Source organism: Phalacrocorax carbo, chromosome 14 (genome assembly GCF_963921805.1).
Source record: "Phalacrocorax carbo chromosome 14, bPhaCar2.1, whole genome shotgun sequence".
Classification (NCBI taxonomy): Eukaryota; Metazoa; Chordata; class Aves; order Suliformes; family Phalacrocoracidae; genus Phalacrocorax; species Phalacrocorax carbo.
In genome coordinates this window covers 13334031-13450979 of record NC_087526.1, presented here as the reverse complement: position 1 = coordinate 13450979, position 116949 = coordinate 13334031, and the positions used below count along the sequence as shown (strand labels likewise).

At 45.2% G+C, this 116949-nt stretch overlaps 2 protein-coding genes and 1 long non-coding RNA gene across 6 annotated transcripts; 1 reads left to right on the top strand and 2 right to left on the bottom strand.

Annotated features, from left to right (window-relative positions):
- Window positions 1–37096: 37096 nt before the first annotated feature.
- ARHGAP40 (Rho GTPase activating protein 40) lies at window positions 37097–76755 on the bottom strand. 4 transcript variants are annotated; one of them, XM_064465772.1, is made up of 15 exons: window positions 76736–76755; window positions 57653–57855; window positions 52954–53174; window positions 49717–49792; window positions 48946–49100; window positions 48143–48308; window positions 47695–47786; window positions 47497–47574; window positions 47076–47235; window positions 46243–46325; window positions 44464–44670; window positions 44068–44208; window positions 42214–42374; window positions 41153–41208; window positions 37097–39801 (listed from the first exon to the last, which is right to left on the bottom strand). In XM_064465772.1, exons 2-15 carry the CDS (start codon window positions 57831–57833, stop codon window positions 39695–39697), a joined length of 1884 nt encoding a protein of 627 aa, XP_064321842.1. In that variant the 5' UTR covers window positions 57834–57855; window positions 76736–76755; the 3' UTR covers window positions 37097–39694. The 4 variants fall into 4 exon arrangements, with proteins under 4 accessions (XP_064321842.1, XP_064321841.1, XP_064321840.1 ...); XM_064465771.1 differs by lacking the exon at window positions 76736–76755 and adding an exon at window positions 68378–68496; XM_064465770.1 differs by lacking the exon at window positions 76736–76755 and adding an exon at window positions 67013–67892 and having other exon boundaries at window positions 48946–49097.
- A 4433-nt stretch (window positions 76756–81188) lies between these two features.
- LOC135315675 (uncharacterized) lies at window positions 81189–85394 on the bottom strand. Its single transcript, XR_010375149.1, has 3 exons — window positions 83850–85394; window positions 83149–83235; window positions 81189–82702 (listed from the first exon to the last, which is right to left on the bottom strand). It is a non-coding gene; the product is annotated as an uncharacterized LOC135315675 (long non-coding RNA).
- Window positions 85395–88190: 2796 nt separating this feature from the next.
- Window positions 88191–99962, top strand: ACTR5 (actin related protein 5). The gene is made up of 9 exons (XM_064465767.1): window positions 88191–88775; window positions 90242–90471; window positions 91324–91493; window positions 92358–92575; window positions 92911–93093; window positions 95622–95744; window positions 96294–96433; window positions 97328–97460; window positions 98875–99962. The coding sequence occupies exons 1-9, from the start codon at window positions 88389–88391 to the stop codon at window positions 99127–99129; spliced, it is 1839 nt and encodes a 612-aa protein (XP_064321837.1). The 5' UTR covers window positions 88191–88388; the 3' UTR covers window positions 99130–99962.
- The last annotated feature ends 16987 nt before the right edge of the window (window positions 99963–116949 follow it).

Sequence of the window (116949 nt, the reverse complement as noted above, 5' to 3'; positions counted from 1 at the left end):
GCTCTATTGAAAGGGAAAGGCAGCTCAGCCCACAGCAACAATTCCAGTGCCGCTGCATCTGCTGCTGGAGAGGATGAGACAGAAAACCTCACCTGACGGTGTCTGTGAGCCCTCTGCATGCCCACTGCTAGCTACTGAGATACCACTGCTTGTAGGTGAGGACGGGACGCTGCGCTGCACTCAGCCTCCTTTGCCCTGCAGCACTGGCAGAGTCCTGATAGTAAAAAAAAAAAAATCAAAGGAAAAAAAAAAGCAAAAGCTTGTTTTTTTTCAGAAAGGCTCCACACACATCGTTCTCTCTCATCCCACACACACCAGTGTGAGCACTGCAACGCACAGCGCTGGGAAAACATGCCACAGCCCAAGGAGGGTGAGAGCAGCGGGCTTTCTGCAGCCAAGAGGGGAGTCAGCACTGGGCAGAACCAGCCCTCCTGGGACTAACAGCGTAACTGAGGGTGAATGCAAGGAAATATGGTTTACCCATGTCTAACACAAGCAATAGAGAACATGCTTATTTCTTACATGCCTCGAAGAGATCAGCTAATCACAGTGTCTTAATCCGCTGTTGCATCCTGCCTCTGCCGAGCGTCTAATCCTCAGTGCAACGGAGCAGCAGATCATCTCACGCTGCAGACAGCTCCTCCATGCTGACTCCAGACCTGGGGTCACGGGGACAGCACACATGCATTACGGTATAAATGCAGCATTTCTATATAGTTTATCGAATACCCTGACCTGGAAAGCTTCCTTGTCAGCACTTCAGGTTAGGAAAACTGGGACAGGGTAATATTTATTGTTCTTATGAGCAGACAAGCAGCAAGCCACGCTGCAGGAGCGTTCCCTGTCCAGAGGCACCAAAGGCGTCCAGCCAGCACCAGGGGCTTTCGGCGACAACCCCACACGTGAAAGACCAGACCACTGCAGAGAGGCTTTTCTTCTTTCATCTAGTGTAATGTACAGAAAGAAAACAGATATTGGGACATGACTGAAATTATCCCCCGCCAGGAGACAAGGAGAAAGGAACAGACCCATGAGCTGGAAATCACAGCTGTAGCAAAGGATGTATCTTCGTGGCGCAGCAGCATACACTTCAGCTGTGCAGCTCGCATTGACCCACAGCAAATATTTCAGCAAAATAGAAATTTCACCTGTTATCACTGCCATTTCAACTGTTATCACCACCCATGGGAGATTCGCTGTCAGGCTTCCTGGTGAGCTGCTCTGCACCGGGGAGAGGCCAAAATGGGCCCAGGAGCGTGCAAGGTGCAGCCAGCCTGGTGCGGGCAGGGTGGTCCTCGCCCAGGGGTCTGCTCGGCTGCTGCCAGGAGCCCAAGGGTGTCTGGTTAATGTGTTAGAGGGACAGCTCTTGTGCCCTTCCTTGAATTTAGCTTAAGCCTTTGAATTATAAGGGGAAGGCAAATGGGATTAAAAATTATGTACAAATAACAGTGCTTGGCACCTTCCCCCCATTCAAAAATATCATAGATGCATAAATATATATATCAAATACACAAACACTGATCATGACACGTACCTCCTTGCACCTGCAAAACAGGGAAAAAAATGCTCCTATTGCCATTAAGAAAGCTGAGAAACCAACAGTTCAGTCCCGGGGGATGCTGAATGCCGCCTCCCCAGCCCCCGGCCCATGCTTGCTCTGCCTAGAGGTGTTTTTACGGCCCAGGCTTTTCACAGGGATGGCTGCATCATGCTCCCGGCACTGCTGCGTGGGTGGGAAGCGCTATTATTCTGCCTTTCAGACATGAGAAACGGAGGCATGAAGAGACAGGTACAATGGGCGCATACGCATCAACTCCCACATTACCCCCTGCAGAAGGCTGCAGTTAAGGACTTCATTACGTATATACGTTTTGGCCTAAGCTACTGGTACAAACAGGATTTGTTTTCCCGACACCAGACATCACAGTAATAATGTCTGAATCCCAAGCCTGTGCCTTTGCCACAGGAGCATCCACTTTGTGCTCTAGCCATTGGCTCTGATTCCTCTGTGTCCCATTAAAGAGTCTGTGAGCACCACCACTCCATCCAGTGAGCTCCAGCTGGGGTCACCGTGTTTGTGGCTCTGGAGCTTCCCAAAACCAGTAAGACTAGGACCTGCAAATGTGCGCATGGTCGGCAAACCGATTCTGGACCTGCTATGGCTGCCTGGCTTCTTTACACTGATAACTGCTCTGAGCAGCAGGCTCTTAGCCTCTCAATGACCACGGGGCTTGAAGGCTAAACAGGGCCTGGCTTCACTCTCACAGCATATTTTAGAGGACCATAGGGGCCATCACCCTGAATTTATTTGAATGCTTCTGACGCTCAGGTGACCAGACCAGCTTGCCTGGTTTCCTCGGCACGGTCCCTGGAGTTGGAAGCAATTTCCCATCCCCTTCGAGTCTCCAGTTCTGCTGGAGGGGTAGGGACTAATTGACTGCTCCATCACTCCAGCATCTTAAATGATGTCTCCATCATAAAACAGAATGAAGGGCAGAGATCCCAAAGTACCAAAGACCCACAGCCATAAGTCCAAAAACCAGAGCTTTGACCTACCAGTGTGTGCCGCTGTGGTCTAACCATGTCAACTCACCTGAGACATAGGCCTCACTGCCTTGGGTGTTCTGCTGGGGTAACACTGAAATCCTGCTGTGTAAACACCTAAATTAAAGCTGCATTTGATTTGATCCAAACTGTTATTGTCCTGGCAATGAATGTCCACCAAGACTCCATGTACCACTTCTGCTCTGCATGGGGATGCAAGGGTCTTCAGCAAACGCAATAACCAATCTTTTACCCACCTTTATAACTCGTCATCTATTTGCACCTCAATTTAGACCCCTGTAAATGTGTACCAGAACATTCATTTCACAGGCAGGTCTTAAGCACGGCCAAAGCCTTTAAATTTTGAAGAGAAGATAGCAGCCGACAAACTCAAAGTATTACTATTAAACAGACAGTTCTCGTAGTAAACCTTTTGGCATCATAACACTACTTCTTTTAATAGAAAAGTACTTAAGCAATTTAGTTAATTTGATTTATGAAAAAAGAAATTTAGAGAGTGCAAAACCTCAGGAAAAGAACAGCAGGGAATGGAGCTCTGTGATTACCCCCCCCCCCCCGCACACGTGTAAACTACGGCTGAGAGAGATTAATAATGAGATTTAAAGTTACTACTTCTCCACAGAGCATGTCAGAAAACAGGATGAAAGACGACTGCAAGCCTGGGAAAGAAGAGGGCTGTGCAGCCTGAGTGCAGGACGGGGATTCAGGAAGTCTCTTCTGATACTACACCACCTAATCTTAGGATTAACTTATTAATTAAATGTGTTTGGGTGATTGCACAGGGTACAAGATCCTCAGGACTTGTTCCTCAAGACTTGCCGGTGTCGTAGGACTTAGAGCTGAGCACAGCACCTGCTCGACCTCTTCAGGAGAAGCTGACATCCTTCTTGCTGTGTCAGAGGTCTGCGGCTGATAAAACCGCAGGCTTTGTTTTGCCAAAAACTCCATTATGTGGCACAAACCTCTGACGGGGAAGGGGTCACCTGGGATCCCAGACTCTATCAGCTTGTGCAGGAAAGCAGAAATTAAACTTTCTTGTTCCCATTTCCGTCACTGAAGTTTTGTCACTCCGGATAAATCATTTGAGCCCGGTTCAACTCACATCCCAGCTGGTAACGGGACTGAGGTGCCAGGAGGTAAAGTTAAACTAGAGGGTCTCACTTTCCGTGGTCTGTCTAGATTTAAGGATCTACAACAGATCTTTACAAATCTTTCTACAAACCAGGATGCCTCTCTGGTTTTCTGAGGCCAAATTTCCCTCTGATATTCCCTCTAACACCTTGCTGGCTGCCACCCCAGCAGAGCCCTCCGCAGGCACCCCTCTCTTTGCCTGGCTCAACCACTAGCCACACTGGAGGCTTCTGCACATCCCAGTTCATCCTCCCCCTTCCACTGTCACTTCTTTTTTGCCCCAGGAGGTGTCAGTCATGATGTCCCCGCTCCTAACCCATGCAAGGTGACCTGAGTGACACCGCTATACTAGAGGGGCCATTGACTTGCTCTCATTAACAGGTAATTACTGAGGGGTCTGAAGATGCCAGATCTGATAAATGGACATTAAAATATTCGTATCTTCTTTCATTTTTCCAGTTTCACTCAGAACAGGGCTCTGCTCACTAAGTCCCAGTCTGGGATGCCTGAGGGTGACCTTTTAAGTCCCCGTACCAAAGACAAGATGCTAGAAGTAGCACCTCCTCTTGCTCCAAGTCAAATCATCACCCATGGTTTCTCAGTTGTATTTGTACCCATCCGCCAAATATTTTTGAGGAAATTTAATCTTAAATAAAATGGTTTTACCATTAACCTTCACCATAGAAAGCCACCTGAAAGAGCAGTAGAATTTTGAAACCAGCTCTCAAGCAGATGCTATGTGGCATCTCTCTGGGGCGAGGTGAGAGGCTATGGCAGCCAAAAAGTTACCATTACTGAAAGAAACTTCTTGAAAACACAGTTCCAAAGCAGGGAAGAGAGTTCAGAGAAGATAAGCCCATGTCCCCAGGAGCTCAGGTGGTGCCCTGCAAGGTGACAAGGGTGTCCACAGAACCATCGCTAGGGCTGAAAGCAGGGAAATAAGTCAATAATTGTGTAATCAGTGGCATCTTACTTTTTTTTTAAAATGAACCTGTAGGACCAGGATTTCCCCCCAGTGCCCGCCCTTTCCTCTTTTCTCAGAGCTCATCTTTCACTTTGTCATGCAATTCCCAGCTGGCCAGCTGCAGCCAGCCTCACTACCTTTTCCATTACACACTCGGCTGAGCCGAGGACGAAAGGGCCCCTGGATTCCAGTGAGAAGGTAATTAATTGACTTTCTGCTCTCGTTGCTATGCGGCAAAGGTGGAAGCCGCAGCAGCTACAGTTCATTTTTAATCCTGGAAGATTAGTCACAAATGGCATCATTATGGAGATGATCAGCTGCCCACAATAAAGACACTGGCTCAACTAAGGGGTGCTCTCAGGACGAGAAGGGCTGTGATGAAGAGACCAGGAGCCATGAGTAACGCACACACCATTAACCCATCAGCCAGGTACTAATATCTGTAGCTCCTCTCCTGGGTAGTCTTTTCATCTTAAACCTGTCCTAACCTCCAGGTTGGGCAGAGATCAGAGCCACCACTGCTTTGATGCTGCGCACTCCAGGTAGGAGCAAAACAAACAAACAAAAAGAATCACTTTTTGGAGCTGCGGGTAAAATAAGTGGCTGAATCTGCACCGTGCCCGGCTCAGGTGAGCGCCTTTCCCTGGTGTGACAGCAGTGCTGTGCTCTTGGAGGCACAGACATCGCCAAGAACAGCTTCTTAGTGCGATGGAACGGTGAATTCTACCAAAATTTGTTAGAAGATAATTTTTCAGCTCAAAATACTAAAAACTACCCTGTAGCTGAGAGAGCAGGACCACTCACGTGTAGAAGATTACACATATGCTGAAAACATGTTTGAATTTCAACTCTAGACTCACACTGGACATGGAAATGAATTCCTCTTTCTTCAGCAGCAATGAGTAACTGCAAAATAAACCTGGAAGAAAACTACTGGAAGAAAAAACTATTAACCCAGGAGGATGCTTCCATTCTAAGCTTCATAAACTTTATAGTAAAGCTAAGTAAGAGCAATTGTTTTGTTAATTGTGCAAAAGAGCTTCTTATTCTTCAAGAGTTATGTATTTGCCTGATGATTTTCAACCAAGCTGCTTTTCTTTATGTGCTAAGTCGCTGTTTAAGCACTGCCTCAATAATTGTGTTCCAGATTTAAAGCAATCTGATAAGGAAGAGCTTCTCCTGGGGAAAGGGAACTTGGGGGCGCGCCGGTACCGCATGGCTGCCCAAAACTGCTCCTGATGGTGCCTCAAACTTCCCAGCACCAGGTGGGGAAAGGGTGGGCTTCTTTGGACAGACCTTACTCTCAAAGCCCAAGGGGGTTATTTGGGCACATTCATCCAGATAAGGGCTCTCACTGTGCCAGAATTTGGGGACTTCATCATGGCTCCCCTGAGTTATCAGCTGCCTCTCTACAGCCCTCTCTCGCTTTTGGTGATTTCTCACTTCCCCGCAGTGTGATGCCTCCAGCCCCACAGAGTCTGGCATGCTATTTGCCTGAGAAGGTCAGCAGCAGAACAAATATTTGCCCTTTCTGTGTCTCATTCAGAGCCTTATAAGAATTAAAGTTTTATATTATGATCAAAATCTGTATCTCTTTTTATCTTTTTTTCTGCTTCCTCGTTACTCTGGGACCGTTTTCTTTGATTTTCAGTTAGTACCAATGACATTTTGCCAGCGCACACACAGACACACACATATAAAGCCTTGTCAGGCTCTAAATCTGTGTCTTAGTGATAGCACAGAAAAGCAGTTTTAACTAAATATTTCTGGATGTCAACATCAGCCTAGGATTTGAGCCCTATACACAGATTCTGTGGCCTGAAATAGAAGCAAACCTGCTTAAGCCGCAGCACTTATGTAGTTGCCCTGCAGTGCATGAGTACAATCCAAGACAACGACAAATTACAAACACGGAGTGAGGGGTGTCGGCTCAGACCGAAGGAGTCACGCTGTGGACAGACGATTACAGCAAGCAGGTTATGGCAGCCAAGTTACCGCGCGTCACCCAGGCCTCAGCAGTCAGCCGTGTAGATATCCCCTGCCTCTTCCTCTTGTGCAACAACACTTGTTGGCTTCAAACATCACCGCTGGAGACCTGATGGTTCAAAAGCACCCGTGGGTGCCTTCGAGCCACTCCGTACGGCCCTCTGCAGAGTGGGCCTAACATGGGGCCAGACACACACCCATCGATAACCGCAGAAGGGCTTTTTCTACTTGTGTGCCTTGTCCTCCACGCGGGGGTCAGCCTCTTCCACTCACCGGTGTCCTGAGACAGACTTACGTGCAGGTGAGGGCTGATTTCTGGTCAATCGCTGCAGCACTGCGTGAGAAGCACGCAGGGGCTCGCTGTGAAACATGCTGAGGAAGGAGAGAGGGAGGGTTTACTAGCCACGAGGTGAAATCTGTCACTGGAAACAAGGCAGAGATCCTCTTCTTGCTTCTGCTCCGGGCCATCAACAAATCCACAATGCCTGTAAAAGCACAAGGCTCACTCCCCTGCCAGCCTGCCCAGGAGAGCCGTCTCATTTCACTGAGGTGGCAACTGCTGCCCCACACGGGCCTGAGCACAGACATCACACGCAGGGAGCTGTGGAGGGGTCTCAGCTGCCAAACACCAGGAGAAAAAGCACATTGTTAAAGGTGTCAGTTTACAGCATACAGCTGGGTCGATGTACAGATTCATTTTCACCTTTCTGGAATCATTGCAAAGTCTAAAAGTAATCTTTTTCACCATTCCTTGAGCATTGTGAACTGCCTTTTTCATCCCTATGTGGTGTTTATTCTGAAACATGATGAAGGTGACCTGTGTGTCCATGGTACTTGCAAATGGCTGTTTTTCTGTGATTCTCGCAAACCGTGTGGCTGTATAATCAGCGTGAAAGCGTGCAGACAGTTGCAGCATCCCAGAAAGCTAATTTCAGATGTTCCCAACCCCCTTTTCCGTCACTGTGTCCAAGGGATTTCTGCTTGTGTCATCAATAACATTAATATACTTACCTGCGTAACAGCTGTACTTCCCCTTTCTTCTCCCCGGCAGTCTGCTATCGGAAACTGGAATGCAGCTCTGAGGTGCTCCCTAGAGTCATAATGACAAAAATTCAAAGCTAAAACGCGTTTTACTATTTGAACATTTAACACCTCACACAGATTTCATCAGCTTTGAATTTACAACCCACTGTACGTTTCCTATGCTTGAACAGGCATGCTGCGAGTTGTGGCTTGCATTCAGCTGCACAGCCGGAGCACTTCCCTATGCCCACGATGAGACTCTGATGTGTGATTTGCATCAGCTAAAAAAAAAATGGCTGAGGTTGTAAAGAGGCATTTACTGAGTGGGCGCACACCCTTCGGTAGAGTACGGCGTTATGAAAGAAGCAAGTTCATTGCCTGAGCCGTAATAAAATTAATTGTCTTTTAAAAAGTGGAGGTGATGATATGTACGGGTGAGCCCCATGTGTAGATGTAACTGCTACATATACAAATACAGTGGCTACAGTAGGTCACTTTTCTTCCCATGGCGTTACAGTAGGGTGTGATTTGGTCCGTTGTCGTACGCTCTCAGATTCTCTCCAGGGCACTTTTCCGTAGGTTACTGGGCAGATGCTGGAGGCACAGCCACTCATCAACATCCATCCATACTTACTGCAGTTGCCCCTTTGCTCAGGGAATTACGTTGCTCTTTGGGGACCAATAATAGGGGAGCGGCCAGCTCCAATTCATGCCTTTCGAAACGGTTGAGCTGAGCAGATTCAGAGCAATGAACCCAGAACATTTTGTTGTGCTGCTGATACGCTGCGTGGGTATTGTTGTGACAGAGCGCCAAATGCTCAGCGTACACAGACCAAGGGGCTGCGATGATGTAGATAGGAGGCCTGAAGCAGCAGGAGGCAAGGGGGGAATTATTCCTTGCCTTATCTCCTTCATTCAGCGTACGTCATCATTTCTGCCGTCCCCCAACCTGGCAGGTCCCAGAAGCGCACATCTGCCAGTGCTGCTCTCCTGATAAGGGAAGCTCTATCACGTACATTTGTAGGCTCTTTCCTTACATACTTTGCATAGGCACGACTGTTATTCTGTTTCTTAGATCTAAAGAGATTTGGAAGAAAGCAGGTGCAACTACTTCTAATTAAAATGCATATACTGGCTGCTGGTGTCATGGTGTTCACAGTGGAGACAAAACCTAGCGGCCTGATAGTCGCATGTCACCGTGTAACATGCAAATTTATGCTGAATGCCATGATATTTGGTGGGAGGAATTAAGATAGTTACCCCAGAAAAAAATCTGCCTGCACAAAAAGCTGTGGTGCATATTTCCCTCCCTGTCACCCCCTTTCCCATATTTTAACAGCAGAGATGAGATTTAGCATAGGCATTTTGAGATGCTCCATACAGAGCAGCCCATCCCCAAGGGCACCATTTTCCCTGCCCTACCTGAAATGCACACCCAGTCTGAGCTGGAGCCTCTGATTTCCTCCTGCCGTTGTATTATGCTGTAATTAAAAAGCGGAGCATTTAAAGGTACTGTAACCTCTTACCCTGCACATTCTTACAGCCAGGGTGATCTTCACCACCACTGAGTCAGACATCAAAACCAAAAAAGCAAGCTATGAAATGTAAGGTCAAATATTTGTAGTTATGGACATAAAGAAACCTTATCCTATGCACATATGTGCATGGGAATATTTACCCACTTACCCAGGGATATTTACTTTTCTGATGCCATCAAAATATCCCATTACAGGGGATCTGCTGTGCCCCACAGTGGGACACCCTCCGTTAGTGCAAATTGCAACTGTACCCAGTGGACATGTCCATCTTGCATCAGTCAGGGTCTGTGTTTCACAGAATCACAGATCACAGAATGGCAGGGGTTGGAAGGGCCCTCTGGAGATCATCTCATCCAACTTCATGCTTGAGCAGGCACCCCCAGAGCAGGGGCACAGGACTGCGTCCAGGCGGGGTGTCCGTTGGGGAGTCCACTTGACTCTCCAGTAGTTCCCTGTCCTTCTTAAACTGGGGAGCCCAGAACTGGATGCAACACTCCAAATGCTGTCTCACTAGGGCAGAGCAGAGGGGGAGGATAACCTCTTTTGACCTGCTGGCCACATTCCTTTCCTTTTAATGCAGCCCAGGACAATGTTGGCCTTCTTGGCCTCAAGGGCATGGTGCTGGCTCAGGGTCACCTCGCTGCCCCCCAGCACCCCCAGGTCCCTCTCAACAGAGTTACTTTCCAGTGGTCCAGACCCAGCCTGTACTGGTGCATGGGGTTGTTCCTCCCCAGGTGCAGGACTTTGCACTTGCTCTTGTTGAATTCCATGAGGTTCCCCTGGGCCCAGCTCTCCAGCCTGTCCAGGTCTCGCTGGATGCCAGCACAGCCTTGTGGTGTATCAGCCACCCCTCCCAGCCTGGTATCACCAGCAAACTTGCTGAGGTTATGCTCTGTCCCTGCATCTGGGTCATTGATGGATATGTTGAACAGGACTGGACCCAGCACAGACCCCTGGGGAACACTGTTAGGTACGGGCCTTCAACCAGACTCTGCTCCACTGATCACGACCCTCTGAGCTCTGCTGTTGAGCCAGTTCTCTGTCCACCTCACTGCCCACTCATCCAGCCCACACTTGCTTAGCTTGCCTGTGAGGATGCTATGGGAGACAGTCTCGAATGCCTTACTGAAGACAAGATAGAGAACATCCACTGCTCTCCCTTCATCTACCCAGCCAGTCACACCATCATAGAAGGCTATCAGGTTGGTCAGGCATGATCTTCCTTTGGTGAATCCATGTTGACTGTTTCTGATAACCTTGTGCTCTACGTGCCGGGAGATGACCTCCAGCATGAACTGCTCCATCACCTCTGCAGGGATGGAGGTGAGGCTGACTGGCCTAGAGTTCCCCAGGTCCTCCTTCTTGCTCTTTTTGAAGACTGGAGTGACATTTGCTTTCCTCCAGTCCTTGGGCACCTCTGCTGTCCTCCACAACCTTTCAAAGATGATGGAGAGTGGCTCAGCAAGAACATCCGCCAGCTCCCTCAGCACTCGTAGGTGCAGCCCATCGGGGCCCATGGATTTGTGATAATTCAGTTTGCGTAGGTGATCTCTGACCCAATCCTTCTCAAGAGTCTCTGTTTTGCACTTAGCTACAGAATATCCAGGGGGGAAAAGGGTCAGCCTGCGATATCTCCTCTCAGCTGGAAAAGAGAGACACTAGCAAAGAAGTTTCCATCAGCTCATTTAATGGCCAACATCTGATTCACAAGTGTGGCTCGTCTTGGGCTGAAGCCCCTGGTTAGCAAACGTTGTACGTATCAAAGTCAACGTCTGCAGTGTCAGGCGATAGCCCTCAGCTTTTCCCTTCCTTAATAAAATGAGCGCAGGGTGAAAACATGACAACATTATGGAAAGTTAGGGGTCCAGGTCTCATTTAAATAAGAGCTAATGGCTGGGGAAATGCACACCATGTAACAGTGGGATATCCTCTGCCTTTCAAAACTCTCCTCTTCATTGGAAATAGACTAAAAACAACTTCTAGATGTCAAATCAGGAAAGGAAAAGCCCTTGACAAATAAGGTGTGTCTATTTACTCTATTCATATGTAAGAAAAAGTCCATATTCATTCACTTAAAAAAACCATGGCAAAACACCCTACCTCTTTTCCCTTGTCTCAGCATGCTTATTCAAGAAATGGCAATGGTAAACCTTATTTTATTCACAAGTTTTGGGGAAGTTAAATATTTTGATCCCTACCTTTAAATCACTGTGCCCTCAGTATTTCTTTCCATGCACCCTACTCTGATCCCATTGCAAGAGGTGAGAAAATTCCTATTGCTTTCAGGGGGAAACGGATCAGGCCCGTCAGGAATTTCAGACCTTGTCTCTTTTCTGCATTTCAGGCTTGTGTGTTTAAGAATTGGCTTATTGTCTAGCCTGCTAATGTTTTCAATTATGTGAAGCCCAATTCAATATCTCTACCTGATTGGGAGGCAGCAGGAGTTGGCTTTTTGTGTTCTCTGACCTAGAGCTGACTCCATTTGCTGCCTATCTGACTAACTAGTGAAGCAGAAAATGCACACAATACAGCACAATTAATGACAGAGTCTGAAAAACACACCAGATCCCAGCGGAGAGGAAGAAATTAGGCTCTTGCACAGTGAAGGAGTTTGTTGATGATATTTTTCTATTTATAACATTTGAAAGAGCAGGGGGGATGAGCTAGGCTTAGCGGAAAATCCTGACTATTTACTTTTTTTCTAAAATTGGCTTAATTCTTTTTTTTTTAAATTGAAGATTATAATATTAAAATTCACACCAGCTGTATGGCCCTGCAGAGTGCCAAGAGATGGAGAGGGTTCCTCTGGCCTTTAACAATCTGTCTCTCTTGGCAAGCACGGCAAAATGTTTAAATCTACCTAAAGAGAAAAATACTCTTTAAAAATAGTTGTCAAGTGATGTAACCTGCTCCTCTACTACGCTGATATACTGTCATTAAACAGGACTCAATGGCAGAGATATATAGATATATATGAAATACAGTATAGTTTAACCCTTTATTTTTGCCCATCCGAACTAAACTGGAATTAAAGTCACATCTACTTTCGTCCCAAACGCCGTGTTTGTTGTGCCACATTGGAGTCAGCCAACTGTTTATCTACCCTAGAAAAATGACAAACGTGGTGCTGCGTTTGCTCTGCAGAGTTACACGCGTGCAGCCAACCCTTGGCCAGATACAAGAAGCGACGCAGGCAGCAGCTGCCTCCCATCATCACCACTTCAGCTACAGCCCAGACTGGAGACACCTCAGTTTGTCGGAAAACACTAACGCTGTGTTAACAATCACTGATTTCATTAAGTTCACTAATGCGATGGGTCTTTTTAACCATCTGGTCTTTAGCTCTTGCATACAAGGTGCCTTCGGACGCTGTGAAAGAACCAGTACAAGCAGCATAAACTCGTTAATGTGGTGATAATAGAGTGAACAGAACCCAGGTATCAAATTGAGGTGTAACAAGAGGAAGGAACAGATGCATGGAGCTACCTCCAGACATCATCTTTGTAAATCAGGAATGTACTGATGTATTTACAGTGCCCTTCCTTTCAGGCAGCACTATGAGGAGCAAATCCTACTTCTGTAGGTGTCAGTGGGACACAGATAGTCCTTACTAATCTTTTTAAAATGCTAGCTGCCACATTTATATATTCAAGCTAGATTTTTACTGAGTTTTATCTCCCTGCCCTGGAAAGCCGCCACATGCCCTGCATGCTCCCATGGTGAGGGTTTCCTTCGCAGGGCTGTTCCCATGCTGCGCTGTCCTTGCCCACCACCTGCGACACCTTAGCCCAGCACACGACATTTAGAGGTGACACAGCTAGCACAGGATACTGTGGGTTGCAATAGCATCTGAGCCCTCTGTTGGCTCCAGTGTAACAGCAGGATCTAGGTGAGGAGGGTGAAAACCTCTCTGCAGCATCTTCATCAGTCATCCCAAGAGGCAACAATGTGTTCACCAGATCTACGGCATTCATGTCACGTTTGAAAATAGAAATGTTTTTTTAAAAACTGCACCACATCTAAGTTATACAGAGCCAAGTTCTCACGCAGCATTAGGATTATTAAATAGTAGCTGCGCTGGCTCCTGGATAAACAACACGCTGCCCGTTGGCTTTCACAAGGGAGGGCAAAGTCCAGTACAATTTCCTCTGTAGAGGCAGGGACGTACACACAGACCCCATCCACAGAAGCTGGGGACTGTTGCAAAACGAAGCACGCAGCAGACCAAAAACATCAGCGTTGGGCTGTTCCCAACAAGCTTAATTTAGCATCTTTAAGCAGATCCAAAATTCAGCCTTTTAACTATCACACGTCTTTATGGGTCCTGCTTCACATCGCACATGGAAAGGGTAACGCTCCGTGAGGGACTAAGTAGCAACATTTTCATTTATTATCACTGTTCGCTCTGTGGCCACAAGCTTCACTCATTACGTAGAGGTAGACGCTATGCTGAATGTATGAGTGTTTGTTGCCCCACAGACCATTTTTCGTGGCCAATAGAGCAACCAGATTTTTCAGGCACTAATAAATATATCTGCACAAGGATTCAGTAGGACACAGCAGCATTATTCCCATCTTACCTATGAAGTACAGTGCTTAACTGTACAGTCAGCTTGAAACACACAGGATTGCTTTTTTTCCAGTGGAATTTAATATTCTTCAGCAATGGGTATCTTCAAAATCCAAACCTTATTGGCTTTAACTGCAGGCTGGAGGAGTTGGATCACTGAAAAATCAGGTCTCAGAGTACCAAGTTGTGAAATATTAACATAGCTCTACATGTGTTCTTTAATGAGTAGTCGTCTAAAAATAAATATTCTTTCGCTTGATAACATTTATTTTAATGCCAATATCGTTCATTCATCCTCTCCGGGGAACAGATAGTGCAAACACTCAGCACCACGCCAGGCCAGGGCTGTCATGAGCAGGAATGTCCCATTTGTCCTCTTCAAACTTTACATCACTTGCGTGTTTGGGCAGTAAATTTCTAATTCTCTCCTCTTAGAGAGAATAGAAGGTTGTTGGTTTTTTTTTTGCTGGTTTTCGGTGTTTTTTGTTTGTTTGTTTTTTAAACTATTATTTATTTTAGTACAAAAAAATGAAAATATTTCAGAAATTCCAGTTCCCCTACTGCTTTTCTGCATTTTCCATCTGTTTCTTAGGGAGACATCTCACTGGATCCAAGTGGTAATACAGGGCCTCAAAAGAGCTTGCAAATGGATTCTAAATTGATGTTAAAAGCCGCCTTTTTTTTCTAAATGGGAGAGGCTAATGAGTTTTAATTCCTTGGAAGGTCAGCTACTTCAGTAAAAAGGGATTTTTCTATTACTAGCAAGTCATCTGTTTTGGAGACTGGTTTACTTATTTGTGTATGTCCTGACCAAAAAAGCATTTGATTAAGGCTATGTTTTGTCATTCAAGAAATCTAAGGAGTACTGCTGGGGCAGGTTTTACTTTGTAGTCAGTCAAGAAGAAGGCTAGGTGAAATGGAATAAATATATTAGCTGAAGGCTAAAATTTGAGCATTCCTACCAGCACCCTGCTATATAAGCAATTTTCATACACTCAGCACTAAAAAATGGTCAGAGTGGCTTAGGAGCTACAAGAACAGCAGCTGGGTCTCGCTCCCACACTAAATCCAGAAGAAAATTTCAGATTTCAACATACAGCTCAGGCTCTTTACCTGAGTATTACCCACCTCTGCCCGCAGTCTGAGTTTGCAAATCTCACATTAATATCCAGCTCAGTCAAGATTCTGCTGCAAATTATTCCAACTAACATCGCTAGGTAAGGGACCACCAGAGGAGAAGGCACTCTCAGGAGGACAGGCCACATAGCCCTTTTCTAGTTCTCCCTGAACATTTAGAAGTTGGGCAGTCCCACCCTTTATTGCTTAAAAACGTGAAGCCAGAAAAATTAATGTCCCCACCACCATTTCGTTAGGCAAGGGGATTCCTGATGCACACAAGAGGAGAGGCCATTAACTGCTGCTTTTTCCTTGGAGACCTTGCAGCCACTGCAAATTACTTGCTATTTATTCTGCCCCAGAGTAAAAAGGTGGTACGATTTCTTGGAGGAGTTACGAAGCTCTGTTCAGCCATACTCCAGCCAGGGGAGAATAAGTTATTTCACTGGTTTCCTTCCCCCAGCCTGGAGAGGATTGTTCTCCCCTAACCTCAACCCCATCCTTTATGGAAAAGGATCCCCAAGGGGAGAGAAATTTTCCCAGTTTCAGGAACAGAAAAGATGACACCTCTGCCTCTTGCTACCTTCCTTGGGAGGGAACCTGGAATAACAAGTAAATGGGAACAGAAGAAAGGAAAACCTGCTGTCCCCCTTACGGAACTGTGCACACTGGTGTACAGCTTGGTGGTCTGGACAGCTTTCAGCTGCTGATGGAGCACAGGAGAGCCAAGAAGAGCACTGTGACGGGGGGACTGAAGCCCTTGATAACATATCAGCAGAAACAGAAAAACAGGACAGACTTGAGGGAAGGATGATGACCTGTTCTGGAGCCCATGAACACCAGGACTATCCCCCATTAGAGCTCCCTCTTGACAAACATGGTCCAAATGTTGTCCATGCGAAGCATCAAAGCTTTGCCATTCCTTCCCAGCTCACTGCCAGCAAGGACTGGGTGAGACAAGAAGTTTTGCTTTCTGGTCTCTGTGTGGCCAAAGGGCAACGCTTCAGCAGGAGCTGAGCACAGGTAGAGGCAATGGCAAAGCTGGAGGAGACCAACCATGGGGGGACGCCCTGACACACCTCTCCCGCTGGTCCTCACTGCGTGACTGCTGCGCTCGGTGTCTGACGGCCGCGGTGCTGCCTGGTGAGGACCCTCCATGCAGGGACAAGGGGGTCTGCTGGGTGCCATCCTCTGCCTCACATAACTGAGGAGCTGCAGGGGAGAAAACCAAAACCAGAAGCCTTAGGAGTGAGATTTATTGCTTGGTTAATAACATCCATCCCTTCCCAATGACCCCAGTGAAGAAAGGAACGGCTGAGTGGCTTTATCTTTATTCACTGTTGTGGTCCTTCTGGGACACTTGAACGTGATTGCATCATTTTCAGTGTCAGACTTGATAAGACGCTGATTGTATTTCCGCTATTTTTCCGTGGCGGAGGGCTCCCCGGCAGCCTGGATGGTTAATGGGAACTGACTGGCTCTCCATACTCGCCAGCGGTTCCCTTCGGCTTCCTGCTGTAGCACATTAACACAACAAATTAACATTGTAATTGCCTTTTAACTATTTATCACTGTGGAAAAGGGGAAGGGGGAGGAAAAAAAAGGAAGATCACAGGCAACAGACCCAAGAGGTAGCTTAGGAAGACAGGTCTCAGTGTGTGTCTCCCTTTATTTCTATTTGTAGCCAGCCATTAAGTTATGCTAATAAACAGCTGGCTGCGGGGTATGGCAAATCCCTTGCTCAGGCACAGAAAAAACACCAAGTTAAACACATTCAGCTTACCCAACCCACAGGACTGGTGTGACTGCTACCAAAAACACGGGGATCTAATAGCAGCCTCAGTGGCTTTCACTTAGATCGATTCACACAGCAGAGGGCTTATGGAAATGTAAATCAAAGACAGGATAAATAAAACAAGGAAATTCAAACAAAATACCCAGTATCAATAACTCAACCTAATCAATTATTTTGGCAAAGGACAATTAACTGCAGTTCATAAACTGATTCATCTGGGAGAAAACAGCCCTTTTATACAAATAGCAGCATAACGCATCTGCCACCAATTTCTCCAGAGCAGTTGTGTCAAGTATAGCATTTAGTGTAACTCTCCCTCTCGTACAATCGATTGTTGTGCCATTTTCACGTACATGCGGCAGTTTCTAAAGCGGATTGCATCAGGTCCTCTCATAACCTATATTTTTAATCAGATTATCCAGTTAAATAATACAGCCTTAAACGAAAATTCTGCTATTCCCTTGAGCGTCTCTGGGAAAGCTTTCATTGCTCGTTCTGGTGCTTAAAATGTATTAGCAGCACTGTCTTTCACAGCTATTTTTAGGCATCCAGACATTTGTGAAGCACCCATCACTAATTTCTACATGCCAATACTTTGTTTTCCTCATCAAATTACAGCAGAAATGTCACATTAATCCAAAAAGTCACAGAGCAGACAAAAACAATGAATGTCTCTTTATCTTTTCTGATTGTGAGCGAACACAGGATGAAAAATGATTGTTTATCACGGAGGCTTTGTAGAGAAAAGAGGGGAGTCCCACCAGGGTGATGTGATTGCTGTCCCCACGGGGCTGAGGCTTGTGCTGACCTGCACGCTTTGAAACATGCCAGCGTGTACCTGGCGGAGGAGTGGCCGCAGAGGCTGGGTAACCTCTGGGATTCCCTACGACTTCCCCAGCAGCCGTCATGATGAGATGTTGTGTGACGGATTCAGTTCTTGGGGCGGCTCATCACAATTCGTCCCTGGCCGTGGGACCACCACAGCTCTACCACGTGAGCCAACAGAGCTGGAGCTAGAACCAGCTCTGGGTGGGCGATCCTTCCCCGGGGGCAGATGCTCCATGTTTAAGCCTTTCTGCAGCCTTTGGAGCAAGGATATACGGGCAGGGAAAGGCCCTATATCAGCCCTGAGCAGAAAGTGCTGGAGTCCGCAGATCTCCAGGAGGATTTCACACGTGGAAGGTCATAGCAGAACTTCACTGCAGAGGTAACTTCTCCCAGCAGTAAGCCCTACGAGGATGGTAACACCTCTGGTTATTTTGCCTCCCGTTCCTCATCTTGGTAAGACATGTCTTACTACTGATTTACAGTTTAATCCAAAGTCTCCAAATAATTTATTTTAGCAATGATTAAATAGGTCACAAAATACTACCGGGAGAAAGGCTGGGAGGTGTTAGAGCACAGCAGTCTCCAGAGCGGTGGAGGAAGCAACACAGTGGTTCAGCACTGTGGGTAAGTGAACACAAACACCAAGTGTTATAACATGGTGTTTTTCCCAAGGGCAAAATCAGGGAAAAGTGACGAATTCAATCTAGCCTGAGCACACCAAGCAGACTGCTTGAGCAGACTCTGCTGCCTACCGCAGCACCGAGCTCCCTCTGAAAACCAGGCGCAAGGTCCAGGGATGCCAGTGCGTCAGCTCCGCTCACGTGCTCCGACAGGCGTCCACTACGAAGCTCTGACAGTCAGTGCTTGGTGCTCAGGGGTTTCTGCCAGTCTGCCTCTCCCAAAGTGCCAAGCTTGCACAGATTCGGAAGTGCTGGTCAGACCCCCAAAACACAGTGTTCAGGCACCAGTTGCACTATAAGCATATAAACGGAGTTCATTGCCTGTGTATGCCACTACCAAGTAAAACAAATGATTCCTGGCTACTTTTCTCCATCCTTAACACTAAAAGGCAATCCAAAATTATATTTGGTTAATTAATGTATCCGTTCTATTTCTTTTCTCCTCATTGCCACCACACATGCTGGTAAAGCAGGTAAGAGGCATTCACCTCTGCATCAGCTGCCCAACATTCCCCAACTTCCCAACACTACCCTTCCTCCAGAGGGCAACTGCAAAAATGATTTTGCAGTCATTAAAATTTCATTTTATTTTTAGCCAGACACGCTGCCATTTCAAAAGCTCCCTGTTGAGAATAGGATTGGCAGTCTGGGGGAGAGAGAGCAGAGGAGGCGGGGGCCAGACGGGATGCGTTTAACGGAGCAATTGTAGGAGCAGCGGAGATGCTGTCGGCACAGGGAGGGATTGGCTTCTTGCCAGCTTGCTCCACGGTCTGAAAAATAGCAAAGCTAATAACCTCAATTACAGCCCAGCCTCTCTGGGGGGAGCTGACGGTGCCTTTGTTTATCTGAATCCCAATGTGAAAGCAAAGATTGTTTTCTGTCTGCAGGGGCATGTGTTGTACAGACACCAGAGAAATAAGCAGTCCATGTAAGGTCAACTTTACTTTCTTCCAAAATTCACCTTAGATGCTGACAGCTTTAATATGCCTTAAATTCTGGCTCCTTTGGGCTCCCAAATATTTTAATTTGGCAACCAGAAGGCAATAAGTCACTTGGAAGGTGGCTACTGATGTTTCAGCCTTGGCTGAAACAGGGCTGGGCTTTCACCCCCGCCCGCAGCAGCTGTACCACAACCCACACTTCTATTGCTGCGCTCCTCACAAAGAAGGGTCTTATGGCTTTTTAAAGAAGCTTGGAGCTGTTCTGTAACAGTATGTGGGGACTGATTAGCAAAATATTTCTTTTATGAATATATTAGTTAGACAGGGATGCCTAGAAAGAGTAGGCAGAAAGAAAACAGCCGCGTCTGTTGAGATACAGCTCTGTTGAGCCATATCTCAGAGAACATGAGACTTAGGCAACGTTGTTGGACTTGCAGTTTTCCTCCTTGGTTATAAATCTAAGCTACATTCAGGAAATCTGGAGGGATCAGGCAGAGGAACCACTACCTTCGTGATCAGATATGGGACCAGAAAACAGAGTATGCAGCATCTCTGCAGAGACAAGAAAAACACACCATGTTGTAGAGGCGAGGTCTGCCTATATCACCATGAATTAAAACTAACTACAATAAATTTCATAGAAGATGACCATCACTATAAAAACCTTTGTCATATTTAAGCACCGTTCCTGCTGATAAAATGAGCAATGCTTTTGTTTACACATGGTTTCCCTCCGCGTGTCACTGGACACAACCCTGCAGGCTCAGTGCTTCACTTGGGTCTGCCAGATGGTCCATACGGATGGTCCTACATTGCACTTCTAGTGCAATTTATTGTGCTGCAACTTAATTTTCTTTTCATATGAAATCCCATATAAAGTAAGGCTTCTCAGGACCAGCAAAGTCTGTTACGTTATTCAGTTACAGGTTCCTCCTCCGTCCATCAGCACACCCAAGTGGACCTGCCACCTAAGGTGCTTGCAGCAATATTCCTTCAAGTTACATTTGTATAAATTTCAGTGCAGGCGAACGTACGTAATGGAAGTTAAAATTTCTCAGTTCCCTGACGAAGCAGAGGCAATCAGCCAGCACTCACGGCCGTGTCACGAGTCAACTCTGCGCTCTGTATACGCGCACGAGAAACACAAGTCTTGTTCATGTGCAGTGGCATAAATCTAAAAAGGCATCTAATAATTGCCCGTTCCCACTCACCAGATACTAGATGCAGACACACAAACCACTTTGTCCTGGTATAAGTCAGTAAAAGTGTACAAAGCCACCTGTTTTTTGGGAGCCCAAAGTTGGGTGGGTTATGGGTATCTTGTTACCAGGGTGTGTTAGATCAGGTTTACACAGGTTGACTAAAATCCATCACTCCTTGCAGCAAACAAGGATAGTGAGGTTATGCTGTCATTATTCTTTGCCTATGAAAACCCAGAATCTAACAAGCAATGTAACAGCTCAGGTTAGATACCCCTGCCTCAGGCTAGGAGTCAAATCTTTTCTTGACTAAGAGAGCCTTGCAATTTAACCTTTGCCTGATCTCATACATGACTGGCTCTTAAAAATTACAGCAGAAGAGTTGTGAAAAAAAGGAAGGGAGAGATATTGTATGTTTGACCTTGTTTGCTCACATTAAATGACAAGACAGACGGGTGGAGGCTGGGGTCTAGCACCACCAGGCTAAACCTCACCATGGGCACACTCTGGTTTTCATTAGCCACAAAGGCACCTTGGAAAATTCATAGGAACCAGTCATACAAGGCCCATAAAACAAAGCAGATGCCATTGCTTCGTCCTCACTATGGAGCTGAGCATCACCCATCCGCAGGTCTTTGACCACGCTGCATTGCCCACCAGTGTCTGGAGCCCTTATGGCCCAACACCACAGGCTGTACCTTCTGACTTCAAATCATTTTTTTCCTCCCTTAAAGACAGTAAAAATTGCACAGAACTTAGAGCTGGAGGTTTACGATGCACATATTACCTGGTTTTTCAATAAAATCACAGAAACACCAAACACATGCTTAGTTTCATCAGCCAAACTCTCCCTAGACACCTCCAGTCCCCAGGACCCCAAGTCCTCTTCTGCCCCCACGCTCCTGCAGAGACACTTGTAATTCCTGCCACATTTTGGCACAGTGATGACAACTGTGACATTAATGTCCCAGGCAAAGGCAGCCGGAAGCAGCAGGAACACTGAAAGAAAAGCTGGGTTTCGTTTTGTTTTGTTTTGTTTTGTTTTTTTTAACTAAATAATCTAAGGACCATCAGGGTCAGCAGAAGCATGAAAGGATGCTCTTAGCACGGATTAGACACTCCAGTTCAAAATACCTGTGCGGGTGACGGACAAGATTACAATTTGGTCTATCCTCCTGCAGAAGCTGTAGTTCTTGCTACAGTATCTTTACTCTTGTCCTTTGCTGAGGAATCACAGTTTGTCATACCAGACCCTTGGCACCCCCAGAGGTGCTGACTGAGCTCTGCGGGACACCCACACCCCAGAACCAGGTCACCAAGTAAGCACTTGGCACTAATGGGGAGAGTGACCCAGAGGTGACACCAAACAGCCAGCCACCAGCCTGGAGCTCCAAAGGAAAACGATTTGCAGCACATCCCCTAAAGCGGTGACAAAGCCAGGGTGGAAGTAGTGCTACACCACCCAGCACCGCGGTGCAAACGCTGGTGTTACTGGTGCCAGAGGGAGAGCTGCCCTTAATGTTTGAAGACTGAATGGATAACTGTGTGTTCCTTAACTCCAAATTTAAGTAGCTCTGTGCTTAAACATAAGCTTCAGATAAATGTCAACGTAGCGACTTGATGAGCATACTAAATTGTGCTTCAATTTTTAAGCTTAGGAAAATTACAGACAGTAAAGGATGTTCCCCTCACTCAATAGATGAGAAAGAAAGAAAGAAGAGGGGACAGAACAGATAGTGTTGATGTTTCTGGGAGATCTGTGGGCTCAAGGCTGATTAGCAGTTGACAGTGTCCTTTCTGTGTCAGGAGAAGATAAGCCAGGAGCAGAACACTGCAGGCAGCTGATAGCAGCAATTCCCAGATCAAGGCTCATGGGGGCTGAGGATGCAGAGCAGGAAAGATTTCCCAGAGAAAATGACTTGTGATGCTGAATGGTTCTGAAATCTGTGAGAAGTGCCTTAAGCCTGCTAAATAAAAACCTGTCACTGAAATCTTCTTATCCCTATGGAAAACAATTTTATTTTAAACAGAAAGAAGTACCTCCCAAATTCAAGCCCAGATACATTTCAAATGTAATGAAGTTTGCCAAATAACAACTCCTCAGCCATCACTTACAACCTTAACTACTTAAAAACATGCAAGTTTATTCCTGAAAACATCCTAAATCTTGCACCGCCTCCCCATACATTACCCTTTTCAATAAAGGGACACAGACTTCATTAAAACAAAAAAAACCCATCAGTTTTAGAGCAAACCAGTCAGTCATGAACTGCCTGGAGGTTTACATGGGAGTGTAAGTGACTGTAAGGACCTATACATGTTTGATTTCTTTAGCCTCTTGAAAAAATGCATTAGTGTGAAGTTTGAAATTAAAATTAAGCAGTTCATTTGTATACCCACACTACTGTAGAGCAGGGCAGAGTATGTGCTGGTGGTTTCCAGATGACTGTGAAGAGGCCTCTATCACGTTTTGAGTTTCTTTCCAAGGGTGTTATGTAGATGTTATTGTATTTTATTACAGGCCAGAAAGCTTAACCAAAGCTGATGTCCCTTTATATACACGCATACTCTCGCAAAAGGCTTATAGTATGCACAGACCAAAACACACCAAAAGAATATTATTATCATATTCTTTACATGGTATCAGAGATGCTGAGAGGGTCAATGATGTGTTCAAGGTTGCAATGACGTTTATAGTAAACCAAAATGAAGTCCAACCCTTGCAACTCACCAGCCTCATCCCACTCGCTCACCGCACGCTCTCCTCCCCTTGCCCTGCTCACTGGTCCTGCTGGGGGAGGGTCTCGTGGGTCTGAGCTCTGCCAGAGTAGGTTTCTTCCCCTTCCTTTGACTTGGTATTTCTGAGTTTTTCAGGGAAAGCGACAATTCAGGTAATTCAAGTCGTAGCCCCACAGAGTGCCTTGGAGCAGAGGCACCAGCTCAGCACCACAGACTAGGGAGGCACAGGAAGGGGTCTGGTCAGCACCAGGGACGTAACTGCTCTCCTGCATGAAATGAGTTCATCTCCCGTTCACCGCCAACAAAGGACCATCTCCTTGGTCATGCAGAGTCCTACAAAACCCTTAGCTGTCAAGGAAAATGAAGAAACAGGGAGCTTCCAAGCCTCGAGCAGGACCAGTTTCCCCCAGCCAGCTGGGCAGCGCAAGGGCTCCGCATTTCAAACAGAGCACCACGCTCATTTCTGTGTAATAGCTCTATAATTTAGATATCAAGCCCAGGCCAATGAGGGCTCAGCAGCCACAATCACTGCATTTTTAGCCATCCAACCTAGCACAGAAACCCTCTGTAATCCCTTCTTCCTAGCACATTATCTTTAATCATAGGCATAATAGAGATTCAATTTGAGCCCTCAGCTGCATTTTCTTCCTTATTATTCACAGTGCTGTATTTTCCTCAGCAATAAACAATTTTCCCCCATTCCATTTTGCATTGATCTGCCTCAAAGTTCAAAAGAGAGTCTTTTAAGGTATTTATAGCTCTGCGTGGAAGATCCTGGCCAGTAATGAAGACAGAAACTCAGGGCTTTTACCCAGAAAATTGAATTGCACAAAGCAACTGCCAGGAGAGCACGCACTTTCTTTGTTCTCCTTTAGATAACATCCCTGGAAATTTGATGATTATTCGCAGCCAGTTTCATCCAAGAGCCCAAATCCCATCATCAAGGGTTGCTCCAGCATGTGTCCTGGCTGTTCAGTCTGATGCTCAGTCTATCCCACTCCCAGAGGAGACTCCACATCAATATTTTGTTACCAGAGGTCTGTGCTTCACCTCTTTCCTCTGGTACCTCTCCAGTACTTTCTGAACAAGCAACCTCTTTAAGCAACGTCAGCAGTCTCAACTGTTTAGAAAGAAAGTTGCCAAAACATGAAATTAATCCAGGCTGTGTAAATACACAGTTTCCCCCTAATTGACTCTTTAAATGCACCTGTGTCAATGCAGGCACCCCAGCAATGTATCAGCTTGCAAGACTGAAAGGTCTATTCTCCCCTAGAGGCATCCGGGCTAACATTTCATAATTACAATAATGTTTTCCTTTTCTGTTAATATTTTCATTCCAAAGGTCATTCACCACACACACACGCACACTCACAAAACAGGGAAAGGCGATGGAAGCTGCTTGATTCCCAGACTTGAGAATCACAGTCACTCCATTAACGATGCAAATCTACAGTTTTACTGCAAAGATATATCTATCGACAGCCAGTGCTACATATCTATATAGCCAGTGCTATATATATATATATATCGACAACCTAGGAAAAGCTCTATTCTTTAGATCTGCATGTGTATGAACATCCAGGCTACGGGAGCAGGTGTGAGACACTTTTGTACATGTATCTTTGGCTACCGAAGATATCTTTTCTGAAGCTGGGTGCTTGAGTTGGGCACCTGCACCCTACACTACGGCATCCAACCTTCAGTCACCGGCCTTGGGCAAGCAGCAGTCTTGCCCGGGAGAGTCACACAGATGAGCTCTCTTCTTCCCTGGGGAGCAGAAAGGGCCAGGCTACACAGCAGCCGTGGATCAGTACCAAAAGAGGGACCCCAAAGGTGACCGGGGTACCGAGCCTGTTCTATTGCCCCACTGTGAACTGGGGGTCTCTGAGAAGGGACTCTCAGTCCCAGGAAACCTGCCATTCCCTGAGCAGCATTTGGGTGAAGAGAACGTTGTTTACACACGCAGGTCTGAAAGCCTTGGAAGAATGGTTAATTCACTTTCTGAAATATCTAAGGAACACAACATTTTCTCTTACTCTTTTCATATTAGCCTGAGAAGGTTTGTGCGCCCCATCCTAGAGGGTGTCAGAAGCTTAATATTAATTAAATAGCATATTTAAGGTTATTGTTCATAATCACAGCTGTGATCTGAATTATAGCTTGATGGTATTCCACTTTCGCCCGCTTGCTGCTTTTGATTGATTATTTGCATTTGCTGGTTTATAACGTGCATGTATTCCTTCTGAGGCATCTTTTTTGATTCCAACTGCATTACATCCTCTGGTCAGATGATGGATTGGACTTTTGAGCATACCATAAACACCAACCCATTCTTGCCAGCATGATATGTATCTATATTCCATATTCACTCTTCAGTGTATCCTGTATTCAATCATCCTTATATTCATTTCTCCCTATGATATTATTATTAGCCTTGGGGAACTTGTTTTATAGGCTATTTAGTTTGAATTAAGCATGTATGTCAGTCATTTCTTGCTTCTAAGAGAACACAGATGATAAATGGTGGGATTTATGCCTAGACTCGGCTTTGGACTAGTTTCCATCTTTACCTGTATCCGACTATTATTACTATTAGTAAAACAACTGCCAGATTCTTTGTCAAAACCTTCCGTGTACACATTTTTCACAGGATTTTTAGTAGATCCATTAGGCACAATTGGAAGTTGCTTTTTCTTTCTACCAACTTTCTTGTTTAATCAGATATGGTCTCAAGAGAAAAGGGTCTTTTGCCATTTTTTCCTCCTGTAGGGCTCACTGCCACTTTCCAAAAATAAATTCAAGGATTGATCAAGGTATTGATTATATTTCAGCCAAGTTTCATCTGCATTTTAAGCTATCTATACATTAAGACTTATTGAAATTTTAATTAATTTTTTTCATTAACACACTTGTTTAACGTATAGAAACAAGTGAAAGTGCAGGCACTTACTCTGGATAATGAGATCAAATTAGTGTAGTGTTAGTGTAAACTGATATGCACCATCAAATAATCACATGTGCAAGTTATAATCAAATATTCAGGCATAGAATCAGAGGGTCCCCCGCACTCCTCTTGATGCAGCTTTGCTAGTTTTCAATGCTTTATACCCTTCCCACAAGTTTTGTAGCAAAGCACACCTCAGATGACACCATGCTCAAATTGTTCCCCATCATCCCTGTGCTTTTGCCTCCCACAAATGACTCATAGAAATGTCTCTGGGGATTTCTTGAGTAGCTGGCATCCTTTGTGACATAGGGGAGCATGCTATTGCCTGCTGCCCTGCACCCCCCTGGAGCAGGGAGTGAATCATCGTTTCCTATTTTTGGCTTCAAGTCCAGAGATGCCTCTAACACTTCTGAGAACCATCACGTTGCAGATGCATAGCACGGGGAACATCGCGTCGCTGCTTTCCCCCTGGTTACTACACAAACTCAGTGACTTGACTTTACTGTGATTCATATAAAGATTTTCAGGGTGCTATCCATGGTTTTTGGCGTCATCTTGCTTCAAGTTTCCAACTCATACTAAAATCGCAACGATGCATTTACAAGCCACCCACTTTCTGGAGGCATTTCTGTAACATGACAGCCCTTTGACTTAAGCAGCGCAAGCCGGCGCGGTTTTGTCACATACCGTCGGACAAAACCACACATTAGTCAGCCACAGATCTCCAGGAATAGAAGTGAGCAGCCTAATGCACAGAAGCGGATTATGAAACTATTTTGTCACATCTGCACTGGAAGATTAAAAGCTGTCAAATCATTATCATCATGGAAATGGGTTCTCTAGCAAGGTGAAGATTGGAAACAGCTGGGACGCCACCACCAGGGCCAAACACTAAAAACTGGCAGGCTATCTGCTTTCTCTATCATTTTTACATACCATACATTCCAGCTACCTGACCAGAGATTAAGGCAGGGAAGCCTTAAATCAGATACAATTTTTCAGATAGATTTTTCCTCAGCCTCCAGTATGCAGTAGACAGGCTGTTTGGGAAGGAAAGGCAGACAAAGAGGTCTTCTCCCTCCAAATCTGGTTAGAAAGCAAAGCACATGTGAGCCAAAACATGAAGAGAAAAGAAAAATATCGGCACCCACAACCAGAAGCTATGCCTGAAAATATTACAGACAATTTAGATGACAGTTTTTGCTCTCTACAAGGCTGTAAGTAGCATATCTAAGCAAAATGAATCCCCACACACTGGCAGAATGCCTTTAAGTCAAAGGAATACACAAAGAAGCCAAGAAGCAGTCAGCAATGCACGCTCCCGGTCACCTGATGTAACAGTGGGCATCCCTTCGTGGCATACTGCGATGCAGTCCTTGGACTGTGCTGGGGACTTAGCGAGTGCCCCTGCAGCCAAATTCATCAAGCAATGACTCAGAAGCGGCTTCGAGAGCAGAGACATCCTTGCGGATAGGACTGCGGGAGGGCAAGGCATAACGCATTCTTTCTATTTAATCTTTGCTAGCGTAAGCAGTCTCTAGGACTCAGTTTATTGAGGTGGCTTTAACAAAGTAAAATCCTTTAGCCACCAGAGAGGCAATATTTGTCCCTGTGTATTGCATCTGCGTCGCGCTGTAGGTATTCACACGTGCACGTGCCCATCCCCGAGACGGTGCGGGCAGAGCAGGCGGAACCATGTGCACTGAGCAGGAGCTGTGGAGGGGATGTGAGTTCAAGATGAATTATGTGTCTGTCTCATTAGCCTGCCAGCTGTAGCGCTCTGATGGCTGAGATACTTGCCAAGAGTCCTGATTCATTGGGTCATAGAGATCATGGGCTCTAGGACAGAGGGGAGGAAGAAGGAGGGGGCATGAAGATATTTTTATGCCTGACCTTTCTCAGAAGGTCAGGAGTTAGGGTTTTTTCATTAAAGATCCAGGTCTAGATGTCAGAAACAGCCTTACTGTCTTGTAAGTACAACCATACTGTAGCCTTACAATGCTACAGCACTGAGAGATAGCATTTTTAGGTACTCATGCCTGTAGGGTGATTACACACCAAGCGTCACAGGCGGATCACTGTCCAGTATAGAAATCATGATTTGCAATAATATGAAGTAATGAACAGGCAGTGATGGACCTAACTAGAATTTCTCATTCGCTCTTACGGACATATATTTGGATTTGCTCATACCATTACCCACACAACCACTGCAGACAGTGCCACCCATAGCTCCAGTGTCACCCCGACCGCCACTGAAACCCTTGTTTCAAATAAGAAACTCTGTATGTAAGTTCATCAGCAGGCAGAAGACCCTAAGATTCTGGTGCAGCTCTTTCTGCCAAGCTGGAGAAGGGGAAGGTTAGTGTGGGAAGCCTGTTCAGAAACAGTACACCTACCCCGGATCTGCAGCCGGCACTTGTGAGCTTTATTTAAAGTACAAAGATACATAAAACACCTCATGAATTCCTGGGGATTCACAGTGTGAGCTTCTAGTAAGTGAGCACTCAGGAACATTACGAAAGAGTTAGGACTGTTAAATAAACATTAATGCTGAGCACCTGCTTTATAAATTTACTGTTCAACCAAAATAAAAGCAGAGCCAGCTCACCAACCTGGCCAGCCACAACGAAACCTCACGGGAGGGTTCAGAACGAATGGCAGGAACAACCTACCTGCTCAATTATTCACAGAAGCTATTCAACAGATATGTCTCAAATATCAGTGAGACGGATAACACTTTAACCAAGCTTAATATTTTGATTAGCAAAGAACAGTCCACAGCACTTCATCTCCACAGAGAAGGGGGTATATACCCTTCGACCAAGTTGGAATCTGAAAGGAAACTTCACCAACAGAAGCCAGTTTCCCACCTCCTGTATATTAATGGCAATCTGGCTATTCCAACTTTTTGAAGCTTATTTACACTTCAAACTGCTACCCTGAACATGATAGCAGCAGAAGAAAAGGCCTTTCTGAGCTGGAGAGCCAGAAGTTTCCCTAAGCGGAGCAGGACACAAAATGCAATCCAGCTCGGTTCTCTGGCACGCTCAGTGCTTCAAAGGGAGGTAATAAAACTTAAAAACACCAACATCCCTGCTTGAATATCCACAGAGGGAAGCAGGAGATAGGTGAATGTTGTTACACATTCCAGTTGACCTGCTTAGTGTCCCACGTGGTTTGTAAAAGGTTTTCAACAAATAGTATTAACTCACTTTGTTTCCTACAAGATACTGATTTCCAATATTTTTAACAAGTCCTTTGAAACACACTGTGATGTGTGTATTTATTGCTTGAATAGGTCTGAGGTCACAGGTGCAAAAGACTGCCTGGGGCTACACGCCTCTCTCCACCACGAACCTGATTAAAGGGAAAAAGCAGACCAATACGCAGAAGAAATCTTACTGTTATAAGAAACAAAACTGCTTGGATGAGAGAGGAGCAGAATTTTCTCCCTTTTGCCATATACGTCTCCAAATGTTCACTTGCTGCCAATATTTCAGCAGGAAAATATTGATTATAAGAAGATTTGGTTTCTCAAATGAGCCTTTAGTTTGGCAGCCCTAAAAGCCACATTATTCTCTGCACTTCGGTGTGAACTTGCCTATGTTCTTTTCTTTGAAATGAGCTCTCTTCCACACAAAACCTGCCACACCACCTTACGTATTATTGACCCGTCACAGTTTGGAAACATAGCTTAAAATAAATGAGCCTGAATACCATGGCTGTAGAGTTATTAAACTGCCTGGCATTGAGGAAATTGCTTTTCATAAACATCCTGAGCTCCTATGTTTTTTTCTTAAAGTGCTTAATACAGTGAGAGTCCAAGTTAATCTGAATCAGTCTGCAAACTGAATTGCTAATGAGAAGGGAAGATGTATTATTGTTCAATATTGAAAGCCTGAAGTTAGATGACAAAGCAGAGAAAGGAGTTTTGCCATATACGAATAATATTCTTTCTACTTGCTGTCACTTGATGCACTAGCTAATCAGTGAAAGAAAACGCCTCCATTTTCTCAGTAGATGAGACCACATAGAGGATGTTTATTTCAGGTTTCCTCCATCACAGATCCCAGCTCTCACTGCCAACACCAGTCCCCTTCTGCTGTTACCTGCACACCCTGGCAATACAGATGTTAACAGCTGAACAAAAATTAAGAGTGTTTTCCACATTACTCTACAGAGCTGCAGAAGCACAATAAATAGCCCGTAGTCGTTAACCCCCTACGTAATATCTTCCCTTGGTAGCACTCTCTTAGGCACCCAGATGAGGGTGTACAAGGGCAGGAGTTCCAGTTCATGCAAGTTTGTTTGGAAAGCCAGATACATTGTCCAGATGAGCAGCACGTGGATAGCATGCTCTTCTGTACTGAGTCAGATGGAGGACGCCAGACCGAGACAGATTCATTAGGGATACCCAATATGATGTCTTAAGTAGCCCAGCTCTTTTTTCAGGCTGGAGCTCCCTCTGCCCCACCACTGTTATTACACAATATATGCCAAACCTGAAGTTTGAAAAAGCTCTTTGTGCCTTTCCTGTATGAAACAGAGCTGCAGAAGGACAGACAGACGGTGGGATACCCTGTCCTACCTGTACATTTGGCAATCCCACTCCTCAGTACTGGGACTTGCTTTTTATTTGTGCCGTGTAATCACACTGTGCTTCAGAACAAGCCTGGACTGTCTCCATTTACCTAAATCTCACCATCTGGGACTCCAGACAAGAAGTGGACTGGTGAATCTATTTCCTATCCATACATCCACCTCACATCTGATGCTCCTTAACAGCCTCACAAGTATGGCAGATTTGAGGGGGCTCTGAAGCCTGGCCTCTTCTCCAGCCTGACATGGAGATGCAGTAGCAGAACCACCCCCGCTTCTGCACTTTACTCTCTAAACGGGGCTCAGAGGGACGACAGTCACCCTCCTCACCTGTAATAATCAATGGGATACCAAGGAGGGCTCCCTGGAGATGCCTTTACATCAGGTCTGAAAGGTGCAATTAAATTTCCAGCCCTCATCCCATTCTGAGCCCCAGAAGAATGAAGGGATGAAAAACAGTAGCTGAAAACACAAACAAAACCTAGATTGTCCCAGCTTCATTTAACTTGTGAGTTTGTACATATATGATGCTAAAACGAGGCCAACACTGTCTGCTATCTCTTTATGAGATGTAAAACCTAAGTGAATCCTTCGTCAATAATGAATTCCTGTTTGCAATGCCTTAAATTGAAGAAAATTAGTATTTCTTTTTCCTCTCGGAAAAGCCGCGCGGTACCCCAATCGGGGTTGCTATGCAACCACCTCCTGCACATGGCTGATAACACTCATGGCATTATTTCCCCGCCTGACTGCGCCATCAGAACAAAGCCCAGCTAATGAAGCTTTCAAATGCTCTTGGCTCTGCCTTTGACGGTCAACACGGGTTTTCCTTGCATGTATGTGACAGTTACAGCAGCGACTCGACGTCCCCTCCAGCCGGGGATGTCTCCGGAGCTGGATGGAAGAAATGCCTGATGGAGAGCAATGGGCAGGATCGGAGAAGAGTAGCAAAATGCCCAAAAGATGCAACCAGCCTCCGAAATGGAGAGCAGCCTCACACATCACGAAACAATTCAGCGATGATGAGGTGCTCTGAAACGTTGAGCCATCAGCGTTTCAGACCAAGACAGACATCCTCCGGTGCCCATTTACCCATCAGACATAATACTCTTATCATGCTGCAGCTGCTGCCTGCCCGTGGTTATGGGTACAGCAAGGATAAACCTCCCCACCGGCGTATGTGGAAAGGGATGGGACAAAGGTGACTCTCCAGGTTAAGCAGTTCCAGTCCCTTGAAGCACTCACAGGTTTTTTTTTTTTTCTTTTTAAGAATCTGTTGAAATAAATTTTACCATGATTTCCTTACACAGCATGTGTAAGCATGCTAGACGAGTAGGCGCAGCAAGAACCACCCTGACTGGCAAGGAGCACCAGCTTTGCCCGTAGACCTTTTCATTCTCCGGTAAGAGCAATTAGCTGATTGCAGTCCCATTTTGTAACTGGGGCACTCTCTCCCTCCATCACTGCTGGATCTGCACTTCATGGTGTCAACCACAGGGACAGCCCCACTTCTCAGAAAAGGCACTTAGTTGCGCTCTCCATTTTTGTGCTGATGACCAGAGCTGGTTTCTTCTTCCATAGCAGATCTACCCTTTACCAGTTCATTTCTCAGGACAGCAGAATACAGTGAAATGGAGAGCATCTCCTTGGCCCTCCAGTCTGTCTACTGTAATGGGATCACTTTAAATACACGTGCTGATGCCACACAATTTTGGAATGACAGAGCAGTGAGGATGGGCTCACAACACACGCATTGTGAACTTGCCAGATTGCACAGACATGCCTCAAAAGCTTAAAGAGGGACAAATTCCTATAGCTGAATGCTTTCTAGGCAGCACATGGCTGCAAGCATTGGTTTTCATTAGGAAACTACCACGAACTCAGGGCACAAATTGAAAGCCCAGTGACTATCCCCCACCCCGTGCTATTTCAACACACTCAGGACATGTTAGATGGAGCCTGAGAGATGCCAATGTAAGGCGGGTGCCTGTCCAGAAATCCAGGGCAAAACTGCAGCTACAGAACAGTTATTTAAATTCCTTTCCCATGTGAGCAACTGCTAGCAGGTATCAATGATGCGGAAGAAGAGCTGGGGACAAGTTCTTCCCACACCAGAGAGCTGGGAGAATTGTCCTGGGCCAGAAGCACATATACCCCCTGACAGCAAAGTGGCAGGAGGAGAAGCAGCTGGAGCTGGGGGAGATGGAGCAGGCAACATCTGCCAAACATAAGACAACCTGAGGGATTATTCTTGCTCCCAAAGACATAACTTCTGCAAACAACCAGGTGAGAGTCACAAGAGAGCACAGCACCCAGGGAATCCAGCCCGCCCCTGCTTGAGCTTTAGATTATAACAAGACAACCCACCTGGCTATTCACCCGCCATGACTCTGCCTAGCTGGGCTGAGCTGAAGAAAGCACAGCATGAGTGCTTTTTGTTGGAGACAAAATTATCTAACAAGAGACAATTATGTGACATTACCATTAAAAGCAGTGTGTGGAAAAAAAAAAGCTTTAAGCCTGTGTATCCTGAGGTCTACAAACCCTTTTCTCTACCTTTGTACTAAATAGGTCTCATTTAGCCCATTTGTTCTGTCCCAGCCAGGCAAAGTGAAAGTAGGGTTGATCGATTTGTTAATTACAGTAATTTTATCTTAAATACAGACAGCTGAGTGTTCATCAAGTCACAAATTCGCCTGTTACTGAGAGACCTCCCCCCTGCTAAATAATTAGGGATAATAAGTGGCTGATAATAAATGCAACCCACAACAATGTGCTCTGAGAGTGCAGTGTGGAATCAGGAGGGCTATTAGGGAACCCCCAGGTCTATTTCCCCTTTTGAAGAAAACAATGCAATATCTTTAATTGTCTCTCTTTAAACCCTGAGCCTGCTCTGCTGGTTTGTTATAAGTAAAAGGCAATTATTCTACTTTCTGACTGCCTCTTGTGTCCAGAGAAGGCTTACTACAGAGTCACCAGCACAGCTAAGAGCAACTTTCTCTGCCTGCACTGACTAGGCACATACAAAGAGCTGAGATGGGAGGTAATGCAGGTGGGTTACGTATAACCATGCTTCTCAGGACTTCTAAAACTCCAGGTAAGGCTCAAAAGATTCAGTTTCAGCACAACTTACAAGCCATCCATGCACAGCTTGGAGCATCCATCCATACGTGTGGACCAACATGGAGTGCACACAGTTCTGAAGGCTGACGTCACCCTCTTGGCACAGAAAGGGCAGGTTAGCAAAAGCTGAAGGCAAGAGAAACCAGACTGATTTTCAGCCAGCAAAGGACGGGGAACCACTGAAGCAGGTTTCTACCACAGCCTGCCAAGAGCAGGGTTTGGGATGAGTGAGGAAAAGAGAACAGAGCTCATGTGCACCTGCATCTCTTCCAAACCCTGCAAAACTAACAAAAACCAAAACAACCCACAGAGGTACACCTACCCCCCTCCATTTCTGTTCTTTTTCTTCCTCTTTTCCTCCTTTATCCCCTAGTTAATTACTCCTTCAACTTCCCCAGCGAGGCAAGTAGGGACAGTTAAGAGGGTCAGATAGGTGAAAACATCACCACTTGTAGTTCCCTTCCAACACTTAAGGACAGAAGGGATTTCCTCCTCCTGCCCTCATTCTTTAGACCAGAGCTAGATAACAGAACATAGTGTGGAGAAAAAATTCGAGCTCAGTGGATCCTGCCAGGTCCAGGTGCTGGGGAGAAGCACCTCGGCAGGTGAGGTCACCTGCCTTCCCCTGGACAATGAAGAACAGGGAAGGGACCGTTGCGTTAATGGTAAGAGTCTGAGGAGTGGCTGAGACCCTACCATTGAGTCACGAGGTTCAGACAGGACCCCCTTGCTTTCTAAACTCCTTCTCAGAGAGGAGTCTAGGTGCGGCTAAGTCCAGTCTTAGTCTCAGACTTGGTTAACGGTTTATTTTCTAAGGGTTGTAGAAGTAACCACTCATCAGTGTATTTGTTGCTAGTAACTAATTTGGCAGATGCCCAGGCCAGTGGCGTTCAATGAGAACGATCTCGGCTAGATTAATGAATAGTGCAATTTATTAAAGCAACAGATGCAGAGGTGCTTTGGATTGCCGGTGACAAGATTGCTGGTTACAAGACACACAAATACTAAGAAGATGAGTAACACTGCGAGGCTACAAATGCATTAAGCAAATATGAAGCATTGGAGATTTAAAGTGAAGCTATAGAGAGGATTCTAAGTTTTCCTGGGGAAATATTCGGTATAACCAGATGCTTTGATCTTACCCAAAGGCGTCCCAGTGGCAGGAGGAAGAGAGGTTCAGCCCATTGACTGGTCCCAGAAGTCAGAGTGGTGTGTGATGGTATCTTCCCCAACACCCTCTTTCTTGTCACACATTTTACACTATTTTTTATCTTTCAGGTGGAGCTTGAGTGACTCTACTCATACATACCTGTATTATGATTGGGGTAAAGTTTCCTCACTTTACTTTTAAAAGCATAGAGTAGAAGAAATTCCAAGCACATGCCCAGTGAGGGGTTGCCGCACCTTAGAGGCAGGTAACTTTTGGGATAGAGGTGTATTTTGGTATTATAGTGATATTATAATGAGCAAAGTTCACCAAAAGGACAGCATTTTGTCAAAAGTAGGACAGACTGCTGGCCCAGGGTGGCAAATATGCAGTGTGCCAGCTCCAGGGCACCTCGAGTTCCCGTTTATCCCAGAGCCTGGCCACGATGCCTCCGCACCGCTCCACCTCCGGACAGCTCCTCTTGGAGTCAGTGCGCCACGTTCTCCTGGCATTGCCAACATCTGTGGTTACTGGGGACCTTCCGTGGAATGGATTCCTCACACATCAGCTGTGCTTCACCCTGACAGCTTCTTCAATGCTGTTCCTTTCCAAAAAACCAAAAACTTTAATTTCTAAGTCACCTCCAGTGATTATTCCATAGGGACAGCCAATGCAGAGATGCTTCAAGAAAGTGTCACCACAAAAAGAACCCAAAAACGAAGAATCCAAAAAAAAAACCCCACTCCCAAAAACCCTACGGAGAAACCCCCATACAAGCCTGAGTGTGAAGTGAGCAGAGATGCCTGAGGAGGACGATAGGAACTGATCCCACCATGGCCATTTCCTACCTGGTAAGTCAGTGCAGGTGCACATTTCCTATCATTTACTAATAACTTAAAATACTGAACTGCAGCCTCTTTTTTCCCCCCCCAAGGTGAAGACTTATGCAACCTCGCGTGCAGTCAAGACCAGACAGGATTTGGAAAAAACTTTAAAGTTTCATTCTCTAGCATGCGAAAGGACAGATGTCATTTATCTTGTTTTCAGCCCTGGGGAGTGCACTAGGGGAAATAAACAGATTTAATTAAATACAACTGTATTTTGTTTACAACAGTGTTTGCCATCGTTTACTTACTTTGCTTGAGAAAGCGTTTTTAGTTGTTTTCCTACAGCGTTTCCCTCCAAGGGTTGAAGCTTCATTTGTTCCTGTGAAGACCCTGTATTTCTGCAAAGATTTTTTTTTTTTTTTTATCCTGAAGCAAATTATTTATTTTTTTAATATGTGGTATTTCAGTTCCACTTCATCCACAAATATGTTTAACCAGCATTTGCAAGATTCTTTTATGCCATGTCCTGTTATCGCAACACACCCGACTTCAAGTTGCATACGGAATAAATACCAGGCTTTTGTTCTGAGCAGGGGAGATAGCTGTGTAATGATCAATCAAAAAATGCCCTTGGGGATGGGAGACATTAGCACTTTGATACTACTGAAGATGAATGGGTGAAATGAGTTTGATAAGCTGGTGTTTTCCTCAGATAATTGCTCTGAAAGCTTTCTAAAGGCACTTGGATCCTCCTCCCTTTCCCTTCATTTCTGGGTAGGATAGTAAGTCCTGCTTTTCTATCAGTATTACTGGACAGGCTGCTGCTGTTACTGTTTTTAAACAAATAACTGTGGATTTATGCCACATTTAATCACTGACTATTGAACACTAAAATATCGGTCGTAATTTAACCAGAGATTAAGACTGGATTCCTATTGTTCTTGGCGAAGTTGGCGAGTCCTGCCAGCACGTACATGCTCAACTGAGAAGAGACTCAGGGGGTGGGAAGGGGACTCCTCCTTCTCATGGGACATGGGCATCCTTCCTCAAGCTTAAATCTTTAACAGCTCTTCTTCCTTCAGAGCTGACTAATTCCTGGTGCTAACAAACTGACTGCAGCCCCGTCAACCTTTGTCTGGGCTTTCTGCACCCAACACTGACCTCCTCTTCCTCCTCCTGGATCACTCTTTTGCAGCTACCCCACAGGATCACCTGAAGAGGGACTTCTCCTGAAGCTGTAACATGAAACTCTTGTCAAGCTTACCCAGACTCCAGGTACATTTCTCTTCAGGTACGAGGCAAATCCTGCTGGCATGCACAGACATGGTGCCATTTACTGCGCTAACTTATTTGCAGCCACTAATGAAACTGGAGCCAAGAGATTTTACTATAATTTTATTGCTTCATTGAATAAATGAATTTTAAATACAGAATTAAAAATTTGTAAAAAAAGTTATTAAAAGCCAGCATTCAGAAGTAGGGTGCACATCAGCGACTGAAAAATTCATACTTACTTTTTGGTACAAAGATAGGAAAGAAAAATAAAAAAGCATATCCATCATCTGGAAAGAGATTTTTTTTACATTTTGTTTCATATTTGAGAACTGATATTTGTCTCATGAGAATCTCCCACCAACCTGGTTTTTCACAGCACTGATTCACATTATTTGGTGTTCAAAAAACCCCACTCGTTTGTTGTTTACAGAAGCAGTGATGTAGCATTTCCCCCTCATGTGTATGGACGCCAGTGTTAACAGAACATCCAGTGTATGAGGGGTGGAAAAAATGCAGCGTTATGTGACTTGCAGGGATGCAATTTAGGTCACAAAGCATCTCTGAGCAGGAACCAAGCAGAACCCTGAGCAGGTTCTTCTGTCCCTCCCACCGACACCTTTGTGAGTTCGGTATTTCTTACAGCATCACATCTCTGGCACTTGCTAAGCTCCATCACTGCAACAAAGATTTCCAGAAGTTATGAGTGAATAGGTACCTTCGATTTTTAATGCCCGATTTTAAAGCAGCTTGATCTTTTAAGAGACACAGAGCACCCATCCTCAAGGATAAGAATCAGGCCCTTTTTAGGCACAGTTTAAGTCCTATAGAACAGAGGCACCTCAAGAAGTCTTGACATTGGGGTTCTGGGTTAGGGTTGGGAGGTTGTTTTTCTGCAAGTTTCTATTATGGGTTCTTAAAAAGACAGCTATGAAGATGATCCCGCCAGTCAGTGCACCTGCATAATCTCAAGCAAAAAAAAGTAGACAGACTCTCTAATATATGTATCATTTCAAGACATCAGACCACTCATACAGTATTCTTAACAGGTTAGAAAGAATATGGACTATGGCTCGCCTATTCCTCAAGGATCTCAACCACCAAGGTAATTTAACCACGCAGACAGACAAACCACAGAATGAAGTGCCCTTACCACAGGAACTAGGACTTTGGGATAATAAGTAGGGATAGTGGCACATCAGCCTGGGAGGCGGAGGAGGGAACAGAGGAGGGAAAGTTCAGACTGCAATAGAAACAAATTCAGTTAAAAAAAAAAAAAGAAATAATACTGGAGATTGTCACTGTAGTGCAGCTAAGACTTGGCAAATGAAATACTTCGAGTATACTCTTGGCAGGGCAGCCCTGCTTCTGCCACGTGAATAAATATCCAACAGTGTTTAAAAACAGTATATAAAAAAAGATGTCAGGATTTTCAGAAACAGCGCATGTTCCATCCTCTGTAACTGCATAGCAGGTTCCCTCACGTGAGGTATTTCAGCATCACCACAAAGGAAAACAATACTTCTGCACTCCCCTTCCACGAGCGCAGCCTAATTTGAGCCGAGGTCATATGATGATTATGCAGCGATGCGAGGTGCAAGCGTTCTGCTCCACCCTTGTCTCTCCAGACGACAGTGACCACACTGTGCTGCGTGCGATGAAAACGCAGTCAGAGCAGCGAAGGCGCAATTCAGTACCCACCACGCGACCAGATACAGGCATGGACCTCTTATTTCAGCCACTGCACATCTTGGGGGTTTTTGGTTTGTTTGGTTGGGTTTTTTTAAACAGATACGTTCACATGGAGTCTTCCAAAAAGAAGTTCAGTTCATGTGGCCAGGTCAGATTACTGACCTCAAATTAACCTCAGAATATTTCCTTGGTTATCTATCTGTTGATATATAGGTCATCCGGCAAAATAAATGCATGTTTTACCATCATCAGTGGCAACCTGTACATTTCTTTTTGCATTACCAGCAGAGCTGTATGGGACAGGCATCTCTCCTATCAAACCATATGTTTGAAAGGCTGCTGTCCATCCCATAGTTTTTTTCCAAGGAAAGTTATTTTCTTGTGTGGCATATATGTATTTAACTGCAGTCATTAAATACAGAATATTGGCTTCACGTCACATCTGGCCTTTTAGGAAGCACCCTTTTTCATTCTTCAAAAAAAATTAACAGCATCTTATTCGTGAAACCCAGGATCACAAACCCTTTTGGTGATGTGCAACAGCCAATAGTGGACCTTACCAAAGGGGTGTCATTAGTACCGCTGCAGCATTTGACTGTCTCTCCTCCAAAATGTGGATGTGACCAAAAGAAAGAGCAAATCCAGAAGAAACAGAAGTCTTCTACCATCTTCAGGAAGACGTTTCTATTCTTACTTTCCATCTTTGCTGCACAATCACTGTAGCTTTGTTTGCAGGGCTTGTTTTGGGAGGGCTATTTTGTTTAAGAATAATCACACCCCCTGCAAATTCTGCTACATAACGATACGTGCTGCTTGTTATCAACACCCCTTTTAGCATATAGGATCATGTATTCTCACAGCCAGCTGTCACGGAATTAGTAAATAAAGCTGGTTTTCCTTCAAAGACACAAGCATTGTCCAGTCTGTGACTATACCAGGAACGTCTCTATAGCTTTTTCCATGCCTTCCAAAAACCTCCACCAAATGCTTCGGTTTGCTCATGCTTGCCTTAGAACATCCGAGGATAAGATGGGTTTTGCTTAATTATCCACTCAGCATGGGGATTGACGTGGTACAAGTCTAAAAGGTAAGTGTCTGGGTCCAGGCAATGTTCACCTATCAAAACAAGAGATTCAGGAAAAAAAAAGGATTTATTCTATCCTTAGTCCAATAGTTGCTAGGTTTTGGGGTTCCGTTCCCCCCCCAGTATTTGTTCACATTAAATTCAATATCACAACCGTTCAGAAGTCTTTCCACAAATCTGGAAAAGTTCTAGTTATTTATGTTAAATGAATGCATATTTCTTAAAACTATATTAAGCCCAAGCTTTGACCTTTGTGGAAAGGCATTCGAACTTTAATACCCAGTAACTTTAGCACTCAAAAACCATCAAGAAATATGTTAGTAATCAAATCCAGAGAATGAATTGTTTCCAGTGACAGAGCTTTTCTTCTACAGATGCTACTAAAAGAAACACTAAGACGCAGCCAAAGCGCTCCAGTAACCAACAGTCTCCAGAAGCAGTTATAACGGGGCACAAGAATTCCCTTCCATTTTCGGACACCCCCAGTCTACTCCTGTGATTGTATTACTTAAGTCTCCGCTCCATCTGATGACATTACCCTATCGATGAGTGGAAATAGGTGACTAATGAACATCAGCAACTTGTTTAACTATATGGTTTGAGAAACTTCCACCTCAGTCAGTACAGGTTCTGCTGTCAGAAAGTTGATGCAAGCAGCCAGAACTCACACCTGGAGCTGGCCATCATGGGGGAGGTGTTCAAAAAACATGTAGATGTGGCACTTAGGGACATGGTTTAGTAGGGATGGTGGTGTTGGATTTACAGTTGGACTTGATGATCTTAGAGGTCTTTTCCAACCTTAATGACTCTATGGTCATTAGTAGAGGAGCCCTATGCCAGCACACCACACTTAATCAAAGCCCAGATAAGAAGCCTACAATTAAAAGCCTATAGTGGCATAGGATGAAGTTGCCCTTTACTTAAAGCCATGAACTACCTTCACCTAAGTTCTACACTTAATTCCAAACAGCAACCTTTGTCACTGAGGGAAGAGGGAGTCTAACATGGTATGTTTAACAGAATGGGACATTTGTTTGTTTTTAAGATGGACAAAGTTGTGCACGTCTGTCTCTTGAGTTTCCACCTTTCTTGACAGGCAGTTTTCTGAATAAGATCCATTAGTGTTAAGTATTTTTGGAAGTCCAGGCTTCAACCTTCCCACATACTTGTACTATAAAGGTTTTGCAGCGATGGCTGGAAGACATGTAAGCTTTGATGGGCGCTCTTTGCTGTGTGTGAGGTTAACCCACACTTGTTCATTTGTCTTTTAACTTCTGGAGCCCACTCCAAATCTCATCCTTTTTTTAACTCCCTTCTAAGGTAAGTTAAGCACAAAACCCCAGATATCGGAGTTCCTTATTTACAGTTACCACCCAGACTTACCAATGTTGCCTCCCACTTCATACAGGAACAAGTTTGTGCATTCCATTGAGTTGTTACTGCAGAAAGAAAAACACACTGAAGGTAACAAAGCTCTACAAAAGGCAAGTTATGTAGTTTAGTAATGTTTCTTCCCAAAGATTGCTTATGGTTCAGAGGCCAGCAACGATCGAGAAAGCTACAGGCCACGGTACAGAGACCTTGCTGATCCTCCTGAACAGCGCAGCTGTTGAAAAGGACACCCAAAATTGGAAAAAGGAAAACAAGGCAGATATTTCTCACTGGCAGCAAGAAGTACACTATATGCAAACACTACCTTTTCAATAGGAGGACAACAAGCATAAATACCCAAGTTCATTGGCAGCATTCCTCTCAAACTGATGGCCTGTTCAAGAGGAGATCATCTGCAGGAAGCAACAGCTGTAGCAGCTTTTTAGAGAGATACTAGTTCCCAGCAGACCCGTATTCAGCCACCTTCCCATCCACCCTCCTTGTCCAGACATCTCCTGCCCAGGGACTCGGTCAGGAGATGCACTAACACTTCACCTACTAAATATGGTCTGCAGGCATGGCAACAGAGGCGGGGAGGGGGGCAGAATTCTTTTGTTCATTTTTTGGGGTTATTTCAGCAATTCACCACTGGACCATAGGAGGGAACTGCAGAGCTTACTTTAGGAAGCCCCTACATTAACATATGAGACAGAGAAATACTACTCCAGGCAAGTAATCTGCACAGGTGCAGAGAGGGTTTGCCTTGCAGGGTCAATGTTATTCCACTTTCCCCTCCCTCCAGCAAGGCTGGCTCACATGCCATCCAGCAAAGCAGAGGGGACTGCCTGACCTCCTGAGCACAGTGATGGAATAAATCAGTTCAACTAACATTTCCTTGCCCCATCTTTGCATGCTATTTCCAAAACTCAGAATAGAGGAGCAAAGAACAGTCTCCAAACAGCTCACTGTGCCACTGCATCAGCTCTGCCCCAACACAAAACAGAAGCTAGACCACCTGATACTTTTTTTTTCCATTTTTTTTTTTTTTTAAAGCAGAAAAAAAGGCCATTTACCACTTGAGGAGGTTGACAGTGTTAATAATATTCCAGCCATTCTGGCACAGGTTCTTTTGAAACTGCCTCAAGACATCAGCCACTGTGGTTGCATTGTTCAAATGCACCTCTAGCGAATCCTTCATGAGAAGCGAAGCATGGACTTTCACAATCTTGGAAGGCTGAACAAGGGAGTCAAAAAGAAGAAAGTACTCAAAGAAAGACTTTGTCATCAGCTAAAACAAGTTTCAAAATAGATCAGAGAGTGGGAAGAAATAAACCTATCTGGCCAGCTGTTCAGAGGATTGAGGTTTGTTTCATATTCCACACATACCACAGAGTAGAAGCTACAGAAGCATCAAGGTGAGCATTATAAAAAAATTCATCTGTGCTTCGGTGTTGTGGCTGGGGAGAAAAGCACCGCTCTTCATCAGCGTGCACTGGTGCTCTCTGCTGTTCAAATACAGCACCAGCACTAGAAGCAATGTAAGCTTTGAAGAAAATAGGATTTGTCAGAATAAATTTTGACAAGCTGTTTTGCCCAAGTCTGATAGACTTCTCTGGAATTAATTCAAACTGCTGGAAAAGTAGTTTAGAGAGTTGACGTGCAGACTACTGACTTTCAGAAAGGTAGTTTCAAAAAAATGAAGCACTGACACACCACAGAGCAGAGTTCAAGTGCTGTTTTTCTCAAGATTGTTTTCATCAGCTCCTTCAGGAAGTAACTTCCCAGAACTTTTGTGGAGCACATTGAACAATTCTAACGGGGTCTGATCTGTAGCAGATTAATTTTGCAATCCCAAATCTTTTGCAAAAACAGCGCTGAACACCGAAGCCATTAGGAAGAGGTATTAGCACTGTTCTAAGCATTGGGTCATCTGTTTGAGTGCCTAAATAGTAGTTGCTGTCTCTGAAATAAGAGCACGTTCAACAGTGACATGCAGTTTTTAACAAGCTAAACTTTAGTCAGGCTCAGTATCCCAACTCATATAGAAAGGCAGGGGATTTACTGGCTTGTGAGAACATACACTCTTAATCAGTTCTGCGGATTTAACCTTTCAACTTATTTTTTCTACCTGCAGACTCCATCCAGCTCATGTCCTTAGAGCATCCCAGTTGCACCACCACTGCTATGCAACACAAAATCCAGCACTGCATGGTGTAACTTAGCTATAGACCTACACTTAGTCAACTAACAGTGGCAATCAAAAAAAGGCAGAATGACTCCAAGGATCTTTTCCCAACTTTAACACACAAAAAGATCTGATAATAACACCTGTTTAAAAAAAAATCTCAGTCTGCACCAACACAAGGAGGAACAGAGCCATTTCCTTTATCAGGAAAGTTAATTCTCTCATTTTAAGAGGCAAGAACCTTGTCCTCAACCCTCCCATACAGATCAGCAACATTATGGAGCAAAACAAAAACAAGATACAAAAATGTACTTTTATACTACTGTAAGAACCTAAATTTTTGCTTTAAGTTCATGAAAATAATTCTGCCTTTATCATGGCAGTAATATCTGTCTAAACACATGGGGCATCTACAGTCATGTGAATTCTGCTCTTCACGCGAGATACAGACCAGCATTTCTGCTTCTGGTCTCTTCCCCCTCATGCAACAATGCAGCGTCTTAACCAAGTGTTTTGTAGCCTGAAATTTATTCAGTACCCTTGCTGTTGGGATCAGCGTTTGCCACAGCCTGGCCAAAAGGGTCTGGGAAGCTGTTTCTTATCGTTCTGCAGATTTTTCTCCCTCTTGCTCTGTAAAGAGCATCACTCCTTAGAGTTTTCCAAGTTCTCATGAGACCACTTACAATGTAAAAATATTTGACACTATTATGAAAGGGCCCAGCTTTTCCAAGCCCTGACTCACCTCTGCCTGGTTCTTTTCCACCTTGTCTTTATCAGCATGAATCTTCCGCAACAAATTTTTAATTCGCTTGTCACAAAACTGGTACCTTTTGCTATTGCTCTCGTTCAGCTTTCTCACTTGAGCTACCAGAAAAGAGGAGACCTGGGAAGGGAAGAAGAATTAAATCAAGCAGAGATAAGGACACTGTTTAAGAACCTAAATGTCACTTTATGAAGCTCCTTAAGTAGACAAAATATCCATTTACCTTGAAAACAAATAGTCTTGGAACTCAGCCAGAGGTTTTGCCTGCAGACGTTTAACTCCCCTGAAACTTCCAAGACTACCCCTTCCCCTGTTCCAATTCTAGGCAGACCGAGACACCGCTATACCATACCACAAGACACGGGCGCAACCTACTGTCCAGAGCAAATCCTGGTAATGGATCATCATCCGCACAACGTCAGCCGCCCCCTCCGCCAGCTGTTTCTCCTTCCCTTCTGGGATCTTGTTCGGCAGCCCCTTGTGCATGAAGAGGTTTGGGGCCATGACTGTGGAAACGTTCCAGAGGTTCATTTTGTTGTTGTTCTCCCTGGCAACCACTTTGCTGAGAAATTCAAGGAGAGCCTAAAGAGAGGGCAAGAGACTTAAGACATCCATTACTAGTAGTCCTCAAGAAACTACTGTGGCAGTTGCTGAAGAAATAATTTAATTAGCATTTCTTTTCTTGATATCCATGAGCAAATCCCATTTCTCCAGTCAGGAAGTTCAGTGACCGATTTCTAATACTAGGATAGCAACAAATAACCATACCAAGCAGAGAGACAGTTTGTCCGGCATTCATGAATCAGCAGAGACAGTCTGCGTGGGAAGGAGATGAGCTCGTACTCCTTGGCAGATGCCAATTTACAGAGCCCAGCCATAAAAGTTACAGAATCCAAAGATGACACCCCCACCCCTTCCTCCAGTATCCCCTTCGAAGCTATTCCCAGGTGTGGAAAAATAAACCCTTTTGCATAATCTCTTCTGCCTCACGCCTCCAAAGCCATGACACACAACAGATCGTCTAAGTCAGCCTTGCCTTTATTACCTGGAAGTTGAACTACTCAGAAGAAAAAAAAGAAAAAACTAAAACAAAAGCAGCAGCAACAATGAGCACGGTTTTTCTAAAGCACAGAAAGGCAGGGGTTGCACACCGCCTGCAAAGCTGATCCCATCAGCCTTTATTCTTTCAAAGAGTAGTAGGTGAAAGGATTTGAAATGCCTTCTGACCAGAAAAGGGCAGGAAGTTGTAAGCTGTGCTGGTTTTGGCTGAGAAGGGGTTAATTCTCCTCACTGTGGGGGGGCGGCTGCCTTTCCAGCTTCCCGCGCTCTGCCACGTGGCGGGGGCGGGGCTGGGAGGGGCGGGGCCACGGTGGGGGCGGCTGACCAATGGCAGGTTCATTCCATACCACGTGACTCCATGACCAGTATATTCGGGGGGGCGCGGGGGGGGGCAGTGGCAGCGCGGAGGCAGCTCGGCGTCAGCTCGGCGAGCGGCTGCGGTTCGTTCCCCCTCTGCCCTCCCTTCCCCCTCCCCCGGGGCTTTGCGCCTCTCGTTGTTCTCCTTTACATTGCATTTCTGTTGTTGTTTCTTTTAATTTGAATTATTAAACTGTTCTTACCCCAACCCACGAGCGTTACCCTTCTGATTCTCTCCCCCATCTACCGGTGGGGAGTGAGCGAGTGACTCTGTGGGGCTGAGCTGCCGGCTGAACCACGACATAAGCGTAGTAGCTTTTTTAAATATTTTTTTAGAATTGAAGCTGTCCTTCACAGATGGTGCCAATACCATAAACCATGTACCAAAAGACTGACTTTCCGTGTTTCTTAGCCTGCCCACAGACAATGAAAGACCTATATATCTTTCACTCTATAGTGAAGTGCTTTAACACGCTGAAGGGGAAGAGCATGTTTCTAAACAGGATGCCCCAAGACCACATGGATTCCTGCTGCTCTGGGGCAGACTGTGCTTACAGCTCATGTTCACTGCACAGCCTTGAGGTTTGCCTGCTCTCCCCATCACGGGTTTCCTTTCTCAAGTCAGTGAAGCAAAGCCAAATAGCATGCTGTATGTTATTTACAAAAGCGGATAGAGTTCCTTGAATAAAAACCTGGAATGATCATGTTTTTCCAGTTAAATCCAGAACAGATAGTTACCTTTAAAGTGTTTCTGTTGGGTTCTGGCAGAATCAGGATGAGGAGGTTTAGAGCTTGCAATCTTTGCTTCAGGTCTGGAATATCTAGAGAGGGAGAGTGACAACAGGACAAAGGATTCAGGCTCCTGACACTGTTCTTTTTGAGCATGAGAATCCCCCAAGGAGTAAGGCAATTACTTATTGTAGTGTTTGCCATCTAGGATTTGAGACATTGTTTTACAGAGGTAAATCAAGCTCATACAGCCCTTAATGAAGTGAGCTACCTATGTTTTAGAAGACTGGCTGATTTGTTTCAGAGCGCACAGTCTGCCAGCAAGTCCGATGCCCTTGAAGGGCATCAAAAGACCCGATTATTCCCCATTTCTTGTACAAAATAGTTGTGCACTTAAACAGTTAGCTTAACACATTCAATCCATCTATTGAGGCACAAACCTCAAGATCAGGCACTTGCAGAACACTGCATTACTGGCAGACAAGACTGAGGACCATGGCCAGTTGCTGCAGCTCAGCCTGCGTGTCGTTATTTATCAGGTTGTCCTAATTCATGGTAGCAACCTTGCAGCCTCAAATGACACAACATGAGACCCTGGGACAGTGTTCCTACACAAAGATATACGCAACCAAGCACCAGTGACTATGACTCTCGGGCTGACATATAATAGTACACATGGCACCCAGCACACTGACTTTGGCAGTAGTTCATATCGTGCTCTGTATTGCCATCAAATCCACAGGTTCCCAACACACCTGACAGGAGAGCCCAGGACCAGCAGAGCTTTGCAAGAAAAGCACAAACCAGCAAATTGATGCTAAACAGCCAAATCAGGGACTCACTTTGTACAGCAGCAAAAGCAGGGAGGTACTCTGCGGTCAGCAGCGGGGCTGGCAGCTCTCTTATGAATCTTTTCAGTAGCCCAGATACATCATTCTGGTGGACTTCATCCCAGCGGAAAAGGCCAGTATAGAATTCCCTTTCAAGCTTCTGTTCCAGACTCTATAAAAAAGAAGGAATTTATTACACGCTTTAATAAGCAAATGAAAGGGAAATTCTGTAGCTGACCACTAGGAGGACCACACAACAAGTCAAAAGAGCACAGAGACCCTCACAGCAGATGCTCCCAGATTTCCCAGCAATGGACATTTCTAGTTGTACTGGGAAGGAAGATGAGACAATTCAGGTTATTCAGATATTTGCTTCAGCAACATGCTCCCTGATCACCTCTGATACTTTCAAACACTGCTAAAAAGCTCATACCTTGATTCTGGTCTGGGACCCAGAAACTCTCAAAATGCCCTCTGTTTCAAGTCCTCTCTTCTCCAAGCAGGACAGCAGCTATCAAAAGGGGAAAAAAAAAAAGCTCTTAGGCACAGAGGATGAGAAGTCATCCCTTCCTTATCACAGGCTTCCTGACTTGGAGATCAGAGGTGCAAATAAAACCAGAAGGGAACTTACTGCCTGGAGTAACAGGGGGACCTTGGTGTTGGGGAGCAGTTTTTGGTCATTTTCCAACAGGGTGTTGAGTGGAACTCCAAAGAGTCTTTTCTCTACAACAGAAACAACGTGTTATAAGCCTGTATCTCCACTAATACAGATGTCAGGGATATATCTACCACTGCAGACTAAGAGGGTGATTTTATAAGTGTAGGTACTGGAGAAAGAGAGAACAGTTAACAGGACAAGTACATTTGATAGCCAGAGATAGATGTGGTGCTAGGACTTGAAGTTATGTTCCATTGACTTCCAGGAGAAATTCTGACCAAGGAAAAAAACTTGTCGCAAAGGTTCTTATCAGAAGACCCTCTCTGTTCTAATACTTCAAACACAAACCTATGAGAAGATCGATGTAAAAAAGGCATGCACACACACACCCCCCCAAAAATCAAGATGAAATACAACTGACCTGTTGTTTTCAGTTTTGCTGCCTTGTTTCTCTTCAGCTCAAAGCCTAGAACATCACAGAGAGCTGTTAGTTCAATAAGGGCCAGTGTGGGGATCTTCTTCATGTCCTGAGCAGACAGATCTCCAATCCTGGTCACTCCTAGTCTGCCCTTGGGGACCTTAAATTTCTAAGGGAAAACACACACACACAGAGGTTCAGTGCAAGTATCATTTCTAATCCCACTGGGATCAAGTTTTGCTGCATTTTTATCATCCCTTACCATAACCAGGCACCTATTCATTCTCTTGTTTTCAACACCAGACAAATGCCCCAAACTACTTGTACACAACTCACAGCTGAATAAATGTTTTCCCTTTTCAGCATTGCTTTTCAACTGTATAAGAGATGCCAGTTTATCTACATTGAAGACAGCCTGATACCCACCCTAATCTACGTGAACTTTGGAAGCAGTCCAGTACATCTGTGAGGAAGAAAACTGTTGGCATTACAAGTAAGAAAGTCCAGTTATTCTCCTCTTTTCAGTGGAAGTGACCCAGATTCAAATCAAAATAGCTAGTTTCACACACAAGTGCTATTTCTTTTGACCCTTCACTACACAGTGGTTATCCTTGCCCAACATCACAAGGATAACTGCATCACCTGTCCAAAAACACTTACCTAATACAGACCTAATAATTCCAACACTATCCATAGAGGATACTTCCAAGAGCTGGTCATAGAGCTGAATCATCAAATGTCTTGTACCGCTCTACACAAGAGGGGAGCTAATAAATTCTAATACAAAAAATTCCTTCAGTGCTTACAGTTAGGGCGTTTCCATCCTTTAGCCTCCTAGATTCAGACAGGAATGACGATCCCTTGAGCAGGACAGCTGCTTGCTCCGAGTAGGCAACATCCATGTTGAACACCTCCTCTTTTCCAGGGTTTCGAACTGTGCAGGAGTAATCCTGGGTTTCTGCTACAGAGGAGAAAATGTCTTGAATTTCAGAAAGCCAAAGAGGATGAAGCTTAGAAAGCAAGTGTGCTAAAAGAACAGTTTGAGATAGATTTGGGGACCACCACTTTTTAAGAAAACACTACATTAACATTTGAAAAGAGTGTTGTCATAGCACAGTCCTGAGACTGATCAGTAGGGTAAGGTTAGCTTAAAGCCAGGACATTACAGCTACAATCACCAGATCACGGGTAAGACACGAGCATGGCCTTAAATTAAATGGCGTCTCTCTGGCTGACTTTTCACAATTGCACACGGCATTTACAGGATTTCACCATATGATTTCCGCTAGAGTGATTTTATTTGCATCTTCTGATTGCTTTCTTGAAGAGTTAGTTATCAGTTTAGGAAGTAGTTCCTAACAACTCTAGAGCCTTGAAAAGTTTACTAAATCCACAAGTGTGGATAACCATGTACTAAAAAAAAAAAAAACCCACCCAAGAAACCCAAACAAAAAAAACCACAAACAATGCCAATGTTTCAGAGCCCAGATTAGTATAATTTCCCTTCCAGTTCCAGCCTTACTTCAGATCCTACTTCCCCTTCCAATCTACTCTGCATTTAAAAACTTCATTCTTACTTCTTTGTACATTTGAAGTCCGTAGATTGTGCCACAACTGATCTGGTCTGGAGTCCTCTTTCTTGGCTGCTGCATCCTGAAAAATAAACCAGAATGTGTTTACCCACAAAAACAGGAGTTATTATAAGACAACCTGATTTTGGCAGGATAAAAATAAAAATCCCAAAACACACATGTCATTGTCTGCTAGTCTAAGAAAATGCTGCTCAAGCTCAGGGCTACAAGACTACTCTGAAATTAAGAAACATAATTAGAGGATATGGCAGGCAGGTGGAAAACAGATTACTATCTCATGGACAGCATTAGTGATAAATTTGCACATCATTAAGCTAATTCTTCCTCTCACACAATCAGCAGCCAATTTTCCCCTTTTAGTTCATGCATTGAGGGACTGACAAACAGTGGACCAACCAAGCTGCTTGGGATCTACCCATTACCTGTGATCAGGAGATCTTTCAGAAGAAAGAACACACTCAGTAGACATCAGCACCTAAAAGCTTCCCTTCATGGGCTTTGTGGTAATCTACATCTTCATGTCTAGAGACAGAAGCGAATCTTTAAAAGTATAAGGAGCCACTGGGCAGGAAAATCTGTTAATAGAAACCTTACTTTTCCTAGAAGTAGTTAGAATATAGGAAAGCTTATTCTATACCAGAAGTTAGCAACTTTCCAAGAGCATGCTTATGGCATGGAGTTGTGCACCGAGGACCGAGAGTTGAAAGGAACCTGTGCAAAATCATTGCAAATGGACAAAACAGTTTGTCTGCACGCAGACAGACTGTCTTTAGAGTAGGTGCACAACTGATGAGCTTGCCATGAAAACAACCAATTCATTTAACATCCGGCTTAATCACACATCATGCACTGATTAACGCCAGAGCACCTTCAGATCCCGCTGCTGTGTAAACAGGCCGCACTGAACAGTAACATAGGGGAAATATGCAGCAAGGTTCCGACAGAAACACCAACAGCTTTGATGCCTGAGAGTAGCTCATGACAGAGGTGGACAGGAGGTGAACTGCAAATCTATCTTGAAAGACTAATGGAAATAAAAATCCAAGTTACTCTGACACATCACTGCCTGCACTCTTACAGGCTGAACTGCTTCCACTGCTTCCACTCAAGACACGGCTGAACTGAATTAGCTTTAAGCTCAAATTTGCTGAACACAGGTTTCACCTCGGTAGAACCCATTCCAACATTCTGCTCCCAGAGTACGGAGAGAGCAGTCAGCAGTGGGAAGCATCCAAAACCTGACTGAGCAGTAAGGGCACAGACACTGGATCGGGGTTCCAAGCCTGGGGCTGTAGGAAAACAGACTTCACTTTTCTGCATTTCTGTTTCCTCACTTAAAAAGTGGAGGTTTCAGATATCCTTTTGTGCAATAAGGGATTTGTCATGGTTTGCTACGTGCCTTGAACACGTGTTACAGCCACACCAGGCCTGTTTTGGCATATGGTTCCTGAATATGCCCCTCAGAGCCCTAAAAACTGTGCTTGGAACTGGGGCGACACAGCAAACGAGTATGGAAAAGTAACCAAAAAGCCTGCTTCCCTCTGAGATTGCTCAAGGAATTACTCAAAGGTAAAGGACTTCTGCTTGGTGTCTACATCCAGTGTCATATCCTAACGTCTCAGGAGTTTACCATTTTACATAGAATCACTCTCATTTTGCCTAGGCTGACCATCAGTCACTCCCTATGAAATAAGGAGGGCAAACACCACCCCTTCTTTACACTGTAAAAGACAAGCAAGGAATACAGAGGTTGAGCTCATGGCCACTCAGCAAAAAAAAGAACAAACAACCAAATGAACTAATTCAAATACATGCTCTTACTTTCATCAAAAAGAGGGGAAAAAACCCACAACAATGTTTTTTTGCTTCTGTGACTTCCACTAAAAGTGTAGATCTCAGAGGCAACTGCAAAGCTTTAAAAAATATAATAAACCAAAGAAAATATGAACAATCCCAGCAGATCTATTAGAAAAGAGTCCAGTGTTCTTACCCAAAGTGAGAAATGAGGAAAATGTTTCACGTCCAATTAAATCAAGGCAACTGAAACAGGCAGCGTTAGCATCTTTGTACATGCCTTCGCTACATAAAAATGTCACTTCAAAACATCAGATTTTATCTCAGTTGCTTATCAAATGCAAATTATCAAATACAAATATTAGTGACCTAGTGAGTGGACATGTAAGATTAAGAGCTTAAAAATCTCCATTCTTATACAGTAGAAAGTAAAATTATTTTAAGAGATATCACAGGCTTCTGTTTAATCTGCAGGTTTTTTAAACTTCATGAATTTCACCTGAGGCACTTAAGCTCGCCGTATTATTGCTTTCAGAAACATCATCATTTTGGCACCCATTTGTGCAGGAATGCAAACAATGCTCTACAAAAGCAAATCACCATGAATCTGTCTCAGTGCAATTCACAGCAAGGACGCAATCCGCACCTCAGCACTGGGCAGTTACAAAGAACACAGCCACAGACAGTTTCCAGTGATGTTGCAGACTGGTAGTGTCATTCCCTTAAGGCATTCAAGGGATTGTTTGGGTATAATTCACCTCATTATAGTAGAAGATGTTTCAAAGATGCTCAGGCTGAGGAAGAGGAGTATTCAGTCCGGTAGACAGCAAGGGTCCCATGCTACTCAAATAGGCAAATCTTGGTTAGGCTCAATACCTTCTGACTAGACACTTACAGAGAAGAGAAAGCCACAAGGAGCCCTGACTGGGATACTTTCCAATGGCCTCTAGAAAAAATAAGTACACTCTACCTTGTAGCCACAACAAAAAGAGGAGCAGCACATCAGGAAAGCAGCTGAAAAGTTAACGGTCATGTATTCTCTAACAAAAAAAGGCAGTGGCTATTCTGTCGCTAGAGTTACCAGCTGTACCTATGAAGTTCTCTCTCTGGTTAATAACGATTTAATGTATCACTGGAATAAAGAAAACACAAGAGGGCTCCAAACGATACCAGAGTTCCATGAGGCTGCGGCCGTAGGCACTATGCAGAAGCCTTCCAGCAGCCTCTAGGAAACTTATGGATCTGCAGGTTTTATAGCAACTCCTCAGTGCTGCAACCTGGATGCAGAACTTCTACAATCTCAGCTTCATTTCAGCTCAAAAGAGGAAGTAATCTATTTGGAAATGAAAGTATCTGTAGACTCAGAAAGCCGTGTCAGCTACCACAACGCAACAAAGCCTTTCAGAAGACCCCACTAAATCAACATACCTCAGAGCTGACCACTCCAAAAATGTCTCGGACATCACGCACAGGATGCTTGTTTTTCCTCCTCCGAGACCGGGAGTAGGTATCCAACCGCCGCTGCACAGCAGCCGCCTGGGTCTTGGTCAGGGTGGAGAGCAGGACGATGTTGTCGTTTTCCGAGGCACGGTCCCCAAGGAGGTCAGACAGCCCTGCGTCCTGGAGCCACTCGGCTTCAGCTTCTCCCTCTGCGAGGCAAGGGATGAGAAGGGCGAGCAAGAAGAGAAAGGATAACAGTAATTTCAGTGCTTGAAATACTTCAGAGGCAGAAAAACAGGAGTCTGAGCCATCCCCTTTGTGGGGCAGCAATGGGACACCACTGGAAGGGAGCCATATCTTTGTTAGGAAGCCATGGCTGTTCTCAAAATCTTGGCCCGACTTCCAGGTACCCAGCCAGGTATCAGGGTGAAATCGGAGGAGAGACAGCACTTTAGGCAGCTACAACCACTGATATACTCCTTTCCCCTCACCCTAGGTGAGGAGAAAGAGAAGGAAAAACTATGGAGGCATGGATATTGCCAGGAACCTAGGCTCCCTCAGAAGCTGGGCAGAAGGTGCGCTCAGGTGTGACTCTGCATGGTATTTAGCACAAGGATTGCAACAGGAACTAATCCCAGTGGGCACTTTCACAGGACATGGGAGGAAAGCCAGATGCGCTTGCTTAAATCTGCCTTTACATGGACTGCCTGTGCAAAGGGGAGCTCTGGCAGGCAACAGCGCACAGCAAACTCAGAACGAATGGCCCTGCCTCCCTCTGCAGCACACCTGATCCTCTGACACCTTTCAGAACGGACAAAAGGTCTGTGGGAAGGCACACATACCACACTGCGCATTTGGCTTTTGTACTCTTCCCAATTATTTGGCTATTCCTTTTAATTTTTATTTATCTATATGGATGCTTATGGATCAACAACTTTTTTTAAAAAAAAATCTGGACACTTATCTGGTAGATTCAAATGTATTTTTTTTAAATACACTTGCAGAACTATTTGTATGCACCATCCCTATTTACCTTTCGAAGTGGATTGGTATCCATGCAGTCATTCAACAAAAGCAAAAACGTTACTCTTACTCTGTGCATTCGCTCTATGTCTCTACCTATTCAAAAATCACTAAAATTAAAGACTATTCCAGTTCCAGATTGCAGGGTGAGAAGCTCGGTGGCAGTACAGCAGCATTACTCAAACCAGCTCAGTTCCACTTCATTCTCCAATATATATTAAGTTGCACTTCAAACACAGAAGACAATTTTTTCCTTACGGGATGCGCCCTTTGTGCAAGTGAGAAAGGGCCCTGAGCAAGGAAGCTACTTGAAATCCAAGGATGATAAAAGAAGCAATTTAGCAGGTGGCTTCAACTTTAATACAGTGAGCACAACGCCTTTATCTTTTCAGTTCTGCGTACCACATACATTCACTGCAGGCAGCCCCAGCACAGCTCTACCAAAGGTTATGCTGGGAGCGGGGTGTGGGGGAGGAATCACAGCTGAACTGACTGAAACAGAGCCGTTCGTTGACACTCCTCCGTCCCTGCGCAAACTGACATCTCAGTTACCACAGCTGCACAGGCAAGGTTTTATTATTGTGGCATCAATTCTTGAGAGATTAAATAATTTAGTTCTTCTGGAGAAACTTCTGGGTTCATACAACTTGCAAAAACATATTGTGACTCCACTGAAACCCTTTTCAGCCTTCAGAGCATGCTCTTTGCGTTCTTAGGCGCTGTAGTGAAAAGGAGCTCTTTTCAGCATCACACCACAATAAATAGAGCTAGACTTAAAGTCAAGTTCCTTTAATGACTCTTTTAGCAAACTGCCTACCTTTCCTACATGGTGCTAACTTTTGGTCATTTCCCACATCTGGTTCTACAGAAGCTAAGAGGTAAGAGCATCCCCCGGTACTGCTCGCTTGGTTCCAGCTGCTCACGCACTTGTGGTCCCATTCATGACTCCTTGCTGTACAGCTGTTTGTCCTACATCCGTGGTTTCACAGCAGCACAGTGTGCAAAAGACTTCTGGCTTATTTTGTCTTTGGAAACTAAAAGGAAGTCAAGTGTATTGCTTGCAAATTTTGAAAATACCCAGTTCCAGTCATAACAGGAAACTAATCTAATACACAATACTGAACAGCAGGCCCTAAATCGGACATCCGTGTGAGCCTACTGCCCCATCTGATGCCAAAGCACCAGATTTTAATTCCTCTAATGTTTTTGGCCCAGTTGTGTTTGCCAGTAATGGAAAAGGAAACCAGCAAAATAGGTTTTTTTATGGGGAGAAGGGGGAAAACTGAGAGAAATAGGTCAGAAGCAAGAGGTCCATGGAAGCTGAGCTGCAGGTTTAAGCCTGGAAAGCTGCTAAGATTTGCCTTGTGAGTGTCAGACAAGCAGCATTTCAGGGGGCACAATTAGGAAAAACCATGGAAAACTAAGGAACACCAGTTCCAAAAACTTACTCGAAACATAAACTAGTCAAAAACAGCATTCATCATAAAGCATTTAGTTTCAAGAAAAGCTAAAGGACAGCTAAGCATCCTACGATTTCAGACCAAACGTTGAGCACAACTTCCTATATAGTTTCTGAAGGTATAGAAGAATCACTCTTTGCAGACACTTCTCAGACACGATTGCATGCTATAAGGACGCTAGTAGATATTTTAGTGGCACTACCGCACCGAGTACGTACGTTACCGGTCTGCTGGAGAGTCACACCTTGAAGAGGGATGGATAAACAGCAGATAGCAAGGAAAGGACGTTGCTGCTTGTATTTCAGGAAAAAGCTACTCTCTACCCCCTTCAACTGTTAGTGAGGCCACAAGTGTCATCAGCACCTTTCTGCTGACCCAGGTCTTCTGCTAAGTTACATGTTGGCCTCCCACCAACGCCAGGTCACAAGCAGCTTCCCATTGCGCCACCCCTTGCACAGGGCTTGCGCTGGAGACCAGCGTTCCCAACCGGGTCAGTGTTTTTGCAAAGCCTTATCTACACGTAACCTCCACGCTGTCCCTGTACCATGATGACTATCGGCTATTTGCCAGGTTGAGCCACGCCGTCTCCAGACAGAGCTGTTAGCTGCTGCCCAAGCACGGCTTCTCAGGCTTTATGCAAAGAGCCATGGTGCCTTTGGCTCCAAGGAGCCCTGAAGCCTCTGTGCTGCTTTGCTACCTCGTGGTGCTCCAGCCACAAACTGCAAAGCCAAAAGGCACCAGCCGAGTCCAGCTTCCTGCATCCACACCATCTGAAGTTTCCCCTTGCTACTTATGCTGCCAGCACAACACTTATTTGACTAAGCTCCTTTGCAGAAGGCACCAGGAGGCTGAGTGTGCCGCACCTCCTTCCCCAACCTGCCAAGAAGGCTTCACTACTCGGATCATTATTTCTAGTCTGTCTGGTTGCAATGGCCAATTAGGCAGTCAGCTCTTGACTGCTAAATTAATACACAGCATTAAAAGACACTTTTCCTTGTGTCCCTGCTTAAACACAGTAATTGAATTGCCTCTAGCATATCAGTGTTTTGGATATCCCAGACAGCCTTTCATCTCATGGCATGGCCTCTTTTCCAGAGCCTACTCCCTGGTGCACTCATTTTCTGAGTCACTTTTGCATCTCTTCCAGTTCTGAAAAACAAACTTACACCCTTTATGCAGGGACACTAACAGCAGACCTTAATGTTTACTGTGTCTTGCTGACTATGGCAGACAGTTAGTGACCTTCCCACCCCGCTCTCCAGAGCCCACTCTATGCACCCAGGATACTCATTTACCCTTCCCAAGCACAGCAGCACACTGGGACTTTCACTCAAACACTTCCCCATCACGTACATGGGCCCTCCTCAATGTCAGACCAGCACTACAGCTGTAGGCTGTCCAGGCTGCAAACCCAACCATTCATGAGGATGTACAGCCAACTAAATCACGTTCTTCAAAATGGACCTGGGAAATGTGTGATCCCGATCCACAGGATCGCTGGGCACTTATCACTGTTTATCATCCCTCCAACAGCCCAGGATGTTGTACCTCCTGTGTCAGAAGGCAATTGGTCTAGGTTCCAGTTATTCCAAAGTAGTGGATAACATCAGCACTACAGAAATCCCATTAGAAACACCCCATGCACATGAAGCAGTCTTCAAAAGAGGGCGGGGGGGGAAAAAAAGGAGGATGTATATAAGGAAAACCTTGTGTGGATGGACTCAAGTCATTCTGGATGTTTATTACGGTTTCTTGAATAGTGAATCAGAGGGGAAAATCTGTCTTCCACAGAAGCAGCTCTCATAAAAGCCACTACGATGAAGTCTCAGAACCATGTACACAAAAAAGCCTCCCAACCACCGCAAGCTGTCACAGCGTGTTTACCATACAGCCACCTGCACGGGGAGCGAGAGCCCCCGCACTTAGCAGGCTGCTGTTTGAAAAAATCTGGAGCCTTGAACATACTGCTGACTGACCTTTAGGGTCAGCTTTGTTTCAGAAGCTGAAACTAGGCCAAGCTAGCACTCTTATTCTGCAGGGCATCATCCACCACCCAATGACAAAAAAAAAATATCTCTCTGATTTGAATGGTAATATTCTAACAATATTCCAACATGCTTCTAAATCATTCAGGTGCATAAGCAGATTTTCTCTCTAAGACATTAACCTTCCTCCCCTCACTCCCGACGTTTTTGGCAACCTACCCTCTTGTGTTTTGACATCTGCAAGGCTGCATTCCTCTTGCTCGGCTTCAGCGCTCTGTTTAATGTTCTCTACTTCCAGCCAAAAACCGTCCATTGACAAGTTGTCCAAAGACTCTCCCCTGGAATTCGTGCTCTCTGACACCAGGGATGCCAAATGACTCTTTGCAGGAAGCTGGCTCATTTTGCAAGGACAATTTCTGGCACTGAGAGAGGAAGAGATAAGGAGAGAGAGATTAAGCTACATGTATTCAGATATGGCATTCACAATACAGCGGTCTTCATTGATTAATGACTGCAGTAAGAGCCAAACAGAGGTAAGTGCTAGACTTCTTTTGGTTAGTGTTTGGCAATTGCAGACACGGCTGAGGTCAAATCCCCTAGAGTAAGGGAAAAAGTGCTGTCCAAGGACATGAGAGGATGCAGTATCAACACGGGTTTTCCAATGCTGTCCTTCCAGTGACCTCTGAGACACCACCTACCACTCCCACACTTGCTTCCAAGACTTCCCTGTAAACTTGCACAGATACCCTCTATATTTACAAGCAACCAAGATGTTTCAACCTTGGTGCACATGTCCTCTGATTATCTGGCATGTACTGCAAGCCTAACAACTCCCAGCCACAGCAGCCTGAACCCAGTAGGCTTGTACTCCGTATGCAGAAACCAGCACAGCTCCGTCTCCTGCACTTCAGCTCATTCAATAAACAACTCCGACGTTTGAGGCCCTCTTTTCCTGCCCAGACCAGATTTTTCAGCTGAGAAACAGTACAAGTGTCCTGGGAAACCCAAACATACAGCATTTTCTTGCCACACTGTTGATTAATTCATGGGCAGGTGAAGTCCCAGACTGGCCTCGTTCAGCTTTCAACCTCTCTGCAGAAAGTTGTGAGGTTCTCATCATCAGTTCATAAAAAGATGCCTCTCTCAAAATGAAATTTAATTCACTTCAAAGGGTTGCAAGCCATTTAAACCCTGCTGTATATCTTTTTCAAAGGCTTTCAAAAAAGGGGAGGTGGGATAAGTGGAACCTACTTGTGAAAACACCTCAGTGGTTCAGTTTATGAATACAAAATTAAAGAGGCTGCACACTACACTAACTGGATGCTTTGAAAGACACCTGTGAACAGCTACTACCACCAAACACAGGCTTAAATTGCTTTCTAGTTTCATGACAAAAAAAGCAGATTGAGTCTTATGCCTTGAAAACCATGACAACAAAACCACCACCAAATGCAATTTAGCCTCTTAACTCTAGGACTTAGAAAGTTATAGACGGCAAAATATCTGGAAAGTTTTAGTTTCTTTCATTCCAGAAAGCCATTATTACAAGTTCTGTCACTAACTTGCTTCTGTTGTAAGAAGCATTTCGAGTCATAAAGGACTAAATTTGAAGATCTAACAAGTAGGAGGCATATATCGAAGGATATTCTGCACTTATATTTACACATGTGCATGCACATTATGCCCATACCTTTTTCTAATATGCACATAGGCAGCCCTTCTCTTCTAAAGGTCAGAACTGAAGCAATAGCCATAATTCTTGGAACTTCAGGAGCCAGTAACAGCATTGAGAACAAGATTAAGAAGGCTTTTGTTTGTTTGTTGTACAGAAACACAAAAGTTAAAGATTGAAAATAGCTATTACACCACCCAGCCCACCTCTGACAAGGGCAGATGTGATCTGCTTGTTTAGTGCCCATCCCTACCTTTCCTCACCTTTCCTACTCCTGGATATCCAAATAACAGGCCTTTAGTGGAGTTGCCGCTTCATAGCCTGGTACAGCACTTAAATAATTTTTTTTAAAAAATCTTAGCTTGATTATTTATTTAACCTTCATAGTTCATGCCCATCTCTCAGTTCTATTACTGCTACCATCCCAAATTATTTCCCCTTCCAACTTTTTACTTATATCTTTACCCGTTAGGAGTTAAAAATGTAAGTCACATTCCTTATATTAACTCTTCATCTTCAGTACTCTCCATTTCCTCACATTTGCTGACGGCCTTCTTGTAAGAAGATTAGATTTAAACAAAGCCATCTCGCTAGCATCAAAAAGGCTGTTTAATACCTTGCCATGATATCTCACTAGAATTCTATTACACGCCAGTCAGTAGAAATTGTCACTTGCAACATGAAACTAGGAAGAGGATTTTAGATTATCTTGAGGGACTTGGTTTTGGCCACATCAGTGCCAGTAATACTGGCAGCCAAACCTGCACTGAAGAGGAGTCTCCCAATGCACAACACTATGCAGGCTAAGGAACCATCTTACAAGCTCTCCTAATTGCTCTACTAAAGGCCTTCAGCGGGCACACAACTACTCTTCTTGCCCTAAGTTATTGCACTATAGTACTATGGGATCTAGGTTATACATTTTAGAGCTGCTTTGTTCTGTATCTTTCTGTCATTCTCAGCCTGGTGTAAAGCAGGCTCATCCAGCATCCCAGAAATCGCTGTGGATTCACACCAAACCCACTTAGATCCAGGTTTGCTGGTTCAGCAGAACCTACGCTAGACCTGAGCAGCACCCTGCACCCAGCACACGCACTGTGCGGCAAGCCTGTGTCACACACAGCTGTGACAATCCCTTCCCCACACCTGCCGCAGAGCTGCCTGGAAAAGCCCCCAAATTTTAAGCCAACATAAATACAGTCCTCAGCTCTTTCAAAAGCATGACTCTTGACTTACAGGTTCTTCATTACTTACCCAGATATCAGATCCTGAACGCAAGTTTTAGTCCAGGAGATACCACAACCAAGTGGAGTAATACTCACCTAAGGCATTAGGGCATATTCCTGGTGCACATCTGAGAGGGGTCACAACACCCTGACAGTCCAGGTTTCAGGCTATAGCCTTGCCAGCAGTTACTTTTAATCTACCAGCATCTTCAGTCCATATCAAGACAGCAGAGCACTAGTTTTGCCAGAGAACAGTGAACTGTTGTACCCCTATCCCACTCTGGCTTGTGCTTCTGCACCACGCACAGTTACTTTGCTTTCTTCCACAGTGGGAAATACAGATGATCTAGTAATGCTTGCACCAAAAATCTCTGCTGCTGGTCATATTATATGCCTACTGTAGGAGAGCCATATTTGAACTATTTGTGCATCAAATAGCCCAAAAGCCATCCTAACTTTTTTCGTCAAGAGCCTCACGGACCAATGCGCTAAACCCCATTTCTCCAAGGTGCGGGGTGCTAATGTCACATAGCAGCTCTACACAGCAGTAGCAGGATCCAAAGCCCAGCTCTGAAAGTCCTAAACTAGTGTTGCTATTCCTATCTCACAGGACAACACCAAAGCAAAGTTAGGCCTTTAAATTTAGAAAATGTTTTATTTTGTGGTCTAAACACTTTTTTTCTTGAATACACTGCACAGTGCTTTACAAATCCAACTCCCCAGGTGGAAGGTTAATTTTAGATTCAGTGCACCTAGGAGATTGTTCTTCCCCATTGCATTCCATAGTCAACAGAAGGCAATCTGTGACGTATAAACATAGCAACAGTTTAGAATGAAAGTGTAGATTGTTGGCTTAAAATGTTAATTGCTCAGTTGCAAATGGGCAAAGAGTAGGGGGAATAATCAAGTTCACTCAGTTGTACTGTCAACATAACAAAAATCTTAAGATTATAAAGTTTTAAAAATTAACCCAAGAAGAGGCAAACTGGCAGAAAGATCTAGTTAAGGACAACAGTAAAGGAATGACTCTGTGGACCATCCTAATGCAACCTTCTCCTCTTTTTTAGGGGCACGCCCAGTTTTAACGGGGCTTGAGATTGATTCAGCTGACTCCCCTAACACCTTCAGTTTAACCTTGGCTTAACAATATTAACAGCAGACTTATGAGAAATTAGCATGGACCTTATATGGTTCATTTTCTTATTATTTCTTCTATAAATCCGCTCCAGACAGAGCACTGGTAGCCCCGAGCGAGACTTGCACGCCTGTATAGCTCTGCCTCCATGTTGGTGGCTCACTGGTCCTGGGCTAGAATATGAAGTCTTAGAGTAGTTGATCTGTTCCTAGATACTGTCAACACACAGCAAATATATTGCAAACACTCATGCAACTCTTGGCCCTTTTAAATATAAAAAATAAAATAAACATTGTTGCTATGCATTTGTTCATTCCAGGCTTCATTCCCATCAGAGAGGTTCTCAAAGGATCTGTAGCTGCCTGGACCACTTCACTGCTTGCTCAACATCCTTCCCTCATTGAAATACCTCTCTAGCAGATGAATAAATAGAGAGGTTTCTTCTCAAGCATTTCACACAGAACAGGAGGTGACAAGTGTAAGCCAAGAAAATAGAATTCCTTTAATACTGTTTCCAGAAAAACTAAGATGAGAAAAAGGCAACAAGAACAGAAGACTGAAGCTATACAAGGCAGTCCTTTCACACACAAGCACCTAATTTGTAAAGACATTTCCAAATATCTGGAGCAAGCACAAAGGCACACATGAAACAACGAAGCAGATGGAAGGAGTCTGAATTAACCCCAAGAACAAGTTGGGAGCAGCACACCAAGTCACAGCAGCACAGGAATTCAGACCATTAAGCAAATGAAACACAAGGTCTTTTGAAAGGGAGAAAAAAGTGAGAAATTATTCTGCCAACTGGTTACAGTATTTTGACACATAAAGACACTAAGTCAGAGAACAAAAATACATTTAGTGTCACAACACATGCGCATCTTACTGACTTTCAATTTACTTCAAGGTCAAAAAACAATCGATGGGTACAAAAGCACAGGATTAAGAGAAACAAACAAAAAAGTCCCTACAGGAAAAGTGCCTCTTTGCTTCCAAGTTCCCACCCTGAGCGAGCAGCTTAAACCCAGGTGAAGAACTGCGTGGGTAATTCTGAAGAGAAAGAATCACCTCCTGATCAGCCCACCACAGTTCATAATGGGATATGTGTTCCTGTTTAAGATCATATAGTAGGGTGAAGGCATCCAGAAACAACAGGCAGGTGTATTTGAAAAGCTGGAGAAAATCCTGAGGCAGTAAGTCACATATCTATAGCTATATCTGTATAAAATGTATCTATTTTTGCTTACTGACACTACTGGAAGTTTAAACCTCAGTCTTTCAGAGATATCAATGTTAATATAAGAACAACTCATTATATGAAATAAGTCAACCTACTTACTATCAGAATTTTAGATCAAATATTCACAATCAGCTATTTTATTCAGACACACAGAATTACACAAAACTCCGTTCCCAACTCAGATAGCAAATTTGTCTAGGAGGTGCCTTGTGGACAAAAGCTGCACAACTTTTCTACCAAGTGTCTAAATCAAAAGCAAGCTTTATTGCAAATCTTTAAATCCTGAGGCTGTTACTCCTACAATCCTCCAAATTTTGTACACTAACACCACAGATGGCTGATTCCCTCCTCTTGCCAACAGCAGGCAGCAAAAGAGCAATACTGAAGTTTACTCTTAGGAGAAAATGAAAATCACATGGCTGGTTCAAATTCCTCAGACTAGACCATAAAAGCAAAGACAGACTAATTATCAAATTACTGTGGCAGCAATGAACAGTAACTTACCTGATACACTCTTACCATGCTTTACTTTCCCTGGCTTAACTAAACCAAAGCAGCTGAAGAGGCAGAATTAAAGCAATCTTAGAAGCAGGCTGCCACTGCTGACACACGACTTTGCATATCTCTAACCATAGGGGATTTGCCCATATAGTGTATTAGTTTCACTGAGAGCATCCCCTGCAAGAAGTCACAGTGCCTCTAGCCCAGGCTATTTTATATAGCACTGCTGCCAACCACCACTTATGTTCGCATTAAGGCGTTTTATCAAGGACTTTGCACCCATGGGACGGCACACTTGAAGGTCTGTCTCTACAGCACCAGCAAGAATAGCTCAGATGTCACTACTACAATTTGCTAATAAGATTACAGCTTGTTGTCAGTAACACAGCAATCAGTTCATCAAGATCATCATTATGCAAGCAGCTCGGGGAGCAGCGTCATTTAAGGTTGTTTTGAAGAAGCCTGTTCTGCAAGTGATAAAGAGGACATGCCAGAAAGCTCTGCATGCGTGGAGTATTTCACACCAGATCCAACTTTCCCTCACCCTAACAACAACGAGGCACTCCCCAACTCCTCCCCTGGCATCCCTAGTGACACCAGAAAGACAAAATAGTGATCCTTTGCCCAGTGCTATGTGGAGTGAAAAATTTGAATCCAGATGCTTGGGTGTAACCCACTGCTTTAGGTTAGCACCGCCATCGCTTTCTGCGACAGGCCTGAACTCCGGGGGTTACCTCCACCACAGCACTGGGAGTTTTAAATAAAGCACAGGTTACACCTTACCCAACAAATACTTTGATAGAAACACTTTTTAAGGACGAAGAAACTCCATCTCAACATCTGTCTGTCAAGCCTTCATTGGGAGTAGACTTGTCTCCACTCTGTCTAGTAAGGGTCTAAATAAGAAAGCTAAGGAATAACAAAATTTGCCTGTAATTACAGATCTGCCTGAGGTGTCTCAGGCCAAAACTCAGAGCAGAACAAACACCACACTGATAAGCCCATGCAGATCCAGCCAAATTAAAAATATTCAAAGCCATGTTTAGTTTAGTCTATTCGCTGGGTGTCTGTCCCATCACACTAGAGTTTGTTTTGGCCTCAGAAGACATAAGCCATGCTCTCTGTACGTGGTTTTTTGTTCCACTGTAAGGTCACTGCAGGCGAGCCCGCTGCTCACTTTCCCTGCGGTAGCACGGTAAGCCACACAGGAAGGGCCTTCCACTGACACGGAAATCCGGCCCCGAGAAAGGGGTACCTGGCCAAAACAAAGCTTTAGGAGTACTGTACCTAAAGCTTTGGGAGTATTGTGTTAAAGCAATTGTGAATTGATAAGCCCGATCTACTGGATGATTATATGAGATCATATGATCTACTGGATGATTATAGGAGAATTATTAAAAGGTGGTGTTCTCATCTCTATTTCTATCTTCACACAATCCACTGAATCCACATTCATCTAAACACGTGAGCAGCTTTGTCCGTCCAGCAATCACGAAACGCAGTCTGTCGTTCAAGTTCCACCTATCAGCACAACACCAGGATGCCAAAAACCACAGACCAGTTAGCATGGGGCGGCAAAACGCACAGACCAGTGGCACTGGCTACAGACAGGAGCTCCTGCGTTCTTGTTCTTACCCATTACCCTGTCCTCGGCACAGAAGCTGCCCTGGGCTTTCTCCGGCTGCCGCGAGGCAGAGCCTGCGCACGGGATTCCCGCAAAGTGGCTGGCACGGGCTCGCTGCCCTGCAGTGACTTGGCTGTCACAACCCTACAGCACATGCTGCCAGGGATCTTACTGAGGCCAGAATGAGTCAGTACCTCCCAGTTACTGAACGCATCCCCAAAGCATGCTACCGTTACGTCAGACGAGACACCCTTACTTTATTTCCATCACCACTGTGACTTTAGGCAAGATATTCAATCTCTACACACCTCAGCTGCTCAGCTTAGGGACAAAGAGGGTGAGGGACCACATGGCTTCAGAGGAAGGACTGCTAGTGTGTTTGAATCCTTTATTAAAGGGCTGTGAACTTATTTTTTGTGTGATCGGTCATGAAGACAAAGGCTTTTTACAAAAGCAGATTCACACATACTAAATATTTGTCCTACAACTTCTTTAATGTTGAACTTGGAGTAAATCAGGTTGACAGAACTCGTTTCCTCTTGTAGCCCATTCTACCAGCTGTATCTACATCACAGCAGAGAATGAGTAATTGTAAGTTGTTCCTTAGATGTATGGGAACAGGCAGGAGGCTTTGAAGGAGTCACAAGAGTAACCTGCTGACCAGCACAAAGCAAGGAGGGGTTGGGAGATGTGCTGGAATCCAGCTATGCTTCACACGCGAGAGGTTTAGGGATGCAGGAAGACAGGAAGGACAGTCATAAGCTCCTGTCTTGGATTTCTCAGGTAAGATTTATTACACATAAGTCTACATGCTTGGCTGTTACAGTGCAGCGGAGCTGCCTCAGCAATGGTTTTTTCTCAGCAGTGCTTTGGAGGCATGACACCACCACTGCTGGGTAAGCCAGTAGGTGTCTTAATGGGAACCGACGAGCGTGCCACAGTTAATGCTGCAAAAATAAACAGTCATTAATGTCAATTAATCAGAAAACCAGGATGGTTGGTGTACCATTGCCTTATTGTATGGGCACGTTTTAGGACAATCCTAGCAAAGAGGCTTAGTTACACAAATACATACAGGGTGCATTTCACCTGCTGTGAGTCCTGAACGAACAGATGCAAATTCCACTTGGTAGGAGTTAAGTGTTTTGGTCAAAGCTAGTGAGCAAATCTGGGGTTCCACCTGTAGCACCGCTTCAGACCTGACCACAGAGGTGTTCTGGCACCAGTACAGGCACTGGAACCACACTAACTTGTTTGGCAAAAACCATAAGTTGTTACTGAATATTTTGATTTCTATCACAGAAACCTTGTAATACTCAAGGTTCTTACACATGGGTAATTTTAAAGTAATTTACCATATTATTCCTGTGTCATTCCCCCTAAGATTTTTTTTTTTTTTTTTAACATCTCAATTTTTCCCTGAGATCTTTCAAAGATTTCCTTTCTTGCTTCTACACACAAGGTCAAATCAGACTAGGAAAAATGAGATGTCAGACAGAAACATGAAAATGCGAGCTCTGGCTAGAAATAAAATCACCATGAGTACATTCCCTCAAAACCGCATTTTTGAGATTCAATTTCAGTTTTGATTATTGCAACAGGGAGATGTTCTGAAACTTGGTGCAACTTCATCTAACGGGTATTTTCATCAGCTTAGAAGTCTTAAGTCTTTTAATGTCACTTAAGCACACAAACAGCACCATGTTTGTCAAGCAAAATAGTTCAGTTTTCAGTTGTTTCCCTTAGTACGTGCTTTGCGCAATATTTGTATACAAGCAGTTCTCACCTTCACAGAGTTCTACAAACCACTGAGCAGCCCTTAAACCCCACAAGCCGCCAGGGCAGCGTTACCACCGAATCACAAGGAAACACGCAGTCTGCATCCAGCCCCCCCAGCCACGCACGCACTCCCCAGGTCCCACCTCCACAGCTGGCTGCACTGATATCCCAATTACAGAGTTAATATTAAAAAAGCAGGGGGGGAGCTTTAATAGGTTTCATTTCATAATCAAGGCAGTCAAAGCACAGTTTTAAAGAGCATATTATAGCCTTCTTGCCTCTGGAAATTTACCCTGTTTCCACCTCTCCTGCCCCAAGCATTGCCCTACCTCTACGCCGTGCCTTCAGGAGGAAGAGGAGCAGTGCTCACCCCGTACAGCCATACCCCACGACCGCGCTCCGTACCTGCCGAGGCTGCCAAGCCGGGCGCAGCTGGCTGGCTGGGCAGGCGCCAACACCACCCAGGGCTTGGGGATCCCGCTTCTGGCGACCCCAGAGCCACGTGTGCCACGCTTGTCCATGTCCAGACGGGGAGGAGAGCGGCAGTCAGTGCATCCGTGCCCCTCCGCTGCCGAGCTGAAGAGCAGCTGCTGAGCCTCGCCGGTGATAATGAAGAGCCGTTCCTTGTCACCCACGAAGTGCGGATTGGGTGTCTGTGAGCATCCTCTCCTCCCTCCCCACATCCACCCGCTGGGCGGAACGAGCAGAAGTCACAGTAAATCCACTTGCACCTTCAAGGCAGCAGTGCCCGAGGCTGAGCCGCCCATGCCTGGGACGCGGCTGAAGGACACAGCCCAAGCCAGCATCCAGCCCTTGGAGTAACCAGAAAATAGCAAGGAGTTATCTCCAAGCCTGGGCTGAAGGTGAGGCTTGATAAACATTAATTCAAGCCTCAGCCGCGTGAAAAAGTAACTCCCACAAGCAGCACTGGGAAGGAGGAGTCAAACAGCATATTTGCTACTCAAAATTGTATTTCTCTGAAGTAAGAGAACATCAAGGAAAGCACGAAGTATCTGCCTGGGGATGCAGGGGGATCAGCAAAAAACTGAGCACTTATTAAAAAAGCAAATTCAGCATTTCCTGCCATAGTTGAGCAGTGAGTAAATCCCAGCTGTATGTAAGACGCTGGTGTTGAAAGAGCAGTGTAAACCTGTAACACCCACAGAGAATATTTTGCAAGATCCAGATCCTTCCTTAAAATCTCATCAACAAGCAACACAGGAGCGAGTGAAGGGTTAAAGTGATCAAATTTCCACCTCCCTGCTCTCCTAAGAGGTTTTGTTCTTTCCTTGTTATTCTCTCCACCAAACCTCCTTTCAATGTTCCTGTAACTTCCCTTTCCTCTAACACTTACTATTCATAATCCTGAAGTTAAAGGGACAAACAAGTAATTTATTTAAAGTTTCCATAATGAAGACATGCAAAGCTTCTCCAGCACAGGTAATAACCCCGGTCCTTGTTTCCAATATTCCCAGTAAGACTGGATCTATGGCTCAGCCTGCTTTGCCTGCAATGGCTTAAAGAGCAGCAGCAGCTATTTTAGAGACAATCCGTCAGAAAAGCACGCAGAGGCCGTCTCAGTTTTGTTTCTTACCCACTAATACAGCTATTTTTCCAGCCACTGCTTTAGCCCAGCTGCTTCCCCCCCCTTGCAAACATGCAGCCGATTTGTTGCAGAAGGAACGCTGCCCAACCGCCCGAACTCCCACCACCATTCCCCTTCGCTCCCTCGGTAGAGCAGGTTTAGCCCAGACTCTGTCCCAAGCCTACCTGCAGGCAAAGCCCTGGCTGCATCCAAGAGGGACCCCAGATTAACACCCTCTGTGCTACATTAAATGGCATCAATTTTCCATGGTTTAGGCACAACCCAGCCTGCAACCACCAGCTATACCCCAGCACAGCTTCAGTCCCCCAGCGAGACGGAGGGAGGGTAATTTGATCTGGGACTCTTAAAACTCTCCATACTAAGTATGCAAAAATATTAATGGGATTCCCCTCCCTTCCTACTTACTCCAAGTTCTTGCAAAATTTTGTCTCACTACAAGTGGTCCTAAAAAGAATCAAGGGATCAAATTCAAAACTCGGGTTATCCATACAGCTTCTCCTCCATCAGCTCCGAACCAAGATAAACCACAGAACATACCAGTCTGGCGGAACCTCGGCTTGTGAAATTCAGTTATAACAAAAGCCCATCCATGAGCCACAGCTTTCACAACAGCACTGAATTATACGTAGGCAGCATATTATTAAAAAAAATGCATGCAATACTAAAGAGCTTACCAACGTGCAAAAAGTAAATCAAAATAGTTCTGATGCTTTTATGCAGGTACGCGGGCAACGGTTGTTTCAAAGCTACATCGGGCAGAAACCTGGGCCATCACGTGTGACCACACAAACTGCCCAGGGTTTCAGACATGGGAGGGGAGAGCAAGAGGGGATGACAACAACATCATCTGTGAGAGGACATGTGGCTACTCTAAGTTTTGCTGTTTTCACAAACTCAGGAAAGCGTTTTCTCCCCCTGGAGAGGACCCACCCTTTCCAAAAGGCTTCCCACCGAGCACACCATGCCCTGAAACAAGTGGTTGGCTTTCAGGCCACTCTTCCTCCTGTACCAAAAGCACATCTAAGCTGCCAGTAACACAAATAGATAGGCACAACAGCCCACGACTACATTTCTTTTATCTCTCAGCTATGTTCCTTCTCGCTACATTCGTTTTAATAACTTCAGCCAACTGCTTGCCCTTTTTGACTGGCAGATTTTCAGACAGCCAGGCTGCCAGTCCCTCGTATGAGTGAGCTTCTTCATCGCAGGTTTCTAACGCAGCAGTAGTAATTCAGCTGGGCTTGTTGCACAACTGAGGCGAATTTTAAGTATCTAGAATGAAAACGGAATTCTTTAATAGTACATTCAGCTTTGATTACTCATTTAAAGCAGTACACAAGCATTACTGAAAGTTTATCTGTGGATAATAACAGCTGCACTACCATCTACAGCCATTCAGACATTCAGTCCTGTCTGGACTTAGGTTATTCATGGCATTTGGGAGGAATAATCAACAAGTTTATTTCCTAGCTTGTGAGAAAAGAGGTGGAGGAATAGGACACGAGGCCAGCTGAGTCTGCATTTTTGGACAGAGTGAATCAGGATAAATATTCCAACTCTAGTTTCAAGCTCTCCAGCATGTTTCATGCACTAGGACAGTCTTCCTGGCGTCATTATAGATGAGCCAAGCTCACTAGGACGAGATCGTCTGGGCCATAGGAACTGAATCTTACTCAAATATGGAGACAAAGAGACATGCCAATGCTTTCAGCAGCCAACTAGTTCAAATGAATCACTGGTACAGACCCAGCGCTGTTATCATCACAGCTTTAGCGCACGAGTTATTTCTGAAGCTGTCTACACATCCTGCCAAACTGACACGGCTTGGCTCACTCAGTAAATCTGATATTTTTTCAGGACCAAAAAGGAAGGAAAAAACCATCCAGCATGCTTTTGGATAAATGGGAATTTCAGCTGGGCAAAGCACATGCAGGTTGGAGACCTAAAGACTACAGGAATCCTCTGCCAGACCTCAGGGACCGCGCCAGCCTGGGAGACCTGCCTCTGAACACGGCTTGACAGAGCTCAGCATCAGAGCCTTCAGGTCGGCTTGAACACAACATTCGTGAGCTGCATCATAAGATCTTATGGCGGCATTGCATTCTGCAAGCACTCACAGAGTAATTTGTTACCATGAAAATCAAATGCAAGTGAAAGACATTGCAATGTGGCGTAGAAAAACCTGAACAAAACTGAAATCCCTAACACGCAATTCTCTTTTCTCCAGCAGGTTTATTTTTACAAGGTACATAATATTACAAAAGCCTGAAAATAATTTATCCCCCCTCCACCCTGTCACATATCAAGAAAATCCTCAAGCAGTGTTACCTATTTATCACGTGGGCCCATTAAGATTAAGAGATTATTACAGTTTCTGGAGTCACCGAGGCGGTGAGATTATCCAAGCCCCAGCTTGTTCCCAGTCTGCCAGGGAGGCAGCACCCAGGCTGTGGCCTGGGGCAAGGCGCGAAGTCGCAATCATGTCTGGGTAACAGGCACCGGCTCCCAGCAGCCAGCCCCGCAACACCGGCTGGCTCTGCTCTGCCCTGAGCTGGGAGATCAGACAAGCATCTTGGCCCAACAGCCAAGAAACAGCCACAGCAACACTCAAACCCTACAAAGTGCTTCTGCTCATGACTTTTCTTCACAAGGCAAAGCTTAATTTGTCATCCTACTGGGAGAGATACAGGCATACCCATGGGAGCTGGGGTATCAACCCAGTGCAAACAGGGAGGTAAAGCATCACCTTCCCCAGCTGCCCAGCATCATCTCCTCGACCCTCCCTGCCCTACCCGCACTTAGGGTGCCTCAGACCCAACCACGAACGATCAGACCCCGCTTACTGTAAAACCAAACCTGCCTGTAGCCACAAGCTCTGCGTCAGAGCACATAATCTGCTTTACCGCATGCACGAGTTGTAACAGAGGATTAGGACTTCAGGCAGTGGACAAACAGCAACAACAGATGCTTCCTAAACTGAGATTGTTTGTATGCAGATGGCTATTAATCTCACATTTAAGAAAAAAGAAAAAACATTGGGCAAAGGAGGAACCCCTGGTATCTGGTGGGATGCGATACTGTAGTAGAGCGGGACTAGCAGGGTGGCAAAGCCAGAGCCACTTCATCACATTACCATCAGGAACAGCAGCTCTGAGCAGAAATCTCCACCAGACATGGACCAGTGGTTGGGTACACGACTGCCTCCAGCTGCCCACCCCGTTTGGTAATGTCATGGCTTGGGGAAGTGAAGAAAGAGGGGGAAAAAAAACAATCATACACTCTTCAGGCAGAGATGTCTATTTAGACAAGTGAACTCTGAAGTGCCTTAAACCTAATTACTACTGTAATGTAATTTAAACCACCCAAAACATTTCCACTGCTCAAGGAAAAGCTGTAACAATAGGAGGAAGTGCTAAGACACAGCAGCTATTCTTAAAACACAAAAACACTTATTCTGATGAATAACCAAGACTTACTTACTAATTTAAATTGAATAAGTTTATGCCTCCTGGGCATTTTCAGACTGTATAAAATTAGAAGTCTTAGCGGGTTTCTGAGGATGACCTTGTTTCCCTCCCTATTCAAACACGTGTCTGACACCTACTGGGTGCTGTGCCTTGCAAAAACCATATCTTTCTTGCTGGACACTCAGGGCAGAAAGAAGTGACAGGCACCAGATTAATGACCACCAAGCTGCTTGTTCACTTCCTTTAAACACAGGGACCTATTATCACTGCAACCAGCTGACAAAGTGCTATACATCATTTCTAAGGTGTGACAGAAGAGAGGCAGATGGGACAAAGGACCAGCAGTCAGTTCCCTCTCAGGCTGTAATGAGTAACCACTGCCTCGTGCCAGCACAGCTGTCTCCGTCGAGCTCATGCGGGACCGGAGTCCACGCTGCAGAACTCACCCCCAGCACCACCTTCATGAAACACTTTTCACCTCCTTAATTTTCATAGAAAAAGAATATACAGGAGATCAGATTCCCAAGCTCACATCCTAGCCCACTTCACAAACCTTGTTTTGATTTTTGCAAGTTGAATTTTCTGTTCCCTTCTGGGAAACGGATGGGGCAACAGAGCTACAAAGAGACAGAGTGTCAGAAATGGACTGTCTTACTCTGCTGCCCCAGTTCTCAACCCAAAGATGTGATGGGTTAGGTTGTAATTTTGTTGTTTCCTGCACCACAAGCACAAGCAGCGGGACGGGCTCCATGGGCTGAACTCAGCATGAGTCAGTGTGTTTTCTGGCATCCCATAGGAGTTACTGCCCGAAGAATGCCAAACATCCACTCTTGAAAGAACAGAAGTCATGCACGTGGCATGGCCCCACGATCACAGTAGAAGCAAAGGGTTCAGAGCTACCAAGGTTATGAGGCAGCTAAACAATAGCTACTGATAGCTTGACTCAGATAACCTAGAGTTTTAGTAAGGATGGTAAGACAAGAGGAGGAGAAAAGTAGGAGTGACCTGATCATAGCTACACAAATAAGCTCTTTATTAAGATTAAAAGTGAAACACCTAAAGACCAGAGTATGGACTAAGTACAAATGCAGTTTTCAAAGCAAAGTCTTGTTTAGGGTTTTTTGGATAGATTTTTAGTATCTTATGGTTTTGAAAATCTCCCCGGAAGTTTTTTTGTATTGGGTCAGACTGGCTGAAACTACTTCAGAGATTAGGCTGGAACCCCCTCTGTGTTACTGAAGCTTATCTGGTTGAACGATTATAATAAAAACTAAATCCACTTATCTAAATACTCCAAATTCAAGATCCAGAGAAAAATACTTACCAGACAGGTCGCCAGACACTGTCCCTACAGACGTGGATAGAGGGTGTTTGCTTGGGAATGAAATGGCACTGTGCTCATTTGTGGGTAGGACATCCATCAGCCTCTGAGCGGGGGAACAGAATGATACCCCCCTCTAAAGGGAGTAGCTTTTTCACAGATCCTGATTGCTCAATTATTTCCAAAATAAAAAGAAAATTTAATACAGCCTAGTAGCAGAAGTTCTTGTTTAGCAGTCAGGCAATAGTAAGTGCCAATTATTCCACTCATAAACAACAGTTGTGCCCGTACTCAAAAGTGCCATCATTTATCCTAACAGGCTTCTGTTCTACTTTGTCATCGCTTTACCAGTAAAAGGTCCATCAGGAGGAATCCAAATTTCTCTGTGTGGAGAGATTACAAGTGGCCCATAATTTATATTTACGGGCATTCTCCTCGTTTGCCCTCTAGAAGAGAGCCGGGGCAGGAACAGAACTGGGATGCTGCTTTAAAAGCTCAGAAGTTAAAAAAATAAGTCAGCTATCACTATTTTTGCTATGCTGGCACCCTGCTCTGAAGTCACCACACGGAGCTTGTTTGTACTAGTTTCATCTATAAACGACGCAACAGCTGGAACAAAACTGGTTGAGATGCTGAACCCGATTGCACAATACAGCTCATGGCCCTTACAGAGCTATTAGTAGTCAAGAGTTTGTTAACTCATTAGGAGAGGGCTTGTTTTTCCAAAATATACATGACAAAGTTTAATTACAATGAGTCTTCATGAAAACCAGAATCAGAAGATTGCAGGCATGATCTACGACTTAGGGGCCAATGAGGAGAATGGGAGAGACATCTCCAAACTCTAGCGCAGGGTTTAAAGGAGGAAGAACGCAGGCCAGATGAGGTTAGCGGTGCAAGATCATCTCAAAGGTTGGTCAGAGACTAGAGTAGTGCCTATAAATCCCCACAAGCTGTTTGCTTCTGTATAAGAATCCACTGCTCTAACTGCAGGGCCAAAGAGGAGACCAGGCATACAAAGTCTCAGGTATCAATGGCAAGTGATGTTGCAAGACACATTTTTGTTCTTCAGTTTACGCCCGGTGTGCAAGTTGAAAGTGACACAGTGCTAACGCAAAGGCAAAAAGAAGATATCACAAGATCATCAACTCAGTAAGCACTGTTGAATTCAACAAGCTAAAGAAGCACAAGTTCAGTTCAGACTGGCAGATGAGCTGAAAACTTCAAAGGTTTCATAAAAGTAAATCTAAGGACATGGACACGAGCAGATGAACTACAGCAACTATGTTTTACCTCACAGCTCTACTAAGCCTGATGAACTCTCATAACCAAACTGCTATTCAGGACGGTATGTTTTAACCAGGCTGGTCTAAGCAGCCACTGTTGTACAATGGACATTTTCTGACACTGGCATCACTGGGCTGCGGCTGCTGACTCAACTCCTGCTCACGCTTTGGCCCAAGACACAGCTCACGCTGATATAGCTCAGCCTGATCTACGCTGGGAGCAGCAACACGGGGCTAAAGCAAGAGCCACACGTACGCCAGATACAAAGGAGAGGAGGAGACAAGACTTGCTGTCCTTGCAGCTGTACGAAAGCAAATGTTGGGCCGTTTCTGATAAGACTGAAACTCTTCCAAATTACTCTGGAACAACCCATGGGAATGGTAGAAACTGAACTTCCATGATGGAAGCTGTAAGTCTGTCACCTCACACAAAAACTTTCAAAACATCAGCATCCAACACTGCTGAGGCTCCCAGCTTTCCACTGTGATACTTGCACCATGACAGAGGAGGAAGGATGAGCATTCTCACCATCAGCTGGGAAACCAGCTTCCTCATAAGCACATGAGTTAGTGGATTTGTGAATTAATGAAGTAAAGAACTAGAGAATTAACAAGGTACACCAGCCCACTGAAAGGGCATTGAGCCCTTGTTCGATTTTTACCTAATGAGCTCATCTAATAAAGTAGGATTCACAGGGTACATCCTCCTGAACCTTTGACAGGCCTAAATGAACCCTGACACTTGACTCGGTACTACTGTCAGAAAAAGTACTCATATAGGGTTACATGATATTCATAGAGCCCCAGCAAGCAACCAAGCAGCAGCTTCTTGACCTTTATAAAGACTAGTTTTTCTTTGCCATCTGCTTTGTTGACAGTGAGATAATGGTAACCACTACAAAACTGCACAAACCTCACTAGCGGAGTTCACAGGAAAGTCTTAAAGAAGCAATTCCTTGGTCCCACTTAAAAATTTACCCCCCGGGTTAGATTTTCCTCCAACTAATATATCATTGCAGCTAGAATAAGCTTTGCAAAAAGTCATTCTCCAAAAAAAAGCTTATTAAATACCAGCATGCATTGTGGAAAAAAAGACTTGAATTCTCCCAACTGACCTGGCAGCTCTGTGCTTGCTCCAAACTCTTCCCAGTCTGCAAACATCCTGCAGCCTGACGCCTACTTTACGCTGGCCGAGAGAACATAGGAAGCACAAAGTGAATGAACTCTGAAACTCTTGGATTAGGGATATCGTTAGGACTGCTCCCAGGAGGTATCCTTCCTCTCCCACTAGTCAAAGGAAATATTGCCATCTAAATACAGCTGTTACCTTTATCTACTTTTACCCTTCTTATGCACAAGCTGGAATGAGTCCAGGATTCTGGAATATTTGACCAAAACAACCATATCCCAGATCAGCTGCAGGGATGTATATATTGCAGCCTCATGTCTGCCTTCCGCTATGAGGCATGCGAGGATTTCCTTCCACTGTGTTAGCCTTGCTGTTTTCAAACATTAACATTGTCTGAGCTTTACCTTGACCGAGAAAAACAACTTTCATCTGGCAACAAATAATTACAGCTTTGCTAAAGAGGATATCCTTCCAGTTGCATTATATATTGGCCACCTGCTATGGACCTTGCAAGAGTTACAGGCTCCTGTTCACTCAAGAGCTTATACAGTCCTGTTTTTCCTCTAGAATTCAAACAGCACCCTCAAGACAAGAATCACCACTTTCATTTCCAAATCTTGGTCACTTGATTAGAGCTGTCAGAAGTATGACCAAGGAGGAGAAAAGGAGGTTCAAGCACTGGCAGCATGCTCAATTGCAGATGTAAAGAGACACGATGAAATCTGAGCTCCCGGGACTCCAACTATTAACATGGCAGCATCAGTGAAAAAGTTTTAAGTTGACAGCATTTGAATGCTAACCACGCACAAGCTTCAGAGCTGCTGTGCAGAAGTCCTCTTTCTGCCCCAAAGTAGCCGTGCTACAAAACAGCCCCTGCCAGGCAGACCTTGTGTGTTCGCTCTCCATGTCCGCCACAGGCTAAGCCCAGTGAAGGTTCACCAAGAACTGAAGATTAAGGCAAAAGACACCTGCCGTGCCACCTCCTCCGGGAAACAGGCACTTAAGTGACCTCAACTAATTCAGAAATCAATGGGAGCGAGCAGTACTCCACGTTTGTGCCATTACACTGTTTCTTAGTTACAATGATGTCCCTCCCGTGCTTCATTAGACCACCCAGGCAGGGATAACTGAGAAGTATAAAATGATAACTCTTGCTCAGGAGCCTGCTGTCACTGCTTCATCAATGCACAGGCTGCCTGCTACGCTACCGCTGAACCGTAAGCACATAACGGTCGAGAAGGCTCTTGCCACTGCCCTCGCCACCTTCTTCGCGGTCCCTTCCCAACGTACACATAACAGTAGCCTGTGTCGGTACCAACCTTCACTGCTATAAGAGTCCATCATCCTAGAAGGAACCTTGTACTGAAGTGCAAAAGAAGATAAAGGGATAAGTACATTGGTGCTGCAAAATCAACAAACAGGAACGCGCACACTACAAGTACGCTTGGGTCTCAGCCAAGCTGTTCACTGAAACACAGATCTCAACTATGTGTTGCATTCAGTGTCATTTCCTATGCTCAGGTTCCACCATGTGATGGGAGCATGCCTGTTCTCATGGACATCTCACAGACCATAAGCCATAGTATTCAAGTAGCTTGGGACATTGCAAGTTACCATAGATGGAAAAAATTCATATTATATAAAAATTGTACAACTCTCAGACAACAGGTGAGTTAATAAAAGGCTTGCCAGACATTATGCAATAAGAATCAAGGGTCCCAAAACTTCTCTCTCTAAAAATTTAAAAGGACATGAAAGAAAGACCAGAATGTTGCTTATTTTAAAGGTCCCACAGTAGGGGTTGCCTTATTATTTTTATGTGTCACAACAGCAAAGTCTCCTTCGTCCATGGCTAGCACAGACGATTTAGTGAGAAGGATCTTCATTTTTACAAGAGACCCAAACTTTGCAGACAGCTCGACAGTCCGGGCACTAGCAGCCCTGGGGCTGACGGAATAAGCTATGCAGATGGAAACAATTATTTAGGAGGGGAAGGACTCCTGCATGCATGGAACAACATCTCACTAAAACTGAAGCCTCCCACCGACACATTCCAGACTCTTGGAGTAATCTACTTTGGGGAATATGGTTTAAGCTACATCAGCTTTTATATTTCTTTCTCCAAACTTCTTTGCAATCACAAAACATACTCCCCTGCAAACTGACCTAACGGTCTCACCAAACAGCAACAAATAACTGGAAGAACTATAAATGCGTGAATCTAAAACCTAGTTAGAGACCTAGCTTTTCAACCAGACAGGTTTTTAGTACACAACCCACCTGGAGGGACTTACCCACATGATTAACAAGGCTGTCATGAATGACTTCTACCTAAAGTCCACAGCATAAAATAATTAACAAATCATACAGGCCATATCTGATATGTAGAATATCAAATCGAAGTGCCTTATATAACTAAAAAAATAGTGTTTCTTAGAAAGGAACAGCATTACAGAAAGGAACAGCACTAATTTATTAGAAATATCTAATTAAGGGTAATCCTTTCAAGCCAGCTGCATAAAGAATATTTCATTTTTCTCCTGCAACATATTATATAACTCCAGCAGGTTTCAATTAAGACTCACTGCCATATGGATTTTACATCTGCAGCAGGAAGGCTCGAACAGCATGTCACAGCTAAGACATTTTTATGTCTCCAACTGAAAGCACTTGAATTGTTTGGAATAGAAGCATATGGGCCATAACATCCCCAATTAAGCAAACATTTTGCTGAACTAGGAGCCTAAAAGACATACAAAGCTAGAATATACTGTGTTCTTGGTCATGTATTGTAGCCTCTAACTTTTAAAGGACAAAAAAAGCTAAGAGCGTATGGCACGTGCATTTGTAACCTTTAGTGCCCTCCTCGCCCAGCGAAAGAGGAAGACCCCAAAGTATGTGACACGGTGATTTTTAATGAGACTCTGAAGGAGTGGGGTGGGTCCTTTGCTCCGTGCAGACGGAGAAGGGCACTGTTCCCGCAGCAGTTTACATGTGCCATCACAAACCCATGTGAAGGGCTCCTCACATCACCACCTCATCCAACCTCCTGCTTAAAGCAGGGTCACAACAGAAGCCAGACCAGGACGCTGAGGGCTTTGGCCAGTGGGTCTTGTAAAGGACTGAGGTGCCACAACTTCTGCGGGCCCCGTTTGGACACTCCCCTGTACTCGCAAGAATGAGTACAGTGAGTACCAGAGTGAGAAATATTTTTCCTTAAGACAAGCTGCACCCTCACCTGTTTCAGTTTATAAAGTTTTGACAAGTGACACGATTCTCCATCCAACTAATCAAAGATGCTATGAACTGGAAAACAACACTTATGGCTTTGCCTTTCAGCATCAAAAACACCATCTAAAAAAACACGTCTTAATTAAACCAAGAGCTATGCTGCTGCCATTGCGCCCTCTTGGGGCACAAGGGGCCATGAGCCAAATCTTGAGCATTATTTTTCTACATGCAGCTGAACCCAAGAACCCCGATTCCTCTTTACTAAAACCAGATGTTGGCCAAGTTAAATCATTCCATGACTCCTCCAGGAGAAAGACGTAAACAGCCACAGCTCACCCAGCTGTTACCAAGAGAGGCCCTGCTTACAAGTTAAGGATACCAACATGCTGCAAGACCTTATACTGGAAGGCTTTGACATACTGTTTTCTGATATGTTTATCTCTGAAATCCATCAAAACACATTTGGTTACTTGAGTTTACACTAGATTAGAGTTTGGGTCTTTTATCAACTCCTTCCAGAGTTTTGAGCTCAGAGGAGAAAGAAACCGATATGTACGTTTTTCAACATACAATGCTTCCCAATGGAGTCGTAATGTTTAACAAACCCCACCCCTGTAACATGCCTGCAATGTAAATACTTTATAAATAAGAAGAGGGGCGTGGGGAGGTGGGGAAGAAAGATTAAGTGATATACAAAAGGTCATAAAACATTTGCGGTACCGTTTGGTATACAGAAAAGCAAGCTTCTGTCTCCCAGGAGGCTTAACCTTAGTCAAAAGAAACCACCAAAAAGAAACTACTAGTAATGTTGTGCTCCAAGGCGTTCCACCCAGGTTTTGGTATCAAACTTCTGCAGCAAAGAACACTGCGTGCTTACTACAACATAGCAGCACCCTGGGATGGAGGCATACGAGAAACAATGCTTTGCCCCCAGTTAACAAAAGACCTTACAGGTGAATTCAACCCAAAATTACAGAAAAGCCTTCAATTTAAAAAAGAAACAATCATCTATTTGCAGTCACTGCAAACAACGACACTGGAAGGAGCTCTACTACAAGCAGGTAGCAGTCTGCAAGGCTGGCCAGTCTGCGAGCTCCAGCGCTCCTGCTGATGCCCAGAAAAACAGCTTTTGCACGCAACAGCAAAGGGGAAAGAAAAGCACAAATTCACTGATGCTACGAGGCACCTGGGAGGTTATGCTACATTCACAGTGTGAATTCCAAATGCTCAGCAAAGATAGGCACCAGGGCAGGCACTACAGCTAGATTAAGGGTAAGAAAGATCTTAACGTAGGTGGACCACAACACGAAGTCTATTGGGCTCAAACCGAATCCCCATGTCTGGAGTCCGGGCCCATTCTCCAGGTCAGGTTCACACATCATCAGCCTCTTGCAAGAAGCGCAGACCCCCAGCAGAGCCAAAATGGCCTTTCCATACTACTTTTAGCCAAAGCTACACATAAAGGTTTTATTCTTAATACCCAAGTATTTAGTCGTGTAGTATTTCTCATAGCTCAGATACAGGAAAACCAGATATAAACCACTACTGCCACCAGCATAGCTGTGGTACTGGTGAACTTGGCAAGAACTGGTAACCCTCAAAGTAGGTTTCACAAGCAGGTTTTTGCTTGCTGGCACCAACCTCCCTGCTATTACAGCGGCATTGCAAGCGACAGCCAGCCCAGCCAAGCTACAGCTATTCCGAGTGTATTTGCACAGACTAAAACCTACCCAAAGCATATACTTTGGTATCACCATGCTTCAAGACACCACCATGCAATACAAGGAACAGCAATATTCTACTAGGCCTTTAGATAATTTACCTACTCACCTCAGTTCATCTACTTCTTTGCAGTGACAATCCCAGTGAAACGTTTTTACCTTGAATGGTGGCATTTTGGGAGCTGCCTCAAGATAATAAGGTTTCTTAATTGAACTGAGATTTAGAGAGTCCAACATACTCAAGTAGCCTAAACAAGTGAAAGCCCACAGAGACAGGAGGCATCCCCAGCGATTCAGCTGCAAGACTAAGTCCTTCTCACCAACACGATTTTAAGCGCGCATAGAGGAGGTGGAAAAGGGAAAGAGGAAAAACCCTTGGGAGTACCAGAAAACGTTCTCCTCGCCGGCTCAGGGGAGACAGCTTTGAGATGTCAGCGGGGGGGGGGGGGGGGCTGAAGCTGAAACAGAACCCCGCTCCCCAGCGGGGCAGGGCAGCCACGCTCCGCGGGGAGCGCACCCACCAGCGCCCCCCGCCGCCCGGCACCAGCCTACCTGCGGAGGGCAGCGCTGCGGGCCACGGCGGCCGAGCCGCAGGGCAGAACGGGGAGCGAGTCGGGAGCTCTCTCGACACCCGACCGCCGCACGACAGGCACCACGGCCCCGGCGCCCCGCCCCGCCGCAGCCCCGGGGCCGCCCCCGGCGCCCCTCCCCAGCTCGGGGTCCCCCTCCCTCCGCACGGCGCAGGCGGGGCGGGGGGCTCCGGGGGAGGCGCCGCCCCCGCCAGCAGCAGCGGCCGGTCCCTCAGCACCCACCTCACACACCCACCCCGGCCCGCTGCCCCCGGCAGACCGGGGAAGAAACGGGCCGCCCCCGAAGGAGAAGTACCCGAGTCACCCTCCGGGCAGAGCGAGAGGCAGGCATTTCCTCCGCAAACAGCTGGGGAACGGCAAATATTAATGTTTTTTCTTCTAAATAAAGCACCTACAAAAATATAGATGTGGACAAATAAGTTTTATTTAAGAGCATACTGCTCCAGACAAATATTTGGACACGTGGCCTTTAGGGGATGGGGAGGGAAAGGCAAGTAAACATAAAGAAGGCATCCTTCATAATTAGTGCAGGTTACTGAGACTGTTACCCAGTCTGCCCATGCAAGGCTCTGGAGAGACACGGTTACTTCGCACGAGGAACAGAGACAAACGTTTTCACAAGCGGCAATGTACTTTTTGGGATACGACTTCCTAATTCAAGTCCTCTTTAAAAAAAAAAAGTTTGTTGAACGTGTGCATCAGCAGCACCAGGAGCAAGCAGTTGTTCTGTTCACAGCCTAACAACTGGATAAACCCTCAGGCCACAAAAATCACAGCTCATCCCAGCCCCACCAACCTCCTTGTGGTCCCACCAACGGCACAAACCAGTCCGTCAATGAGTGCCCCTGTGGTCTGTGGTCTAACCCTATATCAGCCTGTCAGCAGCGCTGAAAAGGCATATCCTGGACAGAAATGAAGGAAATGCATACTCAGTATCTGCTAAGGGCTTAATTATTTCTTGTTAATTGGGGGTAGGCTTGTTTCATGTATGAGCATTGAAAAGTTCTTCCCTGCTTTGAGAAAGGACAAGCTGAAGACCAGAAAAGTCCTACTTTCAGTATGAGTAAACTAGTCACTGGGCTGTACTGCATTTAAGCTCCAGTTAGCACCACTACTGAGAGCTACTGCCTTGATCTTATTTGCTTGAAATCAAAGATCAGTAGTAGTGAACAGAAAGTATCGCTGGTGCCAGTGGAGTGTTTGGTCCTTATAAAAAAAGGAAGTCATCCCTTTCTAAAGTGGGAGGGGAGCAGAGTATGCACGCAAGCTCTGGACAAGAGGCTGGCTGCTGTCGTCCATTTAATATCTAGCCAGTCAATACTGTTGACTCTGGAAGTAGCTGTTTTGACTTGGGTGTACGTTGACTTAGTCCTGACTAGGCTTCCTTTTCAGAGCCTCAACCTCCCTCTGCCGTGCTGTAGTAGCTCCCACTGATGGTGAATGGGATTGCTGCTAGCGGTCATGGGACTACCTGCTTTATTTCTACCCTGAGGTGGTTCTCTGAGCTTCATCACTCTGTTCCAGTTTCCTTATATCTCCTCCCTAGGACTGAGGCTAACAGCCCCCTGCTCTCCAGCCTCAGGCAGCCCAGGATTTTCACAGCTTTTTCACCCAGCAAAACAAACAGCTGAGCCATGTTCATATTCAGAGAGGATGGCAGCAGTTCAATCCTCAGGACATTAGAGATCTGGAGCAACTGGCAGACAAAGTTCCAGGTGAGAGAAGAAAGCATGGTGTACAACAGCTGGTGAAGAAAAGGAGGAAAAGAATTGTCATGGCAATGATATTTTCAGAAGAGGTTCGGTTTTCACTAGGATATAAGTGATGTGAGACCATGAGTGCTTGTTCCCTTCCCTCACCCACCCAACACAACTAGCACGCCTGCCAGTATGACAAGGGACAAGTTTAAACCCCAGTCCTTCAAACTGCTCTGTCCCCTTGTATATGTGAACATATGTTCACTTGAACAACAACAAAAAAATCTTGCTACACTGACTTGGTACTGCTTTGTTAGTGTTAATGAGGTCAAAAATACTTTGGCTTGAAATGTTACTGATTCTGTGCTAAAGCTCAGCTTCAGGGTGTGCTAGTCACACGGCTGCAGCAATTTAAGATGGTACCAGTCCTTAGCTATTCCAGCTTAATAAAAGTTACTGTTCCAGCAAAGCCGGTGGAAGTGTGGATGAGTACCTCTGTTGCTGCAATTCAAAAATCCAAGCAATGTAAATGAGTAGGCAGGACTGTGAATAGTGACCAGCTTTCCCTTCTCAGCCCCTTCTGCAAAGGAACATACAGTCAAGACACAGGGAAAGAGAAGACACACAAGACACTAAGCTCTTCCGCTGCTTCAAATATATCTTTTGGGATTTGTATAAAGCCTAAGAGGATTGGGACTGCCATGTTCACAAAGAGGCTCTGGCTTCAGCTCTTATCGAGCAAGTGAAATACACCTAATTTTTAGTTATGCAAGAAATCTGAAGCAGCTTTTAAAAATACATATCAGCCATACAGACCAGGAGAGGTGGTATATAAAGTTGAGCTAAACCTCTTATCTTAGAGGAATAAATAGCCATTTTCACTATTTCAAGTTTAATTCTCAAGGACTTTTAAAATATATGTATCTTTAAATATATATACACACATACAATACACATATATATGAGAGTTATTCTGTACAATTTTGTGTTACCTTTGCCTTGCCTACAACAGTAGTCATTCCAAATAGGGAAGACAGTAAAAAATATCTTGTTAGTCATTAACCACGCGGAAGCCAATCCTGCAGCTTTCTCTTACTCAAAAGGCTGGGGAGTTAGGCAAAGGCGAACAGAAAATCAGAGCTGAGGCTCAAAAGCAGTAGATATGAAGAGAGATCGTCTGGTTGCATTACTCACCATCACAATGTTACAAAGATCACTCTTCCCCACATGGGAAGGTCTCACCTTTCGGCTCCGAGACCCATTGCCTGACATTGCAGCAAGACGACTTTGCATTTGCCGTTTTGGTTTTGAACTCAGATAAGCTGGCTTGGGCCTTAGACTCCCCAGAGATCCACCGGATTGCGTCTCCTCTTGTGTTTCTATACCGGATGTGTCATTCTGGTTTTCTTCCTCTGTTGGTTCATCCTCAAACTTAGAATCAGAATCAGGCTCATCAGAAGATTGTGGCTTTATTTCTTCTACACTGGGCATCTGTGCTAAACAAAGGTTTAAAGAGAACATGCAAGATACCTGTATGTGGCTTTTGCTCCCCAGCTGCAAACCTTACACATTCCATTTGTAAGCTAGGTAAGGTTCTTCTCAATCTTTTTCAGCTGAAATACAGGATTTCCAAACCCAACTAGGCAATAAGAGGCCTGTACAAGTGTTTGATTTTAACCAATTAGCTCATAATCAGCAACTCTGTTAAAGGCGGAGCTGAAACACATACCACTTTTTGCTTGTGCCTGTAGTGAACTAGCATAAAATAAGTAGATATGACTAAACTGGTTAGGAAGTTATTAAAAAGAACATTGCTTTATTTTTTTTTTAAAAGTGATTGAGAAACACTTCAAGGTTCTAATCCTGCAAACACACTAGTATAAAAAAATAGTAATGTGTCTAGTTTTATTGATGAAAATGGAATTTAGAGTAGTTGTGGAAATCCTTAGAGGCCTGGTGCTAATAACAGTCACTGCAGGGCCAGAAATTGTGAAGGTAAATGCAGTAGATATAACCTGAAAATCTCACTGAAGGCATCAAGATATTCTAGAGTTACTCTGTCCAGGCAAAAAGCTGACACTCAACCTGTAAGTACGTGGCATAGCCACCCTTTACCTACGCAAAAAAAGATATTTTATTCTGCTCTTCAGGCATCTGCAGTAAGCCATGCCTATGCTGCTCAGGGTAGCTTGTACAATTGTCACAACTTCTTACAACCTGCGCTTTTTAATTGCTATGCTCAGTTATTACCTGCATGAGTGCACTTGAGTATGTGGAGGGAACATACTTTACCACTGCAGTGAGCAGAGGCTGTGTGCTAAGCGTGCAAAATGGGAGCTGAAAATAAAAAATCCAGCACGCACCACATGTAGGATGGGAAAGGAGGAAAGAGTACAAGCCTCTCCTGTGGCGAGTTCCTCTTGTTGCTATTCCGATGGGATCTGTGCAGGACTGGATACTCCGTTGTTAAGTAAGAACAGAGGATACCAAATAGAAGTAAAAGCTTGATGAAGTAGAATTTTGTTCTTATTTTCCTTTCTATAGTTGTTCTGCAAAGACAGAATCACTGTTTTTGAACTTATGATTGATTCCTCAGCTGGGGTTGCTTATGCTCTACAATGAGAGCAAACTAGCAAGGCTTTATCCTCCTGAGTACATCAACAAGCCTATTATTAGCCTAAACCAAAGTCTGTTATTAGTTACTGATATGTTAGAAATAAGAATCACTGGTGGATCAGAAAGAGGTACAAAATACACAAATAAATGAAAATGCATGTCCTGTTCCTTTAAAAAATTTTTATCAGCCTCAGCAATGATAAAAGAATCCCTTAACAGCTCCCCTGGTAACATCCCCTCTGCCCCCACAAAGGAAAAAAAAAAAGTGTAAGAGAACTATAATACCCAAGTTTTAAAGTGTACAAAGTTAGAGGGTTAGTTTTGTTTTCTGGGGGATTTTTTAGAGGAATTTACAAAAATTACTTGTCCTTTGCCTTTCTTAAATTACCTCTGAGAAAAAGGGAGAGGGTAAGGAAGCAGCTTGTCTTCTTATAAACATTTTTAACAGAAAAGCATAATAATTTAAGGTTGACTTTCCATATGTCACCAACAGTACTGAAAAACCCTTTCGTTTCCTTCTGTGACAAGTGGCATTAGCCTAAAAATAGCTAGCAGAGTGCTTTAAAGATGAAGCTAATAGAAAAGTCTTTATGCAGGAACATTTTATCTGATCAACTGCAGAACTTACCTTCATTAAGTAGAAGCTGTAGCCAGATAATCATTATGATCCACAGCATTACAAATGGCAAACAAAACCAGAAGAAAAGAAGAGGAAAGGTCAGATCATTCACCAAAGGAACCAGAGGATACTTCATTGCTTGCTTCAGGTTACACTAAGTTTAGAACAGCTCGCCTGCTCTGCTTTGCTGACAACCTTTTAATAACTATCTTTGCATCACTGTGCTAATCACAAGAAGAGGGCTGATCTACTCAGCATGGGTCATAAAAGGGACAACCATGTGCTGTGCAGGGAGGGAGTAATAAGGATTAAGTGTGGGATAAGAACAGCTGAGAAAACATCTGATTTGATTCTCCTTCCTTTGGCTGCTATTTAAAGGATAAATGCAAGTTACGAAGCTTTCAAGGCTTACGTTAAAACAACAGTAAAAGGTATGTCCATGTCTTCAGATACAGGGGAGATAACTTCAGCCACCTGTAAACTGGGTAGCCAAGGTTGCTTTTGAGAAACCAGTAAAACAGAATCAATGCTGCAGAGATGTGTAGAGCTCTCTTATTTAACATAGAGTACAAATATGCCCCGTATTAACATGGACTCCATTTTTAGCCTACTCTTTATGTTTCCAACTATTAGTTAATCCATTAGGAAAGTAAACCTTTGTGTTTTAATTGCCTTTCTATCTCACTTCCCTCCAAGAAAGGCAAACTAGCATGTTTCATAGGATATGTGTCTATAAATATATTTATTAACAGTAAAAGAGTTCAGTAGTTGTTAATGTGGGAACAGATACATGACTTTGGTAACATGATAGTCATTACACTCTGTGTTTCTCCTTCAATAAAATAAAACTCTTATCTATTGCTTACCTCACAGGGGGTTGTTTGCCTTGGTAAACCTTAGAAGAGAGCAGCTATGTAGGTGCATATTATGCATGATTGCATGCATTTAACATTCCTGCTTGTGTGCATGTGTTTGTTTTTATGTAGTAACAGTGGCTTGAAATGAGCCGTTTCATCCCAACGGCTAAATGAACTTTGTAAATTCTTATTAATTCACGTTAATAACACCCCGTGTGATAAAAGAAAGCTATTATCCCTATTCTATGCATTCGGTAAACAAGTGAGAAAAGCTGTTAAAGACCTGAGCTTCAAGGATGCTAAATATTTGCAGTCCCCGTTTCATACAGTGGGGGTTGCAGGTTGGTAGTGTTTCTGAAAATCAGGCTGGTAATGATTTGTCTACAAATGCAGTGACAAGAGTGAGGGATGGAAGCAGAATGCAGGAGTTGTGACATCTTCAGTTTTAATGGCAAAGTGTTTCTTGTAGTCACTTCACCAGGACCTCTTGGGGTCCGTCCTGGCTCTACGCTCAGCCGAGCTGGCGGCGAGGTCTGGCAAGCAGGCCTGGCCTTCCTTCCGCCACCCTGGCAGGATGGCTCCTGCCCTGCATGCCCCTGGGGCACGGATCCCACAGACACCCGTGGGAAGGGCAGAAGCTGAAAAGCGGCTCTGCTGAGAAGGACCTGGGAGTGCTGGTGGGCAACAAGTAGACCATGAGCCAGCACCGTGCCCTTGGGGCCAAGAAGGCCAACATTGTCCTGAGGTGCATAGAACGGAGTGTGGCCAGCAGGGTGAGGGAGGTTCTCCTCCCCCTCTGCTCTGCCCTAGTGAGGCCACATCCGCAGGGCTGCATCCAGTTCTGGGCTCCCCATTTTAAGAAGGACCGGGAACTACTGGAGAGTCCAGCGGAGAGCTACCAAGATGATCAGGGGCCTGGAGCATCTCCCTTGTGAGGAAAGGCTGAGAGGCTTGGGTTTGTTCAGCCTGGAGAAGAGAAGACTGAGGGGGATTTTATCAATGCTTATAAATATCTGAAGGGTGGGTGTCAGGAGGATGGGGCCGGGCTCTTTTCAGTGGTGCCCAACGCCAGGCCAAGGGGCCACGGGCACAGTCTGGAACACGGGAAGTTCCCCCTGAACATGAGGACAAACCCCTTCCCTGTGCGGGTGCCAGAGCAGGGGCACAGGCTGCCCAGAGAGGCTGTGGGGTCCCTTCCCTGGAGACATTCACCCCCCGCCTGGACGCGGCCCTGTGCCCCTGCTCTGGGGGTGCCTGCTCCAGCAGCGGGTGGGTGGGATGATCTCCAGAGGTCCCTTCCAACCCCCGCGATTCTGTGACTCTGAAGGGTGAGGACATCTCACCACCTCCTTCTTCTGCGAGATGTGCACGCTGCGTGCCCCCAGGCCTTGAGGCAGCCCCCGCTGTGTCCGTGACCTCCCAGGGCGGCGGGTTTTCACTGCCAGGCAGCGCACGGGCACCGGGGAGGTCTCAAGGCCCAGGTTTAACTCGGCGTGGCAGAGGTCGCGGGTGTCCCTGCGTGCGAGGGGAGCCGGGGGCCGCAGCCACCAGCCGGCGCTGCCCCCCGCCCCGCCGCGGCCCGGAACGAGTGTCGGTGCCCGCGTTCCCGGCCGGAGGGAGCCGGAGCGCGAACGGCGCAAAATGGCGGCGGCGGCGGCGCGGGTGTTCGCGTTCCGCGACGCGCGTTGGGTCCCCGACCCGGTGCTGGAGCCGAGCGCGGCCGTGCGGACGCCGCAGCCGGTGCCGCTGGTGATCGACAACGGCTCCTTTCAGACGCGGGCGGGCTGGGCCTCCGCCGACCCCACCGTCCCCGCCGAGCCCCTGCTACGGTTCCGCTCGCTGGCGGCGCGCAGCCGCGGGACCCGCGGCGGGGCCGGCGCTGAGACGCAGGTGGGCAACGACCTGGGGAGCCCCGAGCCGCTGCGCTGGCTGCTCCGCTCGCCCTTCGACCGCAACGTGCCCGTCCAGCTGGAGCTGCAGGAGCTGCTTCTCGACCACGTCTTCCAGCGCCTCGGCGTCGCCTCGCAGGTACCGGCGGGCGCCGGGCCGGGGCGAGGCCCTGGAGGCGCCGGTGAGACCCGGCCTGGCCGGGAGGGGCGGGGGTGTGCCTGGGCGCGGGGTGGGAGGGGGGTCCGGCATCACCCCGGTTGTGCGGGGAGGCTGTGTCGTTCCCCCGCTCCTCGCGGGTATGTCCCGCGCTTGTATCGGGAATAGTGTGGCCCGCTGGAGCAGGGCAGCCATCGTACCGGGCACTGGGGAGGCCCCACCTCGAATGCTGGGCTCAGGTTTGGGCCCCTCGGGACAAGAAGGGCCTTGAGGGGCTGGAGCGTGTCCAGAGAAGGGCAGCGGGGCTGGGGCAGGGTCTGGAGCACAAGTGTGCTGGGGGGCGGCTGAGGGAGCTGGGGGGGTTTAGCCTGGAGAAGAGGGGGCTGAGGGGAGCCCTTCTCGCTCTCTGCAGCTGCCTGAGAGGGGCTGGAGTGAGGGGGGGGGTTGGTCTCTGATCACAGGTAACAAGTGATAGAACAAGAGGAAATGGCATCAGGGGAAGTTTAGATTGGATATTAGGAGAAATGTCTTCACTGCAAGAGCAGTCAGGCCCTGGCACAGGCTGCCCAGAGAGGCACCAAGGCACCGTCCTTGGAGGTGTTCAGAAAACATGTAGATGTGGCACTTCACAGGCTATGGTTTAGGAGGCCTGGGGGTGTTGCGTTGATGGTTGGACCTGATGATCCTAGAGGTCTTTTCCAGCCTTAATGATTCTATGATTCTATACTCACAGCCCAGATGGCCGGGCCCAGAGCAACCTGCTGCGGCAACCCTGGCTGGGCCAGGTACTCCCCGGGGGTATCTTTTGTACCCCACTATTCTCTTAATTTCTTCATACTTTTGTGGTAAAATGGAAGTGAGAGGATACAACTGCAGGGCGAGAGGTTTGGACTGCAGCACCTTGGCAGACTGTGGCTGTGAACCAGTGTCCAGGATCAGATTTCGAGAAGGACATTAAATATTATTAGTTTTGCATAATGCTCTTAGTAGTAGTGCTCGCTGACTACTTGTTTTGTATACCCAACTGAGCTGAGTTGCTCCTCAGACCATCAGGCCTTTTGCCTGCTTGACAACGCCAGTTTGAAAGTTTTACCTAATGCTGAACTAAACTTCCACCGGTTTTCACTCACGCTTCACCTCCTCGTTGCATAGGTTTTTGGTTACTTAGGTCTTTAGTAATTCCTATATGCTTTTAAAAATTCATTCTCCTCCACCCTTAGGAGTTTATTCTGTGGTTGACTTAACACTGCTGTAAAGAAGACTTCTTTTTTTGCTCTCTTAAGCACTAGATATAATTTAACTTACATGATTAATAGCCTGCACATAAAGTGCTTTCTCATTGTTACTTTGGCAGAGTTCTTGCTGATGTTCAAAAGCAGAAGCAAAGATAAGTACCCGTGGATTTTCTTTTCATACCTTTATTATTATTCTTTTCTTGTCTCTTACAGGGTTGTGTTGATCATCCAGTAGTTTTGACAGAAGCAGTGTGCAATCCTCTGTATTCAAGACAAATGATGTCAGAGCTCCTCTTTGAATGTTATCAGGTGCCAAAAGTGTCCTACGGTGTGGATAGCTTGTACAGTTTTTACCACAACAGGAGGCAGAACTGGCCCTGCAGTGGTTTGGTAATATCTTCAGGTTATCAGTGTACCCATATTTTGCCAGTCTTAGAAGGCAGGTGAGTTCTTGGTGTCTTAAGTACAATGCAGCCTCTCTTTGTCAGTCATTGATTTTCCAGTGTTCAGTTACCTGTTCCTCTAGCATTCAGTGTTCCGACTCCTGCAGTATACGCTTTTATCAGGTCTTAATTTATGCTGAAGAAAAAAACTAGGTCTGCAGATTTTGCTAAGTTTTGCTGAATTTTGAATGGAAGTAGTAGTGCTGTCCTTGTATGTATCTTATTTTTAGTTGCTCCTCATTTATAGATCTATACTTTCAAAAGTTGAAGGGGATATCTGCCCCAACTAAGATCAGACATTAAAAAATGTATGCTAGGTTTTAAAGCAGCTTTGGGGCAAAAGAAAGTGCTCTGTGAGATTTTTGCAGTTCTTGAGGCTTTTATAATTCTGATTTTGCTGCTGTATTGCTCTACTCTTTTTTATTTTAGCCTTACTGCGGGGAATGGCTTTATGATGTCTAGCAAATACTTCAAATTTTCTTGGGTTACACCTGGCCAACTGTGAAATGTTACAAAGGTTAAAGGGACTACTTTTAGCTCCACTAACTATCACTTTCCTTCTCAAAACAGAACATTTCCTTGCTGTAGCCAAAATTATTTAGCGTTTGGATTTTTTTAAAGCAGAACAGAAGTTTTCAGAAAGTATCTGCAAAAAACCAAGCAGTGATTGTGCTTTTTGTCTGAGAAAAGCAGATGTGTTAGATCCTCTGCTAACTGAATCTTGAAATATATATCTGTGAATATTCACCTGTATACTTGACATGTCGGAAATTAACTAACACTTGGGAAAGTAGGTGGTCTGTTTTATGCTGAACTTGTGGTTCTCTCAGTTGTGTCTCTTTGAGTTTTCAGGTTGGATGCTAAAAACTGCAAACGTATTAATCTTGGAGGGTGTCAAGCAGCCATGTATCTCCAACGCCTCCTTCAGCTGAAATACCCAGGACATTTTGCTGCCATCACTCTCAGTCGCATGGAGGAAATATTGCATGAGCATAGCTACATTGCAGAGGACTATATAGAAGGTAAACCCATCTGTTTTCACCGCTAGATTTTACCAGTTTACCACTAGATAGTGTTCATCCAAACTTAGTTTTGTCCTCTATATCCCTTGTACTCAAGTTGGCTGGGGTTCTGGCAGAAATACTCTAGTACTGTTTTGCTTTCTTTATAGCTGTCTTTCTGATAATCTACCTCATGGGAAATGCTTGGCAACAGTTTCAAATTTACCATTAAGATAGAAACAAAATAAATTACAAAAAAGAAAATCTGTATTAGTTCAAATTTCTCTGTGAATAAACATTGGGATTATTTCAGAGGAAAATACTTTAAAATGAGTTTATTTTATTCATTACTTCCAAGAAAACATTAAATTGGTTAGGATGATTTCTGCATCTGGCCATGTTTCTTATCTCCTTTAAGGTTTCCAGAATTGCAGAGGGCACTTCTCATGACTTTTTGTGAATTAAAGATGTTTTAAAATTTCAATGGTTAATGTCATCTCAAGTAGTGGCCGAAGAAAAGTGTTTTCTTAAATTTGTCACTTATGAAAGAGCCTGCAGGAGTCCTTAGAAATGTGTGAGAACTCTCCCTTACCTTGGGAAGAAAGAAGAGACATTAGCGTGCACTTCCCACTTCTTAGTACGTTGTGTTTCCTGCATGCTGGAGATCAGAGCACTAAGAACCACGTGCAGTGAGTATGTGACGGGAGGGCAGTGTTCTGAGGGGGTAGCTAAATATGGGGGCAGCTCCCAAGAGGTGACAGAATCCTAGGGTGGACCGTTGTTGCCTTCGTTCTTCTAAGTTTGAACTTCACGTGGAGCGCGTACAACATATGAGTCATTGTTTTCAGCCTGGCAAAACAGTTATTTTGCTTTCAAAACATTCAGAACTACAGAAGTGGCGGTCTGCAGAGTACTATGAGAACAACGTGCACAAGATGCAGCTGCCTTTCTCTAACAAACTGCTGGGAAGCACTCTGACATCAGAGGAAAAGCAGGAGAGGCGGCAGCAGCAGCTACGTCGGCTTCAAGAACTCAATGCACGTCGTCGAGAGGAGAAGCTGCAACTTGACCAAGAGAGGCTGGACCGGTTACTGTACGTACAGGTAATCAAGGAAAGTTTTCTGTGTGATCTTGTGGGAGGAGGGCTGGCTGCCCTTGGACCTATATCAGAAGGTCATGAATTGCCGTAAGGAAGCTACAGCTGTCCTGTGTGGTTTCTGATAGGAGCTTTTTAAGGTTACTTGCACAATAAAAGAGAGAGATGCAGAGGATGCTTCCAGGTTCTGAACAGTACTCCTTTTGTGAAATATCTTGAACGCTGCCGAAGCGTGCACGTCGTAATATCTAGTAATGAAGGCAAAGTGTCTGTACACACACAGTTGACAGGTAGTTGATTACCCCATGTTGTGCATCACAGCTAACTCTGATCTGTCTGCAGGAACTTTTAGAAGATGGTCAAATGGATCAGTTCCACAAAGCTTTGGTGGAGCTGAACATGGATTCTGCAGAAGAACTTCAGTCTTACATCAACAAATTGAGTCAATCTGTTGAACAAGCGAAGCAGAAAATCCTGCAGGCTGAAGTCAATATTGAAGTAGATGTTGTGGACAGCAAGCCAGAGGTACAATGTTTTCACCAAGTTAATCTTCTTATGTCGGAGAGAATAAGTTTCTATGCTTGAAAATGTGCCCTTTCAGACTTCTAACATACTGTTAATTTGCCAAGTTGTTAATTTGGCAACTGCTTCCCTCTTTTCCAGCTTTCCTATGCAGCTACAGAAAGCAACAGTTTTGGTTTTACCGAGTGGCTGAAATCTATAATCCTTGTGCTGTTCTGCACTGTGCTCTGGGACATATCATTTGATTCCATGTAGTTCTAGGCATAATCTTTAGGCTTCCTAACAGTAGCTGAAGTATATAGTTATATGAAATCAGTAAGTTTTCTTAAAAGTTTCTTGCACGTCTTGGAGAAGAAGAAAATACCCTTACTGGGTCAGAGGAGGTACCGCTGAAGGGACTGCTCCTTCCCTTTGTACACTTATTCCTGGCAGCATACGCCAGCCACAGTCCTTACTTAAAGTTGACTTGATTAGGGGGTTGTAAATGCAGCAGCTAGCATAGTGATTTTGTTCATACTTTAAACGAACTTCTAACTCTCCTGTTGCATTAATTTTGGTGAAATAAATGGGCCTGGTATAGTAAAGGTTTTGTCTTGGGTTTTTGGTTTGGGTTTTTTTTTTTTAGTGTCTGACAATTAAATGACCTGGAGTTTGAAGTACTTCAATTTCAAGTGGTTATAAGAACAGTAATAAAGATAGAGAAAAGCCTATCAAGCTTTTTGTTAAAAAAAAAAAAAAGTTTTAATTTCTGTTTCTCCCTTTCAGGTGCAGAGAAATTTATGGTGAACAACTAACCCTTTGCCTTCTTTTAGGCTATCTTTTTTTGGGGCAGTTAAGCAGCATATTCTGTTCTGTTTACTTAACAATGAAAGATTAATTGCTACACTTGGTTGTTGGAGTTGTCTTGAAGATGAGGAGCTTATTTGTCTGCTTTGCCAGACTAATACAGGCCCAGCACATAGCAGCTGCTTCTAAGAGATGGTCTAAGGCTGTTTGTGCGTTTGGTTGAAATTGCCTTTCCAGTCACATGAGAGCTTTTTCAGTTATATCAGTCTTTGCTTAGGAAAAGGTAGAGGAAAAAAAGAAAATTGCAGCCTAGAGGAGAGTGGTGCCAGATATAGGAGATCTTGTGTCTTAATGGAACTTGAGATGTAGCCAAAACCAGCAGGTGAGCTGCTATCATCTTGGTTATATTTTGCTTTTCCTTAACAGGAAAGTTTGTGTAAGCATTAGAATGATTGTGTTTGAGCAAAATGGAAGTAGATCGTGGGCTTACCATTGTGGTAAAGAAACGTCTTGCCTTCTGTCAAAAAAAATGTAGTAGGAAGAGATAATTGAAAGACTGTCAGCAGCTCCTTGTAATTTTGCCCAGTGGTTGCGCCCAAGTTCCAACACGCCTGTTTCGGATCCCATGCTCCTCCTTGGTACTAGGTGTAATCTCAGACCTCGGAATGATTCGGCAAGCCTTTTTGTACGGTCTGTGCTTTGTGAGAGAGCCTACAATTATCACCGAAACCATTTGTGAAGATGGGCCATCCCTCTGTGGCCATGTAAAGGAGGCTGAAAGCTAATTAAGTTTTCCTAGGGTCTGTGCCAAATCTTCAGCAAAGTTCTATGTTTCTTTCTGTTGCTACGTTTCAGACAAAAAGAAAATTAAAAAATCATAAGTGTTGGAGATGACTTCAGGTGACTGCCATTCATTTGCTCTAACAATGAACAGTGCTTAAACTTCAGTTTGAGCAATTGCTTGACTTTTAAGTGGACCTAAGCTAGGGATTTCAGAATGTTGCAGTGATCTAGCTTTATCTTATCCTGGCATTGCTTGTCAGACATTACAACAAATGTTTCAACTTTAAAATAACAAAATCAAATCTGTAGCAACAGAATCCCAAAGGTAACATTGTAACACAAAAATAAAGCCTATAATTAAAAGCTGTTCCTGCTTCACAACAGTGAAGTACTCCAGGGTTTTGAGTGATGCTGGGGCTTTGGGAGCATCTTCACATCTGTGTAAAATAGAAGGGCTTTTGGTATATCCCATGTGCAAATGCTAGGTTGCTGAAACTGTCAAAAATTGTGTGGTGGCTTTGTAGCTAGCAAATATTTGTTTTCCAGTCCCACACAAGCAAGGCAGGGAATTTAATGGTAATTATAGAGCAGCTAGAGCTGCTGGGAGTGCACCAAGTTTTAACCAACTTAAAAAGCTATTTTACTAAGTTTTAGTATGTTGTTATATTTAGCACATGGCTGGGTAGGATCCTGGCAGCCAGCCTGTTGACGGAGGCCTTTAATTTCTAAAGTGGCAACATGATAAATATATTGAAAAGTGTTTGATTTTTATACTTTGAGTGAATGTTTGTCTTAACTCCTGTTTTCTAGGTTGTTCACCATTTTTATTTTTGTCTTCAGTGCTCTAGAACAGCGTATTTGGTTTCAGGCATGTTAAAGAGTTGAGATTTGAGGGAATTGGGGTTGAATTTTCCAAATGTGTCACCTGAGCTAACCTACCTTAATATACCTTCTGTTTCCAGACTCCTGATTTGGATCCATTAGGCAGTGAACAGTCACTGGAGGATGTGGAAAGTATTAACGAGTTTGAACCTTTATTTGCTGAGGAACAGCCTGAAGTTGAGAAGCCTGTTGCTGCAGTGCAGGTTTGATTTCTATATCTACACCTCGTGCCAGAGGTTGCTCCCTCCAAGGTTGCCCAGCAAGTCTGCTAACATTTCTCCAAATGCAAACATGGTTTGCCTGCTCTTGGAAGAGAGGCTTTAACTATCTGAACAGGACATTAAGAAAGGAGAAGTCCTTGCAATCTTAGCTCATGGTTTAGAGTGTGAACGTATCCCCTGTGCTCACTCCGCAGGCAGTGCCTTTTGTAGCAGTGCCATGTTATTAAGGGAGAAGAAAGCCCTGCTCATGTCTTTGTGTGTGTGATCAATAGCCCAGTATCACATTCCAGTGGACGCAAGTCTCAACTTGTGAGGCTGAGCCTTAGGGTTGAGTGGCACCAAACAGAATAAAGTATAGGAAAAGTCCAGCTTCCTTGGCCTTTTGGAACTTTTTACAGCATGGCCCTTTCTCTGAGAGAGCTTTATGATCTGTGGGTTTTGTACAGAATTGTTTGGAAACTTTGCTTATTTTAGAATATTACTATTCTTTAACATAATTTTTCAGCACTGTCTAATCTCATCTTTTTAAAGCCCGTGTTTAACCTGGCAGAGTACCACCAGCTTTTCCTTGGCACTGAAAGAATCAGGGCTCCAGAGATTGTCTTCCAGCCCTCCCTGATAGGAGAAGACCAGGCTGGTATAGCAGAAACCATGCAATATGTCCTTGAGAGGTGGGTTGAAAAAGCTACTTGGCACTTACTTCAAATAAGGTAGTCTTGTTTTGATATCAGCTCTTGCAATACTGGTTACTTAACAATAATATGAGAAAATATGTTTGAATAGTTCTTTTTGGTGGGGTTGAGTGTTGTAGGTGAGACATATCTTCTTGTTCTGAAAGCCACGTGTAACTCTGCTTGTCTTATGTCAGATGGCTCCAAAATTTTTGGTTGATTATTCCATCAGTAAAGAATTTTTAGGCACACATCTCCAACATACGTGTATTTATAAATTACATACAGGTGCTACTGAACTGGTGTATAATGTACATTTTAAAATGTACACAAAAATAGAAATTAAAAAAGGATGAGATAAAGGTGAAGTACACACTAATTTAATTAATTTATTTATTAACGGTACAAAAAATATCTTCTTCCTGCACCCCAGTGGATTGTCTTGCACACACCCCACCTTGGAGACCCCTTGTAAATACCCATCCCTTGAAACAATGAGCTGGCAGTCTCTGTTTTTGCGAGACCAAATCAGGGATGACATTTTTAAGTTATGATATAAGCACACTTGCTGGACAACGATTTTCAGACAACTTGGTATTAGCAAAATGTCACCTCTGAACTGTATGAACATACGAGATTGCATTTTCTAAAATGTATAAATTCTAGCTCTATGGACTTGTTGATTTGTGGGGTACAGCACACAGAGTGCTTTAAGGATTTTCTTTTGCCATTCCCTGGATTTCCAGAAAACAAATAACGCAGGTTTTCATGCTAGGGAAGTGAAGGAAGTTTCTCAAAGTGAATCCTGAAGTCAAGGTATCACCCCATAGCTGTTCAGTTCAGAGGGAGAAATGTCCCTGAGAAAGACTGAAGTTGATTTTCTGTTCCTTGTAGGTATTCGAAGGAGCAACAAGCTATTCTTGTCCAGAATGTTTTTCTCACTGGTGGAAATACAATGTACCCTGGACTGAAAGCCAGAGTCCAGAAGGAACTCCTTGAAATGAGGCCATTCCAGTCATCTTTTCAGGTATGTTTATTGACGAGATGGTTACGTGAACCGTCCTTTCATCAGTGTTCAGAAGTAGTTCAGGTTGGGAGAGGTACAGAGCAGGTGTATTTACAGCATGGGAATGGAGAGTGTGTTATGGCAGGACACTGAAAACAGCTGTTTTGACCTGAGAAAATGAAGGTTAAGCAAAAATACTGTTGCTGTCTCTGGAGACATTGGAGTAGATGCCTTGGGAAAGGAAAACCTGCTTCAGCTAAAGGACCATGCATACAGAAGTGTGTTTGGCTGGAAATTTGATTTCTTAGGATTAGGACAGTTACTATCTGGAACAAGCAACCTTTGTTAGGAGGAGTTGCAAAACCTGTGCTTCAAAACAAAGTTATGTGTTCAGTTTGCTACATGTAATGACTGCCTGGGACAGCAGCAAAAGAGGCTCAGTGAGTGTCTTACAAACCTGCAATCCCTTGCTACGTTTTTAGTCACAAGCACGTTACAAGCTGGGCAAGTCCCAGAGTTTGCCATGCATTTTGTAAGGAGACTTGCAAGAGTCACCCTTGCTGTTCTGAAACCACCCTGTCTTCTCAAGTCTATGAACTTCCTGAATAGAAGATCAGGTTATAAACTGGGAAGAGAAGAAAAATCACTGCAAATATAATCTTGTGATTCCACAACCCTTGTTTTGAACAGTTACTGTATGTAGCTGTGAGCCAGGGGTGACTGACAGAAACTTAGGTACAGCCATATACTTGGTAGTTTTAGGAAGGTTAGTGTTTGCCAAGTTTTGAGTGTGTAACTTGTGTCTATAGGAAGAAAATAGGCTTGTTTTCTTCTGCTTTTAATGTCACTGCTTTTAACTGAGTCAGACCTTCCTTCTTTCCATTAAAATGCGTTCTGTAGTACGGTCCTATCAGAATTCTGTCACTTCACCGATACCGCACTTGGGATTTACACAATGCCTGGTCTAGCAAGCCCGTAGCTGAACCAGGAGAGCCATTCATGCTACAGTAATGGGAATAATTTAAACTGAAGTATGAATCTATACCAGTGGAAAGAGCATGTGTGGTCCTTTCCCACATACAGCGGCTTCTTAGCCTGCAGTATTCCTCCCTGCTGAAGTTTTGCTGGAGCACTTGTTTTGGAGTACCAGCAACTCTTCCAGCATTGGCTTCTAGCTGTGAGGGCTGTTGGTTGCAAATGTGATACACCCGTGTGCTTTTTCAACCTGTAGAAACACAGCAGGCTCATGGAGAATTGAAGGTGAAAACACACTTCAAATCTATTCCTAACATTATTCTTCCCCAGAGGCACTGAATAATCGGCTCAAACTTCTGAAATTCAGTGGTTTGTGTCATATACTACTGTAATCAGGGTAAAAAGAGCTTTTCTCTGCTGGGTTGAATTGATGATGATGTCCTGTTTTCCTTCCATCCAGGTTCACCTCGCTTCCAGTCCTGTTTTAGATGCCTGGTATGGAGCTAGGGATTGGGCAGTGGAACACATGACCCGTGAGGAAGGCTGGATAACCAGAAAAGACTACGAAGAAAAAGGGGGAGAATACCTCAAGGAACACTGTGCTTCAAATGTCTATGTTCCCATTCGCCTTCCAAAGCAGGCCCCACGGACAACAGAGGCATTAGCCCCTAGCAGAGTGACATCCAGCGCAGGCAATCCTTGTGAGCAAGCGTAGCGCCGCGCCCTTGTCACAGACTCTTGGATGGAGATAACAGTGCAGAGAAAAGAAGAGTTACTGGGCTGCAGTCTGTAACTCATGGAGTGCAGGCTTCAGCCTAGCCGTGCTGGCTGCTCAGAGAGCGCTAAGCATCTCATCCAGTCACTTGAACGAGGAGGACAAGCCAAGCTGGGGCATCAGCAGGGACGGTCGTGGCACTTGCAATGCTTGGTGCTGCTCAGGCACAGCACAGGACTGTGCATCAGCAAGGAGGGACAGAAGTGTGTTCCAGAGAAAAATACCATCCTATAACCTTTCATAGTAAGACTCAGGGTTTTTTGAGAGTGTATGTTTTACAGCTTTTTTTATTTAATTAAAATGTACTGCTTTTATTGCATGATCCAGAAGCTGGGCTTGTATCAAGCGAGTCAGTCCAGCAGGTGTCTCCCTCGCCCGTCGCAGTGAGTGTTTGTCAGGACATGTTGGTCAGGACACATCTTGCTGCTGGAGGGGCTGGTCGGTGCCTTTCCTCCTGAGGCCTCCTGCACTTGTGTCTTGTTTGATTTCCTGCCTGCTAAACCGCTGTCGAATAAGGTGGGATTTTAGATACTTTTTGACTTTATTTATGTAAGTAATATTGATGTCTTGGTTGAAACTGGAGACCTGGTCACATAAAGCGCTATTCAGCTATAAAGACAGAACCTGCCAAAAGGCGCAGTGCAGAAGGACAGCCAAATCTTGTGCAGTCCTTCGGTCGTTTTATAGGAGTGGTGGCAAGGCAGCTCTTGACTGATGGGACTTTTTTTATCAAAGTTGTTTTAACAATAAAGCAACCTTTTTGCTTTGCCACTGACTTATGTGTTTCAGTGATTTGACCTCTTTATAGACTTCAGCAATAGGATGTATTTGATTGGTTGTACCTTGCTGAAAAATGCAGGTTTGCAGCCAGGCTGCTGTCCTGCTGCACAGTGTGCTCTAGCTTAAATTTGACTGGGGATTCGGTTCTCTCGCACAACAATTTGCTATTGCTTTCCCAAAAGAATAAATGATACTAAATGCTGAACTGAAACCTAATCAGGCTCCATCAGTTTGGCAAGAGCTATAAAGCATTAGGCTGGAAAAGGTGAGACTGTGGGGAAAATATCCAGAGCATAACTGGTATAAAGAAGGTGAAGAGGCTGAAGAGCATAAAAATAAGTTGTCATCTGGCGGGTTCAAAAGAAAGGACATGAGGTGTTTGTTGGTGTTGAAGTAAGGAGTTTGTTGCCACAGGATGTGATACACACATTTCTGGATTCAAAAAGTATTACCCAGACCTACAAACTAAAAAAAATCTGCTGTCAGACATGGAGGTCTTGCCTGTGTGTAGGAGGTCCTGCGGTCATGTATTCCTCAGTGTATGAGGGAAGTGTTACAGACCTGGTCTCATAGAATCGTAGAATGTCCTGAGTTGGAAGGGACCCACAAGGATCATTGAGTCCAACTCCTGTCCCTGCACAGGACAACCCCAAAACCGCCACATGTCTCTGAGGGTGTTGTCCAAGTGCTTCTTGAATACTGTCAGGCTTGGTGCCATGATGCCTCCCTGGGTTCCTGCAGCACCCAGCACTGGTCATTCTCAGGTGGGATACAAGTCTTGGTGGACCTTTGCCAGGGTCCTACAGGCTGTTGGGCAGGGGGAGAAGAAGGGAGCTTGCTGCCTTCAGGTAACCTCAAGTTTGGACTATTGATCCTATCCCTAGCTACCTGGAGGCATACTAATTTTCAGGACCATTAAGGCAATTTTATGGGTGGTAAAGAATGTGGAAAAACGTGCTGTGCTGAAACCCGGCAAAGTTACTCCCCAACGAAGTGTCTGCTCTGATCTCAGTTCGTATCAGTGACCTGGAATAGACTTCAAGATGTGCCATTGCTATTTGACCCCTTTCTGACGCATCTTTAGCTGAAACAGCAGAGTGGCTACTCAAGATATAGAAATCTGTTCTGATACTTGGTGTTGGTTGCTTAATAGATAAGAGGGTGTTGTGCATAAAACTGTTCCAGAGTGAAGGCCTAAAAAGGTGTCTGTAGAGGGTGGTTGCGTTACTTCTAAATGTTTGGCCAGTTTGTGCCAACCACTTCACTTGCATTAATTCAAAGCAGAGCTGTCTAATTCTGTACAGAGATGCCAGATCAGCTGCTTAAGCAGCTTCAAGGAAGCATAATTTTATAATCTCCTAAATATTAGCTGTTAATTTGTTACTTTATCCCCACAATAGCTGGAGTAACTGACGAACTTGGACAATGTGATTGCAGTCAGGCTCTTCCGAATGTGCCGATGGGCTTTCAGTTGCATGGAGTAGCACCATGAAAAGCGTGAATGTTGCAAAACGGGATTAATTTTACCCGTTTAAGTTCAGTTCCCTGGTACGAATTGCTACGTGAGCATTGGTGCCGGCAGGAAAAGAAAATGTAGTGCTTGGTGCTGAGGGCAGGAGGACACAACAGTGTTCCAGCAGTGTTGGTCAGAGCCCATGTGGAGCGCCACCATTGTGACGCTTGTGGCAAGGTTTTTCCCATACCCATGTGCAGATTTTGGTTGTTTTCCATATAACAGGCACAGGGATCACCAAACCCAGGAGGGGCTTGGACTGTTCTTCTGTGTGTTGGCTTATGCCACCTGAGAGGGGAGCAGGTCAACAAGGCGCCTGCTTGGCTCCCTTTTTAATGGGACCTCTGGTCTGTGAGGAGCAGTAGGAGGAATTGTTACAAGGAGAGAACTGTTTACTGGGGGAAAAAAAATCAGTCCGTGCACGGGAAGCTTGAACTGATGCTGTTGAAGGCCTTTGCCAAGGGATCGTAGGGCTGCTGTCGAGTGAGCCGCTGTGCGAGCAGCCTCAGAATCTGTGTTGTGTTTATCCTGGCGGCTGTCCTGCAAGCTGACAAAGTACAATTGCCAGTTCAGAGACGGTCAGGTGGTTCCCATTTGGTCCTCGGTATATTAAGTTAAAAGCAACCTGTAACCTTATTATACAATTCAGTTATCACCTAATTCAGGTCAAAGAATACAAAAGTACAAGTTGCAATTCAACAGGCATGGTGAGCTTGGACTATTTAATCTAAAAGAGAGCTCAAACTGGGTTCCCCTTTCGCAGGGTCCCTAAAACCTGCTCCGAGTGGAAACACCACGTCAGTGAGGAGCCCTGGAGACTAAACATAGATCGCGTGTTTAATGTCCCAGATTTCCGTTTGAGCTGCATACGAGCCTTGCTTTTGGTCTTCAAGGCTTCTTAAGTTTCCTGTGCCATAGCGACTTCAAACACTAACTGTTCTTTGCTAAATCTCCACTAGGACACCAAGATTAGAACTCTTTGCTCTAGTTATTAATCTCCAAAATACTTAATGTGCTGTGTAAGACAGCATTTCAAAAGAAGGAGAAGATGCCCATGAGCTGTCACTTAAAATTTAGGATTATCCCTCCAGAGACAGCCTGCAATTATCTTCTAGCAGCCAGTCATAAACCAGAAGTTTTGAAGCTTGTGTGGGATGGGCAGGGGAGGGGAGAGTGCTGTAATGGATTTAACATTATCCCTGAAGTCATATGGTGGGATTTCCACCCTGGTTGGATATGTCAGGCACAGAGCAGCTGTGCTGATTCCCATTGCTCACTCCCACTGCTTTGTGCAGATAACAAGCCGGTCCCTGAGCACCAGCTTCAATAAATTTCTGTTTTAAATTGCTCAAACCCCCGGCATGGTTTGCCAAGAGTTCTTCGGGCTCCTTTAGCTCCCAATTTTCAGATGCTTGGTTTCTTATATTCAGTTGACAAACACCTTTTTGTCCCCCTTGTTCATCACACAAGCCCCGCCCTACTTCTTAGGGTGGCAAAATGCCATAGTCTCTTTTTTATTAATTTTTTTTTAACATCCTTAGGAATCTTTTCTTCCTCTTTTTGAGCAGTGGGCTTAGTTTCCGTTTCCTAACGCAGCAGAGACCGTGATGAGAGTACTGCACAAAGAGTCAGGAGACCCAGATCCATTTTTGTGTCTATTTGCTCACGACAAGCGATGGCTGTTTGCTCTGACCTCAGTTCTGTGCCTCAGGATCTGTAACAGCAAAGCTAACTGGAGAGTGGTGCTAGGAACGAGTTTCACAGACTGCGTAATTACTGTAGAAAGCAGTGAGAGTGGTGGGAACACTGGAAAGGGGGTTGTGGGGAAGGAGGGGAGGTCAAATAAAATCGTGGAGAATAGGTTCATCTATGCTTAATGCACAATGGCCAAGTGGAAGGTCTTCAAAGCACTCATGGCCTGAAGCTGGAAGCAGCATATAGTATGGTAAAAATCACTCTATGCAGGTATGCTTTTATTCTTAAGCAATTGCTGTTGACCACTGTCAGTTAGAATATGAAGCAATCTGGATTTATGGCCTGACTCAGAAGCTTTTATGCTCTTAAAATTCCTGGGTTTATGCAGGAGAGTATTTTTTTTAGCTTTTTATTTATTTCAGGACTGAGGTGAAACAGCTTCTACCTTCATCAGTTGGGAAATAAATGTGCTGCGCTGATGGGGAAAGCATCTTTTATGTTGCCAGTGAGATTCTGTGAAGGCATCCAGGTTCCTGCACTTCCAGCAGCCATAGTCAGGTGGTTAATGTCAAGGGGATGCTCGTCCCCAGGGAAGCTCAGTGCACTGCTCTTGGCAGGTGTGTCTGGATAAATGGAGTTTACAACATGCAAGGAAAAAGTGTGGCTTTATTCAGACCTATGGCAAACGAAATCCAGAGGAGAGAAACCTTTGGAAAGCATCTAAGCTCCTCACGTTTGGGAAAAGTTTCTTGCTCATTAGGAAAAGGCTGTTCCCCCAGAGGGTGGTGGAGCCCTGGAACAGGCTCCCCAGGGAGGCATCACGGCACCAGCCTGGCGATATTCAGGAAGCGCTTGGACAACCCCATCAGAGATGTGGTGTGAACTTGGGGTTGTTCTGTGCAGGGACAGGAGTTGGCCTTGATGATCCTTATGGGTCTCTTCCAACTCAGGACATTCTATGATTCTGTGTTTGAACTACTTTGAGAACACAGTGGACAGTAAAGGATTGGATAGCAGGAAGACCACAGTGCGTTCCTTAGATGAAGGTCAAGGGCGGGACGTGGACCTCTGGGTGGGAGAAGCTTTGAGGAGTGATGGCAACCTGCAGCCCCAAAAGCCTCACAGCTGCCCTGGCGGCACGTGGAGGTGGCACACAGGGCTGCAGTGTAGGCACTTTCCAGAGTGCCGTGATGCTCAGGACGGGTGGGAGGCTGTTGGCTGCAGCTGAGGCTGATTTTCCTCCTCTCTAAACTACGCCCTGTTTCTGCACCTCTTCCTGGAGTATCCTCCGTGCTCCTGAACAGCTCCGTATGCCGGTGGGAAGACTGTCCCCTATGAGCATGGGAGGCTGGGGACTTGCTTGGAGGTGAGTTCAAGTCTGTGCAAACAGCTTTTGGGTACTCTTATCTTTCTCCTGAAGACTTTGATGTGGAGATGTAGTTCTTAGGGTGTTCTCGCTCTTTTTGAAGGAGAATGGTAATAAATAAGAAAAACTAGCCTGCCTTGCTGACACTTGTTTCCCCATTTGAACAGCCGCCCAACTGTGTCCAAATAAGAAACAGCCCTGTTGGTCTGGTCTTCCTGCTCTGCTCTGGGGGCTGGCCGGGACCTTCACAGGGCTCCTCCACGCAACTTTAGAAAGAATTTATGTTGCTGCTAGAATGACCAGAAGCCCCCTGGGGCACACAGGCCCCTGTTCCTCGAGGGTGGCCTCCCCTGTCACCCTTCTCACCTTGAGCTGCATTCCAGCATTTTGTCCGCTACGCTTAGATAAATCCACCTGATTTAGAAGTCATCAGCTAATACGCTGTCAGCGGTCCAGAGGCAAAATGCCATAAAAAGGTCCAAAACTGTTTTCTGAGATGTACCCACAATGATGTGCTCCTGGCATTCCACCGTGGATTCTTACCGTGCCTCAGGAGGGCTGTCACAAGGGAGATGCCATCTGCTAGGGCTGGGTTTGAGCTCTTAGTAAGCTGCTTGCATCACACCTTGCATAGCTTGTCTAGTATTAGGAAAAGCACCTCTGATTTCTGAACGTGGCAGGCTTGGGGATTTTTTTGTCATCCTTAAACTTTGTTTTATGTCCCTTGGGTTAAGCATGTGCATTAGCATGATGCTCCTGGCTGGCACTGGGAAATATATTTCAAACCCTGATCCTTAAATCACTATTTTTTTTCCACACTACAGCTTAGTTAAAATATACCCCACTCCTCCTCTCACCCCAGATTCCTGCCACATACCTGGCATTCCTTCATCCTTAATGAGATGAAGGAGTGGGGGATTTCACCCTCCTGGAATTTTAGAGGAATACTAAGTGGATTTCTCATGAAAAGGGTCATTTAGGATACAAATCCCCCCGAAAGATAGTCCCCACATGGCAAACCTTGCTTTTGCTGGTAATGGCGAACAGAATTTGTAGTTCCCTGTTCAATAGCTACTTTCTGCTTGGGCCTTGTAAGTATTGTTGATGGAGGCCACGTTGGAGCAAACTCCTGGTGGTGTGGATGAAGCAGAGGGGACTTACGTCCTTGCAAAGGTAGGCAGGGACACCAGTGCAACTCCCGGGCTACTGGCACTTGAGGTTTTATTAGTTGCTGCCATCAAGTCAAAATAATTTTGTTCCTGGCTTAGTCATTGATATACTCTAATAAACATAAAGCTGTATTGGGTCAAAGGTTCTTCCAGCCTGGTCCTGGTAGTGACCTTCAGGAGATGTTGCAGGAGGAGTATAAGAATAGGAGCAGTAGTGGTATGTGTGTAAAACAGGAAGATTGTAAATAATTACAGCTGGTGAATACTACGTAGCCAGGGAGCTGTGCAAATACAGTGCTTCTGGAATCTGTCTTGACACAGGATCCATCACCGTCACAGGACTCTGTCCTCTGACACGTGTTACAATGGATAGGTTAAGGTATCCAAATTACAGAGCTCCGCAAGGATGTGGCTTTTGAGTAGCAATGCCACGCTGGACTGTGCGTGTCTGCTTTGGAGGCACAGTGCTATGCCCAGAGCTGCGCTGTGGATGGTCCCGGGCCTGCGGTGCAGCTGCTGTGACAGCCTCAAGCCACGCTCCAGCAGTGAAGGGCTGGGGCAGGCCCCTGCGTCTGGCCAGCGAGCCTGGCTCTGCCTCCTGCTTTGGGAGAGGGGCTTCACTGCGACTCCAAGGGGCAAAAACGAAGGCACCAAGAGCCCTAGGTCCTGTCACGTGGGGGCCCTGCAGTGCTTTCATCCAGCTCCGTGGTGGCAGAGGGCCACGGGCTGTTCTTGCTGCTGAGGAAACAATGGAGAGGAAAGCTTTGATTTCGCCAGTGATGGACACCCTCCTGCTCAAGGGTGGTGCAGATGGAAGGAACTGGGGGCCAAGGGCTCGCTTTTTTTGCTTTTATCCTTTGTTAACCGCTGGTAACTTCTTGTTGAGGGAACTGCTGTGACCTCTCTTTAGGTTTTGTTTATGCACTTTGGCTGACATTGTTCACAGCAGGCCTTTGATATTCAGCCCCGGGAGTGTCCTCTGGCCTGGGAACAGGAAGAGTTGAGCCCGGCTGCCGCAGGCACGCTCCAGCCGGGGAAGAAGGGCTGGTGCCCTGCCATGGTGGCACTGCGCAGCAGTGGACCTTTCCATCACCTAGGGAAGACAAACTAGTCACATGCTATTATGGACTGTCCCCAAGTTGATGACTTGTGTTCAGCATCTGCCCTCCTTGGCTACAGCAGCATCCCATGGCAGCAGCAGACATGGCCGAGAGCTCTTGCGCAGGCAGGAGCCGCTGGTGGTGCTGCACTGCCAGCAGGTGGAGAAGATGCGAAGAAGAATCTGGCATTTATGGGAATTTGTTGTGTTTTTCTACGAAGAGAAGAACTAGGAGGTTGCAGAGCTCTTGTACTGGGTTCAGTCTGCCCATTCGCGCCTGGAAGAACTGGGAGATACCCAACAATTGTGATCTGGAGGAGCTTTGCTCAAGCCCCCTGTCTGCAACATCCCGGGGTGCTGCACTGGCAGCTCCACCAACCCTCTTGTCAGGGCTGAATTGAGGCTGGAAGGGATGATTCCCCAGCTCCTGAGGGCTTGACTTCCCAATGTGCCGTAAAACTTCCACATCCATACCTTTTGCTATAGTTCCTGTTCAGAGGAGGCTTTGTTTGTGCCTCTCACTGTCTGGATCCATTTTCCTGGGTATTGAAAGAAAACAACTACTCTAATGATGCAAAAATGAAGGGGATAATTCATATTTATGCTACCCCCGAGCCCATTCTCTTGAATGCATTTTAAAAATCCCAGTGAATACTGTTTTTCACAACAGCTTCCCCAGGCAGCAAAGACGACAATTCCCGGGAGCCATAAACCCCTTGAGTGTGTTTACCCAACTCAAAATGCACTTTATAATATCATATCACCTTCAACCTACTCTGCTATTTTATGTGCTGGGATCTGAAATACGTATCAGCGCTGGTTGTGCTGTATGCCTTACAGAGAGATTGGAAATGCGTCTTTAATTGCAAATTTAGCGAGCTATGGATTGCAGTTTTTACAAGCAGTTGTCATTTCAATCACAGGAGCCAGCAGTCACGAACAATTGATTTAATCAGGTACCAAAGTACGCCCTTACAATCTGAGAAGTAGGGCTCGTTGAGAGGGGTTTTATCTCAAGCTCCAGGCTTTATGGGGAAGGTTTAAGTAGATAGTCACCATTTCAAGGAGAACTTTAACTTTCAAGTACTCTCCAATACCCCACTGCACAGCTGGCTGCAGAGGGACTGAGCTACGCAGAGCCAGTGGAAAGTGGAGCTGGTTCACATGTGAATGTCCCTATTCTGCAAGAAGTGGTTATTAAGAGAACAAAACAAAACAAAAAATACCCCCCAAAGCCCCACTGTTCTGATTTTGACCCTAAAATAGCAATTTGGTATTTCCCACAGAAGGAACCTTCCATGACTACTTCTAAGCAGCTATACTGACAATTTCCTATTTTTCTTCCTTCTAGAAGGGTGTTTGAGCAGCTCCAGCTCCTGAGTTGAAGGAAGTCTTTTCCTGAAATGCAGACAGAAATGCTCCAGGGTTTTCTGGCTGAGCAAATCAGTCCTTAAATCTAAGGCTGACTTCTTTGGAGCCACAGGCACCAGAAGTCCTCACCAGGCTGGTGGAAACCCAGGGAGTCACGTCCTGCCAGAGTGACGATTTCCATGGCTCCAGCTTTGTAGGTGTCATGTCCTTGGCATATTTTTGCTTCATAGTCTTTGTCAGAAGTTGCTCAACCAGGCTGCCCCTTCCTTTCCAAAAAGGCACTGTGGCTTAAATCTAGAAATACAATAAAACAAAAAAAAAGAACCCCAAAAAAACAAAATTAGTTTTGTTTCATAGGCATCCTAAGGACTTTCTTGAAATTAAAGCTAAAATACGTATATTTTGAAAGTGGTTTGCTCCTTCCTGTTTCTGCTTAAAAATAAAAAGGTTGTAGCTCTCTAAATGTGCCATTAGTTTCTTCTGAGATGTATAATTTAAATATTGTGAACTTAAGTGCAAACCTTTAATGTCATAATTTCTTAATACCACTGCCACAACTGTTTAGACTTATAAGCCGTTTGATTATAGCTTTATGTTAAATGAGGAACCATAATTAATATGATCATGTTTGATTTCTTCCTTACTGAACATAAAGATAGAATAATTTCTCCAGAGAAAAGAGAGTTTCCTCAAATGGCTAAATGGAAATATTTTTTAAAATAATTTATCTTTTGGAAAAAGAAGTTTAAGCCATTAGATAGGATCGAAGCAAGATATAAAACGCAAAATGTCTTGCTTGGGGTGTGGAGAGAGAATCCCAGGGAGCTTCATTTTGTGCCTGCAGCATCCCCCTTCCCCGGCTGCAGACGAGGTTGTGGGGGAGCAGCGGGGTTTTCCTGAGTTGTCCCTTTTACTCCTCCCAGCACCATTTCATGGAAAGCACAGAATGAAAACCCTTTGGGCATCAGAGCTCTCCAGAAGACATGCTCCATTTTTCACGACTTTCTCCTGTTTTCACCTGTGCTAGATTTACTGGCCATTTTGGGAAGGAGAAAGTTTGTAGAGAAGCAGAAACGACCCTGCTGTCACGCCCAGCCCTCGGCGTACTCTCGTCAGAGAGGCTCATAGCTGGCGCGCACGCACCATCTCCGCAAAGGCTGGTGAAACATGGAGGCCTGAGCGCAGGGAGACATCTTCACCCGCCTCCGAGTACCTGCGCATCGGCATCAAGCACACCGGTGCGGCCACCCAGTTCAGGGATGCTCTGGAAAGGTACAACTTGCTGTTGTACAAATCGGGAAGATCCTCCATGCCAGGCACCCTGCCCGCGGGCGAAGCAACCCATGCAGCCGGCACCGTTGCCCATCCCTGCAACTCCCTGGTAAATCCCACAAGGTCCACAATCCCAGCAATGATACCCCATCCCTTTATCTTCTGTACAGCACATCCTCTGCTGTCACATCCTTGAGCCTATGAGCATTTATCTTCTCCTGGTGGAAATTCAGAGCTGATGACTTCAGCAGGGGCAGAGTTACACAGCTGGGATGCGCTTCACCTGTACTCCAATACAATGTGCCATAGCCTCATCCACACATTGCTGGTTTGCTTCTGAGCTCTTGGCCACCATCCCCAGTTCTTGGTGCAATATAAATACATTTGTGCTTTTCCCTTCACAGAATCCCAGAATCCCAGAATCCCAGGTTGGAAGGGACCTCGGGGATCATCTAGTCCAACCTTTCTGGGAAGAGCCCAGTCTAGACAAGATGGCCCAGCACCCTGTCCAGACGACTCTTAAAAGTGTCCTGTGTGGCCGAGTCAACCCCTTCCCTGGGGAGATTATTCCAATGGTGACTGTCCTCAGTGTGAAAAATTTCCCTCTGGTGTCCAACCGGAATCTCCCCAAGAGCAACTTGTGTCCATCCCCCCTTGTCCTCTCCATGGGACTCGGTGTTACGTAGCTGCACGCTGACACCCACTTGTCCACCCCTCCAGAGGAAACGGCCTCTGTCACGCTCGTGTCTGACCCTCGGCAGAATACAGCTGAGCAGGGCGTTGTCAAGAGGTTGTTGAAACAGCTTGTGCTCTAGAATACAACCTCCACATTATTTGCTTAAACCTCTGAATGCAGGGGGAGGAGAGTGTACTCCGAGCTATCCGTTTCTGCAGGGCTGAAGGAAGAAATAAGTGTTTACTTCTGCCTGCAGTTGCTCTCCGAGCTGATTCCCCAGGAGTACTTTGGTATTAAGTGTCCCTCACAGACCTCTGCTGACATTATTAGCAGTAATGGTCAATTAGGTATACCGGGAAGGGAGGAAGAACGACAGACAGAGATGTCAATTTTAGCACCAGCAGGACAAATGAAAATTGATATTTGCTGAGCAGAAAGACCCTGGCAGGCAAGGGAGGAAAAGGAAAAACTGTAAGCCTTTAAAGAAAGAACTACAGAAGATATTTAACAATGCTTTTTAGGGCTTGCCAAACAAGCAAAACACATTATAGCATTTTCACCTGCCGGCTCACATGGATTTGACTTTAGATTCACAGTTATATAATGTGTTTTGCAGCCCAGGTTTTAAGTAGGGCCTGAAGGTAAGTGGATCCAGGGGCCATTGTGCTGTCAGGGAGAGGAATGCGGCTTTGTGCTCGTTAGAGGTGGAAATTTGCAGCAGGTCAGGTCTGGGCTGCCGAGGGATTAGGTCAGTATCAGCTCTCAGTGCTGCCTTAAGGCAAATTGAATTTTTCACAGAAGGGGGAAAGATGAAGAATGGGGGGGAGGGGGGGAGAAATCCCTGCAACTTAACTGATCACCTGCCACTAAATAAGGCAGTATGAACTATTCACCACCTCCACTTCGCTTTTTAATGTTACTGCGGTAATTACATGGCACATTTGACTGGAGCATTTCTAATGCTTGCGGAATAAAAGTGACTCTGCCCAGCTGCAGATGTGCTGGGTGTTTGGTTCATCTGGTGGGTTTGAGGTCTTGGTGGTGGGGCCTGTTACTGGGGGAGGTGAGGTGGGGGTAGGCAGGAGGTGAGCTCAGGGGGATGAGCTTTAGTATGGGGAAAATGAGTGTGTGGGGGAAAATCGCAGCTTTATCTCGCAGGGGGTTTATCCTCAGCTATGTGATTTCAGAAGTTCTGGGTCTGTTGATTTGCATTTGCTGATGGCTGCTGTTGGAGAGGTAGGACACAGGCTGCCTCATCCAAAACAGGTACTGGTCCTCTTTGTCACTCGTCACTTTTCCTTCCGTACTGGGGTAACCCCAGCGACATCCCGCCCCAAGTGCTCACAAGGAGTGCTCTAACTCCTGTTAAACCCCCGGCTCAAACTCCTGCTTGGCTTAAACTTTGTGGGATGGGTGGCTGCTGAGGGTGGGATCTGAATGGTGCTTTTGCCGGGCAGGTGTGTCTGGTGTCTGTCTTCTGCTGAGCAGCGCTGCTTGCAGAAACCCTGCAGCAGTCACAGACTCCCTCTGCTTTGCTTGATGGGGGTTTACTCTAGGTAGAAAATACATGTTTCTGGACAGAAAACAATGGGAAAGAAAGCTGCAGATAGATCTAAGCCAATGTTCTTGTAGCTCCTGAGTTAAGAGAGAGGGCTTAATGGTGACTCCCAGTGTTTCTTACTAGAGCTCCTGAGAGCACTGAGAGGAGAAGGAAGGGGAAGGATCTCACCAGGAATCACTAGCATTAAAACAACAGGCTGTTTCCCTAGCTCTCAGCCACCTCAAAATAATACGTAATGTGGAGTCTCCTGTGTGATGCTTTGCTTCTCTTGCTGCTGAGGCTGTTGACCTTCACCCCCAGAAACCCTCCCACGCTGTTGCCATAGCTGTGCCTAACCAGGCTGAGCACTGGAGGTGGCCGAGGGTAATAAAATGGAAGGAAAAAAGGCAGAGAGTTGCTGTAGTTTTGCTTTCTCCTCTATGCTTTGATATGTCTGTCACAGTGTGGACAACAGCCTGGTGGCCCCATAGAGCCAAACACGCGTTTTGCAACAGCTTCGGCAGTGCTGCTGAATGTACTGATGAAACCAGTGCTTGTTTCTCAGGGGCCTGGTGCCAACTGGTGCTAGAGGTCAGGGACCAGTCTGTTAGCGGTGGTGTGGGTATGTTAAGGCTTGGGCTGAAACAGAGTATTCAGGTTGAACAAGTTTAGGCAGACGTGCCAGCGACCTGAGCACTTTCCTTCTTGGCCCTGCCAGTGTTGCTGGGGACTTGCTGAGCCAGAGGCTGGCAGTGCCCATGCTGGCCACCGCCGCTGAGGGAAGGGACTGTCATCTTGCACCAATGCATGTGAAAGTGGGACGCTGTAGGGGACACAAATGAACCACTCGAGTTATTTTTCTGCTAGCAATGCCCTGTGTTCTGGATGCTGTGTTGATCTACACTGATGTGTCTGATCACGGGCGGTTTTTGTGACGCTCACAAAGCTGATTTGATGCCCTTCTTGGCACACTGTGGAAGGCATCAGATGGCTGGACTTTAGGGGGCAGTGGATGATTCCCTCAATTCAGAAGAGGTGGAAGGGTGTTGGCGGAGTTCTTGAGGGCTTAATGCTGCTGAGACTTCATTACATTGTGTGCAATGTTAGAGCACTTAGAGCCTTGAGTAGGAGGTTTTTTGGTTATTTTTAAATACACAGCAAACAGAGGTTTTGTGTAGCACCCAGCTGAGATGGTTGGGGACAAATAAGGCTGTGACCAAGAAGGTACACACCACTAGCGTGCCTTCATCTGGGCTTTATGCTGATTCACTGCTCTGTTCCTGCAGCCCCTCCAGGCAGGGGCAGGTCTCATCCCTGTCCAGTGTTATTTCAAGAGCTCTTGGTTATCTCTAAATTGGGTCTCCCCCAGGCCATAACGCCATTTGCCATAGACGTGTGAGGGCCGAAGGAAAGCACACTGTCTCCTCTTCCAATACCGCTACATGCCTGCGTCGAGCAGAAACAGTGAAAATATAAGCTTTCCAGTAATTACAAATTTATAGCAACCTGTTAACTTAGTTTTTGTCTTAAGAAATGAATCAAGAACTGCCTGATTGAATTAGTAAAAAGAAGCAGGACAGGATTTTTCTGTATCCCTCCCTACACCTTTTAATTGACAATAGCACACGTCGACGCTGCAGTCCTTGCCCTCCCAGGGGAGCACTGCAGCACCTCGCCAGCTTTGGGCTGGGCTCTGCGAGGCGGCTTCCAGGGCTTTGTCCACATTCCGGGGCAGGATGCCGGCAGGCCGGGAGGTGTGCCAAAGCCTGGCTTCCACAGTGAGTCTCAATACCTGTGCATTCATGACAGCTGCGGACTGTGACTTTCTTCCTTTTAAAGAAAGAGAAATGTGAACTTCTGTTACACTCTGTGGATATAGGTATGATTTTTTGTGTATATATATATATATATACACACACACACACACCGACGGAGCACTTAAAACATACTGCACGCAGCAAAAGGCAAGCTTTTGCCCCTTGCCTCAGCAAGGCTGGTATTTCAGAACTGGGCATTACTAGGGGATTTGTAGGCGCTCAGTCTGATAACGAGACAAGGTTTCTGTTCATATCCATGGGAGCAGACTTAAACCAATATTATTCATTGCTTTTGGAAGCCTTACTACTTCCTACTTTATTTCAGATTTTTAGATTTTTTTGACTGCTTCATGGTCAGGGATAGGAATGTCTCCTTGACACAAGGTACCAATATTTTAACATCAGACTGCTGTAGTCCAGGTATCACAATTATTTCTTGGAGTGTGATTTAAGGCACAGCCACGAAAATAATTTTTACTGATAATACTCCTGACAGCTGTGAGACTTACTGGATATAAATCTGTATTTCTGGTGACTTCACTGATGCCCACCCTTCTGTATGCCTCTAAAACACCATCACCAAGAAAATTTAAGACCTTACCAAAGAAGCTTAGCTATAGCATTTTGTGTTATATGTTATTTAGTGCCCTGAAATGCTGAGTAGGGGTTTCTGAGAAAGAGCTGGGTAGTTTAATCCACCACACCTGATAGGTTTCAGAGGCTGTTTTGCCCAAGATGGCAAACCTGGATGTAGAGGTCTGTTGGCACAAGGTAGACCAGCAGTCTCCCACTTATGCCCCTTGGGAATAACTCAACACGGGTGCCGAAGTATCTTATCACACCAAGGAACACCTTGCCACACTCCAGCCTGCTGTAAGCCAGCCAGGGAGGCCGCAGTCCCACATCCCTCCTAAACTCTAAGTAGAGAATCTGCAGAGTTGTGTTTCTTTTGTGAGTATGAAAATATTGTAACTCCTTAAGAAATTAAGGCTGCTCAGATTAAGCATCACAGATTTCCGCTTCTTTCCTTCTCCCCCAGAAGGTTTTTTTGCAAAAACCCTTAGAAAATGAGTGGTTTTAGGGTAGAGTAGTTTAGTTAGGCTTGCAGACCACTGGGGGCAACCAGACTGAACCTAGCTCAAATTCTGCTGGTAATCAGCAGTGAGTCATTACACCATGAACTCTGCTGGGATTCTGCACTGAGCATTCGAGAGAGGACTTATTTTAAAAAATCAGGGCTTTATTCCTTTGCCTGTAGGTGGAATTAAAAAAAAGAGAGAAAGAAATTAAATGCTAAGCAGTTATCAAAAATTTTAAGTATATCCTATGCTTTGTAATAACTTTACCCAATGTCCTTTTATATTTCTATAACGCCATCTTCCCTTCTACACTTCTATTTTCCTGGGAACTCGAGCAGTGTGGTAGCTCTCTGCTTATGTCCTTGGTAATGAGTCAACTCCTCTAATGCTTTCAGACCGAAATAGGTGTTTATGCTGCAGATGTTTATGTAATGTAAGCGGTAAAGGCTCGGTTTTGATAACTTCATCCCTAGTGGTGCGACTTTCCATCCATACAGTCACCTTTATAGCAGCTGAATAACTGCATGGTTAAACTCTGTTGTTGTTAAACAAGCAGCAGGAGTGCCCTGCAGGGAAGAGGGACACGGAGTGTTGGTAAAGACTCTAAATGAAGGCCTCGGGGGTCTGCCTGATCAGAGAGCAGATCTAATTGGAACTAGGAAGTAATAGCTTTATTTCTTAGGAAATGGAGGAGTACGCGAACAAAACTCATCCGTGAAACAGCCATCATCTTGCTCTGTTCCTTTTTTATTTAATATTTACTCCATCCTTGTGTCAAAACGTATTAGAAGGACAAACTCTGTAGGAGAGCAATGTCTGTTATCAGACTAGCTGGTACAACTGGGAGCCAGACACTTAACAAGCACTCGAGCTCCGAGAGCAGGAAACTTCCAATTAATATTGATTAGGAACAATTTTCTCATTAAATACTGTAACACAGTGTACATTGTCATCAACACTTTTCTTGTTTCAGCTGTTATCTTGATGTTTGCTTACTCATTAGGATCTCAATGGAAAGATGGTCTTTCATTTATTCTATAACATTAACAAAGCTAGTTAACTGGAATACATATGAAAGCAATTAGAAAAATCTTGATGTGCAGTAGATGCGGAGCCATGCCTGGACTGACTGCTGAATGCACTAAGAAAGGAGAAAACATTCATCTGTTTTCCTAAAAGCTCAGTAAATGTGGGAAAAGTCTGGAATGCTGCAAAATAAAACCCAGGTTTGTGGCTGGAGTGACTTGTGTGTTCCCATAACTGTTTACGCACGGGGTTTGTTCTCTGTGTGTTCCCCTGGTCTGTTAGGTTGTCTTAATACATCATTAAACCAGGTCTCAATGGCCTCAGGGGAAAAAAAATCCTGGTGTTAGTTTTAGTGCTGTGTGAGTTGTGTAATACTGAAGATACAATTAAGGCTAGATACCTGAACCTTGAGTCTGTATTTCTAATGCAAGTAACTGTGATAAAGGGCTGAGCTTCTGGTGCCTCCTGACGTGTCTGTTGGTGTTGCTTAGTTCTCACTGTTCTTAACTGCTGAGTATTTAAATGCTCATTTATGGGTTTATAGAGCAAGGCATTGTATCCTCATTTGGAAACACTGGACGTGTGACGGGCCAGACTCTGATATCGCCGAGAACATAGCCTTGGTTATCTGAGTGCTGCTGCAACAGCCTCTTGCGTCTGTACCGTAACATCACTATCAGGGCACCTGGCCAGTAAAGCCACCCTTCTTATGGAGGAGAAAGTCCTAAACATGGAATATCTGTGTTTAAATCCCTATAACCCGGTCCCTGTTTCTCACAGCTGTATGTCTGAGCTGTAGCTTTCCTTGCACATAGCTGCTCAGGCCCCGAGTCTAGTCCTGCTAAAACTAGGTGTGGGGGGACTTTCATTAACTAGAAACTAGATCTGGCCCTGAAAGATGGACAAAGGCTTCTTGCACTCCTGCTCCCAGCGAGGCTTTTATGCCTTCAGCTATCAAATGTGTACTCTGCTGAGCAGCATCATTAAAGATGCATGAACTGTCAGGATCTCCGTTTCCCGACGGGGCAGGCGCGCGTGCTGCCCGGGGCTCTGAGCAGCAGCTCCAGCATAAAAAGTCTCTTTTGCTTCACAGATGGTCAAGCCCTGATAAACTCAGAGCATCTCTGCAGTCGGACCAGCAGGCACAGCTCTCTGTACAGGTACACTGATGTAAGGACTTGCTTGGAGTCAGGGGAGGTGATGCTGGCCATTCATCGGCTGCTCTTTGGGGCGCTGGCCCAGGAAACCACCTGTGTGTGGTCACCCTCGGGAGAGGAGCAGGACTTGAGTGAAAGCATCAGAGCCATGGGAATGGATGGAGAGAAACTCCCCATGAAAAAACTCATCTGGAAAGCAG

Coding starts and splice junctions, on each gene's coding strand:
- ARHGAP40 (XM_064465769.1), bottom strand. CDS start 67,290: ATGTGGGGAGGGAGGAGAGGATGCTCACAGACACCCAATCCGCACTTC. Junction 48,309..48,945: donor AGGATGGAAACGCCCTAACT/GTAAGCACTGAA, acceptor GTTTTCCCTTAG/AAATTTAAGGTCCCCAAGGG. Junction 39,802..41,152: donor TGAAGTGGGAGGCAACATTG/GTAAGTCTGGGT, acceptor TTGTTTTGATAG/GTGAACATTGCCTGGACCCA.
- ACTR5 (XM_064465767.1), top strand. CDS start 88,389: ATGGCGGCGGCGGCGGCGCGGGTGTTCGCGTTCCGCGACGCGCGTTGG. Junction 90,472..91,323: donor TTGCCAGTCTTAGAAGGCAG/GTGAGTTCTTGG, acceptor TTGAGTTTTCAG/GTTGGATGCTAAAAACTGCA. Junction 93,094..95,621: donor TTGTGGACAGCAAGCCAGAG/GTACAATGTTTT, acceptor TTCTGTTTCCAG/ACTCCTGATTTGGATCCATT.